The sequence below is a fragment of the Gossypium arboreum genome, chromosome 10, assembly GCF_025698485.1.
Source record: "Gossypium arboreum isolate Shixiya-1 chromosome 10, ASM2569848v2, whole genome shotgun sequence".
In the NCBI taxonomy this organism is placed as follows: domain Eukaryota; kingdom Viridiplantae; phylum Streptophyta; class Magnoliopsida; order Malvales; family Malvaceae; genus Gossypium; species Gossypium arboreum.
The window spans coordinates 111,939,959-112,084,137 of record NC_069079.1 but is presented as its reverse complement, the minus strand read 5'-3'; the positions used below and the strand labels follow the sequence as shown (position 1 = coordinate 112,084,137).

The 144,179-nt window shown below is 33.5% G+C and overlaps 1 protein-coding gene across 1 annotated transcript; it reads left to right on the top strand.

Moving 5' to 3' along the window:
* Positions 1-88,818: 88,818 nt before the first annotated feature.
* LOC108488813 (transcription factor MYB108) lies at positions 88,819-90,630 on the top strand. The gene is made up of 3 exons (XM_017793099.2): positions 88,819-89,167; positions 89,546-89,675; positions 89,787-90,630. The coding sequence occupies exons 1-3, from the start codon at positions 89,005-89,007 to the stop codon at positions 90,370-90,372; spliced, it is 879 nt and encodes a 292-aa protein (XP_017648588.1). The 5' UTR covers positions 88,819-89,004; the 3' UTR covers positions 90,373-90,630.
* Positions 90,631-144,179: the final 53,549 nt, after the last annotated feature.

Below are 144,179 nucleotides of genomic sequence, written 5' to 3'. Positions count from 1 at the left end.
TCTGTCCAAGCTTTCAACACATCATTTAAACCATTTTAACCAAAAATCAATAAATCACATGCATGCTACTCAATAATTAACTAAACATTCATCTAGCATACATCATGCAATCATTCAAGTAATATAAACATCCATAGATCAATTATAAAAATCCTTAAACAGTTCATGAAAAGTCCGTTTACAAGTCCAAAACAAAAGTAAAGTCTAGTCCTTCAAATTTAAACCCACATTTCCATCCCTTATGGACTAAAAACCATTTCACATGCACAATTAATATGCATTTGCCTTTGGATCCCTAACTTGCTCATTTCACCACTCCACAAAAGCTATATCTCTGCAAAAATAGTGACAAAAAAGTGCGAGCTTAACCAAGCTCAGTGAGTATTCAAGATGCTACAATAAACCACAAACACAAGAGTTAAAAACAAGTATGCTAAATACACTTATCACATAGAATTATCAAATACCATATCATAATGATGCATTAGCAACTTTTAAGGGAGAAAATACATATCAAAGACCCTCATTGGATACATAGATCTCCATCACACCATGACTCAAAAGAGTCTACATATCCTAAGTAAGTGTAGCATGAAGCTAATACGCTCTAACACACCAACATATCCTATGAATGGAGCAATGCTCTACATTTCCTTATCCCTCCAAACTCACTTTCGTATTAGAGGTGTGTGCATAAATCTAGCTGTCCACAAGGCATATTCAGTCACAAATTCAACATATATAATCACACCTCACACTTAGCCTTTCACAACGCATATAATCTTGTTTATCAAATAATCAAAACTGAAGTAAGAACACTTACTTCTAGGACTTAGATCAGATGATTTGATCACTTAAGCCCCCTTTAACTCATTGTTTTGTGCATTAATTATACCACACAAGATCACTCACCTTAGCAATTATCTTCCACCATAAAGCTCAAGTAAGCTTTTGTTTGCCTTTGTCCACTACAAAACACTCAATCTTAATTTTTTAACCTAAATTTCTTTAATTCTAATTATTTTGTTATTTTATTTAATTAATTCCTAATTATTTAATTATCTAACCTAATTACAGTTTTTGGTTCGCTAATGTATCACCCCAAACCCGACCTAGAAGTTATAACCAGATACTGAGGAATTACATCAACTCGTTCAAAGCTTTTGTTCTATTGAAACTCAGTGTATGTTTTGAAAACATAAAATTCTGGCAAAAACTCTCATAAATGATTTGAAAAACAAAAGTTCTGTAACAGCCCATATTTAATGAAATCGGAACAGTGGTTTCAGGATCACAAATCCGAGCCGAAAAGAAATTTTATTTTAGTATTATTGCATGATCTGCATTATGATAGGAATGTCACATGAAAATTCTGATAAGAAAATTTTACCGATTATGTGTTTAATTAAGGAAAAGACCAAATTGCATAAAATGCAAAAGTTGAATTCTAGTAGCTATAAGTATCAAATAGCTATGGAATTCAAAAATTGAGGTCCTTATATGGTAATTAGACCACTAAAGAAAATTTAGTAGATATTTTTGATGAATAATCCATGGAAAATTAGAAAAAGGCAAGGACTAAATTGGAAAGTGGAAAAATTAATGGATGATAAATAGTTAAATGAAAATATTAACATTTTATATCATCATCATCCCTAAAAAATTCATGGAAACCCTAGGAGAGAGAAAGGAAACTAATCAAGCTTAATTAGGTATGTTTTCTTTTCCCGTTTTTAGTAATTTTTATATTTTTGAGATCGAGATGGTTTGATCTATCTATTTTGGGGATTAATTTGAAAAGTTATCAAAGTATAGAAGTTTTTCCATGGATAAATATGCTAAAATTTTGAAATTTATGGTAGAAAATGAAAGCTTGTTAATAGATAAACAACTTTTACAAAGTGAATTTTGATGAAAATATGATTTAGGGATTAAATTGTAAAGATGTAAAAGTTATGAAAAAATTCTGAATTATGTGAAATAAATCTGCTGTAAATGTTATATGAAATTTTTTGTTAGGCTTGGAATGTAATACCCCTACCCGTATTCATTGCCGGAATAGGGTACGAGGCATTACCGGAGTTTACGAATTAAATTTTTTTTTTTAATTTTTTTTTTTCAATTCAACATATTTTCATGATAGATTCATGCATTTATATAAGATAACGTCATCACATATCTATAACTGGTTTGTTAACCATACTAATGGCTAACTTTACATTCATTTCACGTTAACATTTACTTTGTTAGCTTATACATGCCATTGATTTCCAAAATAAAGTTTCTTTATATACCGAAATCCCGAGGTTGATAGTGTGATATGTCTCCACCAAATCGACCTCCGAGCTCTTAACACTACAAAACAGGGAAAAGGAAAGGGTAAGCACTTTGTGCTTAGTAAGCTCATGTAACAAGAATTATACTTACCTAATATTTTCAATACAATATAATAAACATTCATATATCCATTCAATGCATTATTACCCTAACATGCACAAACTCAACATTCAAGTTAGTACAATAATTTCCATGTATCAATAATATATATATATACCATGATTGATGTACTCATCAATACCATGATTTTCATTCCCTTATTATTTTTCATATTTATCCCGTTGAATTTATCGGAATTTCGATGGATTTTCAGAGGTACACTTTTAGTGTACAATTCCGGGTCTGTCAATTCATATTCATGTGTGCACATTTCCATTTCAGAGCACACTCATGAACCTCAACCTTGCGGCGGGATTACCGGTCGAGCTAAATCACTGCAATATAAACTCATAGAGTATTGTCGGGATTACCAGTCCAGGCTAAATCCCCTACAACGACAATTACTCTAATGAGCTTGGATCTGAATTACCAGTCCAGGCTAAATTCAGACCTTAATTCGGATTACCCGTCTGGGCTAAATCCATTTTACACATATTCTTCGGGAGGGCTATATCAAGATAGGATCACCCGTCCGGGCTAGATCCTTTTTACCGTCAATTCCTTTTCAGAGATCCATCAAATTTTCCTTTCATTCAACCAGGATTTCTTCCCATTTTATCAAATATATCAATGTTTCATTAATTTTCATACAATGAACACTCAAATCATATTCACATCAATAACATACAATCTCAAGCATTTAAGAATATAATTCAAGTTACACGAACTTACCTTGATACTTGTTTGTAAACAGTAAAAATCTATTAATCCCGAACTTTTTCCTTTCCTCGATCTAGCTTCGTATTTGAATCTTCTGGATCTAAATAAATAAATTTAATTATCAATTTAATACATTTCATGTTCATATGCAACATTCTCTATAATTCAACTATTATTTATAGTTCATTCAAAGCTGTCTACTTGAGTCATAGTTACTAAATTATTTATAACTTGAGCTACGGAACTCCAAATTAAGATCCGTTAATTTTCCTGAAACTAGACTCATATATATTTTTACCATAAAATTTTCAGAATTTTGGTTTAGCCAATCAGTACAGTTTATTCTTCAAAGTCACCCCTGTTCTGTTGTCTAACAGTTCTGACCCTTCTTCACTAAAATAAATTATCTCTTTATACAGAATTCAAATGATGTTCTTGTTTATTTCTATTAAAAATAGAATCATTCAGAATTCTAGACATATAAATTTAAGTCCCTAATTATTTTTATTCAATTTTTTATAATTTTTCAAAGTCAGAACAGGGGAACCCGAATTCATTCTGCCCTTGTCTCACAAAATTCATTATATCTCAAAATTTACAAATCCATTGCTTACAATATTTCTTCTATGAGAAACTAGACTCAATAAGCTTTAATTTCATATTTTGTTCATCTTCTAATTCGATTCCTAAAATTTTTGGTGATTTTTCAAATTTAGTCTACTGCTGCTGTCCAAACTGTTTTAGTGCAAGCTATTTATTACCATTTTTCCCCTAAGCTTTTAATAAATGATAATTTCGTCCCTACTCAATTAGCCTCTCAATTGAGCTGATTTTTCTCAATTAACATTTTATTCTATCACCTTAAACTAGTTTACAACCTTTAGGAATCAGAATTTCAGCAATAGACTTTAATTCCAAACATTTTCACAATTAGGTCCCAAAAATCAATTTCCATTGAAATTGCCTAATAAAATCATCTCATAAACAAATTAAAGCTTTAATTTCATTCTATTTCATCATAAACTTACAGCACTCAACCATGGTGACTTTAAATTTCATCCATGAAATCAAAAACTAATGAATTTAATAGTAGGATCTAGTTGTAAAAGTCTTAGAAACACAAAAATTACAAGAAAAAGGCAAGGATTAACTCACTTGGTGCAAAAATTATGAAATACCAGCTTAGAGAACCCTCCTATGGCGTTTTTAGCTGCTGGAATTGAAGATAAATGAAGAGAAATCTAGATATTTCCTATTTAGTCCTAGTTTTATTTAGTTAATTTTGTAATATTCCAATTTTACCCATAATTTATCAATTTTTCTGCTGATTTCATACCCTTAATTAATCACTCTAGCAACTTTTACACCTATTACAATTCAGTCCTTTTCATTTAATTGACTACCCAAACATTAAAATTTCCTAACGAAATTTTAATACCACATTAATAACATTTCATAAATATTTATAAAATTATTTTTAACTCGGTTTTACGAGATAGAGGTCCCGATACCTTATTTTACCCAATTTCTTCAATAATTTCTTTTTCTAACTAATCACTAAATTGATAAAATTTTCCTATCAATATTTTCATACAATTTTCCTATCATATAAATTTTCAAGCAAAAATATTGAAATAAATTTCTCTTTAAATCGGATTTGTGGTTACTGAAACCACCGTTCGATAACATTGAATTTACGCCATTACAACTCTCCCCCATTTTAAGGATTTTCATCCTCGAAAATCTTACCAAGAAAGGGTTTGGGTATTGTTTCCTCATTGCCTCCTCCGGTTCCCATGTTGCTTCCTCAATCCGTGCTTTTGCCACAATACTTTCACCAAATTTATCTTTTTATTTCTAAGCTCTTTTGTCTCCGTGCCAATATCTTGACCGGTTCTTCAACGTAAGTCATATCCGGTTGAATCTCTACTTCATCGGAGAAATAACATGTGAAGGATCTGATCGATATCGTTGTAACATAGATACATGAAAACATTATGGATTCTATCAAGTTCCGGTGGTAATGCCAATCGATAAGCAACCGGTCCAATTTTTCTATGATTTCATAGGGCCGATAAATCTTGGACTCAATTTACCCTTTCGATCGAATCGAATAACTTTCTTCCAAGGAGACACTTTCGAAATACCTTGTCACCGACTTGAAATTTGATCTCTTTTCGCTTAAGGTCGGCATATGATTTTTGACGATCGAAGTCGCTTTTAGACTATCTCGAATAACCTTTACTTTTCTTCATTTCCGGATCAAATCAACCCCATGTATCTTCCTTTCATCGAGCTCATCCAATATAACGGTGTTCTACATTTTCTACCATATAAAGCTTCATACGGAGCCATTTTAATACTAGACCGATAATCTGTTATTGTAAGCAAATTCAATCAAAGGTAGATACCTCTCCCAATTACCTTCAAACTCTAGTATACAACATCGAGCATATCTTTCAATACTTGAATTACACGCTCGATTGACCATCTGTCGAGGATGAAATGCGATCTTGAATACAACCGAGTACCCAAGGCTTCTTGCAATTTGTCCCGAAACGAGACGTAAATCGGGATCTCTATCGATATAATGGAGACAGCACTCCATGTAACCCGACAATCTCGGATATGTACAGATTCAGCTAGTTTATCTAAAGAATAATCCATACGCATTCTAATAAAGTGAGTGACTTTGTCAATCGGTCTACAATCACCCAAATAGCATCTTTTTCCTTGGAGACAAAGGTAGCCCGATACAAAATCCATAGTGATTCTTTCCCATTTCCATTCCGGTATAGTAATTGGTCAAGTAACCTCAAGGTACCGATGTTCAGCTTTAACTTGTTGACATATTAAACACCTTGATACAAACTCGAGATATCACGTTTCATTCCCGACCACCAAGACATCTTTTTCGATCATTATACATTTTATTACTCCCGGATGTACGGACATAGTACTACTGTGGGCCTCGCGTAGAATCTTCAGATGAGCTCAATTCGAGGTACACATACCTACCTCGAATAATAAACAATCATCGAACCAATCAAATTCGAATCATTACCGACTCACACTGTGTCCGTTTAACTCAGTAACTTCTCATCATTCTTCCGAGCTTCACATATTTGTTGTAAAAATGTCGGTTTAGCTCTCAATTCAGCTAGGATTGAACCATCATCATCAATGATAACCGGGTATTCATAGCTCGTAAAAAAGAGATTTCCTACCAAAGCATCACTACAACATTAGCCTTACCCGGATGGTAATCAATAATCAAATCATAGTCCTTTATCGCCAAGCCACCGCTACTGCCTCAAATTTAAATCTTTCGTGTCATCAAATATTTCATATGATCAAGATAAATATGACATTTCTCACCGCACAAGTAATGCCGCCATATCTTGGTATAAATACAATAGCGACTAATTCAAGATCATGTCTTGGGTAATTTCTTTCATGTGGTTTAAGTTGTCTTGAAGCATAGGCTATTACTTTACCTTCTTGCATCAAAACACAACCTAAACCATTTAATGAGGCATCACTTGTAAATAACAAATTCCTTACCGGTTCAGCCGCACTAATACAGTGCTTTCGTTAATAGGTCTTTCAATCGGTTGAAACTTTGTTGACATTCATCAGTCCACTCGAACTTTACATCTTTTTGCAATAACCGAGTCATTGGAGAAGCTATCATAGAGAATCCCTGTACAAATCTCCGATAATAACCAGCTAAACCCAATAAACTTCTAACTTCAGATACATTCTTCGGTGGACTCCAATTGACAATAGCTGAGATTTTACTTGGATCTACCCTGATGCCTTCGGCAGATACAATGTGTCCAAGAAAACTCACTTCTCGAAACCAAAATTCACATTTACTGAATTTAGCATACAACTGCTTCTTTCGTAGAATTTGCAACACAATTCTCAAATGTTCTGCATGTTCTTCTTCATCCCGAGAATAAACCAAAATATCATCAATGAATACTACTACAAATCTGTCTAAGTACGGTCTAAATATCCGGTTCATCAAATCCATGAATACTGCAGGTGCATTAGTTAGCCCAAACGGCATAACTAGAAACTCATAATGCCCGTACCTGGTTCTAAAGGCTGTTTTTGGCACATCTGACTCCTTTACCCATAACTGATAATAACCTGATCGAAGATCAATCTTTGAAAACATAATAGCACCTTTCAGCTGATCAAATAAATCATCAATCTGGGGTAACGGGTACTTATTTTTTACTTTATTAAGCTGCCGGTAGTCGATACACAATCTCAAAGACCCATCTTTCTTTTTCACAAACAGAACCGGAGCACCCCAAGGTGAATGACTCGGTCGAACAAAACCCCTGTCAACAAGCTCTTGCAATTGTGTCTTTAACTTTTTTAATTCTATAGGAGCCATCCGGTACGGAGCTATGGAGATCGGAGTAGTTTCCTAATCAAATCTATAGAAAATTCCACTTCTCTTTCTCGTGGCAATCTGGTAATTCTTCCGAAACACATCGAAAAATTCACATACCATCGAATCGCTTGTATCTTTGACTCGAGATACCTTGGTGTCGAGTACATAAGCCAAGTAAGCATCATACCCCTTTTTAACATACCTCTGTGCTGCCATTACTGAAATCATATCAGATAACCCTTCTGTCTGATCAAATTTAACCCGGAGCAACTCACCATTCTGACATTTTAACACAATATTTTTTTGTTTACAATTTACTACCGCATCATGCTGGGTTAACCAATCCATACCCAATATCACGTCAAATTCATCAAATGGCAGTAACATCAAATCAGCCAGGAAATAATAAATTTTTACCATTAGTGGACAATTTTTACAAATTTTATCTACTAACACAGACTGGCCCAGGGGGTTCGAGACTTTAACCACAAATTCAGTAGGTTCAACAGATAATTTTTTAACAATTGCAAGTTTAACACATATATATGAATGCGTAGAATCAGGATCAATCAATGCAGTAATATCAGTATCAAGTAAAGAAAATGTACCAGTAATAACATCGGGTGCTGAAGCATCTTCTCTGGCACGAATGGCATATGTCCTAGCAGGTGCTCGTACCTCAGGCCTACCTATAGTATCTTTTGTAGCTCCTCGACTACCACTGACATTACCGGATGGTCAAGGTGGTCTGCCCCTTGAAACTAGATTACTCGGCTTCGATATATGTTCAACTTCTTTTTCAACCCTTTCTGGACAATCTCTGAGGAAATGGTCAAAAGAACCACATCGGTAACAAGCCCCACTCTTAAATCGGCATTCACCAAAATGAGCTTTATTACAGTACTGGCATCTCAGTTTAGGAGTGCCAACACTGCCAACACTGGTCACTGATGGAGTAGAAGGACTTGGATTAGTGCGTTGAGAACCTCGTTCTTTGCCCGAATACCCAATGGCTGAAGTAGAACGATCCTGATATTTCTTCAATTTCTTTGAAGCAGAAAACTGGGATTTTCCCATCGGTCTTTTACTAAAAATTCGAGCTTCCCTCTCAGCCTGTTTCTTTTCTTTGCTCAATTCTTCTGCTTTATAAGCTCTCTCTGCCAATGTAGAAAACTCTCAAATTTCAAGAATTCCGATCAGTAACTTAATGTCTTCATTCAACCCTTCTTCGAATCGTTTGCACATTTCAACTTCTGACTGTACCCATTTTCGAGCATATTTACTCAATCGAACAAATTCTCTTTCATATTCAGATACTGATCTATTACCCTGTTTTAGCTCAAGAAATTCTTTTCTTTTCTGGTCAAGGAACCTCTGGCTGATATATTTTTTTCTAAACTCGGTCTGAAAGAATTCCCATGTAATTTCTTCTTTCGGAACAACTGAAGCTTTAGTATTCCACCAATGGTAAGTCAGATCTTTTAGCGGTGAGGCGGCACATTTTAGACATTCTTCTGGTGTACAAGATAATTCTTCCAGAACCCGAGTAGTATTTTCTAACCAGAATTCAGCCCGTTCGGAATCATCAACAACTGCTGCTCGAAATTCTTCGGCTCCATATTTTTGAATTTTATCTACTGGAGCTTTCTCTTTTCTGACAGATTCAGTACCTGTACCTTGTGGGATCTCGGGAACCGGTGAAAGAGCAGGAGGGGGAGCTTGAACTTGCTGCACTATAGGGTTAGTTCTTAAGTATTGATTAAACCATTCATTCATCATTTGAGAGAAGGCTGTTTTTGCCTCCTCCCCTCGACCCTCTATCTCGGGCCTTCTACTGCTAGTTTCTTCTCTCTGTACTGAAGCCGGAGCATGAATCTCAACTTCCTCAGAATGAGCTCGGTCGGATGACATTACTATAAGAAAAACACATTTTAAATGGTCAGGAGATATCACACTATTAATAATAATTTAAATGGCATGTATAGCTAATCCCGTATTTGCTACATCGGTCCTAGAACCGGCTAAACCGTAGCTCTGATACCAATAAATGTAATACCCTACCCGTATTCATTTAGGAATAGGTACGAGGCATTACTAGGAGTTTACAATTAATTTTTTTTTAATTTTTTTCAATTCAACATATTTTCATGATAGATTCATGCATTTATATAAGATAACGTCATCACATATCTATAACTGTGTTTGTTAACCATACTAATGGCTAACTTTACATTCATTTCACGTTAACATTTGCTTTGTTAGCTTACACATGCCATTGATTTCCAAAATAAAGTTTCTTTATATACCGAAATCCTGAGGTTGATAGTGTGATGTGTCTTCGACCAAATCCGACCTCCGAGCTCTTAACACTACAAAACAGGGAAAAAGGAAACGGGGTAAGCACTTTGTGCTTAGTAAGCTCATGTAACAAGAATTATACTTACCTAATATTTTCAATACAATATAATAAACATTCATATATCCATTCAATGCATTATTACCCTAACATGCACAAACTCAACATTCAAGTTAGTACAATAATTTCCATGTATCAATAATATATATATATATACCATGATTGATGTACTCATCAATACCATGATTTTCATTCCTTATTATTTTCATATTTATCCCGTTGAATTTATCGGAATTTCGATGGATTTTCAGAGGTACACTTTTAGTGTACAATTCCGGGTCTGTCAATTCATATTCATGTGTGCACATTTCCATTTCAGAGAGCACACTCCCGCGAACCTCAACCTTGCAGCGGGATTACCAGTCCAGGCTAAATCCCCTGCAATATAAACTCATAGAGTATTGTCGGGATTACCAGTCCAGGCTAAATCCCCTACAACGACAATTACTCTAATGAGCTTGGATCTGAATTACCAGTCCAGGCTAAATTCAGACCTTAATTTGGATTACCCGTCTGGGCTAAATCCATTTTACACATATTCTTCGGGAGGGCTATATCAAGATAGGATCACCCGTCCGGGCTAGATCCTTTTTACCGTCAATTCCTTTTCAGAGATCCATCGAATTTTCCTTTCATTCAACCGGGATTTCTTCCCATTTTATCAAATATATCAATGTTTCATTAATTTTCATACAATGAACACTCAAATCATATTCACATCAATAACATACAATCTCAAGCATTTAAGAATATAATTCAAGTTACACGAACTTACCTTGATACTTGTTTGTAAACAGTAAAAATCTATTAATCCCGAACTTTTTCCTTTCCTCGATCTAGCTTCGTATTTGAATCTTCTGGATCTATATAAATAAATTTAATTATCAATTTAATACATTTCATGTTCATATGCAACATTCTCTATAATTCAACTATTATTTATAGTTCATTCAAAGCTGTCTACTTGAGTCATAGTTACTAAATTATTTATAACTTGAGCTACGGAACTCCAAATTAAGATCCGTTAATTTTTCCTGAAACTAGACTCATATATATTTTTACCATAAAATTTTCAGAATTTTTGGTTTAGCCAATCAGTACAGTTTATTCTTCAAAGTCACCCTGTTCTGTTGTCTAACAGTTCTGACCCTTCTTCACTAAAAATAAATTATCTCTTTATACAGAATTCAAATGATGTTCTTGTTTGTTTCTATTAATAATAGAATCATTCAGAATTCTAGACATATAAATTTAAGTCCCTAATTATTTTATTCAATTTTTATAATTTTTCAAAGTCGAACAGGGGAACCCGAATTCATTCTGCCCTTATCTCACAAAATTCATTATATCTCAAAATTTACAAATCCATTGCTTACAATATTTCTTCTATGAGAAACTAGACTCAATAAGCTTTAATTCCATATTTTGTTCATCTTCTAATTCGATTCCTAAAATTTTGGTAATTTTTCAAAGTTAGTCTACTGCTGCTGTCCAAACTGTTTTAGTGCAAGCTATTTATTACCATTTTTCCCCTAAGCTTTTAATAAATGATAATTTCGTCCCTACTCAATTAGCCTCTCAATTGAGCTGATTTTTCTCAATTAACATTTTATTCTATCACCTTAAACTAGTTTACAACCTTTAGGAATCAGAATTTCAGCAATAGACTTTAATTCCAAATATTTTCACAATTAGGTCCCAAAATCAATTTCCATTGAAATTGCCTAATAAAATCATCTCATAAACAAATTAAAGCTTTAATTTCATTCTATTTCATCATAAACTTACAGCACTCAACCATGGTGACTTTAAATTTCATCCATGAAATCAAAAACTAATGAATTTAATAGTAGGATCTAGTTGTAAAAGTCTTAGAAACACAAAATTACAAGAAAAGGCAAGGATTAACTCACTTGGTGCAAAATTATGAAATACCAGCTTAGAGAACCCTCCTATGGCGTTTTTAGTGCTGGAATTGAAGATAAATGAAGAGAAATCTAGATATTTCCTATTTAGTCCTAGTTTTATTTAGTTAATTTTGTAATATTCCAATTTTACCCATAATTTATCAATTTTTCTGCTGATTTCATACCCTTAATTAATCACTCTAGCAACTTTTACACCTATTACAATTCAGTCCTTTTCATTTAATTGACTACCCAAACATTAAAATTTCCTAACGAAATTTTAATACCACATTAATAACATTTCATAAATATTTATAAAATTATTTTTAACTCGGTTTTACGAGATAGAGGTCCCGATACCTTATTTTACCCAATTTCTTCAATAATTTCTTTTTCTAACTAATCACTAAATTGATAAAATTTTCCTATCAATATTTTCATACAATTTTCCTATCATATAAATTTTCAAGCAAAAATATTGAAATAAATTTCTCTTTAAATCGGATTTGTGGTTACGAAACCACTGTTCCGATAACATTGAATTTACGCCATTACAACTCTCCCCCCATTTTAAGGATTTTCATCCTCGAAAATCTTACCAGTAAAGGGTTTGGGTATTGTTTCCTCATTGCCTCCTCCGGTTCCCATGTTGCTTCCTCAATCCCGTGCTTTTGCCACAATACTTTCACCAAATTTATCTTTTTATTTCTAAGCTCTTTTGTCTCCCGTGCCAATATCTTGACCGGTTCTTCACTGTAAGTCATATCCGGTTGAATCTCTACTTCTGTCGGAGAAATAACATGTGAAGGATCTGATCGATATCGTTGTAACATAGATACATGAAAAACATTATGGATTCTATCAAGTTCCGGTGGTAATGCCAATCGATAAGCAACCGGTCCAATTTTTTCTATGATTTCATAGGGCCCGATAAATCTTGGACTCAATTTACCCTTTCGACCGAATCGAATAACTTTCTTCCAAGGAGACACTTTCAGAAATACCTTGTCACCGACTTGAAATTTGATCTCTTTTCGCTTAAGGTCGGCATATGATTTTTGACGATCAGAAGCTGCTTTTAGACTATCTCGAATAACCTTTACTTTTCTTACATTTCCGGATCAAATCAACCCCATGTATCTTCCTTTCATCGAGCTCATCCAATATAACGGTGTTCTACATTTTCTACCATATAAAGCTTCATACGAGCCATTTTAATACTAGACGATAACTGTTATTGTAAGCAAATTCAATCAAAGGTAGATACCTCTCCCAATTACCTTCAAACTCTAGTATACAACATCGAGCATATCTTTCAATACTTGAATTACACGCCGATTGACCATCTGTCGAGGATGAAATGCAAGTCTTGAAATACAACCGAGTACCCAAGGCTTCTTGCAATTTGTCCCGAAACGAGGCGTAAATCGGGGATCTCTATCGATATAATGGAGACAGGCACTCCATGTAACCCGACAATCTCGGATATGTACAGTTCAATAGTTTATCTAAAGAATAATCCATACGTCTTAGGAATAAAGTGAGTGACTTTGTCAATCGGTCTACAATCACCCAAATAGCATCTTTTTCCTTGGAGACAAAGGTAGCCCGATACAAAATCCATAGTGATTCTTTCCCATTTCCATTCCGGTATAGTAATTGGTCAAGTAACCCAAGGTACCGATGTTCACTTTAACTTGTTGACATATTAAACACCTTGATACAAACTCGGAGATATCACGTTTCATTCCGACCACCAAGACATCTTTTTCAGATCATTATACATTTTATTACTCCCCGGATGTACAGACATAGTACTACTGTGGGCCTCGCGTAGAATCTTCTGTATGAGCTCTGAATTCTGAGGTACACATACCCTACCTCTGAATAATAAACAATCATCAGAACCAATCTGAAATTCAGAATCATTACCTGACTCACACTGTGCCCGTTTAACCTGTAACTTCTCATCATTCTTCTGAGCTTCACATATTTGCTGTAAAAATGTCGGTTTAGCTCTCAATTCAGCTAGGATTGAACCATCATCAGTCAATGATAACCGGGTATTCATAGCTCGTAAAGCAAATAGAGATTTCCAGCTCAAAGCACCAGCTACAACATTAGCCTTACCTGGATGGTAATCAATAATCAAATCATAGTCCTTTATCAGTTCAAGCCACCTGCGCTGTCTCAAATTTAAATCTTTCTGTGTCATCAAATATTTCAAGCTTTTATGATCAGTATAAATATGACATTTCTCACCGTACAAGTAATGCCTCCATATCTTCAAATAAATACAATAGCAAATAATTCAAGATCATGTCTTGGGTAATTTCTTTCATGTGGTTTAAGTTGTCTTGAAGCATAGGCTATTACTTTACCTTCTTGCATCAAAACACAACCTAAACCATTTAATGAGGCATCACCAAAATAACAAATTCCTTACCGGTTCAGTTTGCACTAATACAGTGCTTTCGTTAATAGGTCTTTCAATCGGTTGAAACTTTGTTGACATTCATCAGTCCACTCGAACTTTACATCTTTTTGCAATAACCGAGTCATTGGAGAAGCTATCATAGAGAATCCCTGTACAAATCTCCGATAATAACCAGCTAAACCCAATAAACTTCTAACTTCAGATACATTCTTCGGTGGACTCCAATTGACAATAGCTGAGATTTTACTTGGATCTACCCCGATGCCTTCTCGGCAGATACAATGTGTCCAAGAAAACTCACTTCTAAACCAAAATTCACATTTCTTGAATTTAGCATACAACCGCTTCTTTCGTAGAATTTGCAACACAATTCTCAAATGTTCGCATGTTCTTCTTCATCCCGAGAATAAACCAAAATATCATCAATGAATACTACTACAAATCTGTCTAAGTACGGTCTAAATATCCGGTTCATCAAATCCATGAATCTGCAGGTGCATTAGTTAGCCCAAACGGCATAACTAGAAACTCATAATGCCCGTACACGGTTCTAAAGGCTGTTTTTGGCACATCGACTCCTTTACCCATAATCGATAATAACTCGATCAAGATCAATCTTTGAAAACATAGTAGCACCTTTCATTGATCAAATAAATCATCAATCCGGTAACGGTACTTATTCTTTACTTTATTAAGCTGCCGTAGTCGATACACAATCTCAAAGACCCATCTTTCTTTTCACAAACGAACCGGAGCACCCCAAGGTAAATGACTCGGTCGAACAAAACCCCACATCAACAAGCTCTTGCAATTGTGTCTTTAACTCTTTTAATTCTATAGGAGCCATCCGATGCGAGCTATGGAGATCGGAGTAGTTTAGGAATCAAATCTATAAAAATTCCACTTCTCTTTCGGTGGCAATCCGGTAATTCTTCCGAAACACATCGGAAAATTCACATACCACTGAATCGCTGTATCTTTGACTCGAGATACCTTGGTGTCGAGTACATAAGCCATGTAAGCATCATACCCTTTTAACATACCTGCTGTCGCCATTATGAAATCTTATCGATAACCCTCATCGATCAAATTTAACCCGGAGCAACTCACCATTCTGACATTTTAACACAATATTTTTTTGTTTACAATTTACTACCGCATTATGCTGGGTTAACCAATCCATACCCAATATCACGTCAAATTCATCAAATGGCAGTAACATCAAATCAGCCAGGAAACAATAACCTCTTACCATCAGTGGACACTTTTTACAAATTTTATCCACTAACACAGACTGGCCCAGGGGGTTCGAGACTTTAACCACAAATTTAGTAGGTTCAACAGATAATTTTTTAATAATTTTAAGTTTAACACATATATATGAATGCGTAGAACCAGGATCAATCAATGCAGTAATATCAGTATCAAGTAAAGAAAATGTACCAGTAATAACATCGAGTGCTGAAACATCTTCTCTGGCACGAATGGCATATGTCCTAGCAGGTGCTCGTACCTCAGGCCTACCTATAGTATCTTTTGTAGCTCCTCGACTACCACTGACATTACCGGATGGTCAAGGTGGTCTGCCCCTCGAAACTAGATTACTCGGCCGATATATGTTCAACTTCTTTTCAACCCTTTCGGACAATCTCGAGAAATGGTCAAAAGAACCACATCGGTAACAAGCCCCACTCTTAAATCGGCATTCACCAAAATGAGCTTTATTACAAGATCGGCATCTCGGTTTAGGAGTGCCAACACCGCCAACACCGTCATTGATGGAGTAGAAGGACTTGGATTAGTGCGTTGAGAACCTCGTTCTTTGCCCGAATACCCAATGGTGAAGTAGAACGATCCGATATTTCTTCAATTTCTTTGAAGCGAAAACGGGATTTTCCCATCGGTCTTTTACTAAAATTCGAGCTTCCTCTCACTGTTTCTTTTCTTTGCTCAATTCTTCTGCTTTATAAGCTCTCTCTGCCAATGTAAAAAACTCTCAAATTTCAAGAATTCCGATCAGTAACTTAATGTCTTCATTCAACCCTTCTTCGAATCGTTTGCACATTTCAACTTCTGACTGTACCCATTTTCGAGCATATTTACTCAATCGAACAAATTCTCTTTCATATTCAGATACTGATCTATTACCCTGTTTTAGCTCAAGAAATTCTTTTCTTTTCTGGTCAAGGAACCTCTGGCTGATATATTTTTTTCTAAACTCTGTCTGAAAGAATTCCCATGTAATTTCTTCTTTTGGAACAACTGAAGCTTTAGTATTCCACCAATGGTAAGCTGTATCTTTTAGCAGTGAGACGGCACATTTCAGACATTCTTCTGGTGTACAAGATAATTCTTCCAGAACCCGAGTAGTATTTTCTAACCAGAATTCAGCCCGTTCGGAATCATCATCAACTGCTGCTCGAAATTCTTCGGCCCCATATTTTCGAATTTTATCTACTGGAGCTTTCCCTTTTCTGACAAATTCAGTACCTGTACCTTGTGGGATCTCGGGAACCGGTGAAAGAGCAGGAGGGGGAGCTTGAACTTGCTGCACTACAGGGTTAGTTCTTAAGCATTGATTAAACCATTCATTCATCATTTGAGAGAAGGCTGTTTTTGCCTCCTCCCCTCGACCCTCTATCTCGGGCCGTCTACTGCTAGTTTCTTCTCTTTGTACTGAAGCCGGAGCATGAATCTCAACTTCCTCAGATTGAGCTCGGTCAGATGACATTACTATAAGAAAAACACATTTTAAATGGTCAGGAGATATCACACTATCAATAATAATTTATATGGCATGTATAGCTAATCCCGTATTTGCTACATCGGTCCTAGAACCGGCTAAACCGTAGCTCTGATACCAATAAATGTAATACCCCTACCCGTATTCATTGCCGGAATAGGATACGAGGCATTACTGGAGTTGACGAATTAAATTTTTTTTTTTAATTTTTTTTTCAATTCAACATATTTTCATGATAGATTCATGCATTTATATAAGATAACGTCATCACATATCTATAACCAGGTTTGTTAACCATACTAATGGCTAACTTTACATTCATTTCACGTTAACATTTACTTTGTTAGCTTATACATGCCATTGATTTCCAAAATAAAGTTTCTTTATATACCGAAATCCTGAGGTTGATAGTGTGATGTGTCTTCGACCAAATCCGACCTCCGAGCTCTTAACACTACAAAAGCAGGGAAAAGGAAGCGGTGTAAGCACTTTGTGCTTAGTAAGCTCATGTAACAAGAATTATACTTACCTAATATTTTCAATACAATATAATAAACATTCATATATCCATTCAATGCATTATTACCCTAACATGCACAAACTCAACATTCAAGTTAGTACAATAATTTCCATGTATCAATAATATATATATATATACCATGATTGATGTACTCATCAATACCATGATTTTCATTCCTTATTATTTTCATATTTATCCCGTTGAATTTATCGAATTTCGATGGATTTTCAGAGGTACACTTTTAGTGTACAATTCCGGGTCTGTCAATTCATATTCATGTGTGCACATTTCCATTTCAGAGAGCACACTCCCTCGAACCTCAACCTTGCAGCGGGATTACCAGTCCAGGCTAAATCCCCTGCAATATAAACTCATAGAGTATTGTCGGGATTACCAGTCAGGCTAAATCCCTACAACGACAATTACTCTAATGAGCTTGGATCTGAATTACAGTCGAGGCTAAATTCAGACCTTAATTCGGATTACCGTCCGGGCTAAATCCATTTTACACATATTCTTCGGAGGGCTATATCAAGATAGGATCACCCGTCCGGCTAGATCCTTTTACCGTCAATTCCTTTTCAGAGATCCATCAATTTTCCTTTCATTCAACCGGATTTCTTCCCATTTTATCAAATATATCAATGTTTCATTAATTTTCATACAATGAACACTCAAATCATATTCACATCAATAACATACAATCTCAAGCATTTAAGAATATAATTCAAGTTACGAACTTACCTTGATACTTGTTTGTAAACAGTAAAATCTATTAATCCCGAACTTTTCCTTTCCTCGATCTAGCTTCGTATTTGAATCTTCTGGATCTAAATAAATAAATTTAATTATCAATTTAATACATTTCATGTTCATATGCAACATTCTCTATAATTCAACTATTATTTATAGTTCATTCAAAGCTGTCTACTTGAGTCATAGTTACTAAATTATTTATAACTTGAGCTACGGAACTCCAAATTAAGATCCGTTAATTTTCCTGAAACTAGACTCATATATATTTTTACCATAAAATTTTCAGAATTTTGGTTTAGCCAATCAGTACAGTTTATTCTTCAAAGTCACCCTGTTCTGTTGTCTAACAGTTCTGACCCTTCTTCACTAAAAATAAATTATCTCTTTATACAGAATTCAAATGATGTTCTTGTTTATTTCTATTAAAAATAGAATCATTCAGAATTCTAGACATATAAATTTAAGTCCCTAATTATTTTTATTCAATTTTTATAATTTTTCAAAGTCAGAACAGGGGAACCCGAATTCATTCTGCCCTTGTCTCACAAAATTCATTATATCTCAAAATTTACAAATCCATTGCTTACAATATTTCTTCTATGAGAAACTAGACTCAATAAGCTTTAATTTCATATTTTGTTCATCTTCTAATTCGATTCCTAAAATTTTTGGTGATTTTTCAAATTTAGTCTACTGCTGCTGTCCAAACTGTTTTAGTGCAAGCTATTTATTACCATTTTTCCCCTAAGCTTTTAATAAATGATAATTTCGTCCCTACTCAATTAGCCTCTCAATTGAGCTGATTTTTCTCAATTAACATTTTATTCTATCACCTTAAACTAGTTTACAACCTTTAGGAATCAGAATTTCAGCAATAGACTTTAATTCCAAACATTTTCACAATTAGGTCCCAAAATCAATTTCCATTGAAATTGCCTAATAAAATCATCTCATAAACAAATTAAAGCTTTAATTTCATTCTATTTCATCATAAACTTATAGCACTCAACCATGGTGACTTTAAATTTCATCCATGAAATCAAAAACTAATGAATTTAATAGTAGGATCTAGTTGTAAAAGTCTTAGAAACACAAAATTACAAGAAAAAGGCAAGGATTAACTCACTTGGTGCAAAATTATGAAATACCAGCTTAGAGAACCCTCCTATGGCGTTTTTAGCTGCTGGAATTGAAGATAAATGAAGAGAAATCTAGATATTTCCTATTTAGTCCTAGTTTTATTTAGTTAATTTTGCAATATTCCAATTTTACCCTTAATTTATCAATTTTTCTGCTGATTTCATACCCTTGCCGTCCAGCCCAAATAAATTTTGGGTCTAATTGCCTTTATATCCTTTCTCATTAGACTAATAAGCTATTTAATCACTCTAGCAACTTTTACACCTATTACAATGCAGTCCTTTTCATTTAATTGACTACCCAAACATTAAAATTTCCTAACGAAATTTTAATACCACATTAATAACATTTCATAAATATTTATAAAATTATTTTAACTCGGTTTTACGAGATAGAGGTCTGATACCTTATTTTACCCAATTTCTTCAATAATTTCTTTTTCTAACTAATCACTAAATTGATAAAATTTTCCTATCAATATTTTCATACAATTTTCCTATCATATAAATTTTCAAGCAAAAATATTGAAATAAATTTCTCTTTAAATCGGATTTGTGGTTCTGAAACCACTTGTTCGATAACATTGAATTTACGCCATTACATGGAACAAGGATTAAATTGCATGAATTTCATTTTCTGAGCTTAGGGACGAAATTAGAATTTATGAAAAGTTTAAGGGCAAAATGGTAATTTTTCGTGAGATGTAAATTGAATCCAATTGAGTATGAAATGGATTAAATTGATGATTAAATTCATTTATATAGATCCGGATAACTCAAATTTGAAGCTAGATAGAGGAAAAGAAAAAGTCTCGGATTCGTAGATTTCTTATACAAACAAGTATCGAGGTAAGTTCGTGTAACTAAATTGTGTACTTTTATATGTTTGAATTAAATGTTATATATGAAAAATGTATAATTTTCATGTATGTGAAATTGATTGAATATCCTATAATGTCTGAAAAATGTCAAATCTCGTTTGAATAAATGAAAGTTGGTGGATACAGAATTTCCCGTATTGGTTGTAGTCTAACATATGTTGCAGACACACCATAGCTTGAAAGAGCATCCCATTATTAGTCCTTTCGAGCTTCTTGTTATATGGTTTAACGAGCTTCCCGTTATAGCTCTTCGAAGCGTCTTGATAGGTTGTGATCCTATATTTGTTATGGATACACCTTAGCTCTTATGAGCATCCTGATTAAAAGTTCTTTGTGAACTTCCCGTTAAATTGGCTCTTAGTGAGCTTCCCGACAGTGCTCACTTGAACTTCTCAATATTGGCTATCTGGAGCTTCCCGATATGGTTCTTTGTGAACTTTCCTATTATAGTTCTTATGAGTTTTTCCCGTTTTATAGCTTGGATAAGCTTTCCGATAGGCTCTTTATGAGCTTCCCAAAATGGCTCTGTGTGAGCTTCTTGTTACAAGGCTCAAGAGTGTACTTCCCAATTATGTGCCTTAATTGGGTACTTCTAGATATGACTTGACGAATTATAGATATGAATTGACGAATTATAGTAGTGTACACTGAAGTGTACTTAATTTATGTATCCATCGATATTTCAAATAAATTCAACGGGTAAAGTTCTGATATGATTAAATTAAACTTGAAATAATTTGTTATCAAAATGCACATGTAATATAGAATATGAATATAAAAGTTCCTAAACGATGAGCTCATCCATGTTATTGGTATCATGTGAATTACTTGACTAACATACTTGTTTGAGTGTATGTGATTAGGCAAATTTGTCAATTTGTTGGGAATCATGTTATTGTATGCTTATTTGAATGAATGTAATTGGTAAGTTTAATTCTTGTTATACGAACTTACTAAGCATTAAATGCTTGCTAGATCTTCTTTTCTCTGTTTTATAGTGCTCAAAAGCTCGTAAAGGTTGGAGATCGTCGGGGTATCATCACACTATCCGCCAGCTTGTTTTGGTATAAATATAAAACTTACTTTGACATAATGGCATGTATAAGCTAAATTTACCTATAATGATATGTAAATGGATGTTTGTAATGTAGCCATTGGAATAACTAGTAATGGTATATTTTGGTAAGATAATAGAAAGTTATATCATGTTTAATACATACATATACAAGGTTTTAGTTAAATTGAATTAGAGTAAAATATAAATCATCACAAAAAGGTAAGTTTAATCAAATGAATATGTGATACTATTTCATATATATATTAATGATGCTTGCTTGAATTAAATGTCTTGAATTGGTCGGCAAATATATGCAAATGTTGTTGTAGGTTGAAGGTTAAATTTGGGTGAGAAATAGGGCTAGGAAATGGCCTTATTTTGTCTACACGAGTAGACACACGGGCGTGTGTGTAATACCCTTAACCCGTATCTGTCATCGGAATAGGGTTTCAAAGCATTACCAGAGTTTAAAGATTAATTTCGAATAAATCATGCAAAAGTACTATTAACGTTCAGAAATAATCATACTATCCCTTAATTGGACTATCGAAGCCCAATATGAACAATAAAATCAAATTGGGACTAATTCAGAAGCTTTAAGAACTTTTTGCGAAATTACAAAATTTTTCTTATGAACAGTGTCCATACATCCGTGTGGTTTAGGGACACGCTCGTGTGGTCAGGCCGTGTGGTCACACATGCCCGTGCCCTTAACCTATGTAACTCTCTGACTTATAAGGCATGAAGAAATTAAAGTCACATAGCCAAGTCACACACTTGCGTGCTAGGCCGTGTGGTTAATTTAAATTTTACATTTTAGGTGCAGTTTTTACACAGCCAAATCACATGGTTGTGTCCAAGGCCGTACCACTCACACGGTTGAGACACACGCCCATGTCTTTGCTCGTGTGCTCAATTCTGAGCATTCTGTTTCTCATTTTTAAGGTCCAGGGGACACACGGCTAGAACACATGCCCATATGCCAGGCCGTGTGTCACACACTGTCAAGACACACACCCATATGTCTACCCGTGTAGACGAAAATAGGCCATTTTTCTCACCCTTTACACAATTCAACCTGCATACAAACTTTCATATACTATGATATTTCATTCAAGAAACCAATACAAGTTAAAATTCATATTCTTCTCAAAATAAGTCATCTTAAAACTTATGTAGCCAAACTTACCAACACAACCTCATTAATTGTTCTACCCAATTGAACTACTAAGTTTAAACATACTAATAAGCATATATATATATATATATATATATATATACTCATATCCATCATTCACATTCTTAATTAAGTTTATCCTTTATCCATTTAACCTATATATGCCATATAAACCATAAGTTGTAATACAAAATCTACCGATGATATCTGGATAGTGTGCCTTGATGTGTTGATTCGATCCTTCGAACTTTCGTCAATCTACATAGAACATTAACACACAAAAGTAAGCTTGTGAAAGCTTAGTAAGATCATAGGCTCAAAACATAAATCTTATCGAATTATAATAACAATTCATTTAACAAGTTTTTCACTAAGGTTTCCTGTCATACACAATTTCAAATGATGAATTCACTTGATTGTGCTCAATATCAATATCTAATTAAATCCCAACACTTAAATTCACATAACACTTACCAATACTTGTCAAATAAGAGAACGTCTTACAAAATAGAGCTTGTCATTAGCTTGATGCCACATTCACTTTTTTCTTGCACACATTTTATCATGGATTAGCCATGATTGCACACTTTATCACAGTGCCATAGTTTAACTATGGTCTTACACTTGTACACATATATAACTGCCATGATTTAATCATGGTCTTACGTTCACTCTCACAGTGCCATAACTCAGTTATGGTCTTTCACACTATGCCATAGCTCTACTATGGTCTTACACTTCACACTTTGCCATGGTCTAACCATGGTTTTAATCGTCAATTCATCACTGATCACTGAATGAACGTACTCAATCATGCGTTTCCCTTAATTTGAACTTTCAATTCGATTTTCACATCTTACAATTATCGTAATTCAATAACAAAAGTATAAATTATAAATATTGTATCAATTCTAAATTAACAATTGATAATACTCTAAAATGACGTATTTTTATATATTAATCATGTGTTTATTTTGAGCTTGAGCCTACTAATTTGAGCTATTTATGTCTTTTTATCTTTTAGGGACTAAATTGGAGGCGAAAAGTAAATTCAAGGGAAAAAGCGTCAATTTGGAGATTAAATTGGCCAATATGCAACGTGGGACAAATATGGTGCCAAAAGTCCGAACATGGAAGGCACAAGGACTTAAAAGCAAATAGAAGAGATTTTATTTTGGAAGACTCTATTTTCTTTTATTCTATTAGGATAATTAATATTAAGATAATTATTAGGATTATTCAAAATTTAGGATTTTATTTTAATTATCTTTGTTTATCTTTAATTAAATGTATTTATCTTTTAGAATTTAAGTTCAATTAGACTATCTCCCTAGCACTATAAATAGGGGGTAAAACGACTCTATTTGGAGGATCTTTTTACGTAAACACTCTCCCCAAAAGTCTTTTGTTCTTTCATATTTCTTTTCAATAAAATTTCTTTTCCATATTTTTATTTATTTTCTTTCCCACAATTATCATGAGCCACTAAAACCCTTCTAGCCAAAAGTTGTCAATATTTCCCCAAAAAGGTTCTTGAGGCCTAGAATCCGTACTTAGTCTTCTCGCCAAGTATTCATCGTTTCTACACTTTCTGGTGGCGCTTCATCCATGGCCCTTAAGTAAGTTTTTCAGCATATGCAAAGGCGGCCGCTTTGTATGTATTGGAAGGATTGCATAGTCAGTTCGTTAACTTACTGCGTCAGAGGTTGGCGAGCCAAAGAGACAAAATGGCGTGGGATTCGCCATTGAGAAGCGTTGATCTAGCATAGATTACTGGCTAGAGTCAGGTTCCCTAAAAATCGTAAGTCTAATCTTTGGAGCTGGTGGTCGTAGGCGTCCTCTTCCACTATAACTGGCTTACTCGAGTCGAGAAGGATCATCCAAAAGCCAAGGATTGAGCCCAAGGCGGAATGAGACAACCGGAGGCTGGAACTTTCCCATAAGAATTTCTTTTCTCTTAAAACTCTTTTTATTTTTATTTATTATTTTCTTTTATTTTTATTTTATTTTAGTTAAATATTAATAAATTTCTCTTCTTCCATCTAGGTGAAATGGAGCGAAAATACGAAGAAAGACAGAAAGTGTGCACCAAAACAACCCTATCCACGGTACCAAACAGTTCTATTCCAGCCCAGAATGTCATATCTCTGCAGCCAAACAGTCCTATTTCAGCCTTAGAATCCCCAAAACCTGCAGCCAAACACCCATTTTCAGCAAATAAAACCCCCAAACCTTACATTTTTTTCCCCCCAAATTTCTCCATAACCGCCGACTCCTTTCTCCTCCACCACCCACCGCCGATTTCTTAGCCACCATGGTGAGAACCCGAAGCCGAACCAACATTTTACACATCACTCACCCCGTCTCCACCTCTTGCCGCTTCGCCATCTTCTTCTCCACCGTGTGCGCCAACCGACGGTAACTACATGGGGAGTTTTTCTAAACTTTTTTTTTTCTCTCCACCTATTTGTTTTCCTTTTACTTTCACATCGAGGACTATGTGTTTTAAGTGGGGGGGAGGCATTCTTCGTTGTTACTGTTATTATATGCTATTTTTGCTGTTATATTATTGTTTGACTTTCATGCATGATTCTTACCTTCTAAGGAAGTTATGATTTTTCCCATAATTAATTCCATCTCCATTGTTTTATTTTTATTAGGCTAAAAATAATTGTGATTAATAGGGTTAATTCTATCTTGCTTTTCGTAAAATTGATCAAGTTTAATATAAAGTGAACACTTAAAATGATTGCATGCTTAATTAATGTTCATGGCTATTAGGTGATTATTGAAACTTATTTTTGACACTTAAATTTTTTTTCTTTCCTAAGTTCTCAAGAATTTTAAATATCGTTTAATTTTTAATAAATGTTTTCCATGGTTATGAGTACAGCTTAGATCGTGACTGACTGAGTAACCGGGGTAAGGTGCTTGGGTTGTCATTCTACTTCGCGTCAAAAGGTTGTGTGACGTGACAAGTAAAACTCCGCTAGCCAAGGTTATGAGTATGGCTCAAATCGTGGATCGATGAGTAACCGGGTAGGGTGCTTGGGTTGTCATTCTACTTCGCGTCAAAAGGTTGTGTGACGTGTTGGGTAAAACTCCGCTAACCGGAAATAAATAATTTTAGGAGTATGTTAGGCTGAGTAACCGGGGTGGGGTGCTTGGGTTGTCATCTCTCTTCGCGTCAAAAGGTTTAATATATTCCTAAGTAAATAAATAATAATAAAATTTAAAAAAATCAAAAAAAAAAAAAGAAAAAAAAGAAGAAAAAAATAAGTACTAATAAAGTTGCACTTCGGGGACTAAAGGAGGAAATAATTAAGGTGTCTTAGTAGGTTTGGTAATTTACCTAAATGGCATAACTCAAGTCGATCTTAATTTTTGTGTGAAATAATTGGAATACTTTTTCTGTTTTACTTAAAGCAAGCTTAGAGGTCTCTTTATTTTTCATATGCGTTTTAACTAATTTTATGAAACTTTGGAGTGGTATTTCTTTTATGGCAGAATCTAGCTTTCACAGTTGATAGGAACCATACTTGAGGGCAAGCATGGGCTAAGTAGGGGGAATTTGATAATACTCTAAAATGACGTATTTTTATATATTAATCATGTGTTTATTTTGAGCTTGAGCCTACTAATTTGAGCTATTTATGTCTTTTTATCTTTTAGGGACTAAATTGGAGGCGAAAAGTAAATTCAAGGGAAAAAGCGTCAATTTGGAGATTAAATGGGCCAATATGCAACGTGGGACAAATATGGTGCCAAAAGTGCGAACATGGAAGGCACAAGGACTTAAAAGCAAATAGAAGAGATTTTATTTTGGAAGACTCTATTTTCTTTTATTCTATTAGGATAATTAATATTAAGATAATTATTAGGATTATTCAAAATTTAGGATTTTATTTTAATTATCTTTGTTTATCTTTAATTAAATGTATTTATCTTTTTAGAATTTAAGTTCAATTAGACTATTTCCTAGCACTATAAATAGGGGTGAAGTGACTCTATTTGGAGGATCTTTTTCGTAAACACTCTCCCCAAAAGTCTTTTGTTCTTTCATATTTCTTTTCAATAAAATTTCTTTTCCATATTTTTATTTATTTTCTTTCCCACAATTATCATGAGCCACTAAAACCCTTCTAGCCAAAAGTTGTCAATATTTCCCAAAAAGGTTCTTGAGGCCTAGAATCCGTACTTAGCCTTCTCGCCAAGTATTCATCGTTTCTTAGCTTTCTGGTGGCGCTTCATCCATGGCCCTTAAGTAAGCTTTTCAGCATATGCAAAGCGGCCGCTTTGTATGTATTGGAAGGATTGCATAGTCGGTTCGTTAACTTCTGCGTCGGAGGTTGGCGAGCCAAAGAGACAAAATGGCATGGATTCGCCATTGAGAAGCGTTGATCTAGCATAGATTACTGGCTAGAGTCAGGTTCCCTAAAAATCGTAAGTCTAATCTTTGGAGCTGGTGGTCGTAGGCGTCCTCTTCCACTATAACTGGCTTACTCGAGTCGAGAAGGATCATCCAAAAGCCAAGGATTGAGCCCAAGGCGGAATGAGACAACCGGAGGCTGGAACTTTCCCATAAGAATTTCTTTTCTCTTAAAACTCTCTTTATTATTTTTATTATTTTCGTAATCATAATTTCAATAAACTTTAAATTCTGTTTTTATTTTATTTTCGCTTCCAAAATCAATTCTTAAATTCTGTTTTTTATTTTTTTCCAGGAACGCAGGTTTTCTTGAGCACGATTCTGCCCAGGATTTCGAGAGACAAGCATTCGTATAATCCGGTCCCTGAGGATTCGACCCTACTTCCCCTTTACTATTTCTTTTTCATTATTTTACAGGGAATAGGATATTTTTGGTGCTCTCAACGACCGCATCAACAATTGAACATAAAAATTCAAACATATGAACTTACCTGAGCTAATTTATGAAAGTTGTAAAAATTTAAGGATTAATTAGAAATTTTCTCTTTTCCTCATTTATCTTCGGATTCTCAATCTATAATACAAAATTTTCCATTCATTAGCATCTAATTCAATTCTAATTTACTTCACAATCTATACCCTTTAATTTTCAAAATTACACTTTACCCTAAAATTTATAGTTTTTACAATTAAGTCCGTCCTCAATTAACCCATCAATTGAGCTAATTTTTCTCAATCAAAACTTTATTCCATCATTCTAAACTATTACACAACTTTGGTATTCAGAATTTTAGTACAAAACCCTAATTCTTAACTTTTTTACAATTAGGTCCTAAAACTCAATTTCTATTGAAATCACTTAATAAAATCATCACATAGCAAAATTAAAGCTTCAAATCCATGTTTATTCATCATAAAATTCCAGAACTAAACCATGGTAACTTTCAATTTCACCCATAGAATGAAAAACTAATAATTTAATAAGTGGACCTAATTTAAAAGTCACAAAAACATAAAAATCACAAAGAAAAAACAAGAATTGAACTCACATGGTGAAAAAATATGAAAAACCAGCTTAGAACGTATACTATGGCATTTTTAGTTGAAGAAAAATGATGAAATCTCTAGATAAGTGTGACACATGGCCTGGCATATGAGCATGTGATTTAGCCGTGTGTCCCCTGCATCTTAAAATAGAGAAAAAAATGCTCAGAATTGGGCATACAGATAGAGACACGAGCGTGTGGCTCAGCCATGAGTGCTACACAGCCTAAAACACGGACGTGTGTCTTGGCCGTGTGAAACCTGTACCTAATTTATGAAAATTAAATTGACCACATGGCCTAGCACATGGGCATGTAGCTGGTCGTGTGGCATAAGTCAGTGAGTTACACGGGGTTGGACACGGTCTATAGCATGGGCGCATCCCTTGACCACATGGGCTTGTGTGCCTTACATCTAAGAAAAATTTTAAAATTTCAAATTTTTTTTTGAGTTCCCGGTTTAGTCCCGACATGATTCTAATGCATGATTTGGGCCTTGAGGACTCATGTAAGAGACTATATGATTAAATTTGATTGAAATCTGATATGAAAGCTAAACGTTTATGAAATGTCTGTTATTTGACCCGTAAAATTCAATAATACCCTGTAACCCTGTTCCGATGACGGATTCGGGTTAGAGATGTTACAAATTCAAAAAATTCAAATTCAAAGTTGTGTATTTTGAAAGCACAAACGTTGGCAAATAATTTTCAATATTAAGACAAAAATTCGTTAAAAACTATATATTTTATTTACAGAAAATATTTAAGTGATTACCTAATCTTGCAGCGGAAAAATTATTAGAGTGTTAGTTTTGAAAATCATAATCTATTTTTTTTGTTAACTCATATGATTTTACAGTTTTACATTAGAAAATATCAATACCGATGAATAAAAACCAAAATCAAAAGAAAACCAAAAACTTATTCCAAAAATCAAAAGTCTGAAAAAACTTAATTAATTAAAAATAATCAAACCAACTTAAGCGTTAACCAATCCGGAGCTCCCTCACACCGTCCAGTCCTAAGTCAGAAGTTAACTTGAAACGTATTAAGCAAACAAATGAGCTAGAAGCTCAGTGCGTAACTTAGCCCACACAAAAATTTTTATTTAATAAGCACATATGTAAACGTCATCACAAAATTTTACTTATAATGTACAAATATAATATTAGATTGTTGTATTACCAAAAACATATATAAAATCATTATGTCATATTTGCGGAACATATTTCGGATCGGAATATGATATTTTCATAAACATATATCAGACCAGAACAAATGCATATACATGTAATACCCCGATTCGCAACACACCAATTCCGTCTAACCAATCACACCAGTTAAGACTACAAGAGTCCATCCATCCAATCACCCCGAGTCGTGGTGGTATTCCACTTATAATGGTGCAGCTGAGTTGCCAAACATATATTACAATTTAACCATTGAAAATTGCAGTATTATTGCCAGAAAACACTTTATCAAATTAGAACCCACCCCAATGCATATGCAAAATCATGTTAACATACATACATAAAACATAGGTTGTATGGCATGCATACATAAAAAATTATTATACAGAGCGTAACACTCTTATACTAACAATTATTTTTACTATAGGTGTCATGTACGTTTTTACAGGTAATTATACTTACAGAGTTTATCGAAACACAAATCATACATAAGTTTTTCACCTACCTTAACCATAGTACGTGCTAACAAATCTTGAAAGATATCATGTTTTGAGTCTTATTTAAGTCAAATAGGTCTTACGGAAGATCTGATTACGCATTTTTGAGTCAAACAGGCCTAAATGAAAATTTCCAAAAAAATAGGCCCACACGACCCCATTGGCTAGCCCGTGTGGCCCACCGGCCTGGCACATGCCTGTGTGGCCCATGCGACCCAAATAGTTGGACCGTCCACACGGTCTAGCATATGAATTGACACATGGCTGTGTATCTCACACGGCCTGTCACACGGGCTGGTATATGACTGTATGATACAAAATAGTTTCGAAAACAGTCTCTGTTTTCGAGTTTCAAATATCGTTTCGGGCTAGAATCACACACCTGATGATGTTTCGGACTAACCACATAACCGAGCATTTTTGCATACGTCGATATTTTGTCAAAATAAAGAAAGATTATTTTCTCAAATAAATTATATCTTTTAACAAGAATACATATTTCAGTTTCTAGCTCCTTAAAGTTTCACTACAATGTTTTCATCGATTTGTTGATAAACTCACACTCCGGCAATCTGAGATCAATGATAGTAGAGAAGTTCAAATGGTCGAAAGTAGAGAATGATTGAGTCTGCATCGTACAAAACAAAAGTACAAACTAGATAAATAGATTTATTACTATAAACATCATAACTGATTAATTTCAAAAAAATAAAATAAAATAAAATATCGCTATGCACTATCCCATTATTTTTCAAATCAAATTTTCCAAAGCTTAATGTTATTATCAATTTTATAACCCAGTGAAGAGGTTTTTTATTAATAAAACTCTAACGGTTTAGCCAAAAAAAAAGTGTTAATGATCAAGTTGCCCCCTCATGTCACCTATAGACTCCTCGAGGTTGACCACTCGTCCTTCTAAAGCTGACAACATGTCCCTCGATCGACTTGCTTTCTTGACCCTCCCACGGGTCTTCATTTAACAACCTATTTTCAGTGGTGTCAGAAACATTGGTTTGGGGACCACGATTTCGACAAGTGAGTCAGTGTGTTATTGTTTATTTAATGTTTACAAGTATTTATTAAAGTCAATAGGAGGCGGTAACTGGCGAGATAGTGGATGTAGTCAAAGTTATAATAGAGGACAATCTTGTGGATTCATTTACCAAGACGCTGATGGCTAGGAGTTTTGAGAAATATGTAAAGGCTATGGGAATGTGAAATATGTCGGGATCTAATGCCCTTAGAGTAGTGATTATGTCTATGTACTTGTAATTTTTTGAACAAATTAGTTTAATAAAACTTCATCATTATCATTAATATATTTTTTGTATTATCCTCAACGATATATGCACGCAAAGAAAAATGAAAGTAAATACTGGCTTACAGATTATCTAATGGTTAAACTAATGTCAAGTAGCATTACATGATTAGATCATAATACGAGAAGACAACTTATATTAGTAAATAAATCTAAACATATCTTTAGTCTAATTGAAATTGAGTAAAACAATTAAAATAATGATATGTTGTCTATCAAGTCTAATTGGGGAGATACTTTCTCTTAAGCATTGGAGCAGATGACTCCTAAAACATAGAGACATAAATGTAACTGTTTAGACTAATAGTACATCAAACAGGGCCTAATAGAATATATTCTAGATCTGTTTATGGATTTATTCACTTGTGACATTCATAGTGTGACTTACCTTAATCCTGAGTAAGCGATAGACTATGTTTATGTGACTCATATACATTGATGTATTGATAGCATGTGTTCGATTGGTAATGGAGTCAAAAGCTAGTCTATTTGGTATACAACTTTTGTATGGCATAGCGTCATTTGTACTAGTGGAATTCATAGCCTAATCAAGGTAAATGATTTCCCCTTATCGACGTTACATGATAGATGGAAAGTAATATGGCCATGAGTCATTTGTCTTAAAGATAAATGATTTAATTACTATTAATTAGTAATTGACTTTTCATGAAGGAAGATGTAACGGTTATCATAGGATAAAATAAGACCATATTGAGAGAATGGATTTATTCCAAAGAGATTCAGGATATTGTAACAACTCATTTTTTAGTGGTGTCAGAAATTGTGGTTTCAGGACCACAAGTCTAACGAGTAAGTTCATATAATTTGTATTAAAATTATATGAGTTAATAGTAATTTTTATATTGGATTTTGATTTGATGATTTTAAACAATTGAATTAAAAGTTAGTGTAAGTTATTAGGTTCAAAAGTCAAGTGGTTATTGAAAATGAGGTATTAGGACCTCATTTCCGTAATATAAAGTTTTATTAAATATTTACAGACTCATATTATATGTGAATTGAAGTTGGGTCCGGTAATTTTGATGATTTATTGCTTAATTGAGGTAAAAGGATTAAATTATAAAAGAGGTAAAGGTTAATTGCTTTAGATTTAAAATAGTAAAAGGACCAAAATGGTAATTAAGCCATGGTCAAAAAGTCCAAGAGGTGGTGACATGATTAAATCCACTAACTTTTGGGCTATTCGCCCATTTAGTCCTAATTAGTTTAGGATTAAATTGAAAATAACTTGTTTAGTTAAAATTTATAATAATTGAAGGAATAATGGTGTGATTAGACCCTCCTTGAATGACCTAATAATAAAATAAATATGAAATTTTGTAGATTTTGGTAAATTGCAATTAATTCCTAATTAATTGAGGATTTACTAATTAATTTATTTTCTAGTATGATAAAAAATGGTAGTTTCGGGGTCACAATTTTAATGTGTCAAACCATAAATATTAATTATTTAATATTTATAAGGTTATTAATGTTGTGCTAAAGTTTGGTTATAAAATTTTATCGTTTAGATAGCTAATTAAGTGAAAAGGATTGAATTGTAAAAACTGTAAAAGTGGAGTTCTGTAGTTTAAAGGCATCAAATGATAATGGAAATGTAAGGAAAGGCCCTTAAATGGTAAATATACCATTTCAAGGGATAGTGGATGGTTTTGGTTTCTTTTTTGGTAAAATATTAAGTGAAATTAAAGGGTAAAATTATAATTATGTTAATAAGTTAAATTTCATTAAAATAAGATGAAATTAAATCATCTTCTTCACTTTATTCTCTCCATTTTAGCCAAAACCCTAGTGTAAAAGGAGAAAACCATTTATCCATACTTGGTTCCATAATAGGTAAGTGAAATCTCATCCGTTTTTGGTAACTTTTATGTTTGCAACTTCGTATTAGCTTAATCTAGCAAACCTAAGGACCAACTTGTGAAACTGTTAAATGTTTTGGATTGTGCCATTGTTGGGTTTGATTTATTCTTGAAACTTTATGGAAGATTATTGATTTTGGTTGTTAGATAGGACTATCTTGTACAGTAGTTTTTGATGATTTTAAGGTTTAAGGACTAAATTGTTAAAGTAATAAAATTACAAGGACTTGATGAGAAATAATTGAAAATATAGGCTGTATTAAGGTCATTGAATATTTTTCCACGGATTTTTTTAATTAAAAATGGTTAGTTTGCATGATTAGGGCTTAAGGACTAAATTGAATAAAAATAAAATATTAGGGGCAATTTTGTAAAAATAACAAAACAACTTAATTGCATAAAATGAGTTAAATTTTTTGTTGGAATTATTTAATTGAGCGGAAATATTATTTTAGATCATGAACAAGTGGAAAACCGAGGGAAAGAGAAATAACCGAATAACCTCTGTACCTTTGTCATTGCTACAATTTAGTCATGTAAGTTCGTACGGTTTAATTTTAGTACATTTTTAAATGTATTATAGGATCTTAATTGCATAATATTGGATTATATTGATGTGTCTAATTGGAAATAGAAATAATGAATTAAAATGACATTAATCACTGATTGAGATACAATGAGTCGTTACTGCAAATTAATCTTGTAAGTTCCTGTATTTAATTATGATTCTAATAATCCTTATACTCTTTGTTAATATAAGGTTATTGAATGTTATGTTATATACCAAATGAGATTAGTAATCATTACCCATTGATATATTAATTGGAGCTTAGTCAAGCCATACCTATTGAATCTACTGAAATGTATGCACTTTTGAGCCATGCTTACTGAATCTACTAAAACGTATGCGATTTTGAGCCACACCTACTGAATCTACTGAAACGTATGCCCTTTCGAGCCATACATACTGAATCCACTGAAAAGAATGCTTTATCGAGTAAAAGAAATCTACTGGTATACTGAGTAAAGCTCAAATGAGCATTATCCACTAAATATATTGAACTACTGTACTAATTGTTAATTTACGATAAAAGTTGCATTTTATGGAATTGCAACATTTAATTTTAGCTGATTACTGATCGCATGATTTTGTGATAGGTTTTAAATATTTATAATTAGTCGTTCTTGAAACTAACTATTATCGCGATGTAGGTAAGTGTACCTATCGAACAGTAGTATAGTTTTAGCAAGATCGAATTGTCGAACCCAAAGGAACTAAAAGTACTAGTAATGTCTGTCTTTTTATTATCTAGCCTAAGAATAAAGAGGTTTTTGTTTTAACTAACTAATTATCTAAACTAAGAATTTACAGAGAATGGAATTGGGAAATTACTTTTGGGAAAATCGATTGAATGAAGACAATACCTAAGGAAAAATCCACCTAGACTGTACTTGTTATTCTTGCTCCGAATTGGATGATTTATTCATTAAACTTGTTTCGTAGAGATCCCTAAGTTATGTTATTATCCCTATTCAAGACTAATAACGTCTAATCCCTAGATTGAATAATTGAGACTTTTCTCTAATTAACACTCTAGGGTTGCATTAACTCGATCTATGGATCTCCTTATTAGGTTTCACCCTAATTCGGTAAAATCTGGTCACCCTATGTCTAGGCGCGCAATCAACTCCGCTTAATTATGACAAATGTACTCTTAGACAGGGTCTATTCCTCCTCTGAATAAGAGCTTATCTTGAATCAGTATCCTGGGATATCAAAACAAGAATTAAGAACACATGATTAAGAACAAGTTAAATATTTATCATACAATTCAGAAAATAATAACAAGATTCATCTTAGGTTTCATCCCCCTTAGGTATTTAGGGGTTTTAGTTTATAACTAAATAAGAAAACATCTCAGAATAATAAAGAATACAAAACATAAAGAAAACCCAAAACTCCTGAAGGGGAAATTGAGGAGAGATCTTCAGTCTTGATAGTGAATTCGGCTTCTGAGATGGATTAATCGGCTTCCTTGGAGTAATTTCATACTCTCTTTTTTGTGTGTCCTTTTTCTTCCTCCTCTAGGGTGTATTTATAGGCTTTGGAATGCCTAAGAGCCCTCAAAATTAGCCTTTTCTGAATTGGACTCAACTTGGGCTCGGTAGGGACACGCCCGTGTGAGATTACTTCAGGCTGTGCTCGAGCCTGCCAAATTGATATGGCCGTGTGGTTTGTCCGTGTGAGGAGATCCAGGCCGTGTTGATTTTGTACTTTGGCCCATTTTCTCTGTTTTTGACCCGTTCTTGTTCTTTCGTTCTCCTATGCTCTCCTAAGTATAAAATATGAAATTAAAGCATTAGGAGCATCGAATTCACCAATTCTAATAGGAAATCATCCATAAAATGCGTTAAACATGGGGTAAAAAATATGTATAAATTACGGTTTATCAATTACTATGTTTAATTGGAAAGTTTTATCAATATATACAAACAAACTTACTAAGCTTTATTCAAGCTTACTTGTATTTGTTTTGTTTTGTTTCGTAGATTTACGTTTTGAAGCTTTAGAAGACCGGATCAATGCAAGAAATCACACTATCTAGGAGGTCTTTGGTAGGCTTTGGTTTATTAGTATATATAGCATGTACTAGGACTATTTTGTATGTGTGATATTGAATCCTAGTTGTGCAAGTGATATCTTTAAACTTATGTTGCTAGGTTGAATAACTAAGAAAGTATACTTGTTTGCTTAAGTTGAAATGAATGATTTAAGTGAAATCAATAACCCTATATTGAATTGTGGTAAGTGAGGAAAGGGAAGTAAACTTCATTATGTATGAGTGCTTTGTATATGTCAGTATGGAAGTGTTTTTTCATGAAGTATTCAGGTGTCAATGATGGCACATTGTTTAGGCATTTTAATTGATTCTATTACATGTTGTGGATGCCATTAGAGGTGTCTAATGACCTATAAAATTGTATGTTTGAAAATGTTTTATGAACTTAAGCAAATGGATGAAACTCGTGCATGAAATGGGTCATTTTTGGACTCACAAGGCCTGGGACACGGGCAACCCATATGGGCAAATGCCTAGAGTGTATGTAACACCCCAAACTCGGCTTAGACGTTATGGTCGTATCTGACGACGTCACATGGAAGAAATTCTGAAAACGAAGCTAACTCGATAAAACCTTTAATTGCTTTAACTTATTTCAACCATATGTTCAATTAGTCGACTTACCTTAAAATGTATTAATTTAGCGGAAGCTTAGAAAAATGTCGTGTTTTTCGAAAAACAATGCTTAACGTGAAACTATCATAAAAAAAATATGCAGGTTAAATCCAAAAACCCAAAACTAAAGCCCAACAGTTAAAACATCCAAACAGTCCCAGAAAGTACAACTTAAAAGAAACCAGAAAACAAAATAAACCAGTGATTTTGTGTGGTCATCATCGAGTCCTCCCTACAGCGATCCGCCTAACTCTGTGGATTACTTGTACAGATTAAACAAAAAAGAGTGAGTTTATGTAAATTCAGTGTGTAACCCTATAGAATTAAGCATGTACATAACAGAAAATCAGAATCAGATAGATACAGACTCGGGCTTAAGCCCATCGCAAATACAGACACAGATATACAAATTAGAATCAGAATGCCCTACCTCCATCCTCTACACACCATATCCGGCCAACCCTATACACCATGTGGGGTTTAAAAACACCCACTCAGCCCTACACATCATATTGTACCGATGCGGTACATAACAGATTAAGTGAAGCCAAGCTGCCAGAATATAGGCGATAAACGCTATTCAGAACACTTCCTTCATCAACATATATCATCTTAACCCCAATATCAGATATAGAATATTTAATTTCAGACATACAGATTAACCTTGCTCACATGCTTACATACAGATATAACATGCATATACTACCATGCTCAGTATAGAATATCAGTCAAATAGATCATATAGTTTAAGGTTTCGTTAGCCCCTACCAACCCTACAGTAGGCCCAAAGTCATTTGAGAGGACCCGAGCAACCCTAGGGAAAAATTCAGATAAATGGGCTCACACGCCCGTGTGGCCCACATACCTAGATTGACCTGGCCCGCGTGGATCACATGGCCTGGCCCAGTTATCACACGCCCGTGTGACGTACCCGTGTTGACCCACATACCCGTGTTACCCACACGCCCAATCTGGCCTAGCCTATGTGGCTCATACGGCCACACTCTCTCCATTACATAGCCATGTCTTGCTCACGGCCTGGCCTTCGTCATTCACACGGCCGTGTCGTTGTACACGGCCTTCCACACGGCCTACCACACGGTCGTGTGACATCGACAGTAAGGCTTTCATCTTTTGCTAAAAACTCGTTTTCTTGCATTACGGGTGCACACCTTGTATCGTTTCAATGTAAAAACACTCCTGAGGCCTCCAGAAACGCTTACTCCAACACACCAAATGATAAACTACGATCTTGTAGGAGTAGAATCACGATCTCCTCGACTCGTAAATTGATTAGTGAACCCTGTGGAGCGAAGCACGAATTGAAAGAACAAAAGAAAACACAGATCGAAAAGAAAGAACTAATTTTGGAAGCTCAGAATAGGGAGGAGGCCAAGAAAAATCACATCAAAATTTTGGAAAGAAACTGAAAATTTTGAAAAAAAAGAAAATAATAAAAAGAAAATATAAAAGATGTGATATCACATCCCTAAATTCACTCTCCTACTAACCCACTGCTCAGAATTTTAGTTCAACCGAAATTCTATTTGCTAACCGAGCAAAAATAAATACCCCTGCCTGCGCAGGGACTCAAACACAAGACCTTCAGCAAACTAACACTCAATTTAACCACTAGACGAGCAGACCCATTCTGATATAAGATTACAGGCAACTAAATATAAACCTACTGAACAAAGATAGGGCTTAATTCCACAAATAACAAAAATTGCTAAAGCTAAGGCTTGAACTAAGGACCTCTCGTACACACCTAGGACACTTAACCACTGAAGCAGATACACATTTGTGTCAAGATTTCATAGAAATAAAGATATAAATTTTGGGGCATTACAACTCCACCCCCTAAAATAAATTTTGACCTCGAAATTTACCTAATCAGAACAAATGAGGATACTACTGACGCATCGAGTCCTTAGGTTCTCACGTGGCCTCCTCAGTGTTATGATTCCGCCACTACACATTCACTAATAGAATGGACTTCCTTCTCAGAACCTTAACATCACAATCCAGAATCTGAACCGGTTCCTCCTCAAATGTTAAGTCTGGCCTAACCTCGATCTCCTCAACCGAGACAACATAAAATAGATCAGAACGGTACTGCCTCAACATCGAGACGTGAAACATATCATGAATACTGTCCAGTTCAAGGGGTAACTCCAACTGATAGGCAACTGGCCCCACATGTTTCAGAATCTGATACGGCCCAATAAATTTAGGCTCAGCTTGCCATTACGACCGAACCTCAGAACCTTCTTCCATGAAGAGACCTTCAGAAACACTAAGCCCCCCACAGAGTACTCAATTTCACGTCTCTTCAAATTTACATATGATTTTTGCCTCTTAGAAGCCGCTTTCAGACAATCCCGAATTAGCCTAACCTTATCCTCAGTCTTGGAAACTAGTTCAGGGCCCAAAAATCGACGTCCGACCAACTCTGTCCAACACAAAGGAATACGAAACTTACGACTATACAGAGCCTCGTAAGGTACCATCTGAATATTAGCTTGGAAACTATTATTATAGGCGAACTCTACTAGCGACAGATAATCCTCCCAACTACCTCAGAAATCTATCACACAACTCCGAAACATATCCTCCAGTATATAAATCACCCTCTCAGATTGACTATCAGTCTAAGGATGGAATGCAGTACTGAAGTTCAACCTTGAACTCAGAGCTTCGTGTAGTTTCTTCCAGAATCGAGAAGTAAAGCGAGGATCTCTATCAGAAATGATCAAGACAGGAACCTTAAGCAATTTTACTATCTCAGAAATGTACAACTTCGCTAGCTTTTACAGAGAGTTATCAGTTCTAATCGGAATGAAGTGGGTAGATTTGGTCAATAAATCTACGATGACCCAAACGGAATCCTTCTTAGTTGGTGTCAAGGGCAACCCACTAACGAAATCCATAGTCACACGTTCCCACTTCCATAAGGGAATCTTGACTGGCTGCAACAAACCTGAAAGTAACTGATGCTCAGCCTTAACTTGTTGGCATGTCAGGCATCGGACCACAAAGTCAGAAACCTCACGCTTTAAACCCGGCCATCAATATAACTCACAAAGGTCGCGATACATCTTATTACCGCCGGGATGCATAGCATAAGGATATTTTGCACCTCTCTCAAAATCGACTACCTCAGATCCACATCGTTCGATACACAAATCCGACCACAGAAACAGAGTACCCCATCATTATTTAGTTCAAAATCTGAAGTGCTGCCACTCTCAACCTGAAGGAATTGTAAACCCAGTGACTCATCCCCCAACTGCTTATCTTGATCCTGATCAATCCAAGTCGGTTTAACCTGCAACTCGGCTAAATAGACTAAGGCTAGCAACCATCGCCTTCAAATTAGACATTGCTCTTCGGCTTAGAGTGTCGGCCACCACATTGGCTTTGTCAGGATGATACTCGATAATGCAATCATAATCCTTGAGCAGCTCAATCCATCGACGCTGTCTAAGATTCAACTCCTTCTAAGTAAGAAGATACTTGAGGCTCTTGTGATTGGTGTAGATGATACTGTAACGACCTGAATTTTACGTTTATCGAAAAAGTGCATTTTTGGATCTCTATTTCTAAAAATTGGATTTGTAAATATTTATTAAAAATATTTACGAAGTTAATTGAGTGGTTAATTAAAGTTTAATTAAGTGAATTAGCTCAAATTAAAGATAATTGGATAAAAGGATTAAATTGAATATAGTGTGAAAGTCTAATTATAGAATAAAGAAAATTGAAGGGACTAAATAAGCAAATAAGCCAAAATGAGTGCCAATGTGTGGTAAAAATAAAATACATGTGTAATAAATATTGTATATACATTTGTAATACATGTATGTATTTACTTATTATTTAAGTAAATATTATTTTATTATTATATTATTCTTTTATATTAATTAAATAAAGTATATAAATAAATAAAATAAATAAAGACAAATGTATGGTGATGATTTGATACAAGTGTGTAAATAAAAAAATACATACACTTGTAATACTTGTATTTAATTACTAATAGATATTTACTATTTATAAAAGATATTTATTAATTAAGTAACTATATTATAAGATATTTATATAATAAATAAATTTAGTTATGACAAGTGTATGGAGATGATGATATACAAATGAAAAATAAATATTTGTTATTTAAAAGATATTTAATATAGATATTTTATTGTTATTATTATATTATATATATAGTAAATAAAGAAAGAAAAAAAAGGAAACAAAGAAAAGAAACATAATGCTCAAACGAAAATGGGGAAAGAAAGAAAAAGGGAGAAATTGAGGTTTTGAAGCTATAAACTTTAATAGGTAAGTCAATTTAACACTTTTTACTTAATTTTGATGTTTTAGAAGCCTTGGAGGTTTTAGTGAAATTAAGTTGATATTTTGAAAGATATTAGATTTCTAGATATGGTTCATGTTAAATAAATTAAAGAATTAAGGGTTAAATTGATAGAATTTCAAGTTAGAAGTGAAATAAAGATTGAATTGTAAGGTAAATCATAAGTTTTGAATAGTAGGGACTAAATTGAAAGAATTTCAAAATTATGGTTTTATGGTGAAATTAGAGAGTTGAAGTTAGTTTAAAGTGGAAATTGAATGAAAGTATTGAGTTAAATGTGAATAATAGAAGTTAGTTTCGGTTTAGTAACTAAATTGGAATTTAGACAAAAGTTGAATAAAAATTGAAATATTCAATGTGAAATTGAATGGTAGTGTATTGATAATTTTTAATTGATTCCGTAGCTAATATTGTGCCGGAAAATCTCGGCTAAGTAAGGAAAAAGGCAAAGTCGACGGGGGTTAGCTCGGAAATTACGATTTGTATTTCTATAATCCAAACTTAGTTATTGATTGTTATATTTTTATTTAAAGTATATGGCGAATGTTAATGTAAGAATTATTGTGTTTCATGATTGAAATGGATTAATTGGTATATGTTAAATTTATTGAATTTATATGGATAAATGTGATTGATGTGGAATTGAATATGAATGTCGGTTATATTGAAATTATATATATATATATATATATTGATTTGGGAAATGATGAAATTGATATGAAAATATATGATTATTGTGAAACTTGAACATTTGTTAATATAAAGTGAATTGAAATATTTTGAATTGAGAATATATCTAATTAATTGAAATATATACTGATTGAAAACTGAAAGTTTACTGAATACCCTATTAACAGTATCGGGCTAAGTCGGATATAATTGGCATGCCATAGGATTGGAAGTGTACAGGGATACTTCACCCATGGGTCGATGAGGCACTAATAGTGTCGTACTGTTACTTCGACTTTGTGTCGATGAGGCACTTCGTGTGTTGTATTGTTTCTGTTACTTCAATTTAATCCGATGAGGTACTATGTACCGTACTGCTACTGTTTACTTCGGTAAAGCTGATGAGGCACATTATGCCGTACTGGTGTGTTTGGTTAGATCTGTGTATCCGCCAAAGTCCGTATTATGTTAAGGGGTAAATAAAGGTACTAAATAACTGATTATTACTGAATAATTGACTGTTGAATAAGCAACTGTTACTGAATAAATGATTATTACTGAATAACTGATTAATACTGATGACTGACTGATACTGAACAATAAAGATCAATTGATTGTTACTAAAGAATATTGAATCAATTGATTGTTACTAAAGAATATTAACTGTTATTGAAATGGAATAGTATAGAATATTGAATGAAAGATGAATAATATTATTATTCAAATGAATTGTAAATATATATTGGAAACCGATTATCAAAGAATAATTGATTATTCTTGAATGATAATGATAAATTGATTGATATTGAAAATTATTGACTAATATAGAAGTTAGATTAAAACAGATTCTTGAATGAAAAGTAAATAGTTGATTATTACTTAATGATATTGAACAATTATACCATTGTGTTTATTATATGATTTTAAGAGTTTGTAATATTATTATTATTAAGTGTTCAAATTATAGAAATACCACTTAGTTCGTACTCAGCGTACGATTTGTTTCCGTGCGCAGGATAGGTTAAAGTCAGACTGTTGAATCAACATCCTAGGCCGATCCCGAACTCAACGTGATGAGGTATATAAATTATTGGTAATGGTATGTACCTAAAATATCTATGTGTGTCATTTTGGATGGTCAATGTAAGGATGAAATAAGTAAATTTAGATTTAGTAATAGTATATGGTAGGAATTAGCTTATTTGGTAAGAATTTGAACTATTTGATAATTAAGTGAAATACTTAAAATATTCATCATATAGGCACATAAAATATCTAATATGACATGTTTGAGTAGGTTTGAATGTGATTTAAAGTAATTGAACTGTATTGACTAGTAATGCCTCGTAATCCTATTCCTGGGACGGATAAGGGTTAGGGGGTGTTACAGATACACCTCTCACCATATAGATAGTGCCTCCAAATTTTGAGTGCAAAGACCACAGTAGCCAACTTGAGGTCATGCGTCGGATACTTTCCTTTGTGTGTCTTAAGTTGATAGGATGCATAAACCACGACCTTACCATCCTACATCAGAACGCAACCCAATTCAACATGCGACGCATCACTATATACTATAAACTCCTTGCCAGATTCAGACTGTATCAGAATAGGATCCTGAGTCAGAACAGACTTGAGCTTCTCAAAGCTCTCTTGCTGTGCATCAGTCTAGACAAAAGGGACACCCTTACATAGAAGCTTAGTAAGAGGAGCTGCAATCAAAGAGAACCCCTCGACAAAACAATGATAATATCCCGCCAAACCCAGTAAGCTACGGATATCAGATACATTCTTAGGCTGTTTCTAATCCAGTACAACCTCAATGTTTCGAGGATCAACACGAATCCCGTCAGCAGAAACCACATGCCCTAGAAAGTAACTATACGAAGCTAGAACTCACACTTGCTTAGCTTAGCGTAAAGTTGCTTCTCACGCAGAATCTGAAGTACTACTCTAATATACTCGTCATGCTCATCTTCAGTTTTAGAGTATACCAGAATATCGTCAATGAAGACCATGACGAACTGATCTAGGAACACTCGGTTCATCAAATCTATGAATGCAGCTGGTGCATTCGTCAATCCAAAAGGTATAACTAGGAACTTGTAATACCCATACTAAGTCCTAAATGCAGTCTTATGGGCATCAGCTTAACCCTCAACTGATGATACCTAGACTGTAGATCGATCTTTAAAAATACAGAAGCCTCTCTGAACTAATCAGATAAGTCATCAATCCTCAGAAGCGGATACTTATTCTTCACGGTCAACTTATTCAGCTGTCGTTAATCAATAATCAATGCACATCCTCATGGTCCCATTTTTATTCTTAACAAATAGAGCTGCTACCCCCCATAAAGACACACTAGGACAAATGAAACCACGGTCCAACAACTATTACAATTGTGCCTTAAGCTCTATAGGCTCTTTCAGTGCCATACGGTAGGGAATGATGGATACCGGAGCAATACCTGGAAGAAGCTCAATCCCAATCTCCACTTCTCGATTAGGAGGTAGACCTGGTAACTCCTCACGAAAGATGTCTGAAAAATCCCTTGCCGTTCTGATATTCCAGCAGAAGAGTCCTTAGAATTCGAAACACGCACATAGGCCAAGTACACCTCACATCCTTTCTGGACCAGTTTCTTAGCTACTTAAACAGATATCATATGCGACAGATAGTCTTGACGCTTACCAATCATAACTAACTTCACGTCATCCTTAGATGCGCAGTTCAAACTGGCTTGGTGCTCCACCAACCAGTCCATACCCAAAATTTGGTTGAACTCTCCAAATAGAAGCTTTATCAAATTAGCCAGAAATATCTCCCCTTTCACCTCTAATGGGACATCTTTATACAATTTACTAACTTGAACAGACAGCTCCAACGGACTTATCATAGTAACTTCATTAGAAATACTTTCAACTGATAACCCCAGATTTTCGAAAATAGAACAGGCTAAATAGGAATGAGTAAATCCTATGTCTATCAGAGCAAAGTAAGGTATATAAAATATAAAGAACATATCGGTGATAACATCAGGAGTATCTTTGTCTTCTCGACGACGTACGATATAAACCAAAGTAGGCTGTCTCGTCTCAGTTTAACCAGCACTTTTTCCCGGTGCTCTCTGTCCACAAACTAAACCATTACCACCCCTAGCTTGACCACGGCCCGTAAGTGGCTGCTGAACTACTCTCTGCGATTGCGCAGGCCCCGATGTCGGAGCTTGCACCTGATCAACTCTCAATGGACACTCCTAAATGCGGTGCTCAAGGGACCCACACCTCAAACAAGCTTCAATCCTCCTCTAACACTCACCCGGATAGCGCCTACCACAATCTCCATACAGTAGAATCCCAGTAGAAGCAACAGGAGCCCTCACTCTAACTGGCCCATCAGATCTGGCCTTTTTCTTAGGCCTCAGCACAGAACTCGAGGGTTTTGAATCCCTCTTGTTCTTATCTTTGTCTCGGTCTCTGTTATGGAACTCCACGCACTTAACATCCTCAACAATCTTTGCCTTCTCTACCAGAATCGTGAACTCACGCTCCCTCTGCGGAGTAATCAAAACCCTCAAATTATCTCTCAGCACGTCCTCAAACTGAACACACCTATCATATTCTGATGCCACCATACGTCAAGCATAATGGCTCAGCCTCAGAAATTCAGCCTCATACTCGGCCACAGATTGATCATCACGCCTACGAGTATCAACTTAGCTAGCTCCTACATATTTGTTCTGAAATGTAGTCTTAAAGAACTTCCAAGTCAAACGGTTAGACTGAGTGCCTTCCTTAATAGTTAACTACCATTGATATGCTTCGTCGCGAAACAAGGAGACTATACCCTTCAATTTCTGCTTGGGGGTACAGTCCAAGTCATCCATAATTCTCTCAGTGGCCTCCAACAATTACTCAGCCACATTAGGGGTGACTCTTGTGACACCCCTAAACAACTTAGCCCCATTAGACCGGAGTTGCTTAGTTACTGGCCCTCGGCCCCCAAATCCAGAATTGGGCCTAGCGACCTTCTCTAATATCCTCAGCATGGCTTGTGACAGTGCATCGTCTCTAGCCGGTCAAATCTGAGACCCAGTCTCTGTAGCAGGTGAAACAGATGTCTCACTAGTATCTAGATTTGACATTCTGCTCAAAGATGAGGACTCAACTTGAGCGCCCTACGGCCTTTACCTCGATCACGGGTACCACGTCCACAGATTCCTCGTGTGCTTATTATTTAATTAACTTAATCTACATTAAGAGTTTTATGCATCAGTTCAATATTTATTAATAAATGTTTTATGCAAAAAGTTTCAAAAGTTCAGTAATATTTTCATCAGTTTCAATCTCTATTCGTTATACTACAGTTCCAAAGAGTACTAACCATAGTGTTTTCAGAGTATGATGCTTTTATTATTTCAAATAAACTATCTAAAGTTTAGAATACTTATAGGATTTGTGCTGGAGACTCGATGTACCACATTCTCCATTAGAATATTTTAAACCATTTCAAAGCCATTTTTTTAAAACATATTTTTTTTGAAACCCAAAATCCACAGCCAAATTTTTGTAACCTGGCTCTGATACTACTAAATGTAACACCCCAAATCCGACCTAGACATTATGGTCGTATCTGATGATGTCACATGGAAGGGATTTTGAAAATAGAGCTAACTCGATAAAACCTTTAATCGCTTTTAATTATTTCAACCATATGTTCAATAAGTCAACTTGCCTTAAAACGTATTAATTTAGTAGAAGCTTAGAAAAACATCGTGTTTAAGAAAAATTATTCGTGTTTTTAGAAAAACAATGCTTAACGTGAAACTATCATAAAAAAAATATATGCATGTTAAATCCAAAAACCCAAAACCGAAGCCAAACAGTTAAAAAGTCCATATAGTCCCAGAAAGTACAACTTAAAAGAAACCATAAAACAAAATAAACCAGTGATAATGTCTAGTCACCATTGAGCCTTCCGTTGTACCGATCCACCTAACTCTGTGGATTACCTGTACAGATTAAACAGAAAAGAGTGAGTTTACGTAAACTCAGTATGTAACCCCACAGAATTAAGCATGCACATAATAAAAAATCAGAATCAGACAGATACAGATTCGGGCCTAAGCCCATCCCAGATACAGACACAGATATACAGATCAGAATTAGGAATCAAATGCCCTACCCTCATTCTCTACACACCATCCCTGACTATCCCTATACACTATGTAGGGTTTAAAAACACCCACCCAACCCTACACACTAAATTGTACTAATGCGGTACATAACAGATTAAATGCAGCCAAACTGCTAGAATATAGGCGATAAACACCTTTCAGAACACTTCCTCCATCAATATATATCATCCCAACCCTAATATCAGATACAAAATATTCAGTTTCAGACATACAGATTAACCTTGCTCACATGCTTACATACAGATATAACATGCATATACTATCATGCTCAGTATAGAATATCAGTCAAACAGATCATACAGTTTAAGGTTTCGTTAGCCCTTACCAACCCTACAGTAGGCCCACAGTCATTTGAGACGACCTGTACAACCCTAGAAAAAAATTCAGATAAATGGGCCCACATGCCCAGATTGGTCTGGCCCGTGTGGATCACACGGCCTGGAGCCTGTGTGAGCCCACACACTTATGTGGCCCACACGCCCAATCTGACCTAGCCCGTGTGGCTCACACGGGCACACTCTGGCCATCATACGGCCATGTGGCGTCGACAATGAGGTTTTCAGCACACTAACACTTAACTTAACCACCAGACTAGCAGACCCATTCTGATATAAGATTACAGGCAACTAAATATAAGCCTATTAAACAAAGATAGGGCTTAATTCCAAAAATAACAAAAATTGCTAAAGCTAAGGCTTGAACTTGGGACTTCACACACACACCCAGAACACTTAACCACTGAAGCAGTGACACATTTGTGTCAAGATTTCACGAAAATAAAGATAGAAATTTTGGGGTGTTACAGCTTGTTTTTAAACAGTATAGGTGCAGATCTTAGATGTGTAGACAACGGCCTGCGACACGACTATGTGATCTAAATCAAAGAGTTACACAGATCATGCACACGGATCTGTAAGGTCACACACGGACGTGTAGGTTAACCATATGGCTATGTTTGGAGCCACATGAGCTGGACTCTATCACATGGCCTAGACACACGGCCATGTGACCCCTGACTTAAATTTTTTTGACTTTTTCCTAAAAGTTCTTATTTGTTCCAATTTGGTCCTTGAATGTTCGTTACTTATTTTTAGAGCTTCGAAAGCTCGATTTAAAACCCGAAACCGGATGATCTCTTTTATATTTAATATTACTTGTAATTATGGAACTGAATTGATTACTGAATGTAAATTATATTAACTATTCCAACTTGATTGGTAACATTTGGTATCCTATTCTGGCAACGGAAACGGGATATGGGTGTTACAGATATCTTATGAACGTAACACACATATGACAAAGTCATTGGACAAGTGCTTTGTAAAATAAATTTTGTAATGGTATATAATAGGGAGACCTCAATCATGATACTTTAGTGAAATGACTTCATGATTAAATAATATTGTAATTAATAGATGAAGATTTGGAACTTAATTACAACTTATTTGAGCCATAATTATATATGTCTAATCATTCTCTCTGCTGGCTTGATATAACCTAGATGGTTTACATTAATTGATGAAATGAAAAATATGAAACAACAAACAAGAGAAATAGATTACATGTATCACTATCCGCAATGAATGCGTTTTTTCACCATGAACAAGAGATGACTTGGAAATTAATTTATATCTTTAAATTATTATTTGATTAAATAAAAAATTAACCACTTGAAATGTGAAGAAGAAATTAAATTAATTAAGTCATCATGGCTTCACAACAATAAGTTAATTAAATTAATTTGCTCATAGATTCTAGTACAGTAAAGTCGTTATGACTTTTAATGAAATTAGAATTTGATTGAGAAAGTAATTTAATTAAGTATGATTACTTATTTTAATTAATTAAAAGAATAAATAATATTTTAAGCACAAGAAAATATATTTATTGGGTCTGGATAATTTATATGAGTTGGTTTAAAGACCAGATAATACATGTAATCAACTCAATACATGACGAGGCCCAACAGGCTCGATGTAATAGCAAGCAACGAGAAACATTAGTCTCAGAAAAGGGCTGCTGCCACCCTTATGGTACACTCTTAGTAGAAGTTGTATTTTTCTATTTAAATATTATTATTCAGTTAATACTTAATCGGTTGAAAGTTTTGTTATTCTCTCTATAAATAGAGATTAAGGGTTAAGTCAAATATACACTTTTGCATACATCAATATTTTGTCAAAATATAGAAAAATTATTTTCTCAAATAAATTCTATCTTTTAACAAGAATTCATCTTTCGGTTTCTAGCTCTTTAAAGTTTCACTATAATGTTTTCATCTATTTGTTGATAAACTCACACTCTAACAAACTGAGATCGATGATAGTGGAGAAGATCAAATGATCGAAAGTAGAAAATAATTTAGTCTGCCTCGTACAAAACAAAAATACAAACTAGATAAATAGATTTATTATTATAAACATAATAACTTATTAATTAAAAAAAATTAAAATTACTCTATGCACTATACCATGATTTTTCAAATCTATTTTTCCAACAGCATGATGTTATTCTCAATTTTACAACCCTATTCAGAGGTTTTTTTTATTAATAAAACTCGAATGGTTTAGTCCAAAAAGAAAGTGTTAATGATCAAGTTGTCGATTTCACAAAGACAATTACTTGCCAAAGGTGCAGCTCTTTTTCATCAGAGAAAGGAGCCCAAGAAGGAAGTAAATGCATGAAATACACGTTCCATATACATGCTTCTTCATAGAAATGTAAGTATGATGATTCATTAAAGTGGTGCACATAATGAGTAATTGCATCTTCTTTGTAGTTATAATGAATTTTAATTTTCTAAATGTGTTGAATTGGTAAAGTATAATTATATTTGGTGTTATAAAATATAATTATACAATTACATAATTTTAAATCTAAAAAATATTAATTATTATAAAAATTATCAATAATATTTAAGAAAAACATTTAAACAAATAACAAAACTTATAATTAAATTATCATACGTAATATCTTAGTCCAAAAAGTATTCAATAAATATGATTATAATAAAATTAACAAAAATAAACACATCTAATTTTATCTAATTACTCTAGCATTTCACATCAGTTGAACTATTCTCTCTCTAAAATTAAACATATAATCTTTGTCATCATTGGTTAATCCTTAACCACGTATAAATAATTAATAATAAGTGCTATGTAATTTAATTAAAATTTATAATAAAAACTATGTATTTTAGTCACATATTTAGGAGGTCAAAATGTAAGGAAATTTATCTCTAATCAATAAAATTTTCAAATGATTTAAATGAAATTCATAAAATAACATATGCTTTAAAATTAAGATACTAATTTTATTGTATAAAAGTAGCTTCTTGAACTTAAATTATGAACGAGTATATTTGAAAAGCCATAGGATATGGATTTGAGTATAATTGATTATAATTACACACGTCATTACTCTTATTCTCACCTTTCCCTAAAAATTGAATAATATAACTAAGCTCCAATTACATTTAATCTTGAAATACCCACTAAATTTTATGATTACTCAAACATATCACATATGTGTAAATACAAGTAATTATACACAAGCGCTCCTTAAATTCTTCTTCAAATATATTTTATTTTCCGCTTTTTCATTATAAATAGAGATTGTACAAATATTTTATGAATTTTAATATATATTTTTGTTCTTATTATTTTAATTGATGATAATTATTATTTTATATATTTGTATTATTAAATTTAAATTTTTATCAATGCATTGCTATATTTGAAATTAATCACATCATTCGTCCCTTATACATTATTTTTGGGACGATGAGTGTCTCCAAAGAAAGTAGATTTAGAGGAAGAAAACCACCCTTAAATATTTTGATTTTTTTTATGAATACTGGAATGATATTTATCTCTAAAGTTTTAGCACAAAATTTATGTGATGATTGTTCGTAGTTAAAACTTTTCGCAAAAACACTATTTTAGAGGATGATTATTTTCATTTATCTCTAAATTTTTTCAGGCAAATTGTTAAGTTTTTGGGAATGATTTTAAGTCATCCCAACACCTCTAAATTTTGCAGCCATAGATATCACATTGCAACAGATGATATCTGCTTTAAGATAATTTTGTAAAATACATTTCGTTAGTTTCTTATGAAACTTAAACCGGAAAATAAAATGGAGAATGAAACAGGACATATAACCACATGAATCAATGTCTTGCATACTCACATCACACATACAACATTTGCTCATACGTTGGGCTGCTTTAGCCCATTAATCAAACCCAACTACTATGACTAAAATAAAATAACGAAACAATCTGACCCAAAAATAAATAAACAAATTGAATGGAAATATTTAAAAAAATAAAAATAAAAACAAAGCTCATAGTTTGAAATCCAAAATTGTATGAATAATTTAGGACCGTCTTTGAATGTCAAAAGCAATTAGGTGTTGCTGCAAATTTGCATTTCAAAGTTAAATAATCACTTTAAGGGTTTGGCAGCCAATAATCATCATCCCAAACACTGTCTAAATGCAATATTGATGCCTCTGGGGTTGACTCCTTTGCCTCAATATCATATATATTGGGGGGTAAAACCTGCTTAGTTGACCTGACTTTTCTACCTTTTACTTGCTTAAATTAATTGGGTCTCATCCTTTGTTTCTGACTCACTCATCACTTTTTTTCTCAAAACTTTTGGCAGAATAGTTGATGGATATTTTTTTCGTTCATTCAAGTTGAAGTTCATTGTTATCCAGTAATAATATTCTAATTTTATTCTCCTTCCTTGTTGACATGCAAACACGAGTGATGTTCATGTTTTTAGTATTTCTATAATGGCTTAAAAAAAAAAAAACACACATATGGGGCAGTGGCATTTACATTGATGCTATACTTTGGGGGATTAAAATAATGGTAGTTTAGATAACGAATTGTTTCGTTAGGGTTTTCTTTTACTGTGTAATATGAATAAAATAGTGGCTGGTTGGAATTATAGTTTTATATATAATGTTGGGCTTTAACCAACCAAATGTCTCAAATGCTTAGGACTAAACAACAAAGTGTGTTCGCAGTTTCCACTTTGGAGGGGATGACTAAATGAATTCAATCAAGTGGCCTATTTCAACAAATATTCCCAATTAAAAAGAAATTTTTGACATCTTGTGAGAAATTTTGTTATGAACATTGTTGGTGGGAGTTGGAGGTTGCAATTGCATGATGATTGCATACAAAATTGGCTCAAATTTTGGTGGTAAGGTTGAGGTGTTTGAAATTCTAAATTTGAGTTTGAATATTTAGATATGTTTAAATTTATTTTAATCTAGGTTCAGATATATTATGGTAATTACTCTTTTCATTTGTGCATTGTAATCATTGTAATTATAATTTTATTTGTGGAATATATTGATTAACTATAATTGTAGTTACACATGTATTAATTGTAATTGTAATTGTCGGATGTGTTCATTTCATAGAAAATAACTTAAAAAATAGATTTCGCATTTTTTTATGTTTGTTTCATGAAAAACAGTTTGATCTATAGAAAATGACTTATAGATAAAAAAATCATTTCTTCATAGAAATTTACTTTTCTTTTGAAAAGTGTAAGTCGCTTTCCTAAAAAAACAGTAACTTGATTTTTAATAAAATTAACTTGAATTAAGCCTATTTTTAATTAATAATAAAATTTTCATTTTAATTTTAAAAATATTTAAAATTGATATAAAATATTATAATTTCTGATATTATTTTTTGATACAATATTAAGGGTATGGGTAACAAAGTTTGAATTGTACAAAGCAGATGTCTAATAAGAGTTTTAACCATCAATCCATACAATTTTATTTTAATAATATTCTTAATATTTTATTGAAAATAATTATAATAATATTTATTATTAAATTATATATTATAATTTATAAATTTTAATAATAAAATTTTTATAATATAAATTATAAATATTTTAATAATATAAATATAAGTATTTGTTTAAATCATAGTTAACTTCATTTTGTATTCCAACTCCAATGTGTCACAATTCATAACTTCAAATTCAGTTTTAATTAAGCTTTGCTTATTATTAACTTTATATAATATATTAATTATTATAAAACATTTATATTATCATAAAATAAATTCCAATTGACAAAGGCAACACTTGTATATTATTTTTAAAAAAATATAATTTATATTGCTTTTTCCTAAAACAACTTAAAAAATGATTTCAAGAAAGCTTGCTAAATAAGAAAAACAATTTGAGCAAAATCATCCAAACAAAAAAATAATAAAATTTTTCATAAAATCACTTTATTTTTAAAAGTTGTTTTCAATGAAACAAATATAGCCGTAATTAAACAAAATTAACCGAATGATCAATAAATATTTAGTACAATGGTAAAATACATGACTCTTCTATTAAAAAGTCGGATTTGAACCATGGAAACAATATCATTAGAAAAAAAAATCACAAACCCTAAAAAATTTAATCTCAACGTACTCGTATAATGGGATATAAATGATACTTTAATCTAAAATAAACATAAAATATATATTTTGATTGAAATAAAAAAGGCAATAACATTGCCATATCAATTACAATACGCAAACATGGTGCATATCAGCTATAGTAGATAGAAATGACACGCACCAAATTTGTTACAAAATAGCATTTGTTTATATTAAAGGGATAGATCAATTATTTAAGCACATATTGTGAAATGAAAAAGAAAAAGAATTGACATTTACAAAAAAAAAAAAAAAAATCAACATTTTGTTTTTGGTTTCAGAACTCAGTTGACTATAGAGTTCAACACTTAAAACTTAATATCAAACTTTTAAACCAAACTGAGGAAGGTTTAGTGTACAAATATGTCAAAATGATTATGGAATTTTACTTTCCCAAACCCTCAAAAATCAAATGAAGTTAGTGGATATCTTGTAACATTTGTTGAAACAAATCAAATTAATTATTACTATCAATCAAATGTACCATCATCAATGACTAAATTATTTTTAGTATCACTTATCAATCTAACTTGGAATCAAGGGAGAAATAAAAAAGGTTTTTAAAACGAATTAGTTGAAAATTATTGACCTAGTAATCCTACATTAAAATTGATGTTAAAGGTTAAAATATAGTATTGGTATTTATACTTTGATAAAATTTGAGATTTAGTCCTTATGCTTAAAAAAATTAAAAAATTATTTTTTCGATTTAAAGATCTTAATCTACTCATTACCATTGTTAGTGTTTTTCATTAAACTTTGTCAATGTGACATATTGATTAGACTATCCTCCTTAGAACGTGATATATAATTGGTCAAAAAAATACTGATGGGTTAAAGATTGAATTAGGATTTTTAAATTGCAAAAGTAAAAAGATTTTTATTTCTAACTTCTTAACTTTTTAGATGTGGGGACTAAATTCGAGTACAAAGATTAATGACATATTTTTACATAAAAAAAATCAAATTGCATGTCCTTTTCCAGCAGCTTGGAGTTGAAGAAAGAGGAGCCATTAAATGTGGACTAGAGGGGTACTTGAGTTCCATCGTTTCTTAGCCATATCGCTAACCTTAGTCCATGCCCTAAACATCACAATCTTGAAGTTGCCTTTTATTTCTTCTTTTGTATGCTATATGCAGATAGTTACTGTAGTTACATCTCCATTATAAATCGTATGTCAACTTCATCCACCTTTTGTAATCATACAAGTAAAGTATTATCCTTTTTAGTTTTAAAATTGGATTATAATATTACCCCATGATAGGTCACCTCTTAGACATATGTCCTAAATGACCCAATGAAAATGAATGATCATTCCAATGGTGATATATTGTGGTCAATTTTCCACATGAAGACTTACCTTTATACTTTATGGACGGTTAACTAATAGATTCTCATATCTTGACTCACTTCTTTGAAATTTATTTGATTAGGGTTAAATGATGGTTTTATCTCTTTACTACATTTTTTAGAATATATTTGCGGTACAAATATATATTTTAAGTAATTATAACTTAAAATAAAATCAATACAAAATGCATTAAATAAAGAATAAGACAAAATTCATACATCGTGTATATATATAATATGATGAAGATCTATATATGAGAATTGCATATGATAAGACTTGAAATTTTGAATTTAATTATTCGCGCTAACAAAAAATCTTATGCCAATATCATATTTTAAACCCCAATTCTTGGTTAATTATTTGGTTTGAAATTTTAAATAAAATTATAAATCTATTCAATTTTTTTAATACCACGTCACTTTTTAATAATAAAATATTTCAAATGACAACTCATAAACTAAATGTACAAATTGAATACTAGTATATGAATTTGGCCAATGGAATGATAAAGGAAATCCAATAAGGAGTAAACATGTCGTTGTTAACTTGTACTTTGCCTACTCATAAAAATGGGGGAGGGATTAACTGTAAAGAGAAAGAAGTGTGTAGTCTCCACCTAGCTTCACATAATTGGATCTCTTCTCCAAATCTAAGTAAAGAAAATTGTTGGATTTGGGATGATCAAATGAAATGAGCCCCATCCCCTCTTCAAAGGTCACACCTACCCCTAAAAGTGGGGATTTGGTCCCCACTGTTACAATGTCTTAATGATACCCACACGTGTATGAACACCGCCACCGTCGACATAACACGTGGTGCCGCCACTTCATCCACCGTATCTGATCTCCCCCACCTGCAACAGTGTGAAACATCCCCTATATATTATTATTGATGACCAGCCGCTGCTTTTAAGTCTTTAATTAGCTTATATGGAAAAAATTTATTGTAGAGTTAGAAACCAACATAGTTACGTAATACTTAAAATAAAAAATGGGAAACACTGTACGGGGAACAAAGACGTTTTAGAATAGTGTTTAATATTGTTAAAATTGCTTAAAGCCATTTTATTAATGCAGGCGTGCATCGATGAGACGAGACATTGGTGCTCGTCTTTTCCTTTGCTGCTTTGGCGGCTTTTTTAGTTCCATTAATGTTTAGCTCAAAAAGATAATGAAAGCATGCACCCCTTACATCATTTTCTATTCTATTACTTACGATTTGTTTAATGCCTTGTTTATCACCTTCATTTACCCTTTCTTTTCCCACGAGATATGTGTGTTCCATTGCTATTTCTATTCTTTTTAGAAAAACCCCATAATATATTTAATCTCTGTGCTGTTGATTATATACATACTAGGTGAGAGGAAGTTCTCTTACTCTAACCTCACAACATATCATCAATTTATATACAAATAAGGGAGGTCAAGATCTCTGGCATGTTTTTTTCGTTAATTGGAATCTTAGAGAAACTCAAACCCTAAAATTTATTAAATTCCTAATAATTACTCAATCAATTGAAACGAATTTTATCAAATAAAATTTAAGTGAGGAGAGGCTAAATTCTAATTTAAAATCAATGCATACTATTAATCTTATAAGAGTTGAAAGTAAGACTTATAGATCAATTACCAAATTAGATTATTAGTGGAATTTGAATTCTTATGATGATCAAAATGTTAATAAATACTCAACTAAATAAATTGAAAATGGTTGTTGATAGCTTTGGCTACAATTGTGTTCTTTAATGGCAAACAAACTGGAAAGTAAGTTAATTATATAAATAACAACAATTTTCAACTATATATGGCTGCTTTCTAGATAGCTATAGTTATGCAAGATTGGGTTTTCTCCTTCACTTAAGGGTCTCTCAACTTATATACTTAATTAGCTAATATAATTATCTCTCTGATATAGATATTAATATGGTTAGAGATCCATTTTCTGAAACTTTTATGCCATTATATCTAACTATATTTTTCGACGACCAGCCTCCAAATTTTCCTACTGATTTATTTGCTGATTTGTACATCTGTTATCAAAGATACAATGGATTGATATAAATTTCAAAGCCTTAATTTTCAATCTTTTATTGGAAAAGTTGTACCATCATCCAAAAATAATAAATTAAATTATGTTATTAGATCTTATACTTTATGTAAATTGTAGATTTAGTGACTGTATTTTAATTTGGTCATTTTAATCCCTATATTTTTAGAATATGAAAATTTTAATTCTAATAAAATGATAACTATTAAATACTTAAGTTAAGTTTTGTTGTTTTAAAATTTAATGTATCAAATATATTATCACATGTGTAATACTATATCTATTTGTTATTTTCATATATTACTCACAAAAAATCAGTTAATAGATTTTATGACTGTTATTTGCATTAAGACTAAAATTTTAAAATTCAAAAAATGTAATCACAAAAATGATCCAATTGATGAACGTAAACTAAATCTATAACTTTATATATAATGCAAGATTAATAACATAATTTAACTAAATAGATTTAACTGTCATCATTAGATCAAGACTAGAATTTTAAAATTGAAAGGTATAAAAATTAAAATTAATTAAATTAAAATTTTTGAATTTAAAAAAAATTATGATATCTGACACATACTATACTTCTTGTGCGAAAACATACATACGCATGCCTCAAAAGAGTCAAAGAATTTGAGAGAATTAAGGAAAAAAAACAGAAGTTTGGGTCAAATTAAGACGCTTTAAATTGTGAACTGAGAATAATTAAATAAATATATAATTGGTGAACAATTTTTTTTAAAAAAAATCATATTTAATGGTAAATAACAATAATGGGAGAGATTAATTATTTACTGTTGATGGACATGTATTGTCAGCTCAAGCAGAAAACCCGGGCCAGCTTTTTGACGAAAAAGACCAAGAAACCATGCTTGTCACTCTCAGCAACTCATAGTTTTTCTTCCTTTTGTAATTATTTAATTTTCTTCTTAGTTTCACTATTATCAACCTTTCATGACATTGGCAAATTATTAGTTTATGTAGCAACAAATTAATTGTATATCAAAGCTATGTTTAACAGTTTAGATTTTGATATCCTTAACATTCCCCCCGCCCCCGGCCCCCCACTTGATGCTTTCAACTCTAATCTCATAGTAGACTTTGGGATCTTGAACTTCAAATTGTAGGTCTGCTCTATGCATATCATTTCAAATTAAGGTCTACGCATTTGAAAATGTAAATTTTGTCAGCTAATTAATAACATTTTCATCAAATTAATGTAGTATATTATAGATATTTTTGTATTAAAATTTAGATTACATTTTGATCTTTTATTTAAAAATAAATAAATTAATCCATATACATATTAGATTAAAAAAGTAAACTAGTCTTTCTATTAAAAATTTCATCTATTTCTACTTTTAAAACTTATCTATATATATTAGCATGAGGTATACCTAAAATATATTCCATCAATTATGTCAGTTTTAACAATACAAATAAATGATTTTTAATAGAAATGATAGATTCACTCTTTTATTTAATGTAAAAAATTAATTTATCTATTTTTAGTAGAAAGAGCAAAATGTAATTTAACTCCGATACATTATTCTTAATGATAATTTTACCTCTATATACACTCATAAGATATTGTATGGAGTTATAAATGATAAAACCTCTTCTTATTCTTCTTCTTTTTTTTTTTCTTTTCTCGTTAAACTTTTGGGTAGAAATGGAGTTAAAGCTTATGTATGACCCGCTTAAAGTCTGAAAAAAAAAAAAGGAAGAAAAAGAAGAGGGAAAAGGCTGCATGCAAGAGCTTGATAGCAACAATGCGCAACACCAAAAATCGTGTATTTTGTCAATAGGCTACCATTTATGACTATATATAGAGATAGAGACAGATACAAATGTCAACAACTCATTTTTCTCATTCAATAATATAGTTTTTCTACTGATATTATCACATATACGATGGTAAAGTATGTAACATAATTAAAATAATACATATACATTGAATTATACTCATATATGCAAGTATGTATCAATATCCAACCTAACTAAGAAGGATTAGGTGGGGAATGGAAATGGATTTATTCTTCCCCTTCTGTTTATTTTTAAGCTTTTTAACTTCCGGGTGTAAGCAATGGAATCTATTAACACCTCCCTTTCGTTTCAAATAATAAATCCTCTTTTAACACTTAAGTACATTCTTTATCCTTTCTTTTGGCTATCTTTCCTTTTTTTCTCGTATATAAGTTTCTTAATTTCTTTAACTATCAATCAGTGATTACAACTTGGAAAACAAGGAATATATGAGTCCAGCTTTTCAAATATCTATTTTCTAAGAGGATCCCAAAAGATTAAAAATTTAACATATTCCATCCATTACTTTAGTTGTTAGTATAATTTGATTTATAATGAAAAAGGAACCAATATATCTTTATTTAGTGAGGAATGATGCTTTCTAATGAATGCTATATATATAAAACTAAAAACTATTATCATGTATTTGTTAAAGCCTTAACAATTGGTAAAGAAGTTGCCAACACCAAGGCTAGAATGATTTGGCAAAGAACTTGCAAATATTCTTTATACAAACTACATTTGGCAATGCTTCCTCTCACCGTAAGGCAGCATTAGTATCCCTAATAAAAGATTAATTAAAGTTGCTGTTACCTTTAAATGGATATTCGAATACTGTAATTATTAGGTGGGTATGGGTGGCTTTAGAACAAGCTAAAGCCAAATCGATTAGACTTATAGGGTAAACTGAAATGAAGGAAATTATCTATCTCAAGAATTGAGCTAATATAATATTCACTCTAAAATTGTATGTTCTCTTCAAGACTTCTCAACTCTTTCATGGAAGCCCAACTAATCAAGATGTCATTAAGGAATATGATTTAGATTTATTAGAATATGTGATCACAAAAATTGTAAATGGGACATCGTCCTTAAAGTTCTTGGATAGAGTCCGTGATAGGCTTTAGTGTGCTATTTAACATAGTGGCAACGTTATGGAAGCCAACACAAGCAATGCAAGTCACCAATTTGGAAAACGAATATTACTTGGCAAAGTCTTCTAAAAAAGATTATATGAGAGTTCCATCATATGTAACTTGGGTGATTTATGGATATTGGCTCATGGGTTACAATCATAGTGTTGGAACATGCTCAGTGACTCAAGCTAAACTGTAGGCGATCTACAATGGTCTGTCCATTGCGTGGGAAACTGGTTACAGAAAGATACTTCTAGAATGTGACAACATATAGGTGATGCCTTGTCACATCCCAAAAATCAGATTAGAAAAAATTGGGTTAGTGAACTGAAAGTGGCCACTCCTTGACTTTTAAGGTTTTGTTTGAGTGTTTTTAATAAGAATGAGTTATTCGCTTGATGGTTAAGAGATACAAAGGAGATGGTGCATTTGTCTTGGAGAACCGAGTTTGATTTCTTTCCTTTATAAAATTTTAATTTCAAAACTTTTGCTCCCCTAACTAGGTGTGCCGTCCAAGCCTCCCCTGGTGGTTAGATACCATTCTGACTCAAACACTGAATTATCTCCTTAGTAATTTGAAAATTAAACAAATATATTTTTGGATTATCTGATGATCTTATAGTTTTTTAAAAAATAATTTGTGCAAGAATTAATTGTTATATTTTTTTTCTGTTTCCATTCTTTTCACTTTTTTTCCTTTCCCCTCTTTGTGTCGCCCCTACCAGCCCTATAAATCTCAAATTTTCCTTCTGTGCCACCACATTTCTGTTGGGTATGGGTCTCACTATGTGGGAAACTCATAATTTCTGCCACATTTTATTGTCTCTTTTTTGGTTTTGTCAAAAGCCATTTTTTTGGGGCTTTTAACAGGTGATGTGGGCAGAAATTTTTTGAGAGCCAAAAATCTCAAATTAAAACAGAGAGATAGAGAGAAGAAAATTTCAGTTTTTCAAGTTTAGTGCAGCAGTGATTAACTCTTCGATCGAAGGTCCATCCGTGGTTCGATTGAGTTGATTTTTGGACAGCAACTAGGCGATAAGGTGTTTTTGACTTTGTACGGTCGGATTTTTCATCCGAGCCTTGTAGCGTCGGAAATACTCATTTTTCAGCAACTGCGTTTTTGGTGATGTTCTCTCATTTTTCTCTCTTTTGCTAAAGATTACATATTGTTAGCCTTGTTGGAGTTGAATGCTTGTTGTAGGCTTGATATTGTGATATTGTAGTCAAACATTTGATGATAATGGAGCTCTTGATTGGACTCTAAAGTCCCATGGTTTTTACCCTTAATTTAGAGGGGTTTTCCACGTAAAAATACCGGTGTCTCTATTTATTTTTGTTGTGGTTGCATTAGTTGATTTGTGGTTGGTTAAGGCTGCTAGAGAACATATCTTGTGCTATTGTGCTTGCCATAATTTTTTACAGGAGTTATAGGGAGAGAAAGAACACCGGTTGTGCTTTCGCTTTGTTTCGGTTGTTCGGTTTCTTCCCAACAAACTGGTATCAGAGCTTGGTTATTGTGTCAGATAATTATGGAAATTAATACGAGCAAGATGATTATGTTAAATGGCACAAATTATCAACTTTGGCAGAATAAAATGAAGGACTTGTTGTTTGTGAAGGCTTTGCATCTTCCGGTCTTTACTACTCAAAAACCCGATTCGAAAAGTGATGAAGAATGGGAATTTGAGCATCAACAAGTGTGTGGTTTTATTCGGCAATTTGTTGAAGAAAATGTTTACAACCACATTGATCAGGAGACACATGCTCGAACATTGTGGGAGAAGCTTAAAAGCTTGTATGCTTCGAGGTCGGGCGAAGAAAATGATAGCGCTGAAATATAAAGAAGGAATGTCTATAGCTGACCATGTTAGTGAATTTCAGAGTATGATGAATCAGTTGCTTGGTATGGGTGTCAAATTTGATGACGAGATTTTAGGACTTTGGTTGCTTGCTACTCTACCAGACTCTTGGGAGACCTTTCGGGTCTCGCTCATTAATTCTGCCCCACAGGGTATTATTACTTTGGATTTGGCTAAGAGTAGTGTGTTGAATGAAGAGGTTAGAAGAAGATCTCAGGGTTCTACATCACAGTCCGAGGTGTTGGTTATCGAGAACAGGGGGAAAAACAGAGACAAAGATGGAAAGGGTAGAGATAAAAGTCGAAGCAAGTCAAGATCGAGATACAAGAATCTTGAGTGTCATCATTGTGGTAAGAAAGGTCATATCAAGAAATATTGCTTCAAGTGGAAGAAAGAGAACAAAGGTGGTGGTGATAAACACGATCGGAATGACGATGAAAAATCTGAGCGTGTTGCTACTATTGCTTGTGAAGATCTATTAGTTATTTGTGATGAGAATTTGGTCAACCTAGCATGCGACGAGACTAGTTGGGTGATTGATACTGGTGCATCACTTCATGTCACGTAGAGAAAGGAATTCTTCATATCTTATACTCCTGGTGATTTTGGGGTATTGAAGATAGGTAATGACGGTTTGGTTTCGGTTATTGGTATGGGAGATGTTAGCTTGGTGAGTAATAATGGAACAAAGTTAACTCTCAAGGATGTCAGACATGCACTGGATATCCGTTTGAATTTGATTTCTGCAGGAAAGCTTGATGATGAGGGATTCTGTAACACCTTCAGTGAAGGGCAGTGGAAGCTGACTAAAGGCTCCTTGGTTGTGGCTCGAGGAAAGAAGAGCTCAAATTTGTACTTGATGTAAGCTTTGACTTCTCAAGAGACAGTGAATGTGACAGTGAATGACAGCTCAACTGAGTTGTGGCATAAACGACTCGGTCATATGAGTGAAAAGGGGCTTAACTGTTTAGCGAAGAAGAATCAACTTTCGGGTTTGAAGAATGCTATACTGAAGAATTGTGCTCATTGTCTAGCAGGAAAACAAAGAAGAGTTTCATTTAGAAGCCATCCTCCTCATAGGAAATCAGAGTTGCTAGAGTTGGTCCATTCAGATGTTTGTGGTCCGATAAAAGTAAGATTACATAGTGGTGCACTTTACTTTGTGATTTTCATTGATGATTGTTCAAGAAAGCTATGGGTTTACACTTTGAAGTCTAAAAATCAAGCCTTTGAGGTGTTTAAACAGTTTCAAGCATCAGTTGAAAGGGAAACAGGGAAGAAGTTGAAGTGCATTCGTACTGATAATGGTGGCGAGTACACAGGGTCGTTTCATGAGTATTTTTCTGCGACAGGGAATCAGACATCAGAGAACACCACCAAAGACTCCACAGTTAAATGGGTTAGCTGAAAGAATGAACTGAACATTGATTGAGAGAGTCAGATGTTTGTTGTCAGATGCAAAGTTACCAAGATCGTTTTGGGCTAAAGCTTTGAATACAGTGACACATGTGATAAATCTGTCTCCTAGTGTTCTTTGAAAGGTGATGTGCCAGATAGAGTTTGATTTGGTAAAGACGTGTCATATGATCACCTACGTGTGTTCGGTTGTAAAGCATTTGTTCATGTTCCAAAGGATGAAAGATCCAAGTTGGATGCCAAGGCTCGACAATGTATTTTTATTGGTTATGGTCTAGATGGTGAGTTTGGTTATAGACTCTATGATCCAGTTCAGAAGAAACTCGTGAGAAGCAGAGATGTTGTCTTCATTGAGGATCAAACCATTGATGACATTGATAAGACGGAGAAAGTAGATTCACAAGGTAGTGGTGACTTGATCGATGTGAATCTGGTTCCCCTAGACTCTTCACCAGATCCTATCCAGGATGATGTGCATGGTGATGTTAGTGGTGACCATCAGACTATAGGTGACTTTGATACTCCTATGGATGATGTTGTGAATGATCAACAACAAGCACCTATAGCTCCACCAGCAGTTCCACTTCGAAGGTCTTCCAGAGATCGACGATCTTCTGTCAGGTATTCTCCTGATGAATATGTTCTTTTGACTGACGGGGGAGAACATGAATGTTATGAAGAGGCTATAGAGAGTGAATGCAAAGATCAGTGGGTTGAAGCAATGAAAGATGAACTTCAATCCTTGCATCAGAACCATGCCTTTGAATTGGTGAAACTGCCTAAGGGCAAAAGAGCTTTGAAGAATCGATGGGTTTACAGGTTGAAGCGAGAAGAGAAGTCTTCATCTCCACGATACAAAGCTAGATTGGTCGTCAAGGGTTATACTCAGAAAAAGAGGGTTGGTTTTGAAGAAATATTTTCTCCGGTTGTGAAGATGTCCTGTATAAGAACTATACTGAGTTTGGCAGCTTGTTATGACTTAGAGGTTGAACAAATGGATGTGAAAACCGCTTTTCTTCATGGTGACTTGGAAGAAGAGCTTTACATGGAGCAGCCAGAGGGTTTTGTTGCACAAGGGAAAGAGGACTATATGTGTAGATTGAAGAAGAGCTTGTATGGTTTGAAGCAAGCTCCAAGACAATGGTACAAGAAGTTTGAGTCTGTTATGGGGGAGCAAGGCTACAAGAAGACTACTTCTGATCATTGTGTATTTGTTAAGAGATTCTCTGGTGATGATTTTATTATTCTTTTGCTCTATGTTGATGATATGTTTATTGTTGGTCAGAATGCTTCTAGAATTGAGAAGTTGAAACAAGAGTTGAGTAAATCCTTTGTAATGAAGGATTTGGGGCCAGCAAAGTAAATTCTTGGCATAAGATTGACACGTGATAGAAAGGCCAAGAAATTATGGTTATCACAAGAGAGGTATATTGAGAAAGTACTTTAAAGGTTTAGTATGGACAAAGCTAAAGCGGTGAATACTCCCTTTGCTATGCACTTTAGATTGAGTGTTAAGCATGATCCTTCCACAGAAAAGGAGAAGGAAGAGATGCAGAAAATTTCTTACTCTTCAGCCGTGGGTAGTTTGATGTACGTAATAGTTTGCACGAGACCAGACTTGGCTTATGCTATTGGTACAGTTAGTTGGTTTCTTTCTAATCCAGGCAGAGAGCATTGGAATGCAATGAAGTGGATTATGAGATATCTTCGTGGCACTTCTAACATGAAACTTTGTTTCGGCAATGAGAAACCTATTCTTGTTGTGTATACAGATTCAGACATGGCCGGAGACATTGACTCGAGGAGATCTACTTCAGGTTACTTAATCACTTTTGCAGGGGGGGCTGTGGCATGGCAATCAAGACTGCAAAAGTGTGTTGCATTGTCCACCACGGAATCAGAGTTTATTGCAGCAACCGAAGCGTGTAAGGAGATGCTTTGGATGAAGAAGTTTGTGCATGAGCTTGGTTTTACTCAGGAGAAGTATGTCCTGTATTGTGATAGCCAGAGTGCTATTCATCTTGGTAAGAACTCAACTTTTCATGCTAGATCTAAGCATATTGATGTGAGGTACCATTGGATACGAGATATTCTTGAAGCTAAGCTATTAGAGCTTGAGAAGATACACACTAATGATAATAGTGCTGATATGTTGACGAAGGCCTTACCAAGAGGAAAGTTTGAAGCATGTTGTTTGACCTCCGGCATGGAGGCATTCCCCACATAGTTGGAGGGGGAGATTTGTTGGGTATGGGTCCCACTATGTGGGAAACCCATAATTTCTGCCACATTTTATTGTCTCTTTTTTGGTTTTGTCAAAAGCCATTTTTTGGGGGCTTTTAATGGGTGATGTGGGCAGAAATTTTTTGAGAGCCAAAAATCTCAAATTAAAACAGAGAGATAGAGAGAAGAAAATTTCAGTTTTTCAAGTTTAGTGCAGCAGTGATCAACTCTTCGATTGAAGGTCCATCTGTGGTTCGATTGAGCTGATTTTTGGATAGCAGCTAGGCGATAAGGTGTTCTTGACTTTGTGCGGTCAGATTTTTCATTCGAGTCTTGTAGCGTCGGAAATACCCGTTTTTTAGCAGCTACATTTTGGTGATGTTCTCTCATTTTTCTCTCTTTTGCTAAAGATTACATATTGTTAGCCTTGTTGGAGTTGAATACTTGTTGTAGGCTTGATATTGTGATATTGTAGTCGAACATTTGATGATAATGGAGCTTTTGATCGGACTTAAAGTCCCGTGGTTTTTACCCTTAATTTAGAGGGGTTTTCCACGTAAAAATACCGGTGTCTCTATTTATTTTTGTTGGGGTTGCATTAGTTGATTTGTGGTTGATTAAGGCTGCTAGAGAACATATCTTGTGCTATTGTGCTTGCCATAATTTTTGACAGGATTTATAGGGAGAGAAAGAACATCGGTTGTGCTTTCGCTTTGTTTCAGTTGTTCGGTTTCTTCCCAACAAACCTCCCTTCATCCTCCTTTCGTGGTTGTCGCACCACCCCTACTCCTCTTTTGATTTTCTTTCATCTTTTTTCTTGTTGCTTTCTTTTGATTTCCTCCCTAGTTGCTGCCATTTTTTAGCACCATTGTTACTCCTTTTATTGTCTTCCATTGCCTCACAACTTAGCCATCCATTACTGCCATTTTTGTGGTGTTGCCGCTCCTTGAAAACACCAATAGAGATTGTTATTTATTTTCCCATTTGCTGCACTTCATTACTTCCTTTTTACTCACATTTTCCTTGTTAAAATAGCCCCTAATCTTGTTGTTTAGCTTTACATCCATACTTAGTAAATCCGTCATCTCGGATCTAGAAACCATAAAGCATAAGTGTTAATTTCCGTCAAGATCTAATATCATATAATCTTTTGATATTTCTTTGCTTTGGCCAAATGTCTCTAATGTCATAACCAATTATTTTGGTTGCCAATTTTTAATGTTTTTTATGTTCAAAGATGAAATCTGAATACCCCTAATCATTAGTGACAACGAAGTTAGTTCGCACTCTCGTTTTGAATCAAAACAGTATCAAGAAGGAATCGAAGCGAATTTGAGTTGTAGTGGTGGTCCGGTCAATAGGTAGTGCTTCGATTTAGCGATTTAGGTGTGGGATTTAATCAAATGGGAATTTTATGTGTGTGATATGCTTCTGAATCATCACCGAATGGTAGCATAGGATGTGTTTGGTCGATTGAAAATGTATGCTTTCCAATGATGCATTGCCAATTGTTCTCTCTACTTTGGACTGATTGTGTGAATGTTACTATAATAACATAATGCATGTTGGGTGTCTTCTTAGTGGCCGAATGTGTTGTGTGCGATTGGTAAGTTGACCAAATATGTGTCCATGTGTTTAGCAAAGTGGCTGATTGTGATATGTGACATTTGTGGCTGCTAGCCGAATGTATTCGTGTTTACATAAGATTGATCAATTGTGCCTATTGGTTTATCTGTTATGACTGAAAATGCATACACTACTAATGTATGTTATGGTGTGGTTATCACATGTTTTTTGAATACATGAAGGGATGCTATTGATTTTGTATTCATTGTTTGCTTGGTTGAAAGCATGTTACCGTTTCTTATCTAGCATTGCATGTAAGCATGCAAATGTTATGGATTTATTGATTTGGTGATCATATGATTTACTGAATGCTTGAGTACAAGCCATCCTTTTGCCTTATTGTAAGTATGCCATTGTCATGCCATTGTTTCTGATTTATTGATCGCATGTTATCACATGCTGTTGTACTGTACCGTATTTGATTTTGCTAGTATGATATAATGACATTATGCATTGCATCGGGGTTTGGTTTGATAAGAGATGAAGGAGATCTGTGGAGTTCTAACAGTATATCATAATTTATTGGAGTTCTGGCAATAAATTCACAATTTTAGAGTTCTGTTTGGAGTTTTGGTGATTTGTTCGCATATTGTTTTGGTGGTTCATTCGTAACACTGTTCTGGTGGTTTATATACACAATCTAACTGGCAGTATAACTGTAATTATTTTTTTGTTATCGGTGGTTTAACCACAATGAGCTAAGGCTCTTTCTAATATGGTGTGTAGTAGATGGATGGGTAGGATTTACATTATCATTCATGATCATGCATTTGAACTCTGAAATTAGGTGATTTTGTAATTTCTATAAATATTATGATTGGTAACTGTTGTTATTATTATTGGTTCTAAGTGTCCATGATTTTATGGTCTTTGTTGTACACCGTTTATTTTTTATTGATCTCACACTGAGCTTTTTAAGCTCATCCCATTAGTTTAATGTCTTTCATGTACTCTGCAAAATTAGGGCTTAGACTTAGCATTCGGAGGTCTCAACTCGATTTTTATTAAATAAAGTATTTAATTTAATAATTTTATATTTATTAGGGTTTATAATTTTTTTTTATGAACTGTTGCATGGTTTAGTTTTGGGATATTCTAATACTTTGCCTGCATTGATGTTAAAATTAGACAAACTGAATAACCGAATAGAAATAATAATTAGTCATTAAAGATATGAATTAAGGTTTAATTACAATTTACACTTATCGAATTTTTCGCTGCACTCTATTTTCTTTGAAACTCCAAATAACAAATTAATAATTGAATGTGTGCTTAAGATTAATAAAAACCTTTTTAAATTGGACTTAAATGCAAAATTAAAGTTATATAAAATAAAGAGAAGCCCACTACAGTTTTTCGAAAAATTAGTAAATTTTTTGAAAACAAATATCTAATATTTCGGTCGTTTTAATCTGAGTTATTTTGGTGGCCTTGTAACCTTCAAAATCCAGCCAAAACTTCTAGGTTAGGTTGGGGTGTAACACTCTAAATTTTGAACATTTGTTTGATAAATTTTGTCAATAGTTAAGTCTTTGTATATGTGGTTAAATGTTTTGTTTATGTGTTTGAGATCGGGGGTTCGAGTCTTCTTTTTTTGAATTTTTTTGTTTATTTTGGTTTAACCATTATCCTTGAACTATTGACTTAAATTTATTTCTACATTAATTTATGTTAAGAATGAGCCTACTGGTTCAATGGTAAGGCTTTTGTATACTTTCTAGTTTTGTGTTCAAGTCTCTGCATATACAATAAGGAAATATTTTTGTTACTACTCCATTAAGTATGGTTAGTTTATTTTTTAAAAAAATAATTGAATTCTTTTTTTCCCCTTATCTGTGACATTTTTTCCTTTTTTTTTTTTTTCTTCTTTCTTTCTTCCTTCTTTTCCTTTCCTTATGTGTTGCTATTTTTGCTATTGTTACTACGGGGAAACTTTTTTTCCTTCTGTTCCTTTCATTGTCTTCGATTGTTAGGATAATTGTGTAAGTTTGATACGAATTTCTGTTAGTATTCTTTTTGTTCATCTTGCCAAAGTGGGTTTCGCTTAGTTGTTTGAATTCCTTGATTAAGTGTTCATTTGGTCTTCTCGTAGGAAAATATCATGAGAACAATGTTCCCCAAACATTTTAGTCTTGAGAATTGTTGTTTTGTGTGAAGGTAAGGAGGGAATCTTTGAGTTTGGGGTTCATCGAAACTTTTTGACACAACTCGATTTTGTTCTCTAATTCTAGCGTTTCGTTGCAATTAATTGTTTAACTGGCCTTTGGATTGTCATTTTTAGGTTTTGGATCCAACTCAGTCGCTTCTACATCAAAGACATGTCAGGTGTGTAATGAAAACCCGAAATTTACAAACAAAAGAGGCCGGGAAACATGGCTATCTACACTACATGGCTGTGTATCAGGTTGTGTGAACCATACGGCTGTGTAGCTCACTATTTTGAAAAGTTGTTTCTTTTACAAGAAAAAAGGTAAACTACCAAAATAGTCACTTTTGTTTGTCTAAGGTTACATTTTAGTCACTTATGATTGAAATGTTATGTTTTAGTCACTTACGTTATTATGTTGTAACATTTTAGCCACTGAGCATTAATTTTCATTAACGATGTAATGGTAAGCTGACGTGGCACGTCAAATCATCATTTCAAATGAAAATTTAAATTTAAATTATACAATTGGTCCCTATATTTTTTCATTTTGAGCAATTTAATTTTTTTCTTTTATGTTCTTTGAAATTTTTTATTTTATTTTCTATTCTCTTCTCATTCTCCTTTTGTTTTCCTCCCTTCTTCATTTCTTTTTAACATAATTCTCCTATGTTTTTCATTTGTTAAAACTTGTCCCTGTACTTTTTTTTTAAATTTTAATTTTTTTATTTTCCTTTTCTTCTTCCCCTTTATTTTTCTCTCTTCTCATATTCTTTCACTATAGAAACATAATCTTTGCTCACCAAAATAAACTAAGTCCTTGTTTCTTTCACATGATTCTTAAATTGAAATTCACTCAAAACCGAATATCAATCATTCTTAATCAAATCTCGATTTGAATATAACCTAATTTTGAAACTAAAATTGGATCTAACTAATCAATATAAAACACTATATCATTAATAAATTCTAAACATATTGAATTTTTATATTGAAAATATTTTTTCTATTTTTGAACTTTTACGAATTGTGTAGATTATTCCTTTCCCTTTTTTTTTATTTTCTAACGAATAAAATTAAGCAAATGATAAAATTGATTTAAACATTTTTTGATATTCCTAAGCAAGCTTGATTGGAAGCAAATGAAGAAAGAAAGGGAGCATGGAACCAAACTGGTTTGGGTAAAGTTGAGGGTAAGTTCTGTATGATGGTCATTTTAGTCATTGAGAGTGTAAAGCTCGTCCGAAGAATTCTTGAAATAACATAGTTTTGAGAGGGTAAGAATGTCGTAGGTAAGATAGATAAGGTGGTCGTGGAGGTTGGTTAGGAGGTTAAGGGAATGGGCTCGTGAAACTTTGTTGAGGGTTGACTTCCTGTAACGCCCCAAAATTTTAAGTTTTTGAATGGTTAAAAATTGACAAGAAAATTGATTTGGCTTAATGGTTAAGTGTTGTATTTTGGGTTCGAACCATTTCACTTGTATTTTTACTAAATTTTTTCTAAACCCTTAACTTTGAGTAACTAGGTTAAAAACTATTTGTGTGCATCTATTAACAAGAATGAGCTTGCTAGTTTAGTAGTAACGTTTTAACTTATCATTTGGTCTTGTGTTCAAATCCTCGCATAAGCAAGTGGAAATAATTTTTATTTCCTACCATGGTAGAATTGGAGTTTAGTTTGAACTTTAAAATCTGATACGTGGTTAGTTTAGTATTTAGTGGGATTCTAATTTTAGAATAATTATCCCTAAAAAAATTCTCTCACGTTTTCTTTCAACTCCGTTTCACGTCACTTTTTTTTCCCTTTTGATGGTCACTTTTTCATTTTCCGTTTTTTTTCTTTTCCTTTTGTCTTTTTGTTCATTTTGTCATTTCTTAAACTTATTGTTCCTTTATTTTGCTGGTTTTGTTTTTTTTTTTTTAAAGGGAGAAAAAAATTACCATATCCTATTCTTTGCTTATGCGAAGTTTACTTCGTTGGGCATTTGGAGTTTCAGAATTTCGGCAAATGTCGAGTTAAATTGGTGTTTCATTTTACTTAATTTTGCTCGTTTAAGGGTTGTTCGTGTGTAAGTTCTTCCGGAAATCTTTGGTTGTTAAGTTTTACTCGAAAGAAGTAACTTTTACAAGTGGTGCTTAGCTTTTAATTTAATTATTTCGATGTGCTTCTAGGAGAAGATTGAGAGGCTTTAGTGTTCCTCCAACGACTTAGGCATCATTATAGGTTGTTGTTTCTTCTAGTAAGTGGTGTAGTGATGGTTTTCGGGCTGTTCATATTAAGTATTAATAATCGAAATAAAGTTTCAGTTTCGATAATTGTTAATTGATCAGATTTTGGTGTGGATGTTTCTTTAGAGAGCGTGATTTTTTTTTAATGTTGATATTCCAATAGCATCAAGTGTGTGTTTCTAACCTAAAACCACCAAATTAATTTAAAAAAATCTAGAAAAATTAAGTAAATTTCAAAACTACAGGCTGTCACATAACCATATGGCAAGTCGTGTGCACCACACAGGCGTTTGTGTGTCAAGTCGTATGGAGCACACGGGCGTGTGTGATTACACAAGGTAGGGCGTGTGGTCTACACAGTCAGGCCTTTCGGGCCATGTGGGCCACACAGGCATGTGTGCCCATTTTCTAAAATTTGCATCTAAGTCTATTTTGATATGTGGTCCGTATCTAGTCCCTTCGTAGGAACCATACTGTTTAATTTAGACTTGAAAACATGATATCTGATTTTATGCTTCTGTATGTGATATGATTAAGGTATGTGAAATATATGTATAATCTGTATTCTGACAATTCTGAAAGCATGATTTGATGTGAAAAGCATGCATGACTTTTGTATATTGAACATTTGTTACTATGTACATGTGCATTGGAGTGGGATATGATGTGACGGAGGAAGTGTTGGTAGTTTAATTATTTGCCTTATCTGGTGGTTTAAAACCACACATATCTGTTATGGTGGCTCAATCACGTATATCTCTTTCTAGCAGTTTAGAGCATTTTATTATCTGGCAACTTGACTGTACTACTTCTGGAAAGTGACATACACTCACTTACTGGTGTATAGGGTTGGATGGGTACTTGATACCCTATTTAGTGTGTACAGATGGACGGAGATAGTGTATAGCGGATGGGGGTAGTATCTGAATTTGCATTTGAGTGTGTATCTGTATATGTTTATGAAAATGTATGTAAGCATAAGTCTGAAATACTATTTGTTAATTTATATGCATCTAACTTGTTGTTTGAGATATGTTGCACACTAAGTTCGTAAGCTCACTTTCAGTTTGTTTTCCTCTCAGGTAACCAACAAACTTAGGACGAATCAACATGGCAGGAGCTCAATTAAAATTGTTGTTTAAAAATTATGTTCAGTTTAAGTATTATTTTCCATTGTACTATTTTTGGACTTTTGGGGGATTGTTATTTATTTTGGATTTTATTTTTTGTTTTGAACTGCTTTATCGTTTTTAGAATATTTTAATTGAAACTGTCAAGCATTGAATTTCAAAATAAAACTACAATTTTCAAACTCCATTTAACTTAAGATTTCCGCTCAAAATTAAGTAATCCTATAAGTGTTTTCTGAAATTAAATGAATTAATCGAATAAGGTGTTTTTCCTAAAAAATGGAAATATTATTACCAAGTTTTGTTTTGTGATACGTTTTCAAATTTTAAGTTTCTAGTTTTCAAGTGAACGTATGTAACTACTCAGAATTCGGCCATAACGTCTAAGCCGGGTATGGGGTGTTACACTTCCATAAGTCACGACTGGCGAGGTCTTCGAGTGAGGTGAGCTTGTGGACTAGGTCATTGAGAGATCCAAATTTATTTGTTAAAACGATGATAGACGATGATGATTTGTAATTGTGGCGTGAGAATATGCGAAGCAAGTTTTATTTTGGTTGCAACTTTCGCCTTTTCTTTTTTCATAAATATAAAAAAAATTTAACAAATGGAAAACATAGAAAAAATACATTAAAAGAGATGAAGAAGGGAGGAAAACAGAGGGAAAAGTAGAAGAGAATGGAAAATAAAATAAAAAGTTAAAAGAACATAAAAAAAATAAATTGCTCAAAACAAAATAAATATGGGGATAGATTGTATAATTTAACCTAAATTTTTTGTTTAAAATGATGATTTAACGTGCCACATTAGCTTACTGTTACACCTTTAATGACAATTAATTGGTTAGTGACTAAAATGTTACAACACGTTAATGTAAGTGACTAAAATGTAACATTTCAAACACAAGTGACTAAAATGTAACTTTAGAGAAACAAAAGTAACTATTTTGATAGTTTACCCTAAATAAAATATTATAAAGTTTAATAAATTATTTTTAAAAATTAGAATTATGCTTATAATTATAATTATTATATTTAAGAAATGATTCACTTACTCTAATATAAAACTACACTTTTACTACTTTTTGTTGTTGATCATAATAACAACAACAACAATAATAATAGGGTTAAATGAATTAGTCTATATAGATATTGAAATGGCCAATTTATTGTTCTATTAGGACTATTCCATTAAATAAAGATTTCATTTATTTTGATTTGGATAAAACGGATTCTATGTGAAAAATTAAACTCAAACTGAATTGTACGATTTAGGTGATAACACCAATCCTAAATCAAATTAAACAATACAAAATCCGAACCGAATACATAATAATTTTTTTTATTTTCTCGTTTTCTTTGCTCGGCCTTACATAAAACCTAAATAGACAAAGACAATTTTTTATTCATTTAATAAACACGAAATACATGTCAAACAATTTTAAATAATATATAGGTCACCTTAATTAAAATAATATAAATTACTAATATGTATAAAATTAATTTCCATATATGTAAACAAATCAGATAACTTTTAATAAAAAAATTATGAACTATACAAGATTTTAAAACAGAAATAAAAATACCAATTGAAAGGAAAAAAAACGTCACTAAACTTTTTTATATAACAAAAAAAAAACTCAAAAGGTTTTATATATATAAAATAGGTTAAAATATGTCATAAGTTTCTTTATTCTTTATAAATTTAATATTTAGTCCCTATACTTCTATTTTTAGGAATCTAGTCTTTTATTTTTAAATTTCAAAATTCAGGCTCAACCGTTAATGTTATTAACACTATTCTGTAAAATTCATTTCATTACAACATCGTTATTTTTAATTACATTACTACAAAGTGAGTATCTTTTTATTTTAAAATGTCACAACAATAAATTTAGCAAAAAAAAAACAGTGTTTATAATTAGGCTTAAATTTTAAAATATGAAAAATAAAGAGACTAAATTTTTAAAAATAAAAGTATATAGATTAAATTTTCAAATTTAAGGAAAATAACTTATTTTACTCTTGACTCTTGAAAGTTAAACCCACGAATATTTTGACATGGTTATTTGTCTCTTGTTGACTTTTATTTGTTGTTGAAAGTTAAAAACCAATGTTAGTTTACTTTGTAGAATAGACATGCAAATGGAGATTGGGATGATGCGGTCCAATATGTAAATCGTAGGGCATGCAGCAAATTTTGGTGACACTGTTTTAGGCACTCTAGGTCTCTTTCAGGTATACCATCAAACACCTGTTGGCCGTTTTATTTATTTAGTTTAAAATTTAAAGTTATGATTATACTCGGTTGTATGTGAGTTTGGCGATATGTTTCATTTTCCTTAAGAATAACCGATTAAAAATCCTAGATTTGATTGATTTAGAATATACGTATATATATATATATATATATATATATATATATATATATGTTGGGTCATTTTCTTTTTTATATTCGTGGTTTAGGAAATATAGTTTGTACTCAACCTTTTTAATTTGAATTTTAATTCCTCTTTCTATTCGGCTTTAACTTTTTCCTTTTTTAAATCTAACTATGGGTATAAACTGTATTAGAATAATCCTAATCTAAAAGGTATTGTTTTTACACCTTAATAAAGTAATGTTACATCATCAAATTTTAAAGATAACAAAGTATTACTATACACTCATTTATATTCAGTATCTTTCCCAACTTAATTTAAATTTAATTAAATTACTTCAAAAAATTAAAATTTTAAATTATAAACAAACTTTTTTTACAATTTTAAATCATTTTTATTTATTTTTCATAAGTTAATATCTTTTATTATTAAGCAACCAATTTTTCTAAAAAAATAGTTTCTAGGCAGTGGATTTTTTTTCCATTTTGAATTATTTTTATCTCGTATTATATATTTTTAAAAGTAAAAATATATTGCATTGAATCATAGTAACAAGAATTGTGTAAATTTTAAAATTTTTATGTTATTTGATTTTTTGTTAATTTTAATTACTTATTTTTTTTAAGAAAAAACTAGAGTTGGAGAGTTAGTTGAATATGGATAGATGTATAAAAATAATTTCATGTCTTTAAAATTTGATAATGTGACAGAATTTTATTAGTGCCTAAAACTTAGGTTTTAAAATCATTCTAATCTAAGTTATTCCTAATATTGTTTAAGATTTTATCGTATTTAACCAAAGTGAAAAATCTACTCATTCTCAATTCAATTACTTTGATTTTTTATTTTTTATTTTTTGAAAAAAAAATGATTAGAATATTATTAAAATTAAACAAGGTTCGGTTCTTTGTAGCCCAGACACTATCAAAATAAAAGAAACCAACACAGACAATCCAAAAAAAAACATAAAGGAAACGAAGTAACCCAGCCACCCAAACAGACACCTTTCTTATCTCTAAATATTTGAAAAAACAAAGTCCCTTCAGATTCCTTTTTGTTTCTTGGAAAACCACTGTGTATCTACTCTTGCTCATGTCGATTGATTTGAAAGAAGAAAAAAGATCTTCAAACTCACCAGATATTTGCTATATTGTCTTCGTTCTAGTCACAATACTGACGTCGAAATCGTGAAACAACTTGTAAGTCGTTTTTGTTTTCTATTTTGCTTGCCCAAAGTGAGTGTTGTCAGTCACCATTTTTAGCAAGCTAGATTCTGATTTACAAGAGAAGCCTAACCCAACTGCTACTAATCCTTGTCAACTACCTCTTTCGTATAGGAAAGAACCTCATTGATCAGATAAGATTTTTCATTTCTCTTTAACCCTTCTACAACCAATAAATGTGCTACACCATTTGCTTGTCTCGACACATGCTTAAAGACTCATGTTTGATATCTTTCACAAATAGCCTTAACGTTTAAGATGTAAGAAACTATCACTGACCTTTCGATTCCTTTTGTTTGCAACTTTCAAATCACTGATAAGGCGCCCCCTTCTATCTCCACCATTGTAAACCCGACAAACCGCCCCATCTCAATCGCTTATAAACATGTCAGCACCTTAGCCGCAAACGGTAAAGGTATGTTACCATACAGTAAGCTTTTTGAAAATAACACCCTAGCAGTTGCATCCCTGATGATAATTCCAGAACATGATTTATTATTTTGCTTACAATACGCTACGGCAAAATTTATTTTAACAAACTGGTCATTTGGTGCCTCCTATTGTGCTTGCACGCCTTCCTTTATTGGTGTTTTTCATTGATTCCATCAATTTTTCCCAAATAATTTCTGATGAGATTTGTCGTCTCTGAGGTTGTTCTATGTTTGCCTTCATGCAATAGTTGATTTATCCCAATCCATATAGCCCCAAAAGCACAACAAAAGAATCTACAAAAGTACTTAGAAATGTTTTCAAAGAACTGATTCACCCAATCTTTAATATGCATATTTGATAACATTATTGGCCACATTATGTCCAGTTGTTGTCAGATCTCATTTGATTTCAGGCAATCCTGAAACAGTTGTTCTACTATTTCAATTCCATTCGTACACATCTAGGGTATTCTGGCATTCCAATTAATCTCCTATAATTTAGATTAGCAAAAGTAAGTAGAAAGTTCTTTGTAATTCTTCATATTGTAATTTTTATCTTGGTGGGCAATCCAATAGTCATAGTTTTTTGTAAAAGGTTGAATGGAGGTGGTTGGTCCCATTTGTGGTTGCCACATTATTTTATTGTAACAACAATCTGTAAACACTATACATTGTATACTCCCATGACATCTCTCCTCCCCAAGCTAAGAAATCTTTATGTGGAAACTGTGTCAAAGGAATACTCATAATTCGTTGGGCCTCCACCTCGTCAAAGGTAGATCAAAAAGTTCCTTCTTTCGATGTCCTCGTAGCTGGATCAATCAAATCAACCACAGTTTGTATAACTTGATTGGTAATAGTTTGTTGAATTTTGTAATTTGAATTCCTAGGAATCCAAGCATCACCTCTAATTGAAACTGATGTCCCTGTACCAATTCAGGGACTAAAGGAGGAAATAATTAAGGTGTCTTAGTAGGTTTGGTAATTTACCTAAATGGCATAACTCAAGTCGATCTTAATTTTTGTGTGAAATAATTGGAATACTTTTTCTGTTTTACTTAAAGCAAGCTTAGAGGTCTCTTTATTTTTCATATGCCTTTTTAACTAATATTTATGAAACTTTGGAGTGGTATTTCTTTTATGGCAGAATCTAGCTTTCACAGTTGATAGGAACCATACTTGAGGGCAAGCATGGGCTAAATAGGGGGGAATTTGATAATACTCTAAAATGACGTGTTTTTATATATTAATCATGTGTTTATTTTGAGCTTAAGCCTACTAATTTGAGCTATTTATGTCTTTTTATCTTTTAGGGACTAAATTGGAGGTGAAAAGTAAATTCAAGGGAAAAAGCGTCAATTTGGAGATTAAATGGGCCAATATGCAGCGTGGGACAAATATGGTGCCAAAAGTGCGAACATGGAAGGCACAAGGACTTAAAAGCAAATAGAAGAGATTTTATTTTGGAAGACTCTATTTTCTTTTATTCTATTAGGATAATTAATATTAAGATAATTATTAGGATTATTCAAATTTAGGATTTTATTTTAATTATCTTTGTTTATCTTTAATTAAATGTATTTATCTTTTTAGAATTTAAGTTCAATTAGACTATCTCCTAGCACTATAAATAGGGGTGAAGTGACTCTATTTGGAGGATCTTTTTACGTAAACACTCTCCCCAAAAGTCTTTTGTTCTTTCATATTTCTTTTCAATAAAATTTCATTTTCCATATTTTTATTTATTTTCTTTCCCACAATTATCATGAGCCACTAAAACCCTTCTAGCCAAAAGTTGTCAATATTTCCCCAAAAAAGGTTCTTGAGGCCTAGAATCATACTTAGCCTTCTGTAAGTATTCATCGTTTCTCACTTTTCTGGTGGCCTTACATCCATGGCCCTTAAGTAAGCTTTTCAGCATATGCAAAAGCGGCGCTTTGTATGTATTGGAAGGATTGCATAGTCGGTTCGTTAACTTCTGCGTCGGAGGTTGGCGAGCCAAAGAGACAAAATGGCGTGAGATTAAGCCATTGAAGCGTTGATCTAGCATAGATTCTTGGCTGAAGTCGGGTTCCTAAAATCGTAAGTCTAATCTTTGGAGCTGGTGGTGGTGGGCGTCCTCTTCCACTATAAGCGGCTTACTCGAGGCGAAGGATCATCAAAAAGCCAAGATTGAGCCCAAAGCGGAATGAGACAACAGGAATTGGAACTTTCCATAAAATTTCTTTTCTCTTAAAACTCTCTTTATTATTTTTATTATTTTAAGTAATCATAATTTCAATAAACTTTAAATTACTGTTTTATTTTATTTTAAACTTCCAAAATCAATTCTTAAATTCTGTTTTTATTTTTTTCGAGAGCAGGTTTTCTTGAGCACGATTACGCCTTGAGTTTGAGACAAGCATTAGTATAATCAGGTCCACGAGGATTGACCCTACTTCCCTTTAGTATTTCTTTTCCTTATTTTACAAGGAATAGGTTATTTTTGTTGCTCTCATGACCACATCAAATTTTGTGATGCGATGGTTGAGCCTGATATTTATTCAAAAAAAAAAAAAAAAAATATAAAAATGATTTAAAAAATAAAAAAATTGAAAAGAAAAATAATGAAAATCAAATATTTTGAAAAATTAAAATAAAATGAATAAAGTCAAAAATTCTCCAACACAACCCAGACGCAAAAAGACCCTTTGTAGCCCATACATTGTTCCAAGTATATGAAGGTAGATTTCTTAAGCTCGACTCTAGAAAATCTGTATTCGAAAAATATTTTGCCTTTAATGATCTTTCTAACAAGGAATTCAAATAATTAATCAAGCATCAACCTTGTTTAGCAAGCAAAGCCAACTTAAACTTTGCTAGGTAAAGGAATCACATACCTCCATACTCTTTTAATTCACATAATTGACTTAAATTGCATCAATGAATTTCACGTTTATTACGACTTTTACGCCACCAGAAATTACCAATAATATTTTCTAACTCCACACATAAAGAATTTGGTAATATAAATCATAACATGGAATACGTAGGAATAGCTTGAAGAATAGATTTAATGAAAATCTCCTTACCTCTTTGTGAAAGATAACGGATGCTCCACCCATTTATCTTCCTCTTCATTCTATCTTTTAGTACTTGAAAAGCTTGTTGTTTTCCTCCACTCACTGTATTCGACAGCCCCAAATATTTTTCTATTTCCATATACATCCTAACATTAAGCATTTGTGAAACTAATTGCTTATCCTGATATGAGACATTAGTGTTGAAGAAAGCCGTAAATTTGTCAAAATTAATACACTACCCAGAGCTTTTTTCATACTCCTTTCGGATGCACTTTATAATTATAGATCTTGTGGTAGTCACTTCCCCGAATAAAATGCAATCGTCTGCAAACATTAAGTGGTTTATTTGTGGCCCCCTTTAACACATTCTTGCCCCATTCATCAATCCATCCTATTTAGCAAGTCTCATCAGTGCCGAAAGACCCTTGCTGCAAAATAAAAATAAGTATGAACTTAGCAAATCTCTCTATCTTAACCCCTTTTAGGCTTAAAATTTTCACTCGATTCACCATTAATAATGATAAAGTACAATACTGAATTGACACACTACAACAAAGTCCACCCAAGGTCTTGCAAAACCCATTTTCAACATCATTTTCTCAATGAAAAGTCATTCCATCCGATCATAAACCTTGCTCATGTCTAATTTCAACGCTAAGCATCTCTTTTTCCCTGTTCTCTTTTTCTTAAAAGAATGTAACACTTCATAAACCAGGAACACATTATTTGTAATAAGTATGTCATGCACAAAAGCACTTTATGCGTCATCGATGCAAGACTTAAGAATATTTTATAATCTATTTGTCATCATCTTCACAATAATCTTATACAACACTATATAAAGACTAATTGGTTTGAAATTTTTTCAAATTGGTAGGATTGTCCACTTTTAGAATTAAAACAATATTCATCTTATTCAGTATTTCCAACGGTTTACCCCCATTCAAAATGTCCAAAAAAAAGCACAAACATCCTTCCCAACTATATCTGAATACCTTTGAAAAAATAGAGTAGGAAAGTTGCGCTCACTCGAAGCTTTTGTAGGATCCATTGTCTTCACAGCTTTGTATATTTCTTCACATTTGTATTCAGCCATCAAATCCTTGTTCATACTATTAGTAACACATACTTTGACTCCTGACAATAAATGATCTATATTATCAATACCTTTAGTCAAAAAAGAGATCTAAGAAATAATTTTGTGCCGCATTATCCATCTTTACATGTTCTGTAACCAACTAGCCCTTCTCATTTTGCAACCCATTTATTTTGTTTTTGCAACGCCTATTGGAAGAAAAATTATGGAAAAAGGTGTTTCGATCTCCCATTTTCAACCAATTTGCCCTCGCTCTTTGTTCCCAATATATTTCATCGTTCTCTACTTTTAGATTAAAATGTAATTTCACATCTATCAAATCAGCTAACACCTCATCAGTTCTCTCCTGATTATCTTAACTCCTCCAACACATCATTAGTTCCATGCTCCACCATGCCTCAAACCTGAATTGTTTTTCCTCCCTTTAAACTTCCCTTGATTAGTTTGAATAAGTAGCAAGCAATGATCAGAGAAAGAATAATGCAAGTGTTTCAGAAAAAAAATTAGGAACAATTACGCCTATTCCACCATCGCAACACCTCGATCAAGTGATTCTTTAATATTTGTCTCTAGTAGATTTTCTTGTTCTCATATGAACCAAGGACCTAAAAAACCAATATCCTCTAAACCGCATTCTTCCATCACTTTCCTGAATACTTCCATTATGCCTTTTTTCCTCAAAATACCCCCACTCTTCTAGTACGCAAATAAAATTTCATTAAAATTTCCACTTACAAGCCATGGTTTTTTAATAAACTCTAAAACCCCACTTTATTTTTGCTATCATGGGCTCCATAAAACCCCATCCATCTCCAAACTGGACTTCTTTGACTCTCCAGAACCTTCATCTCAATATGAGTTTTTGAGAAACTCCAAAGAATAACCGAAAAACCTACTTTCCACCCTAAACTTAAACCCCCTTGCATTCCCTCTGCCACCACATCTATTCCACACTGATAACTGCATTTTATCCTTACCTTTTTCATCCTGTCAGCACTAAGCTTTGTCTCCATAAAAAAATACAAGTTGGGGATGATAAATCTTTAACATGTGCTGAAGTTGATAAACTATCTATGGATTCCCCAAATCGCAAATGTTCCAACTAATCATTTTCATAGCGTCCAGTCAGCTTACCTATAGGCAGCCACCAATATCTATAAAGATTGCACATTTTCACCTTCAATAATATTTTTCATGCGATTCAAAGAACTCGAAACTTTAGGATTCATGTTTCTAGACCTAAGCATCTTCTTTCCTTCCACTATCTTTAATTGGTTTTCTTCATGGTCATGTTTCATTGACGCTAAGCCCAACCCACTAGACACTCTTTCCTCGTTAAACTCCTGTTGACTAGATAGACCTTCCAAATTAAATCCTAAAATAGGAATTATCTTTTGCCAAATATCTTTATTATTATTTACTCTAAAATTGTTCCTCAAATTTTTCCTTCCCATATTTGCCCCAAAAAATCTGTCATCTCCTTCCTCTCGGAGCTAAATACTACCACTGACAGATGCCCTTCTTAACAGCACACGCTAAGAGAGATCCCACCCCAATTGTATCTCATTTCCTCCGTGGTTGAGCCAGACAGGACAAAAGCTATTACCATTGCCTAACACGCCATATATGAAACAGATTAAAGTTAATTTTCTCATATTTCAAAGTAGCATACATATCCCTTGATGGTGACAGAATTAATTTCTTCTTCCTTTTTAGTGGATTTCGAATATTCAATTGCACCGGAATCCTTAAGAAATTTTTCATTCCCCGACTCCCCTACTTCGTATCATATTCAATAATTTTGTCGATAAAGTTCCAAAATTGCCTTGCCACCACTTCCAAAAAGAAACCTGGCGGCAAATCATACACTTGGGCCTAGAAATTCACAAACACTAAAGGGATCTGCATCAGATCCTTACCTTCTTTCAACTAATGAATGACTAACAGATGATTATTAAAAGTCCATCGGGCTTCATCTTCCACTCGCGTAATATCCACCTCATAGAAAAACTTGAACATATAGCCTTTTGCCCCTCTCACCCCAGATCTAAAATTTGTACCCCTCCAAGAGGATGCCAAAGGTTGGCCATAGTGTTCCTCATGCCTGGGAAATGCACCACACTAGCAATTAGATAGCAGCCCACAAGACACAAGCAATACTCCACCCATATTCTCCATCATCAATACTTAAGTTCTCCATACTCCTCTCTATTTGATTTCATCACTATCCAACTAGTAAACCCAACTCTGTGAAAACCCAGAGAAACCGTGATAGCGAAATGCTAAAAACATAAAAAGTAGCAAAATAAACAAAAAAACCCAAGACATGCCAAGAGGCAGACTAATTTAATATACTTCGATTCAATTTTTTTAAAAAAATTACAATTGCAATCCTAATGTTTAGCTTATTTGATTCATATTTATTTAAGGTAAACTACACAAATAATAATCAATAAATTAAAATTGATATTACATTTCAGTCACTAATTGTTATTAGTATTGTTCCATTTTTTATCACCTATTTGTTAACTTTAGTCACCCTTTAGGCTTTAACAAAATGATGATATGGCATTTTAACTTAAAAGGGTTAATAATAAATCTTTCAACTATGATTAAAATATTATTATTTATACTTTTATATTTTTAATGATAATTCTAAATATATATATAAGTTTAAAAAGTTGAAAATTCATAATTTATTTTCTAAAATTAGAAAAAATTTCAAACTCACACTGGACTTTATGGCGTCATTACAAATTCGATTAAATTTTTAATACAGTAGTTGCAAACTTGTATAAATAGATGCAAACAAATTAATTATGTGAAGCATAAGAATATATATATATAACACCGTCCAAAAAAGCCTTAGAGAAAAGAACAATTAATCCTCCGACCAAATAAACTTATGGAAGCACAAAAAGATATGTCCCCTACAATAAGAGACAAAACATTGGATACTCTTTTTCACTTTGAGTTTTTATTTATATAATATAAAATACAAGTATCTAAACTAAAGCATATGCTTATATAATGTGATAAGCTTATATATATATATATATATAACACGTGATGATCATGACTCATGTCATTAAATTTTTGTTTTAATAATTTTCATGTTTATTTTTCTACAACCTTTCATTCAAGATAATGGATTCATGCATCTAATCCTATAGCTAAAACTAGTTTATAATATTTAATATATTTACCTATTTATTTATCTACACATAATATTTATATTTAATGTTTGAGTCTCTATAAAAATTAATTAAAATAAAACATAGTTATCAACAAATTCTTTTAAGCCTCATAAAAATATTACAGTTATTCAAAAAAAATAGAAAATAGAAAACCCATTAATAAAAATATGAAATCAATTTGGATATTCGTTAATTAGAAAATAGTACGGTATGTTTAAATGCTTCATTTCAATATATTAAATTAGGAAAGGTTTATTTTAATGTAGGATTGAAGTTTTCGAAATATCATCCATTATGTCTCTCGATTTTATTGAAAGTTTGATTGTTTAAGGAGATAACAAATTTAACAAAGTGGTAACGGATTTTGTATGCACCAAAATCACCTGTCAAGCAAATCTCAACATTTGCACTTAGTAGGATTTGAACTTATGCCTACAAAATATATGTGACATTTATGAACAATTATGCTATCACTTAAGCTAGTTAGTGAGTGACCATGCGTGCATGTATAGTCTACCTCTTCAGACACTCAACAAGACGCTCTTACTTTTTTAACATATTTGGAAGACAAAATTCAACTAAAGATAATACTAATCTATTAAAGAGTTAACTGACTTTCAGTGACCAAAACACTTCGAAAACTTATTTCGAAAGAATTAGCCTCCATTCAACCATATATAAATTTAATTTTAGTTAAAATATTATATAAATAATATTTTATAAGGTAAATAAGCATTTTGCATGCAACTTGACTAAGAAATTAGTAGCAAATAGGGAATTGAGCTTGGATAAACAACGTGGACTGTCTCTCTATTAGGTAGCTGTCAATGGCCTTTTGACTCCAACCATGTGACATTCTTACCAAATTGAATGTGTGTTTTAAATTCTCAACCCATCAAAATAAAAACTTAGAAAAAATTTAAATTGGACTTTATATACAAAATGCTATATCAGCTAACAAAGTGATGAATTCAACTACACTAAATTCGGTTAACATCAGTTTTGGATTTCATTCATGAACTGATTAAATTAATAATAATAAACCTAAGAAAGTGATGAACATTTGCCTTAACTAATAAATTATACTATTTTTTTCCTTAAAAATAAAAATAAAAGCACAAACTCAAATATTTCTATTTTTTTGAATTTGGTTAAAATAAATTACAAATTCTACTAATTAAATAAAAATTAACAATCTCGAGTTTGAATCATATTTGTAAGATAGATGAGAGCCGATACTTTTCATTGTATGATCCAATATCACATTCAATATACTTTTTTTATATAATATTAAGAATGGAGAAGATCAGATAAAACTGTTTGAACGCATGTCAAATAAGTGCCTAATAAAAGCTTTAAACACCACTTCATTTAAGTCGACAAATCCAAATATATTAAATTTATAATAAATCGATCTTTTAATTACATTAATTGTTCAATTTACTATTGGGTACTATTTATGAAGGGTTTATTTCAAATTAAAAATTGATGAAATCAATTTAAATTCAAATCTGATTTTATCTAAAAAATTAATAACTTGTTGAGTTAGAATCTAAATTAATCTAAACTTAAAATATCCAAACAAGGAATTTGAGAATAACTTAAACATGTACAAACCAAAATTCAAAATGATTTAAATGGTAAATGATTTAACCTAAAAACTTAACCCTCAAACTTCAATTACCCAAACACCAATCCACTCAATTAACAGATGCAAAAACAACAAGATTGATTAGTATCTAATACAACTTTCATGGTTGCTTATATCTTTATAGTTCATAAATGATATTGATAAATAAATGATATTGATGATTGTGTTAACAAGTGGATGGAACCCAAGTCCCAATCCGATTATTTAAAGATAATGTTCATTAAGTTGGAACATTATTTTTCTACTAAAATATAAATATGCTTCAAATATTACTGCTGATTTATTAATTAAGCATTTTTAAAAAAAAATATTAATTGAGTATTAAATAACAGTGGTGAGTTCCTCCCTAATTAGGACCCTCACCCCTCACCCTTCTCGGTTCAAATACCACAAGCAGATTGGTGGCATTTATATCTTCCGTCTATGGTCCATCATCCGTCTTCTTCTTAGGGTCTATTGCTTAATTCCATTTAAAAAACCAATGACTAATCGTATATTCATTCTTTATTTTAGTTAATTATTCAAAATTAAATTTCATCCTATACAAATATTGTAGTTACTTTGATACCCTAATCCAGTTAACCCAACTTTAATTTATTCTACAATAAAATTTTAATTTTTCATAATTTCAAATGAATATAGGAATTAAAAGCAAGTATAAAAAGGGTTGTAAATTTAGAGCGGGATAAAATGGAAGTAAATAGAAATTAATTCTCATGTCCAACTAAAACAACCCACACTACATTACCAATTGTAGGGATAAATATCAAAACAATATATCAACTTTGGTCTAATATAATGTTACACATAAATTTTGACTTTGTACAATTTTATACATGAAATTTTAATTTAATTTAATTTTTATAAATCATCGACACCATTATCATTGTAACACCATTTTATGTTTACGTGTTTCATACACAAGTAATTATATTTATTTAATATAAAAATAAGTTGACGTAGTTATTTCTTTAAATGTATATAATTTAATCAAAATTAAAGTTCTTCAAATGTAAATTTGAACTACCGTTAATGTTTCATATGTATAATTGCACCAAATCAAAAGTTCATGTATCAAATTATACATTGAATCGAACCCCATGTACGATTTTGAATTTTATCCCTTCATTATATCATTATATTAACTGACAGTTACATACTGTAAATGAAATTTTGGTACAGTTAATGAAAATAATTTTTGAGTTTGAATATTTAAATTTAAAATATTATAATAATTTAATTTTACTTTATGATTACTCCATACCGTAGTTATAATACATTTAAGTGCCTTTGAATTTAGGGCAAAGGGCTAATTAATAAAATAACTATCAAGTGGGTAATTGGAAAAAGAAAATGTTGCTCTTCTATCTATCTTGTAATTTAAATATTCCTAAAGCCGCCCTAATCCTAGAGCTAAAGACTTTACACGCTTTCTTTTTCCCCCTTTTTTTCTTTCTAATTATATATGTATATTGTAGGGTTAATCAGAGCTTAATTTTAGATTCAACTATATATAAATATTAAGGACAAAAAGAAAAAACTATGTACAAGTATTAGTCATTCCTGGAACTATTAGGGCTCAAAAGAATTTCTTTTTGACAGAATCGAAATTTGGTTGGATTTTTATAAATTTAGTTGAATTTCAATTTAATTAGTATTTAAATTTAGGGAAATATTTAGTACATTATCGATAAATTTTTAAACTCATAAATAGAGTTAAACGAATGTCCTATAGAGTATAGTAAAATATTAAAAAATAAATTTTTTAAAAGAAAAGACTCATGTCAATATTTTAAATTTGCTTGTGAGATAAAGTAAAGGGTAAATTACTAAAACAGTCACTTTTTTACCTCAAATTATATTTTAATCACTTATATTTGAAACGTTACTTTTAATGACTTATGATATCGCGTTATAACATTTTAGTCATTGAGTCTTTAATTGTTGTTAACGATTTATTTTAACGTAGTTTTTAACATTACTTTTTAATGACTTATGAGTATTTACTTTTTTTTTTTTTCATTCTCTTCTGTTTCTCCCTCTGTTTTCCTCCCTTATCCATTTATTTTAACGTAGTTTTTCTATATTCTCCATTTGTTAAAATTAGTCCCTATGCTTTTATTTATTTTGAATAATTTAATATTTTCAAGTGAGGCGAGCTTCTGGACTAGTTTTAAGAAATAAAAAACATAGAAAAGCTACATTAAAAGAAATGAAGAAAGAATGAAAATAGAGGGAGAAACAGAAGAGAATGAAAAAAAAAAGAAAAAAAAGTTAAAAAAACATAGAAGGAAAAAATTTAAATTGCTCAAAATGAAAAAAATATAGGGCCAATTGTAGAATTTAACCTAAAATTTTCGTTTGAAATGGTGAGCTGACGTGTGGTGATCTAACGTGCCACGTCAGCTCACCTTTACACCGTTAACAACAATTAACGACTCAGTGACTAAAATGTTACAACATGATAACGTAAGTGACTAAAACGTAACATTTCAAACATAAGTGACTAAAATGTAACTTAAGGCAAACAAAAGTGACTATTTTAATAGTTTACCCTAAAATAAATTCAATGTATCAAATACTCACCTTTAATTTTATTCAGTTCTATTTAATTTTGGTTCATAATATAAAATCCACATTATCCTAATTGAACTTAATTTATTTTTCTTATTTAATTTATAATTAGTTTATAAATTTTTTCAATAAAAAACTATTATCACTTTTTATTTAAATATTTTGATGTATAAAACTGGATATTTATTATTTGATTTACCATATAATTAAAAGGTTCTCCTATGGGATGACATTATATCATTCACTTTTGTCTCGACCATTTACATGTATACGGATACGTGGATTATATCTATAAATGTTTCAACCTACATTTATTCATATATATACATATATATATATATATATATATATATATATAAAAACATATTTGTTTTATTCGAATATAAATCATATTGATTTTAATATATATTAAAAATATCTAATGAGTTATAGAAAGAAAATAGATTTTTTTCTTTAAATATTTGGATCAAACTGGAATATTGAAATTGATATTATTAGAGGACTTAACTCGAATATCAATCTCGACCGGATTAGGCTAAAATAGTAAAACGGACAAAAATTCATATTATTATATAAAAAGAATCAACATCTTAAATATATATATAATTAACTCGTGTTGACATGTCAATGAAATCTTAACTTATTGGTTAAGATAAAAATTTATATATTTGAGTAAGGAAATTCAATTCCATTATATACATATGAGTTTAATCCTGTTTTTGTTAATAACATATATTTATATTTGTAACTTGAATTTACCATCTTAATAAGAACACACAATATATTTTGGAGGACTAGACCGGTCATATATGTTGAAATAGTTTGTTAATTGTACATATTGGCTGATTTTTTAAAAATTTAAGGAAATAAATGATTTTTGGAGAAAGTGTGTAAAAATATGTCCAGTTATATATGTTTTCTTTGAAATTTTCAGAGAACACTTTCAGTGAGGTGCTCTTTCCCTGACATGTTAGCAAAAAGCGCACTTAGTTGGATGAGTTTTCACACTCTCTCTTTAAAAATAGTATTTTTTTTCTTAAATATTAAAAGAAAAACAACCTATTTAATTAATTAATAAATTTTTTTGACAAATATGTATATTTCGAAGAGAGGGAAAAAAGAAGTGATAAAATGTAAATTACGGGAACTCAAGAAAAAGAAATAAAACAAAAAAAAAAGAAATTGGGAAAAAAGTCAAAGGGTCAAAGTTGAAAACCCTGTTGGGTGTTGCAATTTTGCTAACCATAATTACAGTCTATCAGGCTTAGGTGTTTAATTAATTAAATAATTAAAAACCCAAGTTCCCATTGCGGCTTTGCTCTCTCTCACATGCTTACCTTTACCTCCATTTCAACCCCCCCAATCTCCTTCTATAAAACCCCACTTCTCTATCTTCCCTCTCTTCAATTCATTTCTCTCTCTATTTCTTCTTCTTTCCCTCTCTGCCTCATCAAAACATATTCAGAAACCTTTTGTCTTTCACTCAAAAATTCATTAAAAAATGGATGTTCAGGGAAGGGATTGTGTCCCAAAAGCTCAAAGTAGTGAGGAGGATCAGATGGAGTTGAGAAGAGGTCCTTGGACTGTGGAAGAAGACTTCAAGCTCATCGATTACATTGCCACACATGGCGAAGGTCGATGGAATTCTCTTGCTCGTTGTGCAGGTAATAATACTAGTACTAATACTAATAATACATGTATGTCACCATAATTGATGCATGTTTATTGGTCGGTCCCCTTTTTCTTTTAGGGGTTTTGGTGATATCAACATGTGGCCTAGCTTTTTTCCCATCTGCATATACATATAGTACAAGTTGATCCTCGACTAGTTGATTTTCAACTTTTGTTTTGGGGTCTTGTTTTCTTCTTCATGTCCTTTCCTTGATGGAAAAAAGCTACTATTTGGAGGCTTTTTTTTTTTTTTAAAGCTTTGAATGTGAGGTTGACGATGATGAACTCAATAGATATATAAAGACCCTTGTGTTTTTTTTTTTTTTATTTCCGAAAATAGATTTACCAGAAGCTTGTATTAATCTAAACAGGTCTCAAAAGGACGGGCAAAAGCTGTAGATTAAGATGGTTGAATTATCTCCGACCTGATGTTCGACGTGGGAACATTACTCTTGAGGAACAACTTTTGATTCTTGAGCTTCATTCACGCTGGGGAAACAGGTTATTTGATGTTTTATACTTTCAATTTATGAATCTTTTTATTATTATTTGAATTTACAGAGATTAATTTTTATGGGTTTTTTGTTTTCTTTTTTTTTTTGGTGAGTGAAGATGGTCCAAAATCGCCCAACATTTGCCTGGAAGAACCGACAATGAGATCAAGAACTACTGGAGAACCCGTGTCCAAAAACATGCCAAGCAGCTTAAGTGCGACGTCAACAGCAAGCAATTCAAAGACACCATGCGTTACCTTTGGATGCCTAGGTTAGTGGAAAGAATCCAAGCTGCCAACGCCGCCTCATCCACCTCCACCGCCGCCGTTACTACCTCCGTCGTGGGTACGGAACCAATGGTGTTTCCCGATGACCACCACCTTGGGGGCGGCGCACAACAAGTGACCTCCTCAAGTAATAATAATTACACCCTAGAGAATTCCAGCACAACTGCAGCCTCATCGGACTCTTTCGGGACACAAGTTTCACCGGTTTCGGATTTCGCTGATTATTACAGTAACATCTCCATTAATCATAACCCTAATCCAAACTGCTTCGAAGCTGGTAATTACCACAACAACGGCTTAGATTTTCAGTGTTTGGAGCAAAACAACCCCTGGCTGGATACCGTGGATGGTTCAGACAATATCTTCGACGCTGAGGATCTTTACTTCTTACAGCAGCAATTCAATTTTAACATGTGAAATAAAAATAAAAAAAAATCTCAAAATACACTAATAAACGGTGAGAGTTAGATTAAATTTACAAAAAGAAAAAAATCAGAATAATAATATAATTTAGAACACATAGGATTAGTCTAATTGTGGATCACTTAAATTAGGTTGTATTTTGTCACTTTGTCTTTCTTTTGATTTTTTATTTGGGAGGGTCACAAAACTTAATTGTAATGCTTTCTTCTTCTTTTTATTTATTTAAATTTAAATCCCATTCATTCATATTAACTTATTTCTTTTTAAATTATAGATATAAATATTATTCAATTATAAATAGTTGTAAAATATATCAGCAAAATAGTTAAATAATGGGTAGATGTGAATAATTGGTTCCACCATATATTAAGAGTCATAATGATCATAAGACTTTGCATTATATTAATAAATACCTTTTGAGAGCTTCTTGTTGTCCATGGGGCATGAACCATAAACTACTTCTAGAATTAGATTATTACAAAAGCTTAAGCCTAGTTATTTATTTGTAAATGAAACGTGGCAGAATTTGATTCGTCTGCTTACGCGTTAAGTCGTGCATTAAGACAAATTATCATCCATTTTTATCTCCTTTCAAGTGAAAAGAAATTAAAGTACAATTGCGAACTCCATTAACTTAGTTTTGTTTTTTTTTAGTTTGCCGTCGTACGGATATAATTTTTCTTTTTCTTTTTTGGCTTCATCCTGTTTAACCGTACAGAGGTTTTAATGTAAAATTCCTTTCACACTTACAAATTTTTATTTTTATTATAAATGTTAATCCTTGCCCTTTTGAATTTATATTTTTATATTTTTTATCTCTACAATTACTTATTAAAATATATAAAAGCATGGGATAGCTTAATTCAAGTTTAAGGAAGGCTGTTAGAATTTCATAGAAGGGTATTTTTGGCAATCTAAATATATTTTGAGAGTGTGTTAATGGTATTAATTAATTTCTTTTTGAACTTTTAGCACTCATTGAGCCTATAATTTAACCTGAGTAATTGATCGTTTGATTGATGTTGACCGTTATTATTTAACATTAATGTTAATGCTGACGTGATTATTAATAGATATTGATTGTTGATATGACATTGTCACGTTAGCAATTGACGATGGTGTAACATTGTCATGTCAACAATCGATGTTTGTTATGATATTTATTAATAGTTATATAAGCATTATCGTTAAATATTAACTATCATCATCAATCAAAAGACTAATTCAAACTCTTAAACAACAACTTAATTGACTATTTTTAAAAAAAAGTTTAAAATTTTATAATACCATGAAGTTTTTTTTTTTTATGAAATAAAGTGTTGTTGACAGTATTTTAGTACTGTGTTCATGGTTTTATATAAAATTTGACACAGAAACGCATTTATGTTAATGAAAAAGCTGAATTTGGAATTTTAGAGCTCTTCTTTTATGCCACATATAATTCAAGTCATAACTTAAAATTTAAGTGGCAATAATTATACCCACATTAAAATTCTGAGTTAAGTATTTTAGGTTAACAAATTATTGATATAGTGGTAAAAAGATTGTGTTATATTATCTAATAGATTAGATTCGATGTTTAACAAATCCACCATCTATATTCGAATATAAAAGAAAATTTTGTTTTATATATTTTAACATAATTTGAGTTATTATGGATTTATGATGGGTTAATCTCAATTTGGATAATTTTAATTTTAAATTATTTTAGAGATAGAACCCAAACTTTTCTAAATTTAGTTTTCTTTGCCTAGATGTTGATATTCTTATACATTTTGTCATGTTCATAACTTACCTTATTTATTATCAATTTTCTTTTGTCATGTTTCAATTCATTTTATAATTTGCATAGTTTTATCATAGTAATTCAATTTATTTATCTAAAAATAAAATTATTATGTTAATCACATATAAATATAAATATCATATTTAATGAAAGATTTATTCTGATTTGATAAAGCAAAGCGAGCCAAATCATTATTAATAAAGTTTTATTTAATTTAACTGTTAATTAAATTATAATTATTTGAGTTAAATTAAATTTTAAAATTAAAGTAATGCTTCTACCTATTTTTAGTTCATTTTGATAATATAAAAAGAAATGCTTTAAATCGAAAAAATATTATTATTATATTTTTACTTGAATGAAGTGATAATTAAAATTATTTAATACGAATTTAAATCTATTATAAGAAGAAATATAGTTGATATTTGGTTACATGAAATAATGTTTTCTTGTATATGAATAAAAGAAAAGGAAGTGGCACATGCCAAGCTAGCGCGAAGGTGAAGCACGTGATGGAATAGTGTAATGAGGCGGAATGGCATGGCGGCAGAGAATACATAGTAGGCCGTGCGGGCCAAGTGGTAGAAGCCACCGATGTAGTCCCATCCGACTATCACTTTGATAAGGTGACACGTGTCTTACTTTTCAATGAATAAAGGTCGGGTATGTGTTCTATCATCAATGTTCATTATTGGGATTAAATTGAAGTAATTTAGCATTTAGTATTTATTTTGGCTTTATTTATTTTAATTTGAAGTAAATGGATACAAAGATTTAGAGTTTATAAACAAATATAATAAAATTACCAGAGCTAATAAAAATATAAAATCAAATTAATACAAAATATCAACAAATTTGTAAAATATTTAAATTTAATAACAATTTTAAAATTAATCGTGAAAAAAAACACTACAAATAGTAAAATAATTAACAGACCATTAATTTGACACCTATCTCAATCAAACCTCACTTTTCTTTATGATATTTTAAAAGAATAGTATAATTTTAGTTTTAGTCCTGATATCTATATCTATATACTTATTAATAAAAGGAATACCACAAGACTTTTCTTTTCTTTTTTAACATTTTAAAAAATTTTAAATATTAATTTTGGTCCCTCTAATATCTTTAGATTTGAAATTCAATCTTTATCCTTTAATTTTTAATATAATTTAATTCTAATATTTTTTATAATGTTATTAATTAGTCTAAATAATTAATACCGTTAATTTTATCAAAAGATTACATGGTTATATATAATTTAAATACCTTATTAGTCTTAGAGACTCACATGTGGCTTTCAGTTCTTTTAGATTTGCTTCATTTGTTTTTTACATTATAAGATAATGGTCAAAATTTTGGCCCTAAATTATGCTAAAACTTAATATTTAATCTATATACTTTAATTTCTAACATAATTCAGTCTCTCTATAATGTTATTAGTTAGCCTAAATAATTAATATTGCTAATTATTTCAATCAAAATGATGACAGTCATTTTTTCTCAACAACACTATCCCAATAGAAAAGCAATTATTTTATCATGATGACGTCGAAAGGTTTTTAAAGAAAAAACCATAATCAATATTGTCAACGTTATTATTATATGGTTATCAAATGAATATTTCTTAAAAATTTTCAAAATGTCACACTAAAAATTTTAATGAAAGATCTTTAATGGTGGTAACAAATGGAATTGAATTTTAAATCCTAAAAGTAGAGGACCATATTTCTAATAATAAAAATAGGAGGATTGAAATCGAAATGTACGAAAGTTTATAGGATTTAACCTTCAAGTTTTTAATCTATAATTTAACACAAACAAACAATAAACCTAATGCAAAGCATAGACCGAGAATCATACTAGTATAAATTTATAATAATATTTTAAACATATGAAAAATAATATAAACATACAAAATGATCTTCTTCTTTTTCCTTTCAAAACTTTTCCCTTTTCATCTTTTTCTTCTCCTTTTGCGTTCCTTTCTATGTTTCCTCTTTTAATATGTTATAGATTTGCACATCAACATTACAGTACATCATTTGGTTTAGTTATACTCTTAGTCCTTGTATTCTTCACACATTTAAAATTGATTTTTTTTTAACTTTTAATTTTAAGAATTGTCTCTCTACTCTTTTAATTTGACAATTAAAGTCTAATTGATAGTAACATCAAATGCTTATATTTAATTAGATTATGTAACATTTTTTTAAAAAAAGTAGTCATGTGAAAACTTCAAACCGTGTAAAAATCATGTAATTTTCACTCTCTTATCCCTAAAACAATCCTAATTTCATTATAAAAATCTTAAAACCCTAAATTCAACTTTCCATACATGTAATATGTGTCGCCCAGATAAAAAAATACTATACAACCAAATTTAACAAAAATATTTTGATAGTGCTATAAAAATAAAAAAATCTAAAATTAAATTTTTTAAAAAATGTTAAACATGTGCAAATAAATATAAATACTTAAAAAGTAGAACTAGACCTTTGGTTTTGTTTTTAAAATTCACTCTTTATCCGGTGAAAGGTAGGCATGATGTTCATTTCGAACATATATATAGATTAATTAAACTTGGAAGTAAGACTGATATGGTTGAAAATAAAGAAAAAATGAAGTGCATACGTGGGTTACATTTCTTAGGTTGATGAAAGTAAAAACATAAGAATGTATTCTGGGCTTAGAATTTGAGATTACATGCAAAAATAAACAATAAATATCCAATCCCAAGAGCAATGCAAAGAGACGAGAGACAAGTGGAGTCCATGATAGAGAGCTTAGCTTAATCACCACTCATCGTCGCCACGTTTACCTTTCTGCCTTCCTAATCCCTAAAGTTGAATGAATCTTTGATTGCTGTGAGAGTGATGGATAGTTCCAGGTGGAGACCTAGGTGGCATATATGTAATTAATTAGCATTGTTATCTAATGATGGATCCATTCCCCTTACGAATTCCATTCCTTGTTGACTACTTAGACGGTGTGTGGAGGGTTACTGTTGCGAAAGCTACCTTACAAATTATACCAATATTTAGTTTCCATTTTCATTCTTTGTTTCGGAGGGCTGCTACCTAAGATTACTGTAGAAGCTATTATATTTTTTATTAAAAAATAGATAAATTAATCTTCATATACTAGATTAAAAAATAAATATAATATGATAATTCTACTATTAGAGTTGTGTGACCCGAATTCTTGTTAAATAAATAAAATATAGTGACAAAACAAGGAGATCTATGTACGGACCATGTTGTATAAGTAGAATCCATATAGAACTTCACTTCTTTTAACATTGATTAGAATAAGGTTTTTTAACCTTTAAATAGATGTAGTCAAAACTCCTATTGTATCATTCGTTTTTCAACATTAGTGAATTTCTCCTCCTCTACCCGTGGTTTTTCTCGAAAGGATTTTCACATAAAATCTATGTGTTTTATTTTATTTTCTTATTATTTTGCGATCGTTCTATATTACTATTATCAACATTTATTATAACATCTACCATAAATATACCTTTGATAATACTACTTATAATCCGATATTAATGTGGGAATGTTACACTTCTGTTAAAAATTTCATCTGTTTCTATTGTAAAAAAAGTGATTTTTGTAAGTCAATATGAGGTAAATGTGGCATACCACATGTTATTGTTTGATTATTTTATCAATCATGTTAATTTTAAAAGTATGCATTTAATCAAAATATTTAATAAAAAGACCAATTTATTTTTTATCTAACATGACTCTAATATATAAATCTCCATGATACTTTTATCTACCAAGTCCATTTCAGATTTTCCTTTTTCTTTTTTATATCTTAACCACTCAAAATTTAATTTAATTAATATAAAATTTAAATTAATTTAATTAAAAGAACTTGTCTAATCAATATTTAAATAGACATAAATTGTAAAGTAATCTATATTTGAAATTATCTTAACAAATAAAACTTGAAATGATCTGAAATTCAAAATAATTTAAATATAAAATCTTTATTGTACAGGCCAAATTTAACCAACCCAATACCCAAAAACCACTAAATCCCTAGCCCAAAACCCATCTACTAACCCACTAAGCCCAACAGTAACCTAAAAACACCACAAACAAAGAAACAGGAACCCTAGCCGCCAGCATGTGCTCCCCTCTGCTCCACCACCGACGCCAGCATGTGCTCCCCTCTGCTCCACCACCGTTTACCTGCATCAATAAAGTAAAAAGAGACAGACAACAAAGAAGCAAGTTGTAAAAAATGCCTATAAGAGGCTGAATCCAATACCATTGTAGAGATCGGCATTTTTGATAAATAAGAAACAATATTAGATTTGAAAAAAAGATACAAAGCAAAGAACAGATATCATCAATATATCAAGAGCAAAGAACGAAGCCCAAGGAAGAAATCAAAACCAGAGATCGAAAGGTGTTTAAATTTTCCAAGTTTCGAATCGGTTCTTCTTTCTTCTTTTTTTACTTTTCTTTTTCCGATTACATGGTGGTGCATATATATATTATTAAAATAAAGAGGAAAATATAAAAATAAAATAAAAAATATACCTTTTTCGAAACTTCAGCCACCGCTCGCGGTGGCCGGCGACGGCGCCCGCGGCAGAGGACGGTGGCTGTTCGCCGGAGCCTAGACTGGACCAGGAGAACCTGCACAGAGAGAAAAGAAGTATTTTTTGAAAAACAAAAGGGAAGAATGAAATTTTTAAAAAAAAAATTTAGTTAATATAAGAGTATAAAACGACGTAGTTTTAAGGGGATTATGGAGACCTCAAAAAGGCGCCGTTTGGCCCTCGACCGACGCAGGCGACTCGACCCGCTAGGGGATCCGCGCGTTTTTGTCCTAATGGGATATTTTCTCAATAAGTCCCTCCGCTTTTCCCTCTTCTCGCAATTAAGTTTTTTATTTATTTCAATTATACCTTAAAATTTACTTTGGTTTCATTTTGGGCCCCCATTCGAACGACGTCGTTTAGGAGGACGGGGATTATTTTATTTTTGGACCCTGTATGCTATTCGCACCTTCAAATTGGTCCCTTTCTTCTTTGTATATTTTCGAATCGGCCCCAAATTCTTTTTTAAGTTCAATTTAGTCCCTAGTTGGGATATTTTACTCTTTTATTATTAAATTAATTAATTTTATTAATTTCTTGTATTATTATACTTTACCATTATAATTATTATTATTTTCTTTTTACTTTCGTTACCACTTTATTATTATTACGTTATTATTATTATTTTCCTTATTATTACCATTAAAGTTACATTTCCTTTTCATACTTAGTTATTTGTATTATTATTTTATATTATTGTATCATTAATTTTATCTTGTCATTCTTACAGAGTTATTATTATTACTTTTATTTATTATTTTTTTTGTTTTATTACTAATACTATTATTAACATTGTTACTAGTAAATTTATTCACTACCATTATCTCTATTTACATATTATTATTTTTCTTACTACACTATCATCATCCCGTTTTTTTCTCACTAATATTATTGATAATAACATATTTTAATGTATTATTCTTCTTATTGTCATCATTGTTATATTCATGCTTGTATTTATTCTAACGTCATTTTTATTATTCCCACTATTATTAGTATTGCATATATATATATATACATATCCTTTTGTTATTATTTATATACAAACATTTTGAATATTATTACCCTCTTTTGTTAGACTAATTAATTTCACATAGTCATTATATCGTCTTTTACAGACTATTCATATTATTGCTTTACACTATCGCATTTGGTCATTATGTTATTATTCATATTAATTTATGTTTACTATAAATCACATTATGTTTTTACTCAATGCCTCAAAATAATTCTTTCATAAAAGTGATATTTCGTATTTGGTAATTCGAGATAATCGTGCCCTAACTTACTGGGTTACGATTTTTCTCATTTAACTTAAATAACAGGATACTCTTTTAAATTGCTATACGAGTCTTAAAAATGCTTATTCTCGAAGATGTGAAGTGTTGTGCCCTAACTTACCGGGTATGATATTTCGTCATCTCGAAATAAGAATTTTGTTTAGAAATAAAGGCAATATTCGGTGTTTGAGAATTCGAGAAAACGTGCCCTAACTTACTGGGTTTCGACTTCTCTCGTTTATTCTAAATAATCGAATACCCTTTTAATAAAATACACAGATTTCATAAAAGGCAAGCTCGCTCTCGAAAATTCAAGATGTCGTGTCCTAACTTACTGGGTGTGACATTTCATATTTTGAGACGAGAAGGTCTTTAACACTTGAGCTTTTTACAAAGAAGGATCGTATTTTAAAATTCTTTCAAGTTTTTTTAAAATTTTCGACACTAAGACACTAATTAATCAACTAGGTACCAATTTTGGGCGTATCGAGGGTGCTAATCCTTCCTCGTGCGTAACCGACTCCCGAACCTATTTTCTTGATTTGCGTAGACCAAAATTGTTGTTTAAATAAATCAAACTATTTATTAAAAACAACCACCTTTATGAGGTGACCCGATCACACCTCGTCAAAAAGGATCGGTGGCGACTCCCGTTCTTTTATTTTCAAAAATCCAGGTCGATTCCCGTTTTTTCAAAAAAATGGTTATGACAGCTTGGCGACTCCCGTTCTTTTATTTTCAAAAATCTAGGTCGATTCCCGTTTTTTCAAAAAAATGGTTACGACAGCTTGGCGACTCCACTGGGGACACGAATGAGAGAGTCAAACCACAAGTTGATTAACTCTTGTCTTTTTATCGAAAATTGAAAATTTGGTTTTGAAATACGATCCTTTCATTGCATTTCATCAGCTATTCTTGTGGTCTAAATAATACCTGCTACGTTGGTCCGATTCTTTAAATAGTGTTGCATATTGGATTGCATGACCATTGTGGTCACACCCTCTTAAGTGGGAGCGCGAAACTATTCCTTCGTGAGGTTTTCACCTCCGCAGGGATAGTGGATTGCTTTGGGATACATCCGTACCTATGTCTTCGTGAGATTTTCATCTCCGTGCAGCCATAGGGAAATGTATTCCCTCGAATCGAACTCGATGCAGATGAGCCTATAATGGGTGAAGATCGAGAATCTGCTGGTTCAGTACCCTATTCTAGAATCAAACCCCATGTAGCGAGCCTTAAGAACCCACCCTAGGTAGAGCCACTCCGAAACCCTAGTGGTTACCTGAGCAAGTGCTATATTTATTATTCTTCGTTTGCTTTGAACTGTGCATAAACTACTGACCTGCTTTGTTTTACTTTCATTGTATTTGCATGGCATTTTCATCATAAAAGGTGTTGATTCGTGTTCGGTTCCTAAATAGATAGTTTATCATGGAAAAGGGGTTTTTTGATAAAGTAGAAGACAACGCGGCTGTTCGGATATGGGCTGAGACAACACAACAAGAGAAAGGTGATAGTCTTACCAAGGGGTATGTGTCAGAGCTATGGAATTTCACTCGGATCAGCGTAACCCAGAATAATCTCCAAGAATTGAAAGAAATATGGAACCAGTGGGATGACGAGGTCAAACAATTATTCTATTGTCATTACGGTGATTTACCTTATCTGCTTGATGTCAAGGTAGACGAACACGTGTTTCGAGCCCTTGCCCAATATTGGAATTCTGCTTATAGTTGCTTCACTTTCGGGAAGGTAGATTTGGTACCTACTATAGAAGAATACACACCTTGCTCCGTTGCCCAAAGATTCAAATAGAGCGAATTTTATACCGGACACATAGCGTCCCAAAGATTTTCAAAAAACGATGAACATCACGGGATGAGCGAACAGTGGGTGACAACCGGATCAAACAAAAGGAGATTGTAAATGCATCCCATGGAGGAATCGAGGATCTAATCTTAGCGCACCAGACGTGAAGAAAAGGGTAGATGTCTTCGCCTTGAGCATCTATGGATCGGTCATCTTCCCCAAGGCTTTGGGGCATGTAGACGAGGTGTTGTTGACCTTTTGATAGGCTTGGTAAAGGAACCACACTGCACCCATAATCTGGCGAAACTTTCAGATCATTAAATGCTTGTAGAAGAGCGGTGAAGGAGATTTATTGGATGTGCACACTCTTGCTATCCCGGTTCCACGACCATTTTGGAAAGTGGAAAAGGTCTCATATCGTATCTTCTCTGAAAATTACTCTCCGCTGAAAGAGTTAGTGGCTACACTGAGGCGAGATGATGTAACAGAAGAAAATTAGATGACGGTTCTCCAAAATCTGCAAGAAGAAGATGTTGAATGGAGAGCCCCGTGGATGGTCCCTGATGAAATATTATATCGATGCGAGATTTTGATTGGGTTTCCTTGTTGGGAGTATGGGGAGCCGTCGGATCGCTCCTCTCGCTTGCATTGCGACAATCTGAGATCCGACGGTTTACACCACCAACATACGGGTTGGCCCAGTGCGAGTTCACGTTCACAGGGAATAATTACAAAAAGAAAGTTCGCGAGATATCAAATGCTTAGAACCAGACTCGTAAAATGAAGAAGTTTGCTGCCAATCCCATGACTACTCCTGCGTACGACCGATGGTGGAATCAGAGGATTAACGACAACATCCCTACATCAGATCAAGGGAATCCTCAGTCAGTAGAAGAATACTTGAAAGTAATCCTATCTGAGCTGGAAATCATCAGGCAAGATTTCGAGAGAAAGAGTCTAGAGCTAGAAAAAAAGATCAAGCATTTGGAAGAAGAAAAGATGCAGTTAGGGTTAGACGTCGATGCCCAGAAACTAGAAGCCGAAAGACTCAGAAAAGGGAAGAACAAGGCCGAAGAGGACTTAGACAGTTTGAAAACAGACTATAAGAAGCTGCGCAGATCAATGAGAACCGCTGGGTTAGGAAAAACATCCGAACAATGGTGACATGAAGTTAAAGAAAGCAAAGCAAAGCCAACCAGTGGGAGGAAAAATTTCGCGATGCTCAAGCTCGAGAAGGTACTCTGAAAGAAGTTTGGTAGAAAGTCAGAATGAGAAAGAAGGGTTAAAGATCCGGATATCAGAGTTAGAGAGGTTATTGTACCAAGATCGCACAGTAACTCGCAATCGATTTGAAAGCTAGTCAGAACAGAATCGAAGAATTAAAAAAGAATATAGAAGAACTCAAAACAGCGCTGCAAAATCGTGAACTTCAAATAGAACTCCTCGAGGTAAATAACGAGCGATGGAAGGAGCAACTTCATCAATCTCAAGACCAAGTCAGGAGCAGGGACTACATCATGGGCGAAGCTTTGACTCAAGTACGAGAAGTGGCTGACCACTTGCAAACTTTAGCAGTACAAGCCGATGTGCTGAGTTTAAAATACGAGTCAGAGTCGGACCGAGGCCAAAAGCTAGCTTGGCTTCTTAGACAGGTCAAGGCCTTAAGTATCAGGGCCAAGCCTTATATGTAATCTATTTTATGTAAAGAAACTTGTTTTCTAGAAAAGTTACTCTAATGAAATCGAATTGGAATCAACGCTTTTTTGCATTCATCGCATTCATTGCATTCATGCACCAGCATTGCATCATGCGCACTAAAACTTACAAGAAACCCTAAAAATCATGGCAGTTACCCTGAAACATCGTTACGGTACAAGAGGGAAAACAAAAGCAATGAATCAAAGGTTAGAGAGATTGGAACAAATGCAAAAAGAGATGCAGGATCAACTACAAACACGTATGCAAGAACGGTGGCCAAAATCCAAAGAAGATGTAAGGGACCGATCTTTGAGTCCCAAAGGAGTATGATGGATCAATTAACGCGTCTATTGGCTGGTGGATTAGAAAAAGGGAAAAGCCCCATAATCAATAATGGAGATGACAACGAAGATCCCGTCTAGCCTCCGGGGTTTGTCCCAGCGGACGTTCAGACACAACCTGATGTGTACCCAAGAAGGCCATCAATCACAATCAGGCCTCAACCATTTCAAGCCGGTGTCTCGGCACAGATGAATTATCAGACTGGTTCAGGCTCTAATCCAGGGGACAATCCGACCAACCCTGTGGTCCTCAATCTCGATGAAGTAATAGAAACCGAAAAGACAAGGGTAGAATTCCCGAGAGAGCTTGAAGAAAGATGTAAATGGTTGGAAGAAAAATTTAAAGAAATGGAAAGCACTGACTATCGTGGTGGGATCGACGCTAAGGAATTAAGTTTGGTTCCAGAACTGGTACTCCCTCCCAAGTTCAAAACTCCAGAATTTGAGAAATACAACGGACTAGTCGTCCAAGCTCACATCACTATGTTCTGTAGACGCATGGCAGGCTATGTCAATAATGACCAACTATTGATCCACTGTTTCCAGGAAAGTCTAGTTGGGGCCGCTTCTAGGTGGTACAACCAACTGAGTCTTAACCAGATCAGTTCATGGAGGGATTTAGCACAGGCTTTCATGAAGCAGTACAGTCACGTGACAGACATGCCCCTGATAGAGTCACATTACAGAACATGGAGAAGAAACAAAATGAGAGTTTCAGGCAATACGCCCAAAGATGGAGAGAGGTAGCAACGCAAGTTCAACCACCTCTTCTAGAGAAAGAAACGACCATGCTCTTTATCAACACGCTGAAGGCTCCATTCATCAACCACATGCTAGGGAACGCTACTAAAAGCTTCTCAGACATAGTAATGTCTAGAGAAATGATAGAGAACGCGATAAGATATGGAAAGATTGAAGCAGGGGAAAGTGCTAAGAGACCAGCCCCGAGAAGGAAAGAGAATGATGTGAACAACACGAGTATACATAATAAGCCAGTCACTATGAGCCAACCAAAAGTGGTGACTACTAGCCATCAGGGCTTCGCAAGACGAGACTTCAACCCAAGGCATAACACGGAAAGGGTCCAGTTTACGCCTATCCCGATGTCCTACAAGGAATTGTACCAGAGTTTATTCGATGCCCATGTAGTGTCGCCCTTCTATCTAAAGCCGATGCAACCCCCATTCCCCAAATGGTACGACGCAAACGCCCAATGCGAATACCATGCAGGAGCCATAGGGCACTCGATAGAAAACTGCACCACTTTCAAGAAGCTGGTTGAAAGACTCATCAACATGGGCATCGTGAAATTTGATGATACACCTAGTGCAGAAAACCCATTACCGAATCATAGGGATAAGGGTATAAATGCCATAATCGAGAGTTCAGGGAAGGAAATTAAGATGAATGTTGCAGAAGTGAATACCCCGTTGAAAGAAGTGTGGAAGAAAATGGTGGAAAGAGGTTTGATGGCGCAGAATTCGAGGGTTAGGCCTCGAGAAGCGAAGAATTATTGTGAGTTCCACGATCAAGAGGACCATGAGATTCAGAAATGCAGCCAATTCAGGGCTTTAGTACAAGGATTGATGGATAATAAGGAGCTGGAATTCATCGAATATGTCAGGAACCAGGAAGAAGCAGACGTGTGTGCCTCCGAAGAAGGGTCAACGAGAAACGCTTGCAAAATCAACCACCCATTGGTTATCATATCACGCTTAAGAACTAATGAAGATGGGACACAAGTCGCACCCAAAGTCGTGATCCAAAAGCCCGTTACTTTCCCTTATAAAGATAGTAAGAGGGTACCATGGAATTACAGCTGCAATGTGACGATCCCAGGAAAGAAGAGCCCGGCCAGTGCTTCACAAGAAAACCAAGATGTAGGTTTTTTTACACACAGTGGGAGACGTTATGTTCCCGAAGGTACAAGAACCAAAATTGCCGAAGAAAAGGTCCCGACAGTAGAGCAAAGGAAAGAAAAGACGGTCGAGTTCGAATCGCCAGTCAATGAGTCAGTAACCGAGAATGAAGCCAGGGAATTCTTAAAATTTTTAAAACACAGTGAGTACAGCATCGTTAAACAGCTACATAAGCAACCAGCTCGCATTTCGGTGCTAGCCTTACTCTTGAGCTCAGAAACGCATCGGAGCGCGTTAATGAAAGTGCTGAACGAGACATACGTCGTGCATGACATCTCTGTCAACAAACTGGACCGCCTGGTCAACAATATCAGCGCTGACAATTTTATTTTCTTTAACGACGACGAAATACCACTAGGAGGCATGGGGTCCACAAAGGCCCTGCACATTACCACGCGTTACAAGGGATACACATTACTGGGGGTACTGATCGATAATGGATCAGCACTAAACGTCTTACCCCTATCCACACTGAATAGGTTGCCCGTGGATAGTTCCCATATGAAGACATGCCAAAATGTAGTAAGGGCGTTTGACGGTACTGAAAGGAACGTAATGGGGAGGATTGAATTATCCCTTCAAATCGGTCCTAGCACGTACGAGATAGACTTCTTAGTAATGGACATCAAACCCTCTTACAATTGCCTATTGGGAAGACCATGGATCCACTCGGCAGGGGCAGTGCCGTCATCATTACATCAGAAGCTTAAACTTATAACGGAAGGTCGATTGGTGACTATAAATGCGGAGGAAGACATCATTGCATCTGTTACCAGCAACGCACCATATGTGAGGACAGATGATGAAGCCATAGAATGTTCTTTTCGATCGTTGGAGTTTGTAAATGCGACCTTTGTTGTCGAAGGAAATAAAGTCCCGACACCCAAACTTTCCAAAACCACAAGAATGGGACTACAACTAATAGTTGGGAAGGGAGCCTTGCCAGGGAGAGGACTTGGAAGAAGCCTACAAGGAAGGGTCAAAGTACCTATGCTCACGACAAAGCGGACCGCTTTGGCTTAGGATTCAAGCCAGATGCAAGACAAAAGAAAGAGGAGCAAGAGAAAAAACAAGAAAGGAGAAGAGCACGTTTGAACGGGGAAGAGGTTAAATGGAAGCCAATGACCTTTCCCCATATATCCAGAACATTTGTGTCGGGAGGAACTATTTATGCCGAAGGAAGATCGGCAGGCCAAGAGTCCACTGAAGAAATGTGGGAAAGCTTCAGCATTAATGCCACGTTCGAAGGAGGAACTGGAGAAGAGAATGGGACGGGCATTAGCCCTTATGAGCCAGAAAGCGTTTTGAACAATTGGACTGCGGAAGAGATTCCTGTATTCTTTAAAACTAACACAGAGTAATGCCCAAAACACGCTTATTACCCTAGGCCTAGGAGTAATAAGTGTCTTTTTGTGAAATAGGCCTGTGTTCGAAATCGTTATTTCAATGAAATGCATCCTTTCATCTTATTCAGTGCAAATATTCTTTTATTCTTTCATTCATAATCATACCGTACATGCCATTGTTCTTAGATTCTTTTGTTCTTTGCATCTTCCTTTCTGCCCAAAACAGGTCTCCAGATATCAACGATGTGAGTGACCTTGCTATTAATTCAGAGTCTCCCTTTGAGCGCGATATGTGTCTAGAGGGATCCGAGGATTTTGGAGATGACAGTGATTGTAACTTATCCCCTGATTTGTTAAGGATGGTAGAACACGAGGAGAAACAGATTCTACCCCACAAAGAGACCATAGAAGTCGTGAACTTAGGAGATGAACTAGAAAGAAGAGAAGTAAAGATCGGAACTTGCATCACCACAGAGACAAAGCGGGACCTTATTGAGTTACTCCAAGAGTTCAAGGATGTCTTTGCATGGTCATATCAGGATATGCCTGGGCTAAGTACTGACATTATGGTACACAGGATCCCCATCAAAGAAGAATGCAAGCCGGTTCAAGAAAAGCTTGAAGGATGCGGCCGATGTTCATTGAAAATAAAGAGGAGGTCAAGAAGTAATTTGATGCTGGTTTCTTACAAGTAGTCAAGTACTCGGAATGGGTAGCCAACATCGTCCCCGTCCCTAAAAAAGATGGAAAGGTACGGATGTGTGTAGACTACAGAGACTTAAACAAAGCCAGCCCGAAGAATAATTTCCCGTTGCCTCATATTGACACCTTGGTGGATAACACGGCAGGTTACTCACTCTTCTCCTTCATGGATGGTTTCTCGGGGTACAATCAAATCAAGATGCATCCTGAAGACATGAATAAAACCACATTTGTGACCATGTGGGGAACCTTTTGCTATAAAGTAATGCCATTCAGATTGAAAAATACAGGAGCAACATATCAGAGAGCCATGGTAACCCTATTTCATGATATGATGCATAAAGAAATTGAAGTCTATGTCGATGACATGATCGCCAAATCTCGGACAGAAGAAGAGCATGTGCAAGTCTTGAGGAAATTATTTTCGAGGTTGAGAAAATTCCAGTTGAAACTCAACCCCGTAAAATGTACCTTCGAAGCCAGGTCAGGAAAATTACTAGGATTCGTGGTCAGTGGAAAAGGGATTGAGATTGACCTAGACAAAGTCAAAGCCATACAAGAGTTACCTCCACCACGCACTCAGAAGGAAGTTCGAGGATTCCTAGGAAGACTAAATTACATCCCTCGGTTTATTTCACAACTAACCGAGAAATGTGACCCCATATTCCGTCTCCTTAAGAAACACAACCCTGGTGGTTGGGACGAGGAATGCCAGAAGAACTTCGACAAAGTTAAGCAATATTTGTCTAATGCACCAGTATTGACACCACCTAATCCAGATAAGCCATTGATACTGTATTTGACGGTATTTGAAAATTCTATGGGATGCGTGCTTGGCCAACACGATGAATCGGAAGGAAAGAAAAGCGATATATTACCTCGGTAAAAGTTTATGAGTGTGAGACAAGATACTGCTTCATTGAAAAGTTGTCTTTGTGCCTTGATTTGGACAACCCAAGATCGAGACAATACATGTTGTACCATACAACTTGGCTGATCTCTAAAATGGATCCTCTGAAGTACTTGATGGAGTCAAGCGCCTTGAGCGGAGAATGGCCCGATGGCAAATTCTACTTTCTGAATTCGATATAGTCTATGTGAACCGTAAAGTAGTAAAAGGAGTGCGATAGCAATTTCTTAGCAAACAGAGCCCTAGAGGACTACGAGCCTCTGAACTTTGATTTCCCAAATGAAGATCTAATGTGCATAGACCACCGAAGAAGACCCTCAAGAGGGTTACCCTTGGAAGCTAAACTTTGACGGAGCATCAAATGCCATTGGTAACGGAATCGGGGCAATTCTGGTGTCCCCGAGTGGAGATTATTATCCATTCACTAGTAAATTGGATTTCGACTGCACGAACAATATGGCAGAATACGAGGCATGCATCATTGGAATATGTGCGGCCATAGAACGTAAAATCAAGGTGTTAGAGGTATATGAAGATTCTGCCCTAGTGATTTATCAACTCAAAGGTGAATGGGAGACAAGAGACCCCAAACTGATCAATTACCGGAGGTTGATCCTTGAGTTAATTAAAGAGTTTGATGATATTGTCTTCTACTACCTCCCACGAGAAGAAAATCAGATGGCTGACGCCCTAGCAACTTTGGCCTCTATGATCAAGGTGAACCAACCAGAGGATGTGAAACCAATCCAAATGAGCATTTACGAGGCCCCGGCTCATTGTTACAACCTTGAAGAAGAAGAGGAAAATGATGATCACCCTTGGTACCACGACATCCTACGATATGTGAAGAATCGTGAGTACCCTAACCAAGCTACTGAGAATGACAAGAGAACGTTGAGAAGACTGGCCAGTGACTATGTCTTAGATGGGGAGATCCTATACAAAAGAAGGAAGGATCAGGTACTATTAAGATGTGTAGACGCTATTGAGGCTAAGAAAATCTTGGAAGAAGTCCACGAGGGCATCTGCGGGACACACGCTAATGGTTTTACAATGGCCAGGCAAATTATGAGGTTCGGTTATTATTGGTCCACCATGGAAGGAGATCAGTATTAACTTCGCCAAAAGATGTCATAAGTGCCAAATCTATGGAGACAAGATTAATGTGCCTCCTCACCTCGCATGTCATGACCTCGCCATGGCCTTTCTCGATGTGGGGCATGGATGTGATTGGGCCAATTTTGCCAAAAGCTTCAAATGGGCATCGTTTCATCTTTGTGGTCATCGATTATTTCACCAAATGGGTGGAGGCCTCTTCATACGCCAATGTCACTAAATCAGCAGTTAGCAAGTTCCTAAAAAAGGAAATCATCTGTCGATATGGAATGCCAGAAAGGATCATATCTGACAACGCATTGAATTTAAATAACAGCACGATAGCGGATGTCTGCAGTCAGTTCAAGATCAGACACCACAACTCGTCACCGTATCGCCCGAAGATGAACGGTGCAGTCGAAGCAGCCAATAAGAACATTAAGAAGATTGTAGGAAAGATGACAGAAACTTATAAAGATTGGCATGAGAAGCTACCATTTGCCCTCTATGCTTACCGAACGTCTATCAGAACTTCTACTGGGGCAACGCCTTTCTCATTAGTCTATGGAATGGAGGCGGTTTTACCTATCGAGGTCGAGATCCCTTCCCTCAGAGTTTTGTCAGATGTAAAGTTGGATGAAGCAGAATGGATCCAGTCCCGATACGATCAGTTGAATTTGATTGAAGAAAAGAGGCTACGGGCTATTCGCCATGGTCAGATGTACCAAAAGCGAATGATGCGAGCTTACAACAAAAAGGTTCGTCCCAAAGAGTTCTACGAGGGAGACCTAGTACTAAAAAAGATCCTGCCCATACAAAAGGACTTCAGAGGAAAATGGATGCCAAATTGGGAAGGGCCTTATGTGGTGAAGAAAGCCTTTTCTAGCGGAGTATTGATATTGGCTGAAATGGATGGCAAGACCTTATCCAATCCCGTGAATTCGGATTCAGTTAAGAAATACTTCGCCTAAAAAAAAAAAAAAAGGAGAGGCCAGGGTGAAAACTTGCAAAGAGCACCTTGAGACCAAAGGGATTTTGAATTGAAAACCCGTAAAAGGGCGATTCAAATTTTGATCAAAGGTGGGGCATGCGATGGTCTTATGGCATCTAAATTAACAAGGAGGAGAGATGTTACATTTTGGGGCATCTGCAAGAGTACTCTAGATCCCCTAAACACATGTTGGGCAAAAAAAAAAAAAAGGAGTCCTTAAGAAGTCAGTACAGAGAAACTCACGCTGCGATATCTGGGGCACCTATTCCCTTTTATTCATTTTGTATTCCAATGTTTGTTGATTGCGATTAATATATTCCCTTCAAATGTTGTTCCTGATAAATTTCAGTTTTTGTCGTTGTTATAATCTTTTTCAAGCATTTTGCATTGAAATGATGATTAATGGACTAAAACCATTTTTGCAAAAAGAGTTCTGCACATTACTCCGAAAGTTTCTAAATAGTACAGGAACCTGAAACAGGACTATTATTTATTACTAACCAAACTCAAAGATTGGAAGCATCTGAGAAGAAGAGGTTTAAATGGGGACTACCTCTCCGGGTTTTCCGTTCAAAATTTGAACTGAACAAGAAGACAGGGTACCATTTCAGTGAAGGAACCTTGGTGAACAAAGAGCAATGGCAACCTAAACAGGGATTCATGCTCACAACATGCTGCACTCATACATTCATAGATCATTCATAAGTGCATCTAATTAGGAACATTTGATTCATTTTGATCATAACATCCTAATTCTTTGACATAAGCATAAATACATGGGCCGATTCTACGAGCCATGTCCCTAGAATCGATGAATTCATAAGCCTTACCTCCCAAGCGGTAGGGTAATAGGTGAAGATTTACTGATCTTAACCCCTAGCGGTGGGGAAGCAGATCGAAGACGAAGGGTCTTAAACCCCTAATCGGTAGGGTAACAGACCAAATTGCAGATCTTATCTCCTAGCGGTAGGGAAGCAGATCGAAGATGAAGATCTTAACCCCTAGCGGTGAGGGAAACAGATCAAAGATGATGGGCTTTAACCCCTAGCGGTAGGGTAACAAGCCAAATCGCAAGCTTTAACCCCTAGCGGTAGGGTAACAAGCGATTCTGAGACCTTAACCCCCTAGGTAGTAGGGTAATAGGTTGAAAATTACAGATCTTGCCTCCTTGAATGCAGTGAAGCAGATTCAAACTACCAAGCTTTAACCCCCTAAGCAGAAGGGTAACAAGCTGATGTTCATAGGGTCTTAAACCCCTAAGCAGTAGGGAAACAGACCAAATTGCAGATCTTATCTCCCTAAGCAGTAGTGGTGTAGATCGAAGACGAAGAACCTTAAACCCCTAAGCAGTAGGGTAACAGGTTAAATTGCAGATCTTATCTCCTTAAGCAGTAGTGGAGCAGATCGAAGACGCAGAACCTTAAGCCCCTAAGTAGTAGGGTAACAAGTTGAGTATACATATCTAAAACCCTAAGCAGTAGGGAAACAGATCAAAGATGACGAGCCTTAATCCCTTAAGCAGTAGGGTAACAGGCTGAAAATTAAATATCTTCTTTCTAAAACAGCAGTGGAGTTGATCGAAGCCACAGCAGATCTCCTTGAAGTTTCAATGGAGTAGATTGAAGTCACATGTCTTAGCTCCATAGAGTTGCAGTGGAACAGATTACAGAACTTATCTCTTTGAAGTTGCATTAAAGCAGATCATCACAAATTATATCCCCTGAAGTTGCAGGGGAGCACATTGAAGATACTTGAAGAAGATGGGCACCGAAGAAGTCGAGACCCGGTGAGACCAGGCAAATTTGGCCCTTTTGGAGTCTTTGCTCCATTCTCGTTACACGACAACGAGCAAAGAGGGGCAGCTGTACAGGCCAAATTTAACCAACCCAATACCCAAAAACCACTAAATCTCTAGCCCAAAACCCATCTACTAACCCACTAAGCCCAACAGTAACCTAAAAACACCACAAACAAAGAAACAGGAACCCTAGCCGCCAGCATGTGCTCCCCTCTGCTCCACCACCGACGCCAGCATGTGTTCCCCTCTGCTCCACCACCGTTTACCTGCATCAATAAAGTAAAAAGAGACAGACAACAAAGAAGCAAGTTGTAAAAATGCCTATAAGAGGTGAATCCAAAACCATTGTAGAGATCGGCATTTTGATAAATAAGAAACAATATTAGATTTGAAAAAAGATACAAAGCAAAGAAGATATCATCAATATATCAAGAGCAAAGAACGAAGCCCAAGGAAGAAATCAAAACCGAGATCGAAGGTGTTTAAATTTTCCAAGTTTGAATCGGTTCTTCTTTCTTCTTTTTACTTTTCTTTTTCCGATTACATGGTGGTGCATATATATATTATTAAAATAAAGAGGAAAATATAAAATAAAATAAAAATACACCTTTTGAAACTTGACCATCATGACGGTGTGTGGCGACACGCCATGGCAGAGAGACTGTGGTATTCACGAGCCTAGATGGACCAGAGAACTGCACAAAGAGAAAAGAAGTATTTTTTGAAAAACAAAAGGGAAGAATGAAATTTTTAAAAAAAAATTTTAGTTAATATAAGAGTATAAAACGACGTAGTTTTAAGGGGATTATGGAGACCTCAAAAAGGCGCCGTTTGGCCCTCGACCGGCGCAGGCGACCCGGCCCGCTAGGGGATCCGCGCGTTTTTGTCCTAATGGGATATTTTCTCAATAAGTCCCTCTGCTTTTCCCTCTTCTCAAATTAAGTTTTTATTTATTTCAATTATACCTTAAAATTTACTTTGGTTTCATTTTGGGCCCCATTCGAACGACGTCGTTTAGGAGGACGGGATTATTTCATTTTGGACCTCAGATGCTATTCGCACCTTCAAATTGGTCCCTTTCTTCTTTGTATATTTTTGAATCGGCCCCAAATTCTTTTTTAAGTTCAATTTAGTCCCTAGTTGGGATATTTTACTCCTTTATTATTAAATTAATTAATTTTATTAATTTCTTGTATTATTATACTTTACCATTATAGTTATTATTATTTTCTTTTTACTTTCGTTACCACTTTATTATTATTACGTTATTATTATTATTTTCCTTATTATTACCATTAAAGTTACATTTCCTTTTCATACTTAGTTATTTGTATTATTATTTTTATATTCTTGTATCATTAATTTTATCTTGTCATTATTACAGTAGTTATTATTATTACTTTTATTTATTTATTTATTTTTGTTTTATTACTAATACTATTATTAACATTGTTACTAGTAAATTTATTCACTACCATTATCTCTATTTACATATTATTATTTTTTTACTACACTATCATCATCCCGTTTTTTCTCACTAATATTATTGATAATAACATATTTTAATGTATTATTCTTCTTATTGTCATCATTATTATATTCATGCTTGTATTTATTCTAACGTCATTTTATTATTCCCACTATTATTAGTATTGCATATATATATATATACATATCCTTTTGTTATTATTTTTATACAAACATTTTGAATATTATTACCCTCTTTTTGTTAGACTAATTAATTTCACATAGTCATTATATCGTCTTTTACAGCTATTCATATTATTGCTTTCGACACTATCGCACCCGTCATTATGTTATTATTCATATTAATTTATGTTTACTATAAATCACATTATGTTTTTACTCAATGCCTCAAAATAATTCTTTCATAAAAGTGATATTTCGTATTTGGTAATTCGAGATAATCGTGCCCTAACTTACTGGGTTACGATTTTTCTCATTTAACTTAAATAACAAGATACTCTTTTAAATTGCTATACGAGTCTTAAAAATGCTTATTCTCGAAGATGTGAAGTGTTGTGCCCTAACTTACCGGGTATGATATTTCGTCATCTCGAAATAAGAATTTTGTTTAGAAATAAAGGCAATATTCGGTGTTTGAGAATTCGAGAAAACGTGCCCTAACTTACTGGGTTTCGACTTCTCTCGTTTATTCTAAATAATCGAATACCCTTTTAATAAAATACACAGATTTCATAAAAGGCAAGCTCGCTCTCGAAAATTCAAGATGTCGTGTCCTAACTTCTTGGGTGTGACATTTCATATTTTGAGACGAGAAGGTCTTTAACACTTGAGCTTTTTACAAAGAAGGATCGTATTTTAAAATTCTTTCAAGTTTTTTTAAAATTTTCGACACTAAGACACTAATTAATCAACTAGGTACCAATTTTGGGCGTATCGAGGGTGCTAATCCTTCCTCGTGCGTAACCGACTCCCGAACCTATTTTCTTGATTTGCGTAGACCAAAATTGTTGTTTAAATAAATCAAACTATTTATTAAAAACAACCACCTTTATGAGGTGACCCGATCACACCTCGTCAAAAAGGATCGGTGGCGACTCCCGTTCTTTTATTTTCAAAAATCCAGGTCGATTCCCGTTTTTTCAAAAAAATGGTTACGACAGCTTGGCGACTCCCGTTCTTTTATTTTCAAAAATCCAGGTCGATTCCCGTTTTTTCAAAAAAATGGTTACGACATTTATAATTCAAATTAATCCAATTTAAACCCAACATATCTCCTATTAATTACAAGTATACACTTCTTATCCTTTTTCCATATAAGTGAAATATGAATTTTATTTCAATTTATTTCTTTGGTCTAATAGGTCAACAAAATCCCTCCCACCTGCTTACATTTTTATTTCATCACACGTAAGTCCCGACGTCAGATGTTATGTCAACAAAAATTGTTTAAATAATATAAGAACAAATACATTATAGCAAAAATAAGAAGCATACGTACAATATATAATGTGAAACAAGGTGCTTTCTTCTCTCTTTTTTTACTTTGAAAAAAGAAAGTACATGGTTTCACATTATGATTGATTAAAAAAAGGAATTTCCTTCAAAAACAAATTAAGAGTGGAATATACTAATAGCAGCAAGTGAGGATTGACAGAATAATTTGACTTTCAGTTTTGGATTCCATGAATGTAGTTGTGGGAAGCAATCCTTTTCAAGTACTCCTATAATCCTCATAGCGCATTAGCCAATTTGATGGAGTTTCAACTAGGAATGAAACAATGTGAGTATGTGTAGCTAGGTAGGTTTGGTGGTCATACATACGCATTGCCAAATATGTGAAGAAGACCTTTCCAACCCGTAAGAAATAAAGCAAGTGCTCATTCATGTTGAGGTTCCACTATAGGTAACTACATACTTTGCTACTTTGCCTTTTTCCTATTTCTCTAACTATCACAATAACTCAATCTTAGGGAATTACAACTATGCTTTTCAATGGCTATGCTATATATTTACCCATCGATTTTTTATTTAATCACTCCGACTGATTCCCAAATAAAAATAAAAATAATTCCGAAAATATATAAGAAAAACAGAATATTAAACCTTTTTGAAACCCACAACTCTTACATAGTTAGATTCCTCAAGGCTTAGCAAAAACATAGAAATAAAAATCTTCTTCTCTCTCCTCCATTCTTAGAAATAGCAGTGAGATTCATACCAGAAGTCCATAAAGTAAACCACAAATCAAGAAAATAAATAGAGAAGAACTGCAACAGTGGATTTTGATATTTAATTTCTTTAATTTTTGAGCTCAAATAACGTTTGGGTCCGTTAAACCTTGGGCCAACATAAGGGTTTTTTCTCATTTCTACCCAAGGCTGATTAGCAAAAACTAGTTCAAATCGGTTTTTTTACCAATTGGCGGTTCACCATTGTGCCGCTGTTTTAAACAACAATTCATTACCTATTCAGCTTTTCATCTTATCCGGACCGATTTACCAACCCATCTGGTCCGGTTTCAAAAACCAGGTGGATATTAAAATTGTCCATTATAGAATTTCGTGTGTTGGCATGATGATTAAAATGTTCACTGCTCGAGATGTGGCCTAAGCTTAAGTCACACTTATTGTGTTGCTATTAAGACTTTTATCATTCTCTTATAATTCGCACAAAAAAATTTGTCCATTATAGACTTTTTTACTTCAACAATATAAAAAAATTTTAATAACTTAAATGGTATGCTCATAAGATTATTTACAAAAATGGTATATTTGCTACAGTGATCTATTGGTGCCACCTAACAAATTGGCGATATTAGACTAAAATGTGATAATCTAAAATATTTAGGGACCTAAAATGTCAATTTTTCATTTTAATTGATTGCTAAAAAAAAGCTTTTAGGGTGTCGTCTAATAGTGTAGCGACACCATACTTCAAAAAGGTTAAATTACTTCATAACCTCTTCTTATTCATTATTTTCTTTTATTCTCCAACACCAAAATTAGAGAGCTATAGTCCAAAAAAATTTCTACCAAAAATATTTTTGTAAAATATTCAATTCCAACGGAAATAAATCTTATTTATTTTTAATAAAAATAATTTTTTAAAATTATTTTATTCTAGTTGAATAATTTTTGAAAAATAATTTTGCAAAAAAATTATTTGAACAAAAAAAACCATTTTTCAAAAAGCAAATAAAATTTATATTCAGTTTTAATTGACTTTTTACAAAAATACTTTTGGTAGAATAAATTTTGGACTAATTGGTAATAAATCTCTTTATTTTTGGTGTTGAAAAAAAAAGAAAATAGTAAATAAAAAGGCGTTATGAAGAAATTTAACCTTTTGAAGTGTGCAGCACCCTAAACGTTTTTTCTTCTCCAATCAATTAAAATGAAAAATTTACATACTAGTTCCCTAAATATTTTAGGTCATCACATTTTAATTTGATTCGCCAATTGGTCAAATAGCACTAGCAGTACACTGTAACAAATATACCATTTTTATAAATAATCTCATGCACATTCGATTAAGCTCTTTTTTTTTTTTTGTATTATTAAGGTAAAAAAACCTCCATTATACCTTATTGTTCTGATATCAACATTGAGTGGATTGTTTAAACCAAAAAAATCAAATATTCTATTTTAACAATCAATTACATTAAATTTTAATTAACAAAATAGTTAACACAATTTTTCTGAAAATATTAAAAGTACAAAAAAATGGAAGTATAATTTATTCTAAAATAAGCATTCTATGTTATCTTTTAATAATTACATTTCATAAATCTTTTATTAAAAATTATAATTTAGCCATTTAAAATTAAAAGTTGAGTTATGAAATTCAATAAAGAAATAGTGACAACATATGATATAGAATTAAAACACAATGTAAATTTACCATTAAATCCACCAAAAAAACAATTACAAATATCATCAATTTGGTATCTTGGGAAAATGTTTGGTACCTATTACTCTGTTAGATATTTCCGTTAAAAAATATCATGTGGCTTCAAAAGCCAATCAAATGGCAACATTTGGACAACTAAACCTTGTCAATTTAATGACATAATTTCCAAATATACAAGAAAATCTGGGTTCTTTTTTACCCATTTGTTAATTTTCTTATAACACGGTAAGGAAAAAGGTTTCGACTTTTTTGGGAGTTTTTTAAAGGATGGGGGGTCTGTCTTTGGAGGAGGAGAAGGAGGTTTGCACGGTTCAGAAGGAACCTGTATGTCTGGTAAAGATTTATGGGTTGAATAATCAACAAGATAAACATATTTACCATGGAAAGGTTGAAAGAGTGGTCTTGGATTCTGTAAACAATCTGGTAGTGAAGGGTAGCAGTTATGGCTGAAGCTACTTGTGGTGCTCCTGCTATTTGAACTTAGACCTTCAGAGCATCAGTAAAATTGGGATCTGCTAATGCCATGGTGAAATTTGGAAAAAGTGTCACCATTACAAGACCGGAATTCAGTGTTGCTTCAATTGTGGCTATGCAAGCATTTTGGTATTCTCAATATCTAGAATCCAAAAGTGCTATTCTATTATGAATATATTTTATGAACGAAAGGTTAATCAAATAATTAACAATTTTATTTTCCTTATCCCTCAGTTTGCAAACGGGTAGTTCATGGTTTTGTGTATTTTAAGTTTGAGACTTATTATGTATAATTTTACGTGTAAGTCTTTGAATTTCCTTATGTGTGACTATTGTATCAATTCTTAATATGTTTGTAATGTAATGATTTGGTTTGTGATTACATAGACTGTTCATTTATAATAGTTTGATACTTATGGTTACTCGAACTTATATTTATACTTTAACTGTACTGTATTTATTTATTATACTTAAAAATAAGAATTTAGTAAAAGGAATTTCAAAATGTTTTAAAATTCTCTAAAGACTAAGTGAAAATAAAAAATTTAGGGCTGTAGGTTATAGTTTAATGCCAATTTAAATATATTTCAAATGTTGAATTGAAATATGGTTTCAACATTAGGTTGGTGTTTCGAGTTTTGGTTTTGTGACTAGAGAAACTAGGTATATTTTGGTTCAATTTGTTAGGAGAATTTTTAGGGTTTTGTTTAACACTTATATTAAGGAATTGTATTTGTATTTTGAAATCCCTTTAAAATTATGGTGTACTTTTTTATGTCATATTTGATAGTAAAATTATAATTACACATGTACATAAATTATATTTTTAAAAATACTAATTACAATAAAAATTAATTAATGTGATAAAATAGTTCCTAAATGAGTAATAAAATTAAAATCAAACCATCATATTTATTATTTTAATCTAAAATGTAGTTGATAATACAATTACTAATAAATATAACAAGAAAAATAAACATTATATATAATTTTATCTAATTGTTCTAATACGTATTTGCTTGGTTATTTCCCTTTAATATTTAATACATGCTCCTTGCCATTATCGATTTTGAATCTATATCATTAAAATTATCAATATCTCTTTTTCCATATACTCATTAAAGTATAGATTATCTCAATTAAACCTACGATTGAAGTTATGAAATATACAACATACTAGTACAATCCAACATTTTTTTTATGCCATACTAAGGCGAGGTTAATATGGGAAATACATTTTAGAACAAAACCATATTTCGAAGCAATGAATGTCCCAAATTGAAGAGTTTGCAAGCTGTCTATGGTGTTTGTATATGGCACTATTCTCTCAAATAGTATCACACCTCATAATAAGGTACAAGAAAACATTTTGTATTCTCTCAAATGGTATCATACCCCATAATATTGACTTTATAATTTGAAGAAAAACTTAGGCTAAATTATATATCTATTTATAATATGTAAATTAAATAAAAAATAATATAAAATTTATAATATATAACATTTATAAATAAGGTTTTATAAATTGTCCAACAACTTTCATAAAATTTCTTATAAATAATATATTTTTGGTCATAAATTCATAAAGTTATTTTTATGAACAAGTTTTTTTTTTTAATACTGAGACTAAGCTTTTATTTATTGAGATCATTAAAATAAAACCCAAAAACAATTAACATCTGGGCTCAGGTCCATATCAAAAACATAAATAAATAAAAATGAGCTTATCTTTTAACTATAGGAAGGAGCTCGAACATTGAAAAGACAAAAAAACAGAAAACTTAATGCAAAAATTAAAATATCTGGAGAAAAAGTAAACCTAATTAATAAACCCACTGAAATTGAAAAAACAGCCTAGCCAACATTACATCGGTCGTCTTTTCCTGTCAACAGTCACACCGATTCCAAGATAGCTTTTCTAAGATTTTTCATATATCAACTATCATGACTTCTCATTTCCCCATTTCAAAACAAATCAATCCGATTCTTTTTCCATCTTCCTTCCGAATCTGTTGCGCTGTGGCTCCTCTCTTCCCTCACCAGGTATGATGCTTCGCTTTTCTCTAGTGCTCCTTTCACTAGATTATTTGCTTGAACATTCTCCGATCTAGGAATAAACTGGAAAATAACATCTTGAAGACTGGCACTTTTGCTTTGAATCTCGAATGATCGCTCCAAGAACGGATTTATCTACTTCTTGCGATTTACATTTCTTAATAACTGTTTTCGAGTCTCCCTTTATTATTACTGAAGATAGACACATTGATGTTACTAACTTGATGGCCTCTAACCCTGTATGAGCTTCTTCTACGAATGAGGAGGAGATATTTTCATGGAGAGTCATGTTTGAAGCTTTAAACACCCCCATCTGGTCTCGAACCACTACCCCTGAGGCCAATCGAAAATTCTCCCATCGAAGGCTACATCAAACAGTACCATTGATCTCGATGTCTCCCCTACTTGGCTATGGGTATTTTCGGTAATAGAAGCAAGTTTCTTATCTCTGATCCTTTCCAGTTCAGCCAAATAGCTTCTGATTTTCTAAACTAGATCCTGAACTGAAATGGATTTCCTTTCATGAACAAACTGGTTCCTTGAGCTCCATATGAGCCACAAGGCACAACAAAAGATCATGCACTGTTCCTTGGTACCTCTTGCAAAAAACCAGGTAAGCCGTTCACCGATATTTTGATCCATATGGGTATACCCCAAGAGAGATTAAGACTTGACCATATTTCTCTGACTGCAGGACACTGTCTAAAGACATGATAACTATCTTCTTCTCCAACACCACAGCGAGGGCAAATGATGTTGTTTGCCACTCTCTTATAACTTAGATTGACCATTGTAGGGATGAAATTCCAGTAGATCCGCCATATTGTTATTGTAATTTTTTATGGTAGCTGTATATCCCATAGTTTTCTAAAGAAATCTTTAGTTTCGGTCTGTAATAAATAACTATTAGGATCCATGCTAGCAAATTGTAATAGTTTATAGGCACTTCGTACTGAGAAAACTCCGGAAGGTTCTTCTTTCCACACTTGGAAATCTTCATGATCCACTTCTGCCAGAGGGATCTGTAAAATCTTTTGGACAGTTTCCGTTTGAAAGGTACTGCTAACTAACTCCCTTTTCCATTTTCTAGTTGAGCTATCAATGAGATCCAAGACTAATTGCAAATCACTATTTTCTACTCTATTTTTCCAACCAACTGCAGCACTCCCTGGAATTCAGCAATCATTCCATATAGAAATCTTAGTACCTTTGCCTACTCTCCAGCAAAGCCCATCTTAAAGGAGACCCTTTGCTGCCCAAATACTCTTCCAGGTAAATGAAGGTAAACTTCACAGCTGTGTATTTAGAAAATTTGAATGTGGGAAATATTTGGCTTTAAGAACTCTGGCTAATAAAGAATTTGGACAACTAAATAGACGTCAACTCTTCTTGGCTAATAATGAAATATTAAATTGGCAAAAATTTTAAAACCCCAAACCACCGTTATCTTTTAAAAAACATATATTTTTCCAAGAACACCAATGAATTCCCTTCTTACCACGTCCCTTTTGCCACCAAAATTTAGCAATAATACCTTCCATTTCATCACATAATGACTTTGGTAACAAAAAACTGGATATCGCATATGTAGGAATAGCTTGTAAAATAGCCTTAATAAATACTTCTTTGCCACCTTAATACAGAAATCTAATACTCCAGTTATCAATACGCTGTTTAAGTTGATCTTTCAAAACTTGAAAAAACTCTATTTTTCTTCTTCCTACTAAGCTCGGCAGTCCTAAATACCGCTCCAGATCAGTTGAACTTCTAACTCCAAGCTAATTAACCACCAATTGTCTATCTTCCTCCAACGTATTTCAACTAAAAAAGACAGTTGATTTATCAAAATTCACACACTGACCCGTTCCTTTTTTGTAGTCCCGTAGAATCTCCTTGATTACCCGAACCCCCTTCCTGTTGCTTCTCCAAACAAAATGCAGTCATCTGCAAAAAGTAAGTGGGACACCTATGGGCCATTTCTACTAACCTTAACTCCTTTTAAGGTCCCATCTCTTGTTGCTAACCTCATCAGACATAATAGACCCTCTCTACAAACTAGGAATAAAAACAGGCTCAGTGGATCCCCTTGACGAAGTCCCCTAGTTAGATAAAAAATTTATCCATTAATTCCATTCACCACAGCCGAATAGGAAACAGTGGACATATAAATAAATTTATTATTTTAATCATATATAGTATGGACATATAAATAAGCTATGTCTAGAGCCAATTCTAGGGGGACTGGCATGATTTTTTTAGACTCTCTAAATTTTTTTAAAATTTTAAATTAGTAAAGATAAAATTGCACTTTAGCTCCCCTTAAAACTATAAAAATTCAGTTTAATCCTTTAAAAATTATAAAGATATAGACTATAAAAAATTAAAATTTCATTCGGCCCCCTAAAAAATTGTTCTGACTTTGCCCTTGACTATGTCTATTCTTCTTGGCATTATAAATAAATATATTATAAAATTTTTATAACATAAAATTTTTTGCCACAACTTTAAAAATTTTTAAGATTTAAATAATATAATTTTTTAGTATTTTAAATATAAGAAATTTTAGCCATAACCATCCCAAACACTAAATGCGTGTTCGTGCATATAATGTAATATTTATAACTTGCATAAAATTATTTTTTAAAAATTAGATTTGGGTGTAACTACTTACGTAATTGCTCCAATTTTCACCCTCTCTCTAAGAACTAAAAAGTATAATTACAATGATTATCTAAACATGTCATTTTAGTAATTACAATCAAATCCAAACATTAACTAAATTTCCAAATTTCTGAAAAAATTAAAATTTTAATTATTTTTTGGAAATGGAAATTTCTAATATTCCTATTTTTATGAACTTGTTTGTTTTCTATTTAATATTTTACTTTTTTTAATTTATGTTTTATTGGATTTTAGTCTTTCTTTAGATATTTTGATAAATTGTTAATTTAAATTATTATTAAAATTAAAACGTGTTACTTTGTCATTTATCAAAATTTTGTCAAAACATATTTTCTTTTGCATAATTTTTCGTACTTTTTACCAAAATTTGAAAAAAAGAAAGAAAAGGTTATAGCTCTTATTTTTTTGAAGAAATTTACAATCTCTTTTAATATTTATGTAGTTTACTTTTTTTTATTTTTGTAAATTTTAATAATTTTTGGAATTTTTTATATATATATATATTTTATTTTTGAGGATTATTTTGAAATTTATTTGTAGCATTTTAAAATTTTGGAAAATTTTAATTTCTTTTCATTTTCAATCAATATTTTAATTTTTAAACATATTTTTGTAAATTTATATGTTTTTATTTTTTATATTCTGAGTTATTGTTTATTGAAATTTTAGATTGATTTTATTTTATTTTATTTTTGTTTTAAAAATTTTAAAATTTGATTTCAAATATTGTATAATTTTTTAAAAAATTCAAAGAATGGCAATTAGACACAAGTCATGTATTAACAAAAATAGTTAATGTGATCCTTGATCGTTTTTATTTGCATTTGTTTTGAATAATTTTATTTTAGGTTTTAATCATATCTGTTCTTTTCGACATAATACTTAGAACTACTCATAACCCCTCTCCAACACAAAAATAGAAGTATAATACGCTTCAGCATACTCGAACCCACTTCCTCCTACATTAACAATAATATACATACAATTGAATTAAGACTCAATTATTTTTATTTATACCTTTTAGAAATAAGAAAACACCAAGAAAAACATTACATATTGGTCCAAATAACAACTTATATTTTAATCTATTTTGTACTTCAAGCTAATGATTTAGTAGTAAGCAACTAGAATATTATCTATTTTACACATATTGCATTAGGCTTTCTTTATATATTTAATTTTTCGAAAATCGATAAAGTTTTGATTAAATTAAAAATCGAATCAAATTTTAAGCTAGCAATTTTCATTTGCATGTGTAGTTGTTACACAATTTGGGTGATTTTCCATAATCCATATCAATAATTGGAGATGGTAGGATGAATGTCTAAGGAATTGAAGGTCCAATTTTATTGATATGAGCTATCAAGAAATTTAGGCCCATAATTGCAATTCTCCTCCCGAAACTTTCAAGTTGGATCACCAAAATCATTAGTATTCAATTGGTAATGGATGTTTTGAAGTTAGAGATAAGGGGCAACGGCCTTATCCCAACCCTGCCTCTCAATCTGACTCACATCTCATTACTTCCCTATTTATACGCCTCAAAACCACTTTTCTTATAGCCACAAAAAAAAATTAGCACAAACAGAAATAAAACAAGACTTGAAAGTGACACTTTCCTTTTCCCTTTTCTTTTGAGTTTTTGCATTACATTCTGTGGTTTTAATTTTGATTTTCTTCTCAAAAGCATGGATGATATTCATAGATGGATTTATTAGTAATGGTAATGACGTGGATGATATGTTAGTATTTAATGATATAATTTGGGTTACGTCAGATTTTAATGTGAATATCGATACAATGGTCAAAATGTTACAAATTGATAACATTGTTAATAAACCTCAGTTTGCATTGCCTCTGGACTAATGATTCTTTCCTTTTTTGAGCCCCGGTGTGCTGCTCTTTCAAGCCGAAAGGAGATATTCTACGAGTCGCCGACCTTGAACCTTCGGAGAATTTTCCCGAAAAAGATCCAAAAGTAACTTCTGGGCGTTTTGATGCTATTACTTAGGCTACTGCTATTCATTTTTTATTGTCAACTTCTAGGATAGACGAAAGATTCTCAAGTAGGTTCAAATCCTACTTGGGGAGCTTCCCTTAACATTACTACTCGGCGAAAGAATAAAAGGGGAATTGATTCGTAACACGAATCGCCGGATGTGATTCGATAGATAAAAATGTAACAAATTAAAGTTCGTGACGAAAATGTAATTTAAACAATACATAAGTAATTATTTTTATAATTAATCTAATTTTTTACATAAAATTTTGAAAATAACAAAATTTAACCTGATAAATTTAATAGGAATCAAATTTCAAAATTCTAAAAATATAAACTCTAAATATAAATAAATTAGAATATAAAAAGTTAAATTAATAATTTACCCCTAATATAACAACTAATAACTTGACCAAAATAAAATGGAAATGTCTTTAACAAAAGACAAATGACTTTCAGCGGAGCGTGTGGACCACTTCTCACACGTTTTGTGCGTGCGAGATCCGTCCAACAGTACACGAGTAGAAAAAACCGCGGAGATATAAGACATTGCTTCCTCACGTGCCTAAAAAGAAAACAGAGGCAACCAAAACAATTTCTTTCTTCAAAATATCGCCACTTGGTGTCTCTGATATTATAGTTTTTAATAGATCTTTCATCACAAGTATCCACAAATTTATTTTTAGAAGATATTTCGACATTCACAAATACTAGAGTTTCTTTATATTTTTTGAATGGTTTAGGTATATCATAATCTGATATATTTTTCATAATCTTATAACTTTTAAATTTTAAAATTTAAGTCTAACTATTAACACTGTTAAAATTATTTGTGAACTTTAGGTTCATTACAATGTTATTTTGTAGTTACAGTATTACCAAGTGAATTTTTTTTTATTTCAAAATGTTATGTCAACTAATTTAGCAAAAAAAAAAACAGTATTAATAAATTGACCTGAATTTTGAAATCTAAACAAGTAGAGGACTTAAATTCTTAGAAATAAAAGTACAATGCTCAATTTGTGAAGAGTATAGAGACCTATTGCATATTTTAACCTTGTTGAATCATATATGCAGAATCTGTCGAAACCAATTTTTTTAGATCGACTTTGTTTTTTTTTAAAAAAAATGAAAATAGGAGTCGCCACCAATTATTTTTTATGAAGTGTGATCAAGTCACCTCATAATTTGATTGTTTTAATAAAATATTTGATTTAATAAAACAATGATTTTTGGTATACAAAATCCAAAAAATAGGTTCGGGAGTCAGTTACGCACGAGGAAGGGTTAGCACCCTCGTTACGCCCAAAATTGGTACCTAATTAATTACTTGATGTCTTTAGTGTCAAGAAACTAAAAATTTGAAAAGAGTTTAAAACACGACCTCGCTTTGCATAATATTATTTTTAATCAAAACGTATGTCAAAAGGGCCTTTATTCTCAAGGTAACAAAAGGTCACATCCCATAAATTAGGACACGATATCTTGAATCCTCGAAAATAAGCTCGCTTTTTATTTTATTATTTAAATAAATCTTATTTATTTTAATTTTAAAATGATATTCGGTCATCTAGGTTCAACGAGAAAGTCGAAACCCCGTAAGTTAGGGCACGACTTCTCAAATCTCTAACTATGAAACATTGCCTTATTTAAGAAATTTCTTTTTGAATAATAACAAGTGTAATATTTAAAACGATAAAGTAACTTAAAATAAATGAAAATACATGATTGAAAAGACACGACTTGAAAATGCCCAAAAATAATAAAAGGAATAATAAAATAACACAAAAAATAAAATAAAAAATAATTACAATATAACAATATGTACAAGTATGAAAAGTATGAATCTTAAAATAAAAAGTAAGGCAGTAATAATAAATAGATAAATAAATAAATATAAAAAATCCATGAAAATGCTAAAATTAAATAAATAACGGACTTAATTGAATTTAAACGAAACTAGGGTATAAATTACAAATAATAAAAAATAAGCTAATAAGGATTCAAATGTAATATGCTAAAAGTAATAGGGACTAAAAAAGAAAATATCCCTAAACAAGGGACTAAGGCGCAACGCGCTAAAAAAGAATAAGGGTTAATGGGAAAATATCCCAGACTTCCTTATGCGCACCGTTCTCTAAGGGACGAAAATGAAATAAAATTAAAATTTCGTGGTAAAAATTAAAAGAGAAAAAGAAATAGGACTGGATTGAAATGCCACTAAAAAGTTGAAGGAACGAAAGCATAAATTTCCCTTCCGGGCGAAAACACACGGATCTTAGGGGATGGATCGGGTAAGGCCGTGGGTTGCGTCAAATGATGCTGTTTTGGGGGCGCTTAAGGTTTGGGTGAAATGGCGTCATTTCACTATGGCTATTTAAGTTTTAAAAATTTTGAAAAAAATCATTTCAGCCCTTAAAATAAAATAAAAATCCGAAAATCCCCTTTCTTTTTTCTCTAAAGCAGACTCTAAGACCGGTCATTGGTCCAGCGAGCCTTCGCGACGGCCATCAGTCGCTGACGATGGACTCTGCCATCCCCAATGGCCGAAAAACACCAAAAGACCTCCTTTGAAGCTCGTCACTCGTAGAACGCCAATTCAAGACCAAAATCCCCAAAAACTCGACTAAACTCGGCGTAGAAATAACTAAACGTTTCGTTTCCTCTTCTTTTCTGGTATGGCCTTTAGACGAATCCCGAGGGATTCGGTGGCCTTCTAAGTCAATGGCGACCACTCTAAATGGTGCAGCGAAAGGTAAAAAAAAAAAACTTTATATATATTTTATTTCGAAATGAAAAATAAATACCTTGTTTTAGATTTTGTTCTTCTTTTTTTATTTCTTTAAAAAAATAAATAACAGATAAAAAAATGAAGCAAATCACCTTTGAAGTTTTTGTTTTTTGTTTTTTGATTACTCTAGTGTGTGTGTGTAAAAAAAAATACATGGTAGCTGTTATAGCCTTTTTTATAGCCAAATTACAAAACTGTCTATTACTACTCTTTTGTATTTTCTTTGTTGTTTCTACTGCTTTGCATGTTTGCGCTTGCATCAGGCCTTGTTCTTTTTCTTAAAGGTGACAGTGGCAGAGGAGTGGTTGATGGTGGTGGTGGCAGAGGGGTGTCAAACGGCACGTATGCCGATGTAGAGAAGTGACGCAAAGGTTTTAATTTTTTTAGGCTTTTGGGCCATTTGACCCATTAGGGTTTTAATTTTTTTTTTTGGCTTTGTAATTTAGTAATAGGTTTTGTTTATTTTTATGTTTATCTATTTTTTTTATTTGGGCTGATTCGTTTGGTTTGTTTGGGCTCAAACAGATTTAGGCTCCTACAGCTGCCCCACTTTGCTCGTTGATGTGTAACAGGAATGGAGCAAAGACTTTAAAAAGGGTCAATTTTGCCTAGTCTTGCCAAATCTCGAATTCCTTGGTGCTTCTTTTTTCCAACTGGCTTCATCCTATCCCACCGCAACTTCAAAGGTATAGGAGTTGTAGATTCAATCTACTCCGCTGTAACTTTAGGGAGGTAAGATTTGTAGCTTGTAGCTTTAGTCTATTCCACTCCAACTTCAAGCAAATAATATTCGCATCTTCAATCTGCTCCACTACAACTTTAGGGATATAAGATTTGTAACTTATAGCTTTAATCTGTTCTACTATAACTTTAGGAAAATAAGATTCACTATCTTCAATTTGCTCCACTGCAACTTCAAGGAGATAAGATTTGTAACTTGTAGCTTTAATCTGTCCCACTACAACTTTAAGGAAATAAGATTCGCTATTTTCAATCTGCTCCACTACAACTTTAGGGAGATAAGATTTGTAACTTGTAGCTTTAATCTATTCCACTATAACTTTAGGGAAAAAAAATTCGCATCTTCAATCTACTTCACTGCAACTTCAGGGAGATAAGATTTGTGGTTTTAATCTGCTCCGCTGCAACTTCAGAGAGATAAGATTCACCACGATGACTTCAATTTGTCCCACTGCAACTTCAGGGGTATAGGATTTGTGATTTCACTGATTTGTTACACTATTCTTTGGGGAACGTGTCCTGTAAAATCCATTTCATGGGCCTATATTTATGTCAAGTGATTAGGATGTTATGATTAGAATGAATCAAATGCTCCTAATTATGTATGAATGATATTTGCATGAATACAAAATGTCATTTTTCGAGAGTGATCCCCTTTTAATGCTTAGGTTGATATTGCTCATTGTTCATCAAGGTTCTATCACTGATGCATTACCTTGCCTTCTTGTTCAGCTCGTATCTTTGACAAAAAAACCCGAGGAAATAATCACAATTTAAACTATTTGTTCTCAAACCTTTCCAACTCTTAGATTTGGTTAGTTCTAACTAGTGGTCCTGTTTCAGGTCCTTATATTATTTAGAAAACTTTCAGAGCAATATGCAAGAAATCCTTTTATTTGAATATTATTAGTCCATTAATCGTTATTTCAATGAAAAATGCTTGAAAAAGATTGTAACAATAGACAAGGTTTAAATTTATAGGGAGTAAAGCTCGAAATGAAGATTAATCAAAATAGCAAACGTTGCTAAAATACAAAATGAATAAGATGAAACTAGGTGCCCCAGATATCGTAGCATGAGCTTCTCCGCACTATCGTAGCATGTGTTTAGGAGATCCAGAGTACTTCGTTGATGCCCCAAAATGTAACATTCTTTCTTTTGAAAAGACCCTACCATCAAATTTTCAATCTTCAATCGAAATTTGAGCTGCCCTTTTTCGGGTTTTCAACTTAAAACCCATTTGTTCTTAGGGTGCCCTTTGCGGGTTTTCGTCTTGGCCTCTCATCTTTTCTTTTTTTTTTTCTAATTTTTTTAGATAAAGTATTTCTTGACAGAATCTGAATTCACAAGATTAGGCAAGTTTTTTACCATCTATCTAGGTCAAAATCAGAGTTCCTCTAGAAAAGGCCTTCTCTATCATATAAGTCCCTCCCAGTTTGACATCCACTTTCCTTTAAAGTCTTTTTGTATGAGAAGGATCTTTTTCAATACCAGGTCCCCTTCATGGAATTCTATTAGGCGAACATTTTTGTCATAAGCTCGCATCGTTCGTTTTTGGTACATCTGACCATGACATATAGCCCTTAGCCTTTTTTCTTCGATTAAGTTCAACTGATCATATCGAGATTGGATCCATTCTGCTTCATCTAACTTTAGTTTTGACAAAACTCAAAGGGAAAAAATCTCAACTTCAAATGGGTAAAACCGCCTCCATTTCATAAACCAAAGAGAAAGGTGTTGCCCCGATAGAGGTTCTAACATACGTTCGATAGGCATAGAGGACAAATGGTAACTTCTCATGCCAATCTTTATAAGTCTCAGTCATTTTCCCCAAGATTTTCTTAATATTCTTTTTGGCTGCCTCCACCGCACCATTCATTTTTGGGCGATAAGGTAACGAGTTGTGGTGTTTAATCTTGAATTGACTACAGACCTCCCTATCATGCTGTTGTTAAAATTCAATGCATTGCAAATATAATCTTTTCTGGTATTCTATACCGACATATGATCTCTTTCTTCAAGAATTTACTGACTATCGACTTTGTGACTTTGGCATATGAAGTGTCCTCTGCCCACTTGGTAAAGTAATCAGTGACTACGAAGATAAATTGATGCCCATTAGAAGCTTTTGGCAAAATCGGCCTTATGACATTCATGCCCCCCATAGAGGAAGGCCATGGAGAAGTCATAACATGAAGAGGTGAAAGAGGCACATGAATTTTGTCTTAATAAATTTGGCACTTATAGCATCTCTTGGCATAATTGATACAATCCCCTTCTAAAGTGGACTAATAATATCTGAATCTCATAATTTTCCTGGTCATTTTAAAACCAATAGCATGTATTCTGCAGACACCCTCATGGACTTATTCCAAGATTTTTTTAACCTCAACAATGTCAACACATCTTAGTAGCACTTGACCATCTCTTTTTTTATATAAGATCTCCCCATCTAAGACATAGTCACTGGCCAGTCTTCTCTGCATCCTTTTATCATTTTTAGTTGCCTGGTCAGGGTATTTACGATTCTTCACATATTGCAGTATATTTTGGTACCAAGGGTGATCATCCTTTTTTTCTTCTTCAATGTTGTAATAATGAGTCGGAGCATCATAAATACTCATCTAGATAGGTTTTACATACTATTGTTTGTTTACTTTGATCATGGAAGCTAAAATAGCCAAAGTATCAGCCATCTGGTTTTCATCTCATGGGAGATAGGAGAAGATGATGTCATTAAACTCCTCGATTAACTCAAGAACCAGCCTTCGATAATTGATAAATTTGGGGTCTTTGGTTTCCATTCACCTTTGAGTTGATAGATCACTAATGCAGAATCCTCATATACTTCTAGTACTTTGATCTTGTGTTCTATGGCTGCACGGATACCCATGATGCATGATTCGTATTCTGCCATATTATTCGTATAATCAAAATCTAATTTACGAGTAAAAGGATAATGATCTCCGTTTAGGGATACCAGGACTGCCCCAATTCCGTTACCCACAGCGTTTGAAGCTCCATCAAAATTTAGTTTCCAAGGATGTTCTTCTTGAGCGCTTTCTTCAGTAGTCGCAACATACATTAGATATTTGTTTAGGAAATTGAAATTTAAAGGTTCGTAATCTTCTAAAGCTCTACTAGCTAGAAAATCTACTATTACACTCCCTTTTACTACCTTCTAATTTACATAGACTATATCAAATTCAGAAAGCAAAATTTGCCATCGAGCCATCCTTCCATTCAAAGCAGTTGACTCCATCATGTATTTTAGAGGGTCCATTTTTTAGATAAGCCAAGTTGTGTGGTATAACATGTACTGTCTCAGTTTTCGAGTTATCCAAATCAAGGCGCAACACAACTTCTCGATTGGTGAATATCTTATCTCACATTCAGTGAATTTCTTACTGAGATAGTATATTACTCTTTTCTTTTCTTCCTGACTCATCATGTTGACCAAACACGCATCCCATGAAATTTCCAGATACTGCCAAGTACAGTATCAACAGTTTATCTCGGCTAGGAGGCATCAGTATTGGGGCATTGGACAGGTAATGTTTAACATTGTCGAAAGTCTTCTGGCACTCATCATCCTAAACACTTAGATTGTGTTTCTTAAAGAGACGAAATATGAGGTCGCATTTCTCAGTTAATTGTGAAATGAATCAGGCGATGTAATTTAGTCTTCCTAGGAAACCTCAAACTTCTTTTGAGTGCATGACGGAGGTAGCTCCTGTATAGCCTTAACTTTATCTAGGTTGATCTCGATCCCCTTTTCACTAACCACAAATCCTAGCAATTTTCCTGATCTAGCCCGAAGGTACATTTTTATGGATTGAGCTTTAACTAGAATTTTCTCAATCTCAAGAACAATTTCCTCAAGACTTGTACATGCTCATTTTCTGTTCTGGACATTGCAATCATATCGTCGACATAAACATTTATTTCTTTGTGCATCATTTCATAAAACAAAGTTACCATGGCTTTTTGATATGTCGCTCCTGTATTTTTTAATCCAAATGGCATAACTTTATAGCAAAATGTTCCCTACAAGGTTACGAATGTTATCTTTTCCATATCTTCAAGATGCATCTTAATCTGGTTGTATTTGGAGAAACCATCCATGAATAAGAACAGTGGGTAACTTGTCATATTATCCATTAAGGTGTCAATGTGAGGCAATGGGAAATTATCTTTTAGGCTAGCTTTGTTTAAATCCTTATAATCTACACACATTCGTACCTTTCCATCTTTTTTAGGGACGGAGACATTATTGGCCACCTATTTTGAGTATTTAACCACTTGTAAGAAATCAGCGTCGAATTGCTTCTTGACCTCTTTTTTTTTTTAGCAAGACGTCGGGCCTCATCCTTCGGAGCTTCTGTTAAACTTGCTTGCACTCTTCTTTTATGGGGAGTTGGTATACCACGATATCAGTACTTAGCCCATACATATCTTGATATGACCATGAGAAAACATCTTTGAATTCTTGGAGTAACTTAATAAGTTCTCGCTTTGTCTCTACGGTGATGCAAGCTCTGATCTTTTCCTCTTTCTCTTCTCCTAAGCTCACAATTTTTATTGACTCTTTGTAAAGTAAGATTTGTTTCTTATCTTTTTCTACCATCCTTAACAAATCAGAAAATAGGTTACAATTTCGATCATTTTAAAAGTCCTGCTCAAAAGGAGACCCTGAGTTAGTGGCAGCGTCGCTCATATCATTGATATCTGGATACCTATTATAGGAACGATGAAAGACCCAAAGAACAAATGAATATAAGAATAATTATTTATGTCGTATGAGTATGAATGAAATGGAAGAAAAAAAAGAATATTTTCCAAAATGAGACACAAAGATGCATTTTTTATTGAAATAAAACTATTGGACATATGTTTTTTTCACAAAAGAATTCTTATTACTCCCAGGTTTAAAGTAATAAACGTGTTTTGAACATTACTCTAAATTAGTTTTAAAGATTACAAGGATCTTTTCCGCAGTCCAATTGTTTAAAATGCTTCCGGGGATATAAGGGCAAATGCCTGATAAGTTTTCCCCAACTCTTTCTTCGAATATAGCGTTGATGCTCAATTTTTCCAATATTTCTTTCGTAGCTTCCTTTCTTGACATCTTTCGTACAGGGTAAATAGTTCTTCCTAACACAAATGTTTTGAATATATGGGGAAAGGTTATTGGTTCCCACTTGACCTCTCTCCCACTCAGTCGTGCTCTTCTCCTTTCTTGCTTCTTCTCCAACTCTTTCTTTTTTTGCCTCACATCTGGTTTGTATCCTAAACCAAAGCGATCTTGTTTGTTCATCAGAATTGATGCCTCAACCCTTCCTTTTAGGTATTTTTCGAGTCCTTTCCTGGGTAAGGCTCCTTTCCCAACTGTTAGCTGTAGGCCCATCCTCATAGTTTTAGATATTTTGGCACTGGGATTTTGTTCCCTTCAATAATGAAGGTTGCATTCACAAATTCAAACGATCGAAAGGATATTTTATTGCCTCATCATTCGCTCCTATGTAATGGTGAGTTACTGGTTAGGATGCAATAATATCTTCTTCCACGTTTATTATCACCAGTCAACCCTCTATCAACAACTTTAGCTTTTGGTGTAGTGATGATGGCACTGCTTCAGTTAAGTGAATCCAAGGCCTCCCTAACAAGTAGTTATAAGAGAGCTTGATATCCATCACCAAGAAGTCTACCTCATATATGTTCGGACTAATTAAAAGAGGTATCTCAATCCTTCCCATCACCCTCCTTTCTGTACCATCGAATGCTCTTACTATGTTTTGGTACATCTTCATGTGAGAGCTATCCACTGGTAATCTGTTCAGTATGAATAGAAGTAAGACATTCAGCGCAGATCTATTGTCAATAAACACCTCTGGTAATGTATATCATTTTTAGCGGGTAGTGATATGTAGGGCATTCATGGATCCCATGCCCCCCGGAGATATTTCATCATAATTGAAAAAGATAAAGTTGTCGGCACTTATATTGTTAACTAGGCAGTCTAGCTTGTTCACAGAGATATCATTAGCAACATAAGTTTCATTCAGCATCTTCATTAACGCGCTACGATGAGTCTCTGAGCTCAAGAGCAAAGCTAGTACTGATATGCGAGCTAGTTGTTTATTCTACAACACTATACTCGTTGTACTTTAAGAATTTCAAGAATTCCTTAGCCTCGTTCTTAGTTACTGGCTTGTTAACTGGTGATTTAAGCCTAGTCGTCTTTTCCTTCTTATACTCAAATACTTGTGTTTTTCCTTTAACGGGCTCAGTTTTTGCACTTGCAGGGTCATATCGCCTCCTACCGCTCATGTAGAAACTGATATTCTGGTCCTCATCTGCAGTGTCAACCGAGTTCTCGTCTCTTGGGATCATCATGTTGCAGTTCCAATTCCACAGAACCCTTTTGCTATCCTTATAAGGAAAAGCCACGGGTTTCTGAATTATGACTCTCGGAGCAGCTTGTATTCCTATTTCATTATTTCTGGGCCGTGAAATAATCATTACTGGGTGATTGAACTTGTAGACCTTCTCCGTTGACCCTTCATTTGAAGCACAGATGTCTCTTCCTGTTAAATCCTTGACATCTTCATAAAATTCAATTTTTTTGTTATCCATCAGATTTTGTACTAGGGCACTAAACTCAACGCACTCTAGGATTTCATGGCCCCCTTTAGTGTAGAACTCACAGTAATTTATTGTTCTTTTGGGTCTCTCCTATAAATCTTGCATGATTAATCCTCCATCTATTATTTTTTGCCAGACCTATTTTAGCGAAGATCTTACCTCCGCAACATCGATTTTGGTCCTCTTTCCTCCATTCTCAATTATCACATTTACCCATTGGTCTAAATGATTGGGTATCGTATTTTTTGCCACATTAGGTCTTAATGGATCATCGAACCTTACAATCCCTATCTTAATGAACCTTTCAATTAACTTTTTAAATGGAGTGCAGTTCTTAATTAAATGTCTCGTTATTCGAGTGTGGTATTCACATTGAGCATTCGTATCATACCATTTTGGGAACGGAGATTGCATGGGTTTCAAGTGAAATATGGATACCACATGCACATCGAAAAAACTCTGATACTACTCTCTATATGTCATCAGGGTGGGTATGAACTAGAGTTTTTCTGTGTTTGATTTTAAGTTAGATTCTTGCCTTAAATGGTCTTGATGATTAGCAGTCACGATCCTTGGTTGGCCTACAGTAATCGGTTTTGAGTAGCTCTTGTTGTACACACTTATGGTGTTCAATTCACTTTCCTTCTTCCTTGGGGCTGAGCTTTTGGCATTTTCACCTGAATCTATTTTCCCACTCCTTACTGCATTTTTAATCATCTCACTGGACATTACTATATCTGAGAAGCTCTTGGTAGTGCTTCCCGACATATGGTTAAAGCATTGTCGTTTCTTTCTCCAAAAGAGGGGATTGGACTTATGTTGCCACCTCTCTTCATCTCTGAGCATACTTCCTAAAGCCCTCACTTTGCTTCTTTTCCATATTTTGCAGTGTAATTTTGTCGGGTGTTATGTTGGTCACATAACTATATTATTTCGTGAAAGCTTGTGCCAAATCTTTCCATGAGCTGATTTTGGTACGGCTTAGCTGGGTGTACCACTTGGCGGCCGACCCGATCAAACTATCTTGGAAGTAGTGGATTAACAGTTGGTCGTTATTGACGTATTCTATTATCCTTCGGCAGAACATCATGTTATGGGCTTCAGGACAACTAGTCCTATTGTACTTTTCAAATTCTGGAGTCTTAAATTTCAGTGAGAGTACTAGATCTGAGACTAAACTTAAATCCTTAACATCAACCCCACAATGGTAATCAGTATTCTCCATAGCTCTGAATTTCTATTCCAACCACTTGCATCGTTCTTCTAGTTGTTTCAGTAGTTCTTCTCTTGCTCTATCCATTTCTATCATGTTGGCCAAATTTAGAACAACAGGGTTGGTCAGATTATCGCTAGGATTGGAACCTAAACCTGTTGGGTAGTTTACAGGTACTGAGGTGCCGGCTTGATATTGTTGAGGTCTTATGGTAACGAGCACTCTTCGTGGATATGTTTCTAGTTGGGCTTAGAAATTTACTGAGGTGAAGTCTGGTGGATATGTAAGGTCTTTATTATCATCCCCCACGGTACTTTTCCCTTTTTCGGTCCCTCCAGCCAACAACTGAGTCAAGTAGCTTAATATGCTTCGTTGGGATTCTTGTATTTGATCCCTCATGTCTTGCTGTACTTTAGCTAATTGCTCTTGCAGCTGTGTTTGCAGCTGATCTTGCATGTCTTTTTGAATTTGTTCTAATCTCTCTAATCTTTGATCCATTGCTTTGGTTTTGTAGCGGGTACCGTAACGACGTTCAGTTAACAGATTCTTGTTGGTTTTTAGGGTAACTGTCATAATTTTGATTAATTATGGTCTTTTTATGAAATATAATGCATATGATGAAATGCAATACTGATAAATGAAATGAATAAAAAAAGAATTGATTCTGATTCAATTCTATCAGAATAACTTTACTAAAAAAATAAATCTCTTTACATAAAATGGATATATTACATATATGACTTAACCCTAATACTCAAAGCCTTGACTTTCTTAAGGAGTCAAGCTAATTCTCGGTCTCTATCTGATTCTTATTCGTATTTTAAGTTCAGCATGTCGAGTTGAACTACTATGGTTTACAGATAGTCGGCTACTTCCCGTTCTTGAGTCATAGCTTCCCCCATTATGTAATGATCTTTATCCCTAATTTAACCTTGAGAGTGTTGGAGTTACTATTTCCAGTGTTCATTATTCATTTCAAGAAGCTAAACTTGAAGTTCACAATTTTGCAATACGGTCTCGAGCTCTTCTATCTTTCTCTTTAGCTCTTCAATCTTATTCAGGCTTACTTTCAACTCAATTGCGGAGTTGCGACTACAATACTGATTAAGTAATCTTTCTAATTCTGCTACCCAGGCTTTTAATCCAATCTTTTCATTTTGGCTTTCTGAAAAACTCCTTTCTAAAGCATCTTCTCGGACCCTAGCATCTTAGAATTTCTTTTCCCACTGATCCACTCTAATCTTTTCTTCTTTGATCTCTTGTCATCATTGCTCTGATGTTTTACCTAACCTGGTAGTCCTTATTGACAAGCACAGCTTCTTATAATCTAATTTTACACAATCCAACTCTTCTTCAGCCTTATTCTTTCCTTTTCTCATCTTCTCAGCCTCTAACTTTTGGACGTCAACATCTAATCCTAGTTGCATCTTTTCTTCTTCCAACTATTCTATCTTTTTTCCTAATTCTAAACTTCTCTTTTCAAAGTCTTGCTTTATGATCTCTAGCTCAGACGGAATCACTTATAAGTGTTCTTCCATTGGCCGAATGTTTTATCGGCCTGATACATGGACATTGTCATTTACTCTTTTGCCGCACCATCAATCATATTCGGGGGTTATCATTGGATTTGCGGCAAATCTTTTCTTTCTGTGGGTTTGGTTCCAAAAGTTTGATATTTCACGAACCTTTTTCTTGTAGTTATCACCCTTGTACGCAAACTCGCACTAAGCCAACCCTTGAGTTTTTGGTATGAACCGCCTCGATCTATACTACCTAACACAAGTAGAAGAGCATATCCAATAGCTCCCCATATCCCAAGTAGAGGGACTCAGTCGAAATCTCCACATCGGTACAAAATTTCATCAGGGATCACCCAAGGGCTCTTCATTCAACGTTTTCGTCTTGGAGACTCAAGAGAATTTCTATCCATTTCTCCTCTGAAATGTCATTTTGCCTTGGCGTAGCTACGAATTCTTTCAGCGGAGAGTAGTTCTCAGAGAATGCTCAATAAGAAATATTTTCTACTTTCTAAAAGTGGTTGTGAAACCAAATTAACAAGAGTTGTGCACACCCGATAAATCTTCATTCGCCCGCTCTTCGGCATACACTCAAAGATATGAAGGTTCCAGCCTAGATTAACTGGACGGGCATGACCCTTTTTGTCAAGCCAGTCAAATAAATCTGAACTGCCTCATCTATGTGCCCTAGTTCTTTGGGGAAGATTACTAACACTTAGATACTCAATGCGAAGACATCGACCCTTTTCTTCGTGTCTGGATATGCCAAAATCAAATCTCACAACCTTTTCCAAGGGATACATTTACTATCTCCTTTTTGCTGGATTCGGGCTGCGACCCATTGCTCATTCATCCCCGTGATGCTCATTAGCTTCTTTAAGAAATTTGGGACATTGGCGGCTCTAGAATAAGCTTTTTCGACTTGAATCCTCGGGCAACGAAGCAAAGTTATGTACTCCTCCATAGTAAACACCAAATTTACTTTTTTAAAAGTAAAATAGCTATAGGCGGGATTCCAATATTAAGCTAAAGCTCAAAACAAGTGCTTATCCACTTTGGCATCGAATAAATAGGGTATATCACTATAGTTACAGTAGAATAACTATTTAGTTTCACCATCCCATTAGTCTCATATTTCTTTCAACTCTTGGAGATTGTTCTGAGTCACACTGATGCAAGTGAAATCCCATAATTTTGACACGTTCCCTTCCGTCAGACTATCACCCTTCTCTAGTTGCGTTTTCTTAGAACATATTCGGACAGCGGCATTATCTTCCACTTTATCAAGAAATTCATTTTCCATGGTAAGCTCTCTATTTAGTAACTGAACATAAATCAACACCTTTTTTATAATGAAAATTCCATGCAATCACAGTCAAAACAAAACAAAACAAGTCAGTACATTTCATACCAAGCTAGAATTCAAAGCAAACAAGAAATAATAAATAGAATACCTATTCGAGTGACCACTAGGGTTTGGTGTGGTCTTACCTAAGGTGGGCTTTTAGGGCTGATTATATGCGTTCGGTTCTAAAGAATGGGTACCTGAACCGGCAGATTCCTCGATCCTCACCCATTATAGGCTCATATTGACCGAGTTCAGTTCAGGGGAATATATTTCCCTATGGCTATACGGAGATGAAAATCTCACGAAGACATAGGTACAGATGTATCGCAAAAGCGATTCACTATCCTATACGGAGATGAAAACCTCACAAAGGAATAGTTTCTCACTCCCACTTAAGAAGGGTAAAATCGAGCGATTATACAATGTAACATGCGATAAACACACAAAAGAAACTTTCAAACCAATAAAACAAATGTACTAGATCGCTATACAACCCGAGATATCAAAACATTAAGGATGAAAATGCAACAAAAGGGGTCATAAATTTAAACCAAATTATTAGTTTCCGACAAAAAAGATCAAAAGTAATCAACTCGCAACTTGACTCTTTTTTTTTTCCCAGCGGAGTCGCCAAGCTATCGAAACCCTTTTTTTATATCGACTTTGTTTTTTTTAAAAAAAATGAAAATAGAAGTCCCCACCAATATTTTTTTATGAAGTGTGATAGAGTCACCTCATAATTCGATTGTTTTAATAAAATGTTTTATTTAATAAAACAATAATTTTTGGTATACAAAATCTAGAAAATAGGTTCGGAAGTCGGTTTCGCACGATGAAGGGTTAGCACCCTCGTTACGCTCAAAATTGGTACCTAATTAATTATTTGATGTCTTTAGTGTTGAGAAATCGAAAATTTGAAAAGAGTTTAAGACGCGACCTTGCTTTGCATAATATTATTTTTAATCAAAACGTATGTCAAAAGGGCATTTATTCTCGAGGTAACAAAAGGTCACATCCCGTAAGTTAGGACATGATATCTTGAATCCTCGAAAATAAGCTCACTTTTTATTTTATTATTTAAATAAATCTCATGTATTTTAATTTTAAAAGGATATTCGATCATCTAGGTTCAATGAGAAAGTCAAAATCCTGTAAGTTAGGGCATGACTTCTCGAATCCCCAAATACGGAACATTGCCTTATTTAAAAAGTTTCTTTTTTTGAATAATAACAAGTGTAATATTTAAAACGATGTGTATTTAAAATGATAAAGTAACTTAAAATAAATGAAAAATACATGATTGAAAAGACACGACTTGAAAATGCCCAAAAATAATAAAAGGAATAATAAAATAAAAATAAAATAAAACCATAATGACAATATAATAATATGTACAAATATGAACAGAATGAATCTTAAAATAAAAAGCAAGGCAATGATAATAAATAGATAAAAAATATAAAAAAATCCATGAAAAGGCTGAAATTAAATAAATAACGGATTTAATTGAAATTTAATCGAAACTAGGGGTATAAATTGCAAATAATAAAAAATAAGCTAATAAGGATTAAAATGTAATGCACTAAAAATAATAGGGACTGAAAAGGAAAAAATCCCTAAACAAAGGACTAAGGTGCAACGCGCTAAAAAAGAACAGGGGCTGAATGGGAAAATATCCCAGACTTCTTTATGCACACCGCTCTCTAGGGGACAGAAATGAAATAAAATCAAAATTTTGTGGTAAAAATTAAAAGAGAAAAGGAAATAGGACTGGATTGAAATGCCACTTTAAAGTGGAAGGACCGAAAACATAAAAATCCTCTCTAGGCGAAAACACGCGGATCCTAGGGGATGGATCAGGTCGGGTTGTGAATTGCATCAAACGACGCCGTTTTGGGGGCGCTTGGGGCTTAGGTGAAACGACGCTATTTCACCATGGCTATTTAAGTTAAAAAATTATTAAGAAAATCATTTTAACCCTTAAAATAAAAAAAAAATCTGAAAATCCCCTTTCTTTTTTCTCTCGAAGCAAACCCTAAGATCGGCCACTGGTCCTGTGAGCCTCCGCGACGGCCACTGGTCGTTGGCGACGGACTCCGCCGTCCTCGGTGGTCGAAAAATACCAAAAGTTTCCCTTTGAAGCCCGTCACCCGTAGAACGCCAATCTGAGACCAAATCCCTGAAAACCTGACCAAACTTGGCGGAGAAATAAAGAAACGTTTCGTTTCCTCTCCTTTTTTAGCGTGGCCTTTAGACGAATCCCGAGGGATTCGGTGGCCTTCTAAGTCGACGATGACCACTCGCAATGGTGGTGCAGCGAAAGGTAAAAAGAAACAACTTTATATATTTTTTATTTCAAAATGAAAAATAAATACCTTGTTTTAGATTTTGTTCTTCCTTTTTTATTTCTATAAAAAAATAAATAACAGATAAAAAAATGAAGCAAATCACCTTTGAAGTTTTTGTTTTCTGTTTTTTTATTACTATAGTGTGTGTGTAAAAAAATGCATCGTAGCTGTTATGGCCTTTTTTATAGCCGAATTACAAAAGTGTCTGTTACTACTCTTTTGTATTATCTTGGTTGTTTCTATTGCTTTGCGTGTTAGTGCTTGCATAGGTCCTTGTTCTTTTTCTTGCAGGTGACAGTGGCAGAGGAGTGGTTGATGGTGGTGATAGTAGAAGGGTGCCAGAAGGCACGCCTGCCAACGTGAAGAAGCGGTGCAAGGGAGGCTAGGGTTTCTTTTGTTTTACTAAAAATGTTTAGGTTTGGGGCCATTTGGGCCATTAGGATTTTAATTTTTCTTTTGGCTTTGTAATTTAGGTAATAGATTTTGTTTATTTTTATTTTCATCTATTTTTTTTTTGTTTAGGCTGATTGGTTTGGTTTGTTTGGGCCCGGACAGAATTGGGCCCTTACACTATTGTTTAATCATTCATTAATGATAAATTAACTTTATGCTAAACTTGACACCTATGAGTGTCGAGGTTTTGTTGACAATTTTTTTTAGATTCCCTTTAAAAAGCTTGTACTTTGCAGTTACGAATAGGGAGTTAGCATCATGGAACAATAACTTAGCTCTTATGTGTGCAATTATTTTTTTACAAATAAGGAGTTGGCATAATGGAACATCAACATTAAGGAAATGATATTTCTTTTCTTGCCTTTCCTTCAGCGTGACTCTTGTTGAACCTTTGACTTGAGCAAATTGGGTTTCACATTTATGGCCATGAACTGATCAATATCTTTATTTTCGGTTAAAATTTTTCCTTCATTTTGAACTACATGCTTAAGAGGTTTTTGATTTGCTACCGTTGTCATACTTAAATCCATGTTGTGAGCTCAAGTAGTTGATTCTTCAAAAGACTTCAGCTTGATACCTTGGAAAATGCAATGCAAGCCCCAATTCATGCATTGTATGCACATGTTGATGTCAAAAGATTATGACAATTTCTCTTTGCAGTTCAGACTTATATTCCTTCAATAGTGGATGTAACCGGTGACTAGCTTGTCTTTCCCCTATCATGAGCTCGTGAGCTTAATTGTACTAACAATGAGATGAGTGTTATAAAATCATTTAAGAAATTTTCACTCAAGTTCTTCATTTCTTTTAATCGTTACAGGCTTAAGATCAATGTACCACTCGAAGACATTTCCTCTCAATAATCGAATGAATTATTTCACCATGAGATCTTCATCAGTACCATTACTGTTACAAGTTTCACGAGGTAAGCAACATGTAGACGTGGATTTCCTTTGCCATCGAACTATTGGAATTTGGAGGTTGATAATGTTTAGGCATCTTCAAATGATCAATCCATCCTTTGAGTGTATGTCATTGTGTATGTATATGAATGTGGAGTAACACTTTCAACTTAATTTTTAATGACCTCCTTGATGAGCTCATTGAGTTGGTCAACAGTAAAAATTCATTGGTTGTTAGTTAAGGATCTTTGACAACTTGTACAATGGATTGTTCTCCTGCCTCCTCTTGTAGGTTCTCATGTTGAACTTCTTCATTACTTGGCCTCTTCCCAGTAAGATCAAGGTCCCTTTTCATCATGAAAGTCATATAGTCATCCATTTCTTTGAAACTTGAAGTAAAACTTTCCACCATCTTTATTAGAGATGCCACTTGTTCTTACAAGGTTTCGACACAGTTGCCATGACATTTATCACTCAAAAATTTGGTTTTGGAGTGTAACATTCGTAACCCGTTGCTGTCATCCGAATAGGGTTACAGAGTATTACCATACACTTTGAAACATTATATAATAATCTTCAGGTCATAAAATTAATTAACAATATTCATAAATGGTTCAAAATGAAGCAATACATATATTCAGAGGTCTTAAATCAAACCTACAAGGCCTTAAAAATAGTTTAGAAACAATCAGAGACCAATTCGAAACAAAATAGAAGATTTGGGACAAAAATGAAAATTTTCCAGAAAAGGGTCACACGACTGTATGGTAGAGCCCAGACCGTTGGGCTCCAGACATGGTCGTGTGGTTATCCCACACACCCGTGTGTGATCTCACACTCGAGTGTACATAGGCCGTATAATTCTCGAGCTTGGGTCACACGACTATGTCGCAGGCCGTGTGCCCGCCTGTGTGAACCTTGTATCTAACATGCTAAGGGCATACGCTATCCGTGTGTGACACACGGTCGTGTGACAGCCTGTGTTCTAGGTCATGTGTATCCAAAAGTGACCAAAATCGTGCTCACTTTTCATCTAATTACATAGGCACCTAAACCAATTCATAATACATGATCACAAGACTATAACCACATCTAAATACAACCAAAACATACCAATTTCAACCATCTAAGACCAAACCAAAGTGTCATACATGAAGATACAAAATAGTGCTCATATCCAAATATTATTATTTCATATCACCTACAAGTTAAAAAATACATACCAACTAATCTATTTCAATCTCATCACATCATACTTAAACATGATACTTACCATTCCTTGGACAAATACACAAGCTCAACTTTGAGTTTAACAAGCATATTATATAAGGTTACCATTCCACAACATCAAACATGCCAAAACACCACACATAGCTAGGAAACCTTACAAACATAATCATTTGCCCTATTACATGCCATATAACCAAAATGTTTACAAAATCTACCAAAGAGTCCTCGGGATAGTGTGATTCTGCGGGTTGATCCGACCTCCCGTCCACAAAATGTAATCTACAAGACAAAGAACAAGACACGAGTAAGCTTATGTAGAGTTTAGTAACTTTACGATAAATCTTACCGAATTAAACATAACAGTTCAAATAATCAGATTAAAGAACAGAGTTCCTGTCAATCCCAACTCACAACAGGTGAGTAAAACCCAATATAAAAGTACAATCAGTTCCACATTTCAATAACTATCAAAGACCATTAAACGTAGCCCGATGAATGATAAAAGGATGCGAGTACACGTCAACCATCCAACTCACCAAATGCTCGTATGAGCTTGTAACACCCCAAACCCGGCCTAGATGTTATGACCGGATCTGATGCGCCATATTGATGCGTTCAAAACACTTAGTTTGGAAAAATTGAGTTGGTGTTGTAAAGACACTTTAAAAGTAAGTTAAAGTGAATGGAAGCTCGCACCGGTAGGAAACCGGGAAGAAGAGGAGGTGAGTCCGTCGGATTGCTTAGTACCAAGCTCTCTCTGGATCCAATCCTAGACATGCACACCGCCATTGCCACACTCTAACATCTCGTATAATTTTGAGAAAACCGTTTGATTATGACCAGCTTAAGAAAATGATTAAGGTTGCAAATCGTTTGCTTAAAATATTTATTTTCTTGGGAAAACATTTACTTTATGGAAACTTTGCGGCGTCATCGTGATCTTTTTAAAAACAAGTAGATTTTATAAAACGAACCCTAGTGCTAGCCAGTTTAATAATCCCCACAATAAAAGTAATTAAAAATAGCGGCCTTATTACAACTTTAAGCATAATAAAAAAATAAAAAAATAAAATAACCCAAATTAAAGGCTAAACTTCTTTAAAATCGGCAATTAATCTTCATGGCCACTCTGAATCCCGCCCAGCTCCAAGTCCACCAATTCTAGGGCTCACCTGCAATGATAGAAGAGGAAGGGGTGAGTTTGGGAAAACTCGATGTATCTGAAACCCATCCAAAGCCCAATTCACTCGAGCCCATTGGGCCTAAGCCTATTCAGATAACGATACACAGATGGTCAAGCCCTTTTCGAATCTGATAGCAAGGCCTTAGCCCTTTTTACATAACAGTGTGGCCCTAGGCCGGTTCGATAGCATGAGTAACAACAAGAATAATGAATGCAAGCCCATCAGGGAGACTACTCAACCCACCAACCGCTACACGCCCGTACCAACCCTACACACCATGTGGGAATATCTCAACCCACCCAAATTTCTACACACCACAGTTGCGAAGAACGCACTCAAATTCAATCGATTGAGGCAAAGCCTCCGATCGTGGATGAACCACTTTCATACTTCCTCCATTAATACCCCAATCCCATGCAACAGATATTAATAAATGCATATCATGCAAAATACGATAGTAATCAATCAAGCGGTTCACCAATTTAAAACCCTAGAGGTATATCGGTAATTTTGCTCTTTAGGGGTA

Excerpts from the sequence above, each read along its gene's own strand:
- LOC108488813 (XM_017793099.2), top strand. The coding sequence starts at position 89,005 with ATGGATGTTCAGGGAAGGGATTGTGTCCCAAAAGCTCAAAGTAGTGAG. Across the intron at positions 89,168-89,545 it reads TTCTCTTGCTCGTTGTGCAG|GTCTCAAAAGGACGGGCAAA; the intron begins GTAATAATACTA and ends TAATCTAAACAG. Across the intron at positions 89,676-89,786 it reads CATTCACGCTGGGGAAACAG|ATGGTCCAAAATCGCCCAAC; the intron begins GTTATTTGATGT and ends TGGTGAGTGAAG.